General features: G+C 50.2%; 6 protein-coding genes and 1 non-coding gene across 29 annotated transcripts in view; 5 read left to right on the top strand and 2 right to left on the bottom strand.

The window, feature by feature from the left end:
* Positions 1-6262: 6262 nt before the first annotated feature.
* Positions 6263-14309, bottom strand: ARL2 (ADP ribosylation factor like GTPase 2). 2 transcript variants are annotated; one of them, XM_009185689.4, is made up of 5 exons: positions 14058-14309; positions 9983-10093; positions 9724-9886; positions 7969-8049; positions 6263-6727 (listed from the first exon to the last, which is right to left on the bottom strand). In XM_009185689.4, exons 1-5 carry the CDS (start codon positions 14210-14212, stop codon positions 6593-6595), a joined length of 645 nt encoding a protein of 214 aa, XP_009183953.3. In that variant the 5' UTR covers positions 14213-14309; the 3' UTR covers positions 6263-6592. The 2 variants fall into 2 exon arrangements, with proteins under 2 accessions (XP_009183953.3, XP_009183952.3); XM_009185688.4 differs by lacking the exons at positions 6263-6727; positions 7969-8049 and having other exon boundaries at positions 9223-9886.
* LOC116269889 lies at positions 12508-12645 on the top strand. Its single transcript, XR_004177699.1, has one exon. It is a non-coding gene; the product is annotated as a small nucleolar RNA SNORA70 (small nucleolar RNA).
* Positions 14310-14385: 76 nt separating the features above from the next.
* Positions 14386-43051, top strand: BATF2 (basic leucine zipper ATF-like transcription factor 2). 4 transcript variants are annotated; one of them, XM_017948097.3, is made up of 5 exons: positions 14386-14493; positions 34289-34394; positions 34974-35075; positions 37428-37529; positions 41161-43051. In XM_017948097.3, the coding sequence occupies exons 3-5, from the start codon at positions 35037-35039 to the stop codon at positions 41944-41946; spliced, it is 927 nt and encodes a 308-aa protein (XP_017803586.1). In that variant the 5' UTR covers positions 14386-14493; positions 34289-34394; positions 34974-35036; the 3' UTR covers positions 41947-43051. The 4 variants fall into 4 exon arrangements, with proteins under 4 accessions (XP_017803586.1, XP_017803585.1, NP_001162477.1 ...); XM_017948096.3 differs by having other exon boundaries at positions 34289-34405; NM_001169006.1 differs by lacking the exons at positions 14386-14493; positions 34289-34394 and having other exon boundaries at positions 35037-35075; positions 41161-41946.
* Positions 43052-55996: 12945 nt separating this feature from the next.
* MAJIN (membrane anchored junction protein) lies at positions 55997-95221 on the top strand. 6 transcript variants are annotated; one of them, XR_002516944.2, is made up of 12 exons: positions 55999-56548; positions 71322-71439; positions 75102-75147; positions 79861-79936; positions 80423-80548; positions 82426-82457; positions 82782-82873; positions 84392-84455; positions 90763-90835; positions 91642-91747; positions 93948-94107; positions 95110-95221. XR_002516944.2 is itself a non-coding variant. In XM_021925603.2 (11 exons), exons 2-11 carry the CDS (start codon positions 71339-71341, stop codon positions 94018-94020), a joined length of 789 nt encoding a protein of 262 aa, XP_021781295.1. In that variant the 5' UTR covers positions 55999-56548; positions 71322-71338; the 3' UTR covers positions 94021-94357. The 6 variants fall into 6 exon arrangements, 5 of the variants coding, with proteins under 5 accessions (XP_021781298.1, XP_021781295.1, XP_021781297.1 ...); XM_021925603.2 differs by lacking the exon at positions 95110-95221 and having other exon boundaries at positions 93948-94357; XM_021925604.2 differs by lacking the exons at positions 93948-94107; positions 95110-95221 and adding an exon at positions 92787-93126 and having other exon boundaries at positions 56006-56548.
* Positions 95222-95383: 162 nt separating this feature from the next.
* GPHA2 (glycoprotein hormone subunit alpha 2) lies at positions 95384-96856 on the top strand. Of its 2 annotated transcripts, XM_021925327.1 has the most exons (4): positions 95384-95500; positions 95864-95966; positions 96153-96337; positions 96454-96856. In XM_021925327.1, the coding sequence occupies exons 2-4, from the start codon at positions 95864-95866 to the stop codon at positions 96553-96555; spliced, it is 390 nt and encodes a 129-aa protein (XP_021781019.1). In that variant the 5' UTR covers positions 95384-95500; the 3' UTR covers positions 96556-96856. The 2 variants fall into 2 exon arrangements, with proteins under 2 accessions (XP_021781019.1, NP_001162476.1); NM_001169005.1 differs by lacking the exon at positions 95384-95500 and having other exon boundaries at positions 96454-96555.
* Positions 96852-107195, bottom strand: PPP2R5B (protein phosphatase 2 regulatory subunit B'beta). 4 transcript variants are annotated; one of them, XM_031652767.1, is made up of 14 exons: positions 106408-107195; positions 105502-105966; positions 104530-104726; positions 103523-103624; positions 103268-103360; positions 103007-103137; positions 100927-100986; positions 100719-100827; positions 99810-99863; positions 99686-99736; positions 99427-99546; positions 98407-98534; positions 98057-98158; positions 96852-97628 (listed from the first exon to the last, which is right to left on the bottom strand). In XM_031652767.1, the coding sequence occupies exons 2-14, from the start codon at positions 105698-105700 to the stop codon at positions 97481-97483; spliced, it is 1494 nt and encodes a 497-aa protein (XP_031508627.1). In that variant the 5' UTR covers positions 105701-105966; positions 106408-107195; the 3' UTR covers positions 96852-97480.
* A 6952-nt stretch (positions 107196-114147) lies between these two features.
* ATG2A (autophagy related 2A) overlaps positions 114148-117762 on the top strand; it is a 23345-nt gene continuing 19730 nt past the window's right edge. For 7 of the 10 annotated variants that reach the window (XM_031652765.1, XM_031652764.1, XM_031652763.1 and 4 more), the window contains exons 1-4: positions 114150-114428; positions 116876-117038; positions 117138-117290; positions 117447-117549. In XM_031652765.1, the coding sequence (XP_031508625.1) occupies positions 114258-114428; positions 116876-117038; positions 117138-117290; positions 117447-117549 (590 nt within the window). In that variant the 5' untranslated portion in view covers positions 114150-114257. 10 annotated transcript variants of the gene reach the window in all.

The raw sequence follows: 117762 nt of genomic DNA, 5'->3' as shown, positions 1-117762 counted from the left end.
TGTGATGGGATCCACAAAAGAACCATCGAAAATTTTGAGGAGGCTGCTGAGATGGGAAAGGGCTTCTTCAAGCATACCTGGGTCTTGGGTAAGCTAAAAGTTGAACGTGAGAGTGCTATCACCACTGCTACTTCCCTGCTGGCAATTAAGACCAGTCAGTACTGGTCTTATGTGACCATCATCAATGGTCCAGGATGCAGAGACTTTACCAAAAACCTGATTACAGGCACATCTCAGGCTAACTGTGCTGCCCTGATTGTTGCTGCTGGTGTTGTTGAATTTGAAGCTGGTATTTCCAAGAATGGGCAGACACGTGAACACACCCTTCTGGCTTACACGCTGGGTGTGAAACTAATTGTTGGTGTTAACAAAATGGATCCCAACGGGCCATTCTAAAGAGGAGAGATGGGGGCCGGGCGTGGTGGCTCACACCTGTAATCCCAGCACTTTGGGAGGCTGAGGTGGGTGGATCACGAAGTCAGGAGCTCAAGACCAGCCTGACCAAGATGGTGAAACCCCATCTCCACTAAAAATACAAACATTAGCTGGGCCTGGTGGCGGGCACCTGTAATCCCAGCTTCTTAGGAGGCTGAGGCAGAGAATTGCTTGAAACCGGGAGGCAGAGGTTGCAGTGAGCTGAGATCGTGCCACTGCACTCCAGCCTGGGCAACAGAGTGAGACTCCATCTAAAAAAAAAAAAGAAGAGGAGCGATGGGATAAATCATTAAGGAAATCAGCACCTACATTAAGAAATTGGCTACAGGCCTGGCGCGGTGGCTCAAGCCTGTAATCCCAGCACTTTGGGAGGCCGAGACGGGCGGATCGCAAGGTCAGGAGATCGAGACCATCCTGGCTAACACGGCGAAACCCCGTCTCTACTAAAAACACAAAAAATTAGCCGGGCGAGGTGGCGGCGCCTGTGGTCCCAGCTACTCGGGAGGCTGAGGCAGGAGAATGGCGGGAACCCAGGAGGCGGAGCTTGCAGTGAGCTGAGATCTGGCCACAGCACTCCAGCCCGGGCGACAGAGCGAGACTCCGTCTCAGAAAAAAAAAAAAAAAAGAAAGAAATTGGCTACAACCCTGACATAGTAGTATTTGTGCCAATATCTGGGTGGAGTGGTGACAACAGGCGGGAGCCAAGAGCTCACATGCCTTGGCTCAAGGGATGGGAAGTCACCTGTAAAGATGGCAATGCTGTGGAACCACGCTGCTCAGAAGCTCTAGATCGCATCCTACCAACTCACAAGCTCTTGGTTCTGCCCCCCAGATGTCCGCAATATTGATGTTATTCATACTGTCACTGTGGGCCCTGTGGAGACTGGTGTTCCCAGACCCGGCATGGGTTTTGAGACCTTTGCTCCAGTAAGTGTTAGAATTGAAGCAAAAATCTGTTGAAATGCAGCATGAAGCTGGGAAGCTTAAATATAATACATAGTATTTAGTGCAAAGGAAGCATTGTGAATAGCCACTCTTGTTCCTGGAACTCAGGTGTACAGGTGCGGTGCCTTGGTCTTCAGAAAGAAGCAAAGCATGGCTTGGGGCTCATGCCTGTAATCCCAGCACTTTGGGAGACCAAGGCGGGAGGATTACTTGAGGCCAGGAGTTCGAGACCAGCCTGGGCAACAGGCTGCCCCTGATTTCATGAGAAATTTAAACATTTAAAAATCATGCCTGTAATCCCAGCACTTTGGGAGGCCGAGTGAGGCGGATCACTTGAAGTCAGGAGTTCAAGACCAGCCCGGCCAACATGGTGAAAACCCATCTCTACTAAAAATACAAAAATTAGGCCGGGCGCGGTGGCTCACGCCTGTAATCCCAGCACTTTGGGAGGCCGAGGCAGGCAGATCACAAGGTCAGGAGATCGAGACCATCCTGGCTAACACGGTGAAACCCCGTCTCTACTAAAAATACAAAAAACTAGCCGGGTGTGGTGGCGGCGCCTGTAGTCCCAGCTACTTGGGAGGCTGAGGCAGGAGAATGGCGGGAACCCGGGAGGCGGAGCTTGCAGTGAGCTGAGATCCGGCCACTGCACTCCAGCCTGGGCGACAGAGCGAGACTCCATCTCAAAAAAAAAAACAAAAAAAAACAAAAATTAGCCAGGTGTGGTGGCGGGCACCTATAATCCCAGCTACTTGGGAGTATGGGGCAGGAGCGTTGTTTGAACCCGGGAGGCAGAGGTTGCAGTGAGCTGAGATGGCGCCATTGCTCTCCAGCCTGGGCGACAAGAGCGAAACTCTATCAAAAAAAAGAAAAAGAAAGAAAGGGGGGCGAGGGAGAGAGAGAGAGAGAGAGAAAGAAAGAGAAAGAGAAAGAAAGAGAAAAAGAAAAAGAAAAGAAAGAAAAAGAAAGAAAGAAAGAAGAAAAGAAAGAGAGAAAGAAAGATTAATTAGCTGGGCATGGTGGCGTGGGCCTGTAGTCCCAGCTATTCTGGAGGCTAAGGCAGGAGGATAACTTGAACCTGAGAGTTCAAGGTTACAGTAAGCTATGATGGAGTCACTGAGTTCAAGGTGGCAGTGAGCTATGATCATGCCACTGCACTACAGCCCGGGCAACACAGTGAGATGCTGTCTCAAAAAAAAAAAAAAAAAAAAAAAAAAGCAGACTCCAGATCAAACTCTGGAGGGTCTGAACTGGGTAGTTCATCTAGCAGTTGCTCAGGAGGACGCCAGGGATGGGGGATGTCCCCTCATGCAACACACACCAGAAGTCCTCTGAAGACCCCTTCAGACATTGCTCCCCTCTCCAAAGTTCCCTCAGCAGGGATATTATCCCAGTTTCCTTCTCGCCGATCTTTCCCACCCTCTCTGGCTCAGTGTCTCCCACACTCTTCCCTTTACCCTTCTTTCTCCCTGTCCTCTCCAAGCCCTTTTCCATCTAGAGCAATTTAGCCCCTGGCCTTCTCCAGATCTCCCACCCCACCAGTTCCCTCACCAGGAGGAGCAAACAGAAGGCGGCAGTGGAGGCCGGGCATGGTGGCTCACACCTGTAATCCCAGCACTTTGGGAGGCTGAGGCGGGTGGATCACCTGAAGTCGGAAGTTCAAGATTAGCCTGACCAACATGGAGAAACCCCGTCTCTACTAAAAATACCAAATTAACCGGGCATGGTGGTCCATGCCTGTAATCCCAGCTATTCGGGAGGCTGAGGCAAGAGAATCGCTTGAACCCAGGAGGCGGAGGTTGTGGTGAGCCGAGATCGCGCCATTGCACTCCAGCCTGGGCAACAAGCGTGAAACTCTGGCTCAAAAAAAAAAAAAGAAGGCGGCAGTGGAGCAGGAGAGGCTGCAGGGGCACCGCGCTGGGCTACCCACCATGCTCCTCCAGGGTCTGCTCCCCAAGCTCACCCAGGGTAGGGTATGCTTGACCATGTGGTGGAGACCTTTGTGATGAATATCACCTTGTTATTTTCATATTTGTCTCTGTGAATAGTTCACCTTTTATTTATTTATTTATTTGAGATGGAGTCTTACTCTGTTGCCCAGGCTGGAGTGCAGTGGCGCAATCTCGGCTCACTGCAACCTCTGCCCTCTGGGTTCAAGTGATTCTCCTGCCTCAGCCTCCTGAGTAGCTGGGATTACAAGCACACACCACCATGCCCGGCTAATTTTTGTATTTTTTTGGTAGAGATGGGGTTTCATCACGTTGGCCAGGCTGGTCTCGAACTCCTGACCTCAAGTGATCCACCCACCTCGGCCTCTCAAAGTGCTGGGATTATAGAACTGAGCCACTGCGCCCGGCCTAATTCACCTTTTCAAGAAAAGCATTGTTTCCTAAGGGCACCTGGGAGGATGTGAACACTGGGGTGACACATGTCAGTGGGTGGCTGACTTCACATTGGTTGAATTTTCGTACAGTCCTACTGGTTCAAATAATCATAATTATAGCTGACACTTACACAATACTTATGACATACAAGACACCAACTCATTCGGTCCTCCTCCCAACACTAGGAGGGAAACTGAGGCACGGAGAGGCTAGGCAAGTTGCTTAGCATCCACCAGCGAGTGGCAGGCCAGGATTTGGCTCCAGAGCCCAGGTTTAAAAGCCTGCAGACCATCAGGTCTGTCTTGCAAGGAGGACAGGGCAGGGGCTTCTAATTTTGTACCCTGAAGGGCAGTTTCTTCATGTTCTAAGCTTGTCCACGCAACATTCACTTCCCTTCTTCCACACCTTTTTTTTTTTTTTGAGACGGAGTTTCACTCTCGTTGCCCAGGCTGGAGTGCAATGACGCAATCTCAGCTCACTGCAACCTCTGTCTCGCAGGTTTAAGCGATTCTCCTGTCTCAGCCTCCCGAATAGCTGGGATTACAAGCATGAGCCACCATGCCTGGCTAATTTTGTACTTCTAGTAGAGACAGGGTTTCTCCATATTGGTCAGGTTGGTCTACAAACTTCCGACCTCAGGTGATCTGCCCACCTTGACCTCCCAAAGTACTGGGATTACAGGCATGAGCCACCGCACCCAGCCCTTTCTTCCACTTTTAAGGAAACCTAGGCTGGGCATGGTGGCTCACGCCTGTAATCCCAGCACTTTCCTAGCACTTTGGGAGGCCAAGGTGGGAGGATCACCTGAGCCCAGGAGTTTGAGACCAGCCTGGGCAACACGGCAAGACCCCATCTCTACAAAATAAAAAAATTAGCTGGGCGTGGTGGCACAAGCCTGTAGTCCCAGCAAGGAGATGGGAGGATGGCTTGAGCCTGGGAGGTCAAGGCTGCAGTGAGCTGTGATCATGCCACTGCACTCCAGCCTGGGTGACAGAGGGAGGCTCTGTCTCAAAAAAAAAGGAAACCCAGATTTTGCACAGATCTCTATCCCCCCACAAAAGGATCCTAGTGCCAGCTTCAGAGTAAATCCCAGTGTCTCTTCCTCACCTTTTGATAATAGCATTCAACTTTCCTTTGGGAAAACTGCCCTTCTTCCATTGGATATACTCTGCTGGGAGGGTTGTTGGGCCACAAATCCACATCAAAAGATAATCGTGGGCCTCAAGCTGCGCCGGGCAGGCTGCCTCTCCTTGGCATTTGAATTTTGAGCAGAGAGACAAAAATTGAAGACAATTAGGCCTGAGCTATTTCGGGAGGCAGCAGGGTAGGTATAGTGACCAAGTGTGCTGGGTTCAAGTCCAGCTCCCTCACTTCCTAGCTGTGTGGCTTTGAGGAAGTCACTTAACCTCCTGGAGGAAATGTCATCCAGGAGCCAGTCGATACCAGGCAGCAGGTTCTTCCCAGCAACGGGGCTGCAGCCCTCGATGTACCAGTGGTGGCTGTACAGTTCAGCTCCAGGGCCTGGGAGGACAAAGGTACTGGTGGTGGCCAGTGCCTCCCCTCAGCCCCTTCCCTCCCTGCTCAAGGGTCAGCCCATCCAGGAAGCCTCCCCTGGCCCCTGGGAGAGCTTATCTGTTCCCCGGGGCACCTGAGCTCTCTGTACAGTCCCACGCCAGTGCCACCCCTTAGTGTCCCATATAAAGGGGGATCTTGATAGGCAGCACTGCATAAGGCTGTCCCTAACTGCATTGCTGAATGGGTAGTACTTAGAACAGAACCCTGCAGAGTAAGCAGCTGTTAGGACCCTGGGCCGTGAAAACATCCACCAGTCTTGCCACTTGGAGTGGACCCCTGGGGTGGCCTCATTTCCTATCCTTTCCCAGCCTGGCACTGGTTCCGAGTTCCTGTCGCCTTCAGGGAAGGACTCAGCTACCCCTACCTGATGTGGCCCCCTCCCGCCCTCTGGCTGCACTCCCTCCCACACATGACTCTATGCCCCTCCCCATTTCCCAAGAGCCTTTGCTCTTCATGCCTGTCCTGTGATCCCCTCTGCCTGAACCTCTGCTGGCCTCGTACAGCTATTCAGGTTGTCCACTGCACATGGGGTCCTGGCTACAACAGAGAATTGGGAGCTGAATTTCAGCCCATGTTCCATTCAAAAAGTTGGAGCCCTGGTCTGGAGCTGTGTCCCTTTTTCTAATTCATACCTATGAGAGTTGGAGTTCCCCTGGTGAACCGTCTTCCCCTTCCTCTACCTGGAAAACTACTCACATTTTATTCCCAGTTTTAACATGACCTCCTCTAGGAAGCCTGCCTGGACTCCTCCGGATGGAATCAGTTGCACCGTGTCCCATGCTTCTATAACTTTTTTTGCATCCCTTTGACATAGCCGCAGCTCACCATTGACTGCAATGGTCTGTTCCTTTCTGTCCCCTGCTGGATTGTGGGTCCCAGGTGGTCTCTAACGCTGTTGAATCAACAAATGACTCAGCCAGGAATCAGGGCAAGGAGTGGTTTATTTCACAGCTGAGTGAAGGATGAGGCCCACAGCCTCGGTAGCAGCAGTAGCAGCTCCTCCCCGCCCAGTCCTCTCTTCTTGGTATGGTAGCCAAAGGCCAGGTCAGGAGCCAGGGAAACAGCCAGGGCACAGCCCTCCCGCCACAGGAGCTGGGTGGCCACAGAGCAGCAGCGGGCAGCAGTAGCAGCAGCAGGTTGGGGTGGAGGAGGGGGAGTGTTAGTTTGGCTGGCTGACTCCCATGCCCCCATGGATAGTGTTTGGTGAGGGTTGGGGGGCCTGGACTGCTAGGTGGAGGGACATCTGGAGTGGCTCAGTCAGCTGTGAAGATGCGGCTGGAAATGTCATCCAGGAGCCAGTCGATGCCTGGCAGCAGGTTCTCCCCGGTGACGGCGCTGCAGCCCTGGATGCACCAGTGGTGGCTGCGGATGGAGTCCAGCTCCAGGGCCTGGAAGAACAAAGGTGCTGATGGTGGTGGTCAGTGACTGCAGACCCTGCCTTCCCTCAGCCCCTTCCCTCCCCAGCCCAGAGGAGCTCCATGCCTCCCTCAAGGCCCTGTTTCAGGTCATCCCATCCAGGAAGCCCCGCTGGTCCCTGGGAGACTTTGTCAGCCCCCAGGGGCACCTGGGCTCTCTGTCCAGTACCACACCAGTGCCGCCCCTTAGTGACGTAAATGCAACACGGGCTCTTGAGCATCCACCAGGATCTGGGCATCATGCCAGGAGCCCCACACATCCTCTCTCATTCTCCTCAAGTCCTCATGAGCCAGGGATTGTGTCAGCCATTTCACCAAGGAGGAAACCAAAGTTCAGAGAGGTTAAGCAACCTGCCTAAGGGCACATAGCTCATAAGTGGCACAGCCAAGATTTTAACGCTGCTCTTTCTCACTGTGGTGCTTGAGCACTAGAATCATGGTTAAAATGTGGGCTCTGGAGTCAGACAGGCTTCTGGTCTATTTAGTGGCTGTGTGACCTGGGACAAGTTACCTAATCTCTCTGAGCCTGCTTCACCATGTGTAAAATAATAGTTCTTACCTCATGAGGTTGTTGTGAGAATGAAATGAGTTAATCCATGCTAGGAGCAGAGCATACTGAAAGCACTCTGTTTGTGCTGGCTACTGTTAGCCTGTGAACAACACATGCGCTGGCTACTGTTAGCCTGTGAACAACACATGCGCAGTTCTGCCTTCCCCAGGCTGTGGGCCACCCCATGCCTTATTAATCACTGGATCCCCAGTGCCCTGCATAGGTCCTGCCACCTAGCAGGGGCTAATACATGCTTTTATTATTACTTTTTTTGGTTTTTTTTTTTTTTTTTGAGACGGAGTCTCGCGCTGTGTCACCCAGGCTGGAGTGCAGTGGCGCGATCTCGGCTCACTGCAAGCTCCGCCTCCCAGGTTCACGCCATTCTCCTGCCTCAGCCTCCGAGTAGCTGGGACTACAGGCGCCCGCCACCACGCCCGGCTAGTTTTTTGTATTTTTAGTAGAGACGGGGTTTCACCATGTTAGCCAGGATGGTCTCGATCTCCTGACCTCGTGATCCACCCGCCTTGGCCTCCCAAAGTGCTGGGATTACAGGCTTGAGCCACCGCGCCCAGCCATTTTTTTTGGTTATTTTTAATAAATGCTTTTAAAATAAAAAAAGTGCGCCCCTTTCCCTCAGCGAGCCTGTCCCAGGGCCTGGACTCACCTCGCGGATGGCATTAGAGGACAGTGCTCCAGGCAGGTCCTGCTTGTTGGCAAAGATGAGGAGGGTTGCTCCGGCCAGGCGCTGGGGAAGAGAAGACAGAGGGGTGGGGTGGGGACTCAGAGGACAGCCTGACCCCTCCTCTAATGGCCCAAAGCATCTGGGGTGAAGGATCGACCTGGAAGATGAAGGTGAGGCCCTGTGGTGGTGGGAGAGGCCCAGAAGTGAGTTTGTGGACATAGCCATCAAGGCTGGACCACATGTGCGATGGCAGTCCTGGGCCAGGGTTCTGGTTCCAGTCAACCACCACAGGGGACACCGCTGTCCCCCATGCTTCAGCTTCCTCTTCCATAAACAGGGAGGGGTGCTGGATAAGATGATCCCTGAGCTCTCTGTGGTTCTAGACTGCTCCAATCTGATGACCAGACGTGCACAGAGAATGTGATCTCTCCCTCTTCTGGGTTCACACAGCCCTTTAACCGTTCTACTCCCGACAGGCCACGCCGTCCACCTCTGATTCTAGTTGTTTCCACATATGCGTCTGTTATTGGGAGATGTGGGTGGACGGGTCTAACCCTTGGGACTTGACCTGCCTTGACCAGCATTTGATGGCCCTGATCTCATTTGACCTGCTTCACTCACACAGGAGGTGTGTGCAGTGTGCCCAGGACAATCCTGACTCTGCCTACAGAATCCCCCCTTTCACTCTCACAAGTGTCCTCATTTTCAACTAAATGCAATGTTGTAGCTTCAATCAAACACTGGAAACAAAAAGTATATTAGTGGAAAAACTGGTGAAATTCAAATAAAATCTGTAATTAAGGTAATAGTAATTCACCAATGTTGATTTATTAGTTTGGACAGGCCACGGTTAGGTAAGATGGGAAAGCAAGGTAAAGGGTATATGGGGGACCTCTGTACTATCTTTGCAAGTTTCCTTCTTTTTTTTTTGAGATGGAGTCTTGCTCTGTTGCCCACTCGGGAGTGCAGTGGCACAATCTCAGCTCACTGCAAGCTCTGCCTTCCAGGTTCACACCATTCTCCTGCCTCAGCCTCCTGAGTAGCTGGGACTACAGGCGCCCGCCACCATGCCCGGCTAATTTTTTGTATTTTTGTAGAGACGGGGTTTCACCGTGTTAGCCAGGATGGTCTCGATCTCCTGACCTCGTGATCTGCCCATCTTGGCCTCCCAAAGTGCTGGGATTACAGGTGTGAGTCACCGCGCCCTGCCCCTTATTTATTTTTTTTTTTTGAGACAGGGTCTTGCTCTGTCACCCAGGAGGCTGGAGTGCAGTAGCATGATCACAGCTCACTGCAGCCTCGACCTCCTAGGTTCAACTGATCCTCCTGTCTGAGCCTCCAGAGTAGCTAGGACTACAGGTGCGTGCCACCACCCCTGGCTGAGGTCACACAGCAAAGAGTCAGACTCTTGAGCCAGGCTCCACGGCCTCTCAAAGCTTCATGCTGGCCTTGGGTCATCCTCCCTAAAGCCCAATGATGTGGGTGTCATCATCACCATTTCAAGGCACAGAAACTGATGCTCAGGGTATTGACGTAGTAACACCTCAGGGATGTTAACTCAATCTCAGTCCACAGCATGTGTCCTGCCTCTGGCACCATGGGCCTCCCATGGTGGGGGCCCAGTGAAGGAATGGATCCTGCCTCTAGTTTCCCTCTGGGGCCACGGACCCCTCTGGGCATCTGCTGAGAAGGCGGCCACATGTCCACACATTTGCACAAAGGGTAGGAGCTGCCCACCTCCTCCACCAGCAGGCTCTGGAGCTCCCGCTGGCAGTCCTGCATGCGCTGGTGGTCCGCGCTGTCCACTACCCAGATGAGGCCGTCGGTGCTCTCAAAGTAGTTCCGCCAGTAGGACCGCAGGGACTTCTGGCCACCCACATCCCAGATGTTCAGCTTGAATCTGGGCAAGAAGCAGGTGACAAGAGGGTCAGCTGGGCCCCTCTCCCACCTTCCCTGCCCTGCTCTGGGTTGGCCCACCCATGGGGCCCCTGCTCACCCTCGGTGCTCCAGGGTCTTGATGTTGAAGCCCAGCGTTGGGGAGATGGTGTCGATGTCCTCCCCATTGAACTTCTTCAGGATGGTTGTCTTTCCAGCATTGTCCAGGCCACTGGGGCGCAGCAGGTTAAGGAGAAGTCCCTGTTCTCCGCCGGGTGGTGACATCGTCACAGAGCCCCTCTTAGGGGACTCATTATTTTCCGCCATGTATCAAACTGAGTTCAGCACATGCCTGGCCATCATTGGCCCACAATAAATGTGAAAGTATCAAGATATAAATATCATCTCTTCTGCCCAAAAGCTCCTTAATTTGTTGAACACCTACTATGTGCCAGACTCTCTTCTGGGTGCTTGAGGACAAAGCCCTGCCCTTAGGAAGCTTACACTCTAGTGGGAAGACAGTCAATAAAGTACAAACAAATTGAGAAAAGGAGGAGCTGCCAGGTCCTGGCTAGTGCCATCAACACAACAGAGAGGATTTCCGAGAGGGCCATCGGAGGCTCTTTCAGCTCGGGTGCCGGGGAAGGCCCCTCTCAGGTGTCTGGAGTTGAGACCCAAAATACAAGGAGCAAGCTTTTTGAAGAACTAAGGGAAGAACAGGTATCTGGAGGAAGCCACCCTCATGTGTTTCTGGAATATTCCAGACCTGCTACTGCAGAGTGCAAATTAATGGGTGTGCTTACTGTGGGAGGGAACCACCCTCCTCTATCCTCCCAACACTGCAGCTCAGTTGGGCGTGGTGGGGTGGGCAGGTCCTGGACTGGACCACCTCTCCCTGCTCATCGGAGCTGGGGCGAATGAGCCCAGTCCAGGAGAGGGGTGAGGAGGAGACTACCCCTGAGGCCCAGCCTTAGTCCCTGGAACCTGGCCGCTGATGAGCCCCTGCCCCCAAGCCATCATCCATGTTTCCTTCCCCTCTCGATCATCCCCACTGGCTGATGAGCTTGCTGTTCTTTCTCCCACCTTCAAAAGAGCAAATAGGCCGGGCGCGGTGGCTCACACCTGTAATCCCAGCACTTTGGGAGGCCGAGGCAGGTGGATCGCCTGAGGTCAGGAGTTCGAGACCACCCTGGCCAACATGGCGAAACTCCATCTCTACTAAAAATAAAAAAAATAGCTGGGTGTGGTGCTGGGCACCTGTAATCCCAGCTACTTGGGAGGCTGAGGCAGGAGAATTGCTTGAACTCGGGAGGCAGAGGTTACAGTGAGCCAAGAACCTGCTTCTCCCCCAGTCCTCTCCACCTCAGCAAATGGCTCCTCACCCTTCTAATTGCTCAGGCCAGAAACTTCCATGACCTCACTACTTCCATCATGGTCCAAGTCACCATTCTATCTTGTCTGCATCACTGCAGTGGCCAAACTGGTCTCTGATTCCTTCTATCCTCTGCACTTCTCACTGAAAGGGAAAACCAAAAACCAAAAGGCCCTAGGTGAGGTGGTTCCCAGTCAACAGTCCTCCCCACTCCAGACACACTCGCCAGTCCTCTGAACACGCCAGTTAGTCCTCCCAGGGCCTCTGACTTGCTGTTCCCTTTGCTTTAAAGTTTCCCCCCAGACTGCTATAAGGTTCAACCCTCACCTCCCTCATGTACTCAACTGTCGCTTTTTTTTGAGACAGAGTTTCTCTCGTCACCCAGGCTGGAGTGCAATGGCGCGATCTCAGCTTACCGGCTCACTGTAATCTCTGCCTCCTGGGTTCTAGCAATTCTCTTGCCTCAGCCTCCTGGGTAGCTGGGATTAAAGGTGTCCACCACCACACCCAGCTAATTTTTGTATTTTCAGTAGAGACGGGATTTCACCATGTTGGCCAGGCTGGTCTCAAACTCCTGACCTCAGGTGATCCATCTGCCTTGGTCTTTCAAAGTGCTGGGATTACAGGTGTGAGCCACCATGCCCTGCCATCATACAGTGGCCTTCTTTGACCACCCTAAATTGCATTATTCTCCATACATAGATATGTAGTGGGAGCTCATCCTGGAGCAGTAGAAGGCCCTGTTCCCCAGAAGCATGGTCCAAAGCATGGCCCATATACATATATAATATGTATGGAGAATATATATATGTATAGATAGAGACGAGGTCTATGTTGCTCAGGCTGGTCTCAAACTCCTGGGCTCAAGCGAGCCTCCCACCTCAGCCTCCCAAAGTGCTAGGGTTATAGGTGTGTGCCACTGAGCACCCAGCCTCTATTACATATTTTACTTATTTCCTGTGTTATTATTTTTCTACCCCCCTGCATTACAGAATTTCCATGAAGGTAACATTTTTTTTTGTTGTTTTAGTACCCTGGCCCCTAGGACAGTGTCTAGCACATATTAGGCACTCAATATCAAATGAGTGAACTGTATGCTTTTCTCAGAGCTCTTTAAAACAGACATGGGGCCGGGCGCGGTGGCTCACGCCTGGAATCCCAACACTTTGGGAGGCCAAGGCAGGTAGATCACTTGAGGTCAGGAATTCGAGACCAGCCTGACCAACAAGGTGAAATCCCGTCTCTACTAAAAATATTCTTTAAAATGAGCCGGCCTGCAGCCAATTAAGCCGACTGAGTTCCTTTCCTCATGGGGGCCCAGTGTGCAATGGCTGCAAACAGCAGCTTCCCTGGCAGTGATGCAGCCTGTTTGTTTGCTGCATGGGTTGCTCTAAAGGACCTTGGAGACAGTCCTTTCAGATGGATGTTCATGTTTCTGACCTTGCACTACCCCAGTGTAGGCTCCAAACAGGCATGCGAGGTGCCATTGGAAAGCCCCAGGGCACTGTGACCAGGGTTCACATTGGCCAAGTTATGTCCATCCGCACCAAGCTGCAGAACAAGGAGCATGTGATTGAGGCCCTGTGCAGGGCCAGGTTCAAGCTCCCCAGCTGCCAGAAGATCCACATCTCAAAGAAGTGGGGCTTCACCAAGTTCAATGCCAATGAATTTGAAGACATGGTGGCTGAGAAGCGGCTCATCCCAGATGGGTCAAGTACGTTCCCAATCGTGGCGCTCTGGACAAGTGGCAGGCCCTGCACTCATGAGGGCTTCCACTGTGCTGCCCCTCTTAATATTCACCAATAAATTCTACTTCCTGTCCACCTAAAAAAAAATAAATAAATAAAATAAAATAAAATGAGCCGGGCCTGGTGGTGGGCACCTGTAATCCCAGCTATTTGGAAGGCTGAGGCAGGGGAATCGCTTGAACCCGGGAGGCGGAGATTGCAGTGAGCTGAGATTGCGCCACTGCACTCCTGCCTGGGCAACAAGAGCGAACCTCCATCTCAAATAAAATAAAATAAAATAAAACAGACATGGGCCGCACTCCGTGGCTCATGCCTATAATCCCAGAGTTTTGGGAGGCTGAGGTGGGAGGATCACTTGAGCCTAGAAGCCACTGCACTCCAGCCAGGGCAATAGAGCAAGACCCTATCTCAAAAATGTGAGATTTGATTATTAAGTTATATGTGCATTATTAAGTTATATCTCCCCTGCCATTCCCCCGCGGGGCCTGGCACAGAGCAGAGGGAACAGGTGTGGGCGCCTAAATGGACTCAGAAGGCGCACAGCGCGAACGGGGCACTCGGGCTCACACACACACATCCTCAGCCACAGGGTCATCCAAGGGCCGCGTAGCACCAAAGAGACGGACTGTTGGATCCACGCTCGAAAGGATCCGCAGAGCCCACATCCGCCACCCGCCACCCCGCACGCCCCCGAGATTCGCAGCTGGAGGGCGGGGCCGGGGCCTGGAACCCTTGGGCCCGGGGGAGATGAGAGCCGGGAAGGCAGCGGCCCCACGCTTGCGCCAGGCCGCCGGTGGTGGCGTCCGAGTCATCTCCGGGACCCACCGCCCCTGACACTCAGGCCACCCGCCGCTGCGCCTGCAGGCCCGCTTCTGCGGCCCTCGGAGCTGGCCCCTGCCCCAGGCCGGGGGTGCTGCGCCTCCCGGCCCCCGGGGCGATTGGTGGGGCCGGTGTGGTGACGCCAGGGGCAGTTGGGACGCGCCGGTCGCCGCGTTCCGCTCCCGACAGGGGGCGCCCGGCACCGCCCGCCCGGCGGGGCCCCGCTACCCCCGCGGCTCCGGCGTCTGGGAGGATACAGCATGAGCAGTCGCAGCTCCCGCTCTTTCTGCTTCATCTTCTTCAGAATGGTCAGGAGCCCCATGGTCCCCGGAGCCCCTCCCGGCCGCCGTTTCTTCCCAGTCCCGGGACCCCGCTCCCGGTTCCTATTGGCTATCACGCTCGCCGACGGCATAGCCAATTGGCTGGACGCTCGTTTGGTCCCGCCCCCGCCGCACGTGATCGCGAGGTCGCCCGCGCAGCTGCTGCGAGAGTGCCCCTAGCGGCGCAGGAGCCTTTTGTGCTGCCGCCCGCCCTGAGGGTGCGCCTCCCGAAGGCTGAGGCTGGGGGAGCAAGGGCGACACCCCCACCCTTTCCCCCGCCAGACCGGGGCTCTGGGCCGGAGCGGAAACCTTGAAGTTCCTGAGTTGCATCTTGGCTGCGTCTGACCTCAGAGTCAGAACCCAGGGTCTCCAGGTACGGACGAACTCATCTTGGGGCCAGGGTAGGCCCCTGTTCCCAGCAACACGGTCCAAATCCTGCTCCTCTGGGCCCTCGGCATCGTCCTCAATCTGCCAGTGACAGAGCAGAAAGTTGGGCCTCCCCCTACCCTGCTCCTGTGGCTCTCAGTTCAGGGCGGCGGTGCCCCCTGAAGGCCGTTCGGAAACGTGCGGGGCGTCCCTGGGTTCCAGTGACGGAATTGTAGTCCGGTCCTAAAGGCTCCCCCACCCAGAGGCCCAGCGTTTCCCTGTTGAGCAGCACAATTCCTACTTTTGCGGATGGAAAAACTGAGGCCCAGATGGTGCTTAGCACAGTGGCTGGCATGTAGTAGGTGCTCGATAAATAGTTGTTGTTGAATGAATGGCTTTGTCCAAGAGTTTCATTCTTTACCTTAGCGCTCAAGAAGTCCAGAGGAAGTGAGGAAATAGGTCAAGCATCAAGCATATTGTAAACTCAGGAGAGAGCCTTATTGTCTTAATTTGGTGCCCCAGCCGGCTGCAGGCTAAATGTGAATAGGCAGCGCAGAAGATCCTCTCTCATGCTTGGGAAAGAGCTGTCAGCACCAGCTGAAGACAATGGCTAACTCCTGTGTAACTGTTTGCAATGCACTCCACATGTTCAGCTTCATCCTCCCTGCAACCCTGAGAGGTTTCTATTCTTTTCGTAGCTATGATAATGGAATCCAAAGTGTTTAAGGAGCATGGGTGAGATTCAAACTCAGGTCTGGTCAATGGTAAAGCACAATGTCTTCATGCCTCCATGAAGTTTGCCTAGAGAGCGGTCTGGAAGAAGCTGGAGCTTCCCATCTTGCAGAAAGGGGCTTGTGGTCAGAGGAGGGCTGAACAGATAGGCTGCCTGAGTGGGACCCTTGGGTCAGCACCATTTACCCTCCATCAGACACACACAAAGGAAGAAACTGAGCATAGCGCCTACCCAGAGACTTTGAAACCCAACTAAGATCAAAATGGGAAATGCTAGCTGGGCGCGGTGGGTCACACCTGTAATCCCAGCAGTTTGGGAGGCTGAGGCGGGTGGATCACAAGGTCAGGAGTTCAAGACCAGCCTGGCCAACTTGGCGCAACCCTGTCTCTACTAAGAATACAAAAGATTAGCCGGGTGTGGTAGTGGCACCTGTAATCCCAGCCACTCGGGAGGCTGAGGCAGAGAATTGCTTGAACCTGGGAGGCGGAGGTTGCAGTGAGCCAAGATTGTGCCACTGCACTCCAGCCTGGGCCACAGAGCGAGACTCCATCTCAAAAAAAAAAAAAAAAAAAAAAGGGAAATGCCTAGAGGTAGGAGCCTGCCATCCTCCTCCTAGGAGCCTGCAGCACAGGCATTCTGGATATGACGCGGAAATTCACTGTGGCATAGTTTGGAACAGCAAGAAGTTGGAAAAAACCTAACTGTCTCCAGTGAGGGCAGGTTACCTAAGCCGGGGTAGGTGCATGTGGATTCCATGAAGCCCTTAAAACGTGAAGCGGGCCGGGCGCAGTGGCTCATGCCTGTAATCCCAGCACTTTGGGAGACTGAGGTGGGTGAATTGCTTGATCCCAGTAGTTCAAGACTAGCCTGGCCAACTTAGGGAGACTCCCATCTCTACAAAAAATACAAAAATTAGCCAGATGTGCTCACTTGAACCCAGGAGGCAAAGGTTGCGGTGAGCTGAGATTGTACCACTGTACTCTAGCCTGGGCGACAGAGTCTGTTTAAAAAAAAAAAAAAAAAAAAAGGCCGGGCGCGGTGGCTCAAGCCTGTAATCCCAGCACGGTGGGAGGCCAAGACGGGCGGATCACGAGGTCAGGAGATCCAGACCAACCCGGGGAACCCGGGGAAACCCCCTCTTCAAAAAAAAAAAAAAAAAAAAATTAGGTGTGATGGTGCACATCTGTGGTCCCAGCTGCCTAGGAGGCTGAGGTGGGAGCCTGGGAGGACGAGGCTGCAGTGAGCCGTGATAATGCCACTACACTCTAGTTTTCATGACAGAGTTAGACCCTGTCTCAAAGAAACAGAAAACAGTGAGGTAGAGCTGTAAGATAGCAGTGTGGAAAGATGTCCGCGCCATATGAAATGAAAAACAAAAACAAATTCAGTCCTGTTTTAGTTTTAAAAATAACATTAGCCGGGCGCGGTGGCTCACGCCTGTAATCCCAGCACTTTGGGAGGCCGAGGCGGGCAGATCACAAGGTCAGGAGATCGAGACCACTGTGAAACACTGTCTCTACTAAAAAATACAAAAATTAGCGGTGTGGTGGCGGGCGCCTGTAGTCCCAGCTACTCGGAGGCTGAGGCAGGAGAATGGGGCCAGACAGGGCTGAGCTTGCAGTGAGCGAGATCGGCGCCCACTGCACACTCCAGCCAGAAGAGGACAGGCCCGAGACTCCGCCTCAAAAAATAATAATAATAATAACATTAACTGGAAACATGCCCACTTAGCAATTTTTTTTTTTTTTTTTTTTGAGATGGAGTCTCGCTCTGTAGCCAGGCTGGAGTGCAGTGACGGATCTCCAGCTCACTGCAAGCTCCGCCTCGGGTTCACACACCATTCTCCTGCGCAGCCTCCCAAGTAGCTGGGACTACAGGTGCCTGCCACCTCGCCCGGCCTAGTTTTTGTATTTTTTAGTAGAGATGGGGTTTCACGTGTTAGCCAGGATGTTCTCGATCTCCTGACCTCGTGATCCGCCCGTCTCGGCCTCCCAACGTGCTGGGATTACAGGCTTGAGCCACCGTGCCCGGCCAGCAATGTTTTAATTCTATGAGATGTCTGATCCATTAAAGTGGATTGTAAGGCCAAGTATAAATAGGTTGAACTGTATGAAATTGCCCATATTTGACAGTTTTGAGTACACAGATGTATTTCAAATGGTTCAACTTAGTAGCATTAACAAAAATGAAACAGAATGAACAGAACTGAAAACATTACTACCTTTACCCATGTAGTAAAGGTAAATAGTGTTTGCTGAAACATTTGTTTCAGATATTTATACAGATATGAATACTTCTCACTGTGAGTCACAGTCACAAAAGTTTGAAAATCAGTGCAATGCAGCTGTTAACTGGGGAGTAAGTTTGGGAGAACATAAAATTATTGCCTTGGGTGTTTCTTTTTCTTTTTTTTTTTTTTTTTTGAGATAGAGTCTCGCTTTGTCACCCAGGCTGGAGTGCAGTGGCACAATCATGGCTCACTGCAGCCTCAAGCAATCCTCCCACGTCAGTCTCCTGAGTAACTGGGACTACAGGTGCATGCCATCAAGCCTGGCTAATTTTTAAAATTTTTTTGTAGAGACAAGGGTCTCGCTGTGTTGTCTGGGCTGGTCTTGAACTCCTGTGCTTAGGTGATCCTCTCACCTCAGCCTCCCAAAGTGCTGGGATTACAGGCTTAAGCCACCGTGCCTGGCCAAGCCTGGCTAATTTTTAAAATTTTTTTGTAGAGACGAGGGTCTCGCTGTATTGTCTGGGCTGGTCTTGAACTCCTGTGCTTAGGTGATCCTCTCACCTCAGCCTTCCAAAGTGCTGGGATTACAGGCATGAGCCACCCCACTTGGCCTGTGTTTAACTTTTGAAGAACTGACTGTAGCTAGGAACTGGGTGGAGAGGCGTTTAAAGACAAGTAAGGGGCCTAATTACAAGCTGTGTTTTCATTTGCCTCATGGAAAGGAGGAAAGAGAGCTCTTTTTTCTTTTCTTTTTTTTTTTTTTTTTTTTTTTGAGACGAAGTTTTGCTTTTGTTGCCCAGGTTGGAGTGTGATGGTGAAATCTCAGCTCGCTGCAACCTCCATCTCCCAGGTTCAAGCGATTCTCCTGCCTCAGCCTCCCAAATAGCTGGGATTACAGGCGTGTACCACCATGCCCAGCTAATTTTTGTATTTTTAGTAGAGACGGAGTTTCACCATGTTGGTCAGGCTGGTCTCAAACTCCTGACCTCAAGTGATCCACCCACCTCTGCCTCCCAAAGTGTTGGGATTACAGGTGTGAGCCAATGCACCTGGCTTTTCTTCTTTGTTTTTTTACTTTCAAGCAGAGGAACAGAAGAGAGCTCTTAAATAAAATCTTTGGGAAATACCTTTGGAAGAAAACTAGGAAAGAAGATGTATAGAGCTGTAGTTATATATAACTGTGAATATGAATATATATATATATTTTTTTTTAACAAGAAAGAATCGTGGAACAAAATATCTAAATCAGGATGACCTGTGAAACCTGCTTTTGAAGGGGAAACTTCTTAGGGCTGAGTAAGTGGCTTGTAACCTGAGGAGAGATCTAGAGCCTTACTGCTGCATATTTACTCCAACATCTGGAAAGAAAAAGTTTGGCATTATTATTATTATTATTTTTTTTTGAGACGGAGTCTCATTGTCACCAGGCTGAGAGTGCAGTGGCCAGATCTCAAGCCACTGCAAAGCCCGGCCCCGGGTTCGCTGCACTCCTCCTGCCTCAGCCTCCCCGAGCAGCTGGGACTACAGGTGCCCGCCACCTCGCCTGCTTATTTTTGTATTTTTAGTAGAGACGGGTTTCACCCAGTGTTAGCCAGGATGTGGTCTCGATCTCCTGATTCCTCGTGATTCACCCGCCTCGGCCTCCCAAAGTGCTGGGATTACAGGCTTGAGCCACCATACCGCCTATTATTATTTTTGAGAGGGTCTCACATTATTATTATTATTTTGGAGACAGGGTCTCACCTATCACCCAGGTTGAAGTGCAGTGGCACAGCCACGCTCACTGCAGCCTTGATCTCCCAGCTCAGGTGATCCTCCCACTTCAGCAGCCTGAGTAGCTGGGACTAAAGGTCTGTGCCACCACACGCAGCTAATTTTTGTATTTTTTTGTAGAGACTGGGTTTTGCCACGCTGCCCAGACTGGTTCCGAACTCTGGGCCCCAAGTGATCCTCCCATCTTGACCTCCCAAAGTGCTGGGATTACAGGCGGACTCCACTGTGCCGGGCCTGAAAATTTGGCATTATAGTTTTAATTTTAAAAAGTAAATCATTTAAATCAGCCATCATATTTCATATGTATTATCTTTTATAATAATAAGAAAAGTAACAAAACTCTATATTATGGAACCAGAAGGAAAAAAGGCTGGGGAGAAGACTCTGCTTTAAATTAGAATTGCTGACCATTAAGCTGCTAGGAAGGAGTATACCCATTTTATTTATTTATTTATTTGTTTATATATCTAAATATTTATTTTGGTGCTCTTTCCTAGACAGACAGTTTCTGTGTTAATTTTTTTTTTTTTTTTTTTTTTTTGAGACAGGGTTTTCTGTTGTCCAGGTTGAAGTGCTGATCACAGCTCACTGCAGCCTCACCCCTCCCAGGCTTCATACATCCTCCCACCTCAGCATCTCAAGTAGCTGGGACCACAGGCACATGCCACCATGCCAGCTATTTTTTAAAAAAATTTTTAATTTTTTCTTAAATAATGATGAGGCTGGGCATGGTGGTTTTTCCTGTATCCTCAGTATTTGAAGGCCAGCTGCGGGATCACTCTTGAGGCCAAGAGTTTAGGCCCTCAGCCTGGCCAACATGGCAAAACCCGTCTCATTAAAAATACAAAAATTGGCCAGGTGTGGTCACGCTATGTCTGTAGTCCCAGCTACTTGGGAGGCTGAGGCATGAGAATCGGCTTGAACCTGGGCTGGGTGGCGGAGTTGCAGAGATTGCACCACTGCACTCCAGCTCAGGCGAGACAGAATGACTGCCCCAAAAAGAAAATTTAAAAAAAAAAAAAGAGGAGCAAGTTATGATTGCCTGTGTGTGAGGTGCCACTACATTCATAAAATTGCTCCAGATTTCTTTATGCTTATAAAGGAGTCTCAATAAGAGATGGAAATTGGGTTCTCTGATTCTTAGCTTCCTGTTTAACCTCACTGTTTGTTGCCCTGTGGCCTGCCTATTTTTTCGCAGTGTTGCAGCAAGTGAAGACATTCCCATGCAGCTGCTCATGAAACTCCTGAACCCAGAGGTAGCAGATATCTGTGTTAGGAGGAGTCTTTTCCCTTATAGATGATGTAAGCAAATTACTACCCAGCTCCAGAGTGCACCCAGCTTCAGACATAATGCACAAACCATTACTGGGAGTCAAACTTTACTCTCATGTGCTGTCCTCTGGGCTGGCTATGATTTCAGGCAGAGCCCACGGGAGGGGTCGGCCACCAGAACACCTTATCTTAGTAGCACCCCCAGGGGGGGCACATCCCCAGCACCTACCACTTTCCCAGTAGCTCCAAGGAGTCCCAGGCCTGGCCTTCCTTGGTCTGGCTTTGGGTCAATGGCCTATTCCTGACATCAATCACTGCACTGGTGTGAGATTGGGTGCATGCCAGGGGCCCCAGGCCCATGCTGGAGTTATTTCAGGCTGAGGCTACCTCTTGCTGCCCAGCCACCTCAAAATCCCAGGGCTCAAGATCTCCCCACCTTGGCCTCCCAAAGTGCTGGGATTACAGGTGTGAGCCACCACGTCCGCCTATTTAATTTTTGGCCTTTTTTTTGAGCCGGGCGCTGTGGTCAAGCCTGTAATCCCAGCGACGTTGAGGGCCGAGATCGGGCGATTGACGAGGTCAGAGATCGAGACCATCCTGAGCTGACACGGTGAAAACCCCTGCTGCACACAACTAGTTGGCTAGGAGTGGAGCTTGTAGTCCCAGTGCCACTGGAGGTTGAGGTAGGAGACGAGAATCCGGAAGAGCTGGTGAGCTGGGAGATTCCGGGCCACTGCACTCCAGCCTGTGGTAGAGCGAGATTCTCGCTCAAAAAAAAACCTTTTTTTTTTTTTGAGACGGAGTCTCAGCTGTGGCCCAGGCTGGAGGTGGTGGCTGATCTCGCTCACCACAAGCTCCCGCCTCCCCGGTTCACGCCGGCCTCTGCCTCAGCCTCCTGAGTAGCTGGGACTACAGGCCCCACCATCACCAAGCACTTTTTGTATTTTTTAGTAGAGACGGGCTCACTGTGGTCTCGACCTCTGACCTTGTGGATCCTCACCGGCCCCAAAGTGCTGGATTACAGGCGTGAGCCATCAAGGCCCGCAAAAAACTTTATAATATTGTTTATATTAGATTGTTTAAGATAAAGTCACAGTTTTAATGAGAAGACAGAAAACCTGTTTTCCCTCTCTGATAAGACAATCTATGATGCCAGTCTTATTTTTTGGACCACATGCCTGTGACAGAGGCACCAACCAGCACGTGCTGGCAGCTTACCCAAGTGTAGGTTTTGTCCCACTAATTAATAAGCAAAGAACTGGAAGCACAGAGATGGCAGCTGCATACAGACCATAGTTCTGCCCTCCCACCGCTCATCTTCCTATAGGTCTTTTTTTTTTTTTTTTTTTTTTTTTGAGACAGTCTCACTCTGTCACCCAGGCTGGAGTGCAGTGGTGCGATCTTGGCTCACTGCAACCTCCACCTCTCGGGTTCAAGCGATTCTCCTGCCTCAGCCTCCCGAGTAGCTGGGATTACAGGCATGCACCACCATGCCTGGCTAATTTTTATATTTTCAGAAGAGACAGGGTTTCACCATGTAGGCCAGGCTGGTCTTGAACTCCTGGGTTCAAGTGATCCACCCACTTCGGCCTCCCAAAGTGCTGGGATTACAGGCGTGAGCTGCTGCGCTAAGCCTCTGCAGGTTTTACATATCCAAAGACAGCTGGGTCCCTAGTGCTGGTCACTGATGATTCAGTGGGTGTGTACATCCTGCATGCCACTGCTGCATGCCTCATAAGACAAGTCAGAGTTTTCAAGTATCTTCATTACAGGTCTTAGCCCATCTGCCAGTGTGGGAGGCAACAGAGGCATCCTCCCCAATTTCCAGATGACAAAAGGAGGTGTTACTCATCCCCCAAGGGCACATGACATCTGCAAGCTATTCCAGAACCTTCAGAGGTAGAAAGGACTTGAAAATCTGGGCTCTTCCAACAGCCACGTGCTCGTCCACCTCACCTGTTGCCTGTGCTGGATGCTTCCTGCCTCTATGGGGCTGAGCCTGGTGAATGAATGCAGGAGAAACTGCTGCCTCTGGCTGCCTGTGTCCTGCTGTGCCCTTACTCTGGAACCTGAGAGGCAGGTACCCCTCTTCTCTCCATGTGACAGACCCCCCCACTCACCTGGATCGCTGCAGCAGTCTCCTGACCAGCTTCCTTGCTCACCTGCTCCAAGGCACAGAGACCTTTTTATTTTTATTGATTTATTGAGACAGAGTCTCACTCTGTCGCCCAGGCTGGAGTGCAGTGGCGTGATCTTGGCTCACTGCAACCTCTGCCTCCCGGGTTCAAGTGATTCTCGTGCTGCAGCTTCCAGAGTAGCTGGGGTTACAGGCATGAGCCACCATGTCTGGCTAATTTTTGTATTTTTAGTAGAGATGGGGCTTCACCATGTTGGCCAGGCTGGTCTTGAATTCCTGACCTCAGGTGATCCACCTACCTTGGCCTCCCAAAGTGCTGGGATTACAGGCATGAGCCACAGTGCTCGGTCAACCCTTTTATTTTTAATTTATTTTTATTTATTATTGCTATTATTATTATTTTGAGATGCAATCTCAGTCTGTTGCCTAAGCTGGAGTGCAGTGGCTCCTGCTTCAGCCTCCCGAGTAGCTGGGATTACAGGCGTCCACCACCATGCCCAGCTAATTTTTGTGTTTTTGGTAGAGACAGGGTTTCGCCATGTTGGCCAGGCTGGTCTCAAACTCCTGATCTCTGGTGATCCGCCCACATCCGCCTCCCAAAGTGCTGGGATTACAGGTGTGAGTTACCGTGCCAGGCCTATTTATTTATTTTTGAGATGGAGTCTTGCTCAGCAGTGCAATCTCGGCTCACTGTAGCCACTACCTCCTGGGTTCAAATGATCCTCCCACCTCAGCCTCCCAAGCATGCGCCACCACGTCTGGCTAATTTTTGTATTTTTAATAGAGACAGGGTTTCATCATGTTGGCCAGGCTGGTCTTGAACTCCTGACCTCAAGTGATCCTCCTGCCTCGGCCTCCCAAAATGCTGGGATTACAGGTGTGAGCCACCATGCCCGACCAGGGACCCTTTTAACCTCTGCATCAGATCACATTCTCCTCTGCTCAGAGCCCTCTGGTGCTCTCTGTATCTTTCAGAGTAAAAGCCCAAGGTTCTCACTGGCCTAAGAGCCCCTGCGTGAATGGCCCGTGGCCTCCACCCCAATTTCTTGCTCCCCCGACCCTGCCAGTCCCGGGAGTCCACTACACCACTCTGCCCCCGATCCCAGCCAGTACCTCACTGTCATGGCTCTCTCCTCTTCAATTCTTTGCTCAAATATCCAATGTCAAAAACAATTTTTGTTTGTTCAAATGTCTCAATGAGGCTCAGTCTGACCCCACTATTTACATGTGAAATCCCCCACCCCACACTCCCCACGGCCCTTACCTAGCTCTCTTTTCCCTGTGGTACCTGTGGACTCCCACCAGACTAGATAATTCACTTAGTAGAATTATTGTCTCCCTGCTCCTCCCTAGGATGGAAATGCCACAAGGGCAGGACTTGGATCTTTTTTAAAAAACAGATGTCTCCCAGCACCCAGAGCAGGGCCTGCCACATAGGAGATGCTCAGGATATAGTTGCTGGGTGATAGAAATAAGGATAGAGGTTTGTGAATTGCTTTCTAGCTGCTCACACAGACAGGAAGCAGCAGGGCTTCACCAGGCTTGTTCTCGCCATCAGGTTTCTCAGCCCCCAAACCATGGCAGACCCGGCTCCCACTCTCTGAGATCCCCACAGATTCCAACTCCCACACCGGCCCCAAATCAAAAAGGGCGTCTTGGCTGGGCATGGTGGCTCATGCCTGTAATCCCAGCACTTGGGGAAGCCGAGGCAGGTGGATCACCTGAGATCAGGAGTTTGAGACCACCCTGGCCAACATGGCAAAACTCCATCTCTACTAAAAATAAAAAAAATAGCTGGATGTGGTGCTGGGCATGGTGCTGGGCACCTGTAATCCCAGCTACTTAGGAGGCTGAGGCAGGAGAATTGCTTGAACTCGGGAGGCAGAGGTTACAGTGAGCCAAGATCGTGCCACTGCACTCCAGTCTGGGCGACAGAGTGAGACTCCATCTCAAAAAAAAAAAAGAAAAAAGAAAAAGGGCATCTCGGCTGGGCACAGTGGCTCACGCCTGTAATCCCAGCACTTTGGGAGGCCGAGGCGAGTGGATCACAAGGTCAGGAGATCGAGACCATCCTGGCTAACATGGTGAAACCCTGTCTCTACTAAAAATACAAAAAACTAGCCGGGCGTGGTGGCGGGCGCCTGTAGTCCCAGCTACTTGGGAGGCTGAGGCAGGAGAATGGTGTGAACCTGGGAGGCAGAGCTTGCAGTGAGCCAAGATCGGGCCACTGCACTCCAGCCTGGGGGTCAGAGCGAGACTCCGACTCAAAAAAAAAAAAAAAAAAAGGGGGGGCATCTCATAGGTACCCCTCCCCATGGGTGCCGGGAAGGGAAGACTCAGCCCCAGAGTGGAAGGCAGGTAGCAGTGCTGGGGGAGGCACCCAGGTCTCTGTCTGCAGCACCAACCTCGGTTCATTGCTAGTCCCTTGTTTAGAAAAAAGCCTCCCAAGAGGTGCAGGCAGGCCCTGGCCTCCCGCACAGCAAGAAGGACCCTGAGAAGTCATTGTCAAGTTCCTTCATTTTATTTTATTTATTTTGAGACACGATCTTGCTCTGTCTCCCAGGCTGGAATGCAGTGATATGATCTCAGCTCACTGCAACCTCTGCCTCCCAGGCTCAAGTGATCCTCCCATCTCAGCCTCCTGAGTAGCTGGTACTGTAGGCTCACGCCACCATGCCCAGCTAATTTTTGTTTTCATTTTTGGGGTTGTTGTTGTTGTTGTCAGAGATGGGGTCTTGCCGTGTTGCCCAGGTTGGTCTTGAACTCCTGGGCTCAAGTAATCCTCCTGCCTTGGCCTCCCAAAGTGCTGGGATTATAGGGTGTGAGCCACAGCGCCTGGTTAAGTTCCTTCATTTTACACATGAGGAAACAGGTCCAGAGAGGGCACAAGGCTGTCTGAGACATTGAAGCTTGGTGCACGTGAGCTGCAGGTGAACTCAGCTCTCTAGAGAACCCCATCCCCAGACTTTTTTCCGGATGGGGCTCCCTTTCCAGCTCCTGGGACCCTGGTCTGGGGCTTCTGGGAATCAGTCCTGCTCCTGCAGACCCACAACAGGTACAAATGCTCCCTGCCCTCTAAGGGTGTCCTGTGCCCCTGTTATTTCCACTCCAGGCCCCAGGATGTTTGTTGGATTGAAGGGGTGGCCTACCCCTCCACACCTGTGGGCGTTTCTCGTTAGGTGGAACAAGAGACTTGAGAAAGGAAATGAGACACAGAGACAAAGTATAGAAAAAAGTGGGCCCAGAGGCCAGCTCAGCTACAGAAGGGACCACCTTGACTTCCGGTCTCTGAGAGTTCCCTCAGTGTTGAAAAGTAGCTGGATAATAGGATCATTATAGGAGAAGAAAGTCAGCAGTAAGACATATGAATAAAGTTCTCTGTGACATGAATAGTTTAAGGAAAAGTGCTGTGCCTTGATATGCATATGCAAACTTATCCGTAAACCTTTTTAGTGCATAAAGAGCAGCATTGCTAAGCAGTCTCCCTTTTAAGCCTAAAGGTGGTTTCTCCTTTCTCAGAAGTAAACAGAACATACAATGGGGTTTACACCCGAGATGTTCCATTACTTGAGGGATGGGCAGGAGACGTCTTTCTCTATCTCAGCGTAACAACCGTAAACTGCTTGCTGGCACTGGTCCTCCTCAGCACAGACCCTTCATGGGTGTCAGGCTGGGGACGATCCAGATTCCCTTCCACGAGGCCATATTTCAGACTACTACATGGGAGAGCAGCGGACAATGCCTAAGCTTTCCTAGGCAGAGGTCCCTGCGACCTTTAGCCAGTGTCGCGATGTGGCTGGGTGCGAGATTAAGAGAATGGTGATGACTTTTAACCAGCAAACACCTCCAGGCACTTGTTTAACAAAACACACCCTGCACAGCCCAAAATCCAGCCTAAACCTTGAGTCACCATAGCACATGTCTCTTGCAAGGACAAAGGTTGGGGGAGTAGAGTCACAGATTAACAACATCTCAAATATATAGAACAAAATGGAGTCTCTTATGTCTACTTCTTCCCTATATAGACTTACAGTAACAGTCTGATCTTTCTTTTCCCCACATTGGATCAGTGAGGAATAATATGAGAAGAGCACAGGGAGGCTGCAGCAGAACCTGGGTTTGCCTGTCTCCGCTGCCTCCTTGTACTTGGCCAGTTCCCCTCTTCTTGCCAGGCCTCAGTTTCCCCAGTTGCAAAACAAGCTGGAGAATCTCTGGAGTCCTCTGATGGTGACTGACTGCTGACCTGTGTGGTCAAAGCTCTCCTGCACCCTTGGTGCTGGTTCTGCCAAGGGCAGCGCCGTCTTGTCTGTTGCATTTCAAGTCACTAGCTAGCCTGGGTTGGGCTTCATTTCCCACCCCACTGCACCCCAGCCAGCCCTCCAGTCCCTTGCTCCATGAGCTTGGCTGGCCACTCCCTGGCACCAGCCTCCGCATGAGGCCCTCCCGTCTTTAGGGGTAACTAGGACAAGAGCAAAGGACTTATCCTGTCTGAGGTCACTGGTGACCACTTTCCCTACCTTGTTTCAGTCATCAGGGCAGCCCTGGCAAAGTGAGGGAATTATCACCATTTTACAAACAAGGACAGTGAGAACCCAGAAAAACCAAGGGTCTTGTCCAAGCTCACACAGTAGCAGGACAGAGCGAGGATTGAACCCTGGTCTTTTCGGGGCTTCAACTGCCTGGGAAAATCCAGGAGCTATGGTTGCAACTGCCATTTGCAAACAAAGCCCTGGGATGCTCTCAGACTCTTCAGAGCTCAGCTGTTTATAATTTATACTGCCTGCCCATTTCCAGAAGTTCCAGACCACTTCCTGGAAAGATGTGCAAGTACATTAAAGGAATGGCAGAGACTCAGAAGCACAAGGCATTGGAGGTGGCAAAGAGCCAGCAGGAGTGGGGGTTGGGGAGGGGAGTGAGCGTGGGAAGGTGCACCGAGGACTAGGCAGTGAAGAGCCCCACAGAGCCCTGGGGAAGTCACTTAGTTCCTGGGAGGCCCAGCTATTTGCAGACTCCATCTTTTTTCATTTTTATTTTTTAACACAGAGTCTCTGTTGTCGAGACTGGAGTGCAGTGGTGCAATCTTGGCTCACTGCAACTTCTGCCTCCCAGATTCAAGCAACTCTCCTGCCTCAGCCCCCCGAGTAGCTGGAAATACAGGCATGTGCCACCATGCCTGGCTAATTTTTGTATTTTTAGTAGAGACAGGGTTTCACGAGGTTGGCCAGGCTGGTCTCGAACTCTTAATTTGCCAACCTTGGCTTCCCAAAGTCCTGGGATTACAGGTGTGAGCCACCGCGCCTGGCCCAGACTCCATCTTTAATGAGCACTGAAATGTGCTGTGCACAATGTGCTGAAAGTAAGTCTGTTTTCTCTCCCCACGCCCTGGGGAGTCTCCATGATGTGGCTTCCCCTGTCTCTGCCCAGCATTCAGTACATCTGGAATCATCCTTTGGCAAGCCCTTGCTTTCCTGTCCACGGGTCCCTGACTGCTGGGACCTTCCTCCACATCTTGGGCAGCTGTGAAACAATGGACAGGAAGAGTGCTGGGCTTGGTATCAGAGGCAGGGGGGCATTGGAGTCTATCAACCTGGGGAGGTGACCAGGGTCCAGGATGTGCTGCTGAGTGGCAGTTTCCTCATGTCGGAAGCTGAGCTGAGGTTGTGGGATCAACTGGCATCTACTCACCCTTCTTCTGCCAACAGTACCCAATGCCCTGGGGAACTGCCCCTTCTTCACCCCTAGTCCCTATGGTTTAGATGGGGCTGACCCCAACCCTGGGCTCCAGGATGGGCTTGAAGTCCTGGCCTTGCCAATCTCACCTGGTCACAGTGATTGATGTCAGGAATAGGCACATGACCCAAGCCAGACGAAGGAAGGCCAAGCCTAGGACTTTTGTTGTAGCTACTGGGAAAGTGGGAGGGGCTGGGGATGTGCCCCTGCTGGGGTGTTGTGAAGCTGGTGTTTCTGGTGGCCATCCTACTGCCATGAGCGGGCTTTGCCTGAGAATGTAGCCAGCCCGGAGGACAAATAGAGGAAGAGTCTGACTCCCGATGACATCGTTTGGGCATCGTGTCTGAAGCTGGTACACTCTAGACTTGGTAGTAACTTAGATCATCTATAAGGGAAAGAGACTCCTCTAACACAGATATCTGCTACCTCCCAGTGAAGGTTTCACGAGCAGCTGCATGGAGAATACTTCACTTACGGCCGGGTGTGGTGGCTCATGCATGTAATCCCAGTCTCTTGGGAGGCTGAGGCGGGAGGATCACGAGGTCTGGAGTTCGAGACCAGCTTGGCCAAAGTGGTGAAACCCTGTCTTTACTAACAATACAAAAATTAGCGGGACGTGGTGGTGTACGTATGTAATTCCAGCTACTCAGGAGGCTGAGGCAGGAGAATTGCTTGAACCCAGGAGGCGGAGTTTGCAGTGAGTCAAGGTTGCGCCACTGTACTCCAGCCTGGGTGACAAGAGCAAAATCCTCTCTCAAAAAAATTTTTAAAAAAGGCTGGGTGTGGTGGCTTATGCCTGTAATCCCAGCACTTTGGGAGGCAGAGGCAGGTGGATCACTTGAGGCCAGGAGTTTGAGACTAGCCTGGTCAACATGGTGAAAACCCGTCTCTGCTAAAAATACAAAAGTTTTGCTGGGTGTGGTGGTGTGTGCCTGTAGTCCCGGCTACTTAGGAGGCTGAGCCAGGAGAATCGCTTGAACCCAGGAGGCGGAGGTTGCAGTGAGCTGAGATCGTGCCACTGCACTCCAGCCTGGGTGACAGAGCGAGACTCCATCAGAAAGAGAGAGAGAGAGAGGGAGGGAGGGAGGGAGGGAGGGAAGGAAGGAAGGAGGGAAGGACAAAATACAAGCCTGTTGTTACATGAATAAAAATTAATCAGATATGTATTGAGTGCCTTTGTTAAGTTTAACAGATGTTTATGTGACTTAACTGTGGGCCGTGCACTGTTCTAAGCCTTTTACACAAATTACTTAAATCCTTCTATTATTATCCCCATTGGCCAAGCATGGTGGCTCATACCTATAATCCCAGCACTTTGGGAGGCTCAGGTTGGCGGATCACCTAAGGTCAGGAGTTCGAGACCAGCCAGCCACCATGGTGGAAACTCCCATCTTACTAAAAATATAGCAAAATTAGCTGGGCATGGTGGCTTGCACCTGTAATCCCAGCTGCTTGGGAGGTTGAGGCAGGAGAATCACTTGAACCCAGGAGGTAGAGGTTGCAGTGAGCCGAGATCGTATCACCTCACTCCAGCGTGGAGACAGAGCAAGACTGCCTAGTGTGCCAGGGCGCTGTGGCTCACGCCTGTAATCCCAGCATCTTTGGGAGGCCGAGGTGGTGGATCACCCTTGAGGTCGGGAGCGAGACCAGCCTGACCAACATGCAGAAACCCCATCTCACAGTGCCAGACTAGCTGGGCATGGTGGCACATGCCTGTAATCCCAGCTACTTCACGGAGGCTGAGGCAGGAGAATTGTTGAACCTGGGAGTAGAGGCCGCGGTGAGTCGAGATCGCCATTGCACTCCAGCCTGGCAACAAGAGCGCAAAACCCCGCCCAAACAAAATAAAAATTAAAAAAATAAAAATAAAAACAAGGTGAGCTGCTGTGGCTCACTTGCATCCCAGCACTTTAGGAGGCTGAGGCAGGCAGATCACGAGGTCAGGAGATCAAGACCATCCTGGCTAACACGGTGAAACCCCATCTCTACTAAAAATACAAAATATTAGCCGGGCATGGTGGCGTGGCACCTGTAGTCCCAGCTACTCAGGAGGCTGAGGCAGGAGAATAGTGTGAACCCGGGGGAGCGGAGCCATGGTGAGCCTACATCCAGCCACTGCACTCCAGCCTGGCCGCACAGAGCCGGTGACTCCATCTCAAAACAAAAACAAAACAAACAAAAACCCCACAAAATTGTATGTTTCTGTTTCACAGCAAAGACAACCACCATAACATATCATCTCCATTTTACAGATGAGGTATAAAGAGGTTTGTTAAGTAACCCTGCCCAAGAACAAGTTCAGGTCTTAGGATGTACCGCCCATCCTTCAATGTCCCTTCAAAAGAGCTCCTGCTCTGGAAATCCTTCCCTGACCTCCCCAGCAGAAAGCATCTCCCCAGTGGAAGTTCTATGACAGGCAGTGCCTTCCTCAACAGGCGGTCCCACACACTGGATTGTGTAAACTCCTCCCAGCTGAGGCTTGGCCTCCCACTGGGAGGTGTGGGATGGGAAGTCAGCAGCCAGCTCTCCAGCACCACAGCAACTTACTGGCCTCTTTTTTTCTGCTTTCATCTGTGTGCCTCTCTGGAGGTGCTCTGAGGAGGCCAAGTGCCTACATGACCTAATCCCCACATGAGGGATGCACATGGTGGAAGACCTAGACTGAAGGGTCAAGCCACTTCAGCAGCTGGAGATCTGAGCCGCCTGTCTAACCCTGGAAGTGTGGGAAAGAGGCCTGTAGGTAGGGCTGGACACGTGGCTAAGGATTGCACCACTGTGCTCAGCCCAAGTGACAGAGTGGGACTCTGTTTCAAAAAAAAAAAAGTGGGGGCACAGGGCTTCAATGCATCCTGGCTTCTCCCAAAACAGTGGTGTGACTTTCTCTTCCCTCTACCTCAGTTTCTTTTTTTTTCTTTTTTTTTTTTTTTTGTGGAGGCTGTGAGTCTTCTGCCTGCCTGGCTGGAGTGCAGTGGCGCGATCTCGCCACTGCAGCTCCTCCGGTCCATCACTTCATTCTCCTGCCCCTCAGCCTCCCAAGCAGGCTGGGACTACAGGCGCCCGGGCCACTGGCCTCGCTAATTTTTGTGTTTTAGTAGAGACGGGGTTTCACCGTGTTAGCCAGGATGGTCTCGATCTCCTGACCTCGTGATCCGCCCACCTCGGCCTCCCAAAGTGCAGGGATTACAGGCGTGAGCCACCGCGCCCGGCCTACCTCAGTTTCTTTACTAGTAAAATGATGAAGTTGGTTGAGGAGAGCCCACCAGGAACCCAGAGCAGGTCCTGTGGGAATGAGCGAAAAGTTTCTTTCCTCAGAAAAGTTTTGGGGTTCCTGGGTGGCAAGCTGCCTGCTGGACTTTAACTCATTAATTCATTAATTGAGCGTCTATATGTGAAGGCAGTGTTTGAAGCACTGAGGACCCTTCAAAGAACCAGTCCTGCCGTGCAGGAGCTCATTGGTAGGTGTGGTATTTGGGAGGCCTCCAACCCTCCACCCACTGGGGCTGCTGGCTCTGGACTAATGGACTAGGCCTTTCCAAGCAGGGTGTGGAGCAGGACTGAGGCCTGGAAGAGAGAGGTTGTGTTCTCCCTGCAGCCCTGCCCCTCCTGTGGGGTGACCTTGCCCCTCTGGGCGTTAGTTTCCTCACCCTCTTTTTATGGACTGAAAGTTTGTGTCCCCCGCAAACTCACACACTGAAGTGCCAACCCTTGGTAAGATGGTATTTGGAGGTGGGGCCTTCAGGAGGTAATTGGCTGAGATAAGGTCGTGAGGGTAGGACCCTACCATGGGATGAGTGTCTTTATAAGAAGGCAGAGAGACTATCTGAGAACACGGCAGGAGTGCCACCATCTTCCAGCCAGGAAGAGGCCTTGCCAGGAGCTAAACCTACCAGTACCTTGCTCTTGGATTTCTCAGCCCTCAGAACTGCGAGAAATAAAAGTGTCATTAAGCCACCCAGTTTCTGGTATTGCATTATAGCAGCCTGAGCTGACTGAGACACCGTCTAAGGCAAGGTCAGATTGGATGGTCCCACCAGCCTGGGAGAAGTCTCCCACAGCCATTCCTAGTTAAACATTACCCACTCCCCCTCCTTCCCTCCCTCCCTGCCACTCCCTCTCCCAGCCGCCTCCTTAGGAAGCCATAAATGCTGCCTTCTTTGGTCTTCTCCCAGGGCTGTGGTGTTCTGGGAAGAGCTACACCTGCTGTCTCACCTCTGTCAGAAGCTGAGATCTGGAGAAGAAAGATTGGGGGTCCGGGGTGGGGGCTGGGATCTGGAGTGGGGACACTAGCATCGCGTGTGGGTGTTTCTTCTTAGTCACATCATGCATAAGGCACCTGCAGATCCTCCCAGGGGAGCTCATAGGCTGGCTTAATGAGCCCTTCAGGTGCCTGCCTCAGGCAAGATGCCCCAGCCTTCCTGGTTTCTGGGAAACAATAATTCAGAGAAACAGGGATGGCCTCACTGTGTGGGGCATCCCACTTCAGCCTCTGCCCCCAGGCCCCTCAGAAACTAGGAGGGCAAGGCCCAGCTGTTATGCCCAATCCCACCCACCCAGGCATTTTAAATTAGGAGCCTGCATTAATAATCTTAGAATCCAGGCCGGGCGCGGTGGCTCAAGCCTGTAATCCCAGCACTTTGGGAGGCCGAGACGGGCGGATCACGAGGTCAGGAGATCGAGACCATCCTGGCTAACACGGTGAAACCCCGTCTCTACTAAAAATACAAAAAACTAGCCGGGCGAGGTGGCGGGCGCTTGTAGTCCCAGCTACTCGGGAGGCTGAGGCGGGAGAATGGCACAAACCCGGGAGGCGGAGCTTGCAGTGAGCTGAGATCCGGCCACTGCACTCCAGCCCGGGCTACAGAGCAAAGACTCCGTCTCAAAAAAAAAAAAAAAAAAAAATAATCTTAGAATCCAGAATATGACACCACAAATCTCAGGAGGGGGATTCCTTGCCGCATAGTACTTTACAATATCCCAAGAGCTTTCTTCTCATTTCATTCTTTCCCATCTTCAAAACAACTGTCAAATAGGTATCATTTCTTTGTAATTGCCAGCATATATTTGAAGACACTGAGGCTCCAGGTGATAAACCGGGTGAGTGGAGTGCCAGGACTGAGAGTCAAGTCTTTTGACTCTGAAACCCAGACTTGCTTTATGCCTGGTTCTAAGGATAGCAGGGGACTGCACTCTCCACATCGCTGCCCATGACAGACATCACTAATCGATCATGGTGTGGCAGACATTGCTAATCAACTGCAGTACTCTTTTTTACTAAGCTCAGAGGTGTCCATGACTCTTTAAAACAACATTCCAGCCACCATCACCTATCAGAAGATCATACCTGTATTTGCCATTCTTGTGACCCCACATTATCAGCCATGAGCCCTCAGGTCTCAGGTACAACCCCAAGATGCTCTAGTCACCAGACCATAGGACTCTACAGACTGCATGCATGCTGTTCTTGGACAGGAATTACTGGCCTCTCTGCCCCCCAAACAGATGCCCCATCCAAGTGTGGTCCCTCTTAGAGATACAGTAACCATGCAGATATGCCTGGGGCTTCAGGGTTTGCTAGGTCTTTATTTTTTAATTTTTAATTAATTAATTTTTTGAAACAAGGTCTTGTATTGCCCAGGCTGGAGTGCAATGGCAAGATTATAGCTCACTGCAGCCTTGAACTCCTGGGCTCAAGTGATCTCCCATCTCAGCCTCCTGAGTAACTGGGAATACAGGTGTGTGCCACCATGCCCAGCTAATTTTTTGTTGTTGTTGTTTTAGTAGAGATAAGGTCTTGCTATGTTGTCCAGGCTGGTCTCAAACTCCTGAGCTCAAGTGATCCTCCTGCCCTGGCCTCCCAGAGTACTTGGATTACAGGCATGAACCACTGCATCTGGTGTAACAAAATTGTTTTTATCCCCACTTTACAGATTTGGAAACAGAAACACAGATGAAATTATGAACCCAAGTCACGTAGCTTGGAAGTTGGGCTCCTAACCACTGGACATCAATCTTTCCACTGCTACGCAGTCTGTTGTACGAAAACAGTAATGTATCCATCTGTTCTATCCAACGGCCATTGCTTATTTTTGCAGACATGCTTCCATAGTGGTCTCAGAAGGTTTGGGGGTGGTTGTATTATCTGGCTTAGTTCCTGTAATGAGCCTGGGAGTGGGTAGTTGTACCATCCTGCAGCCCTTACGGATGAGAAAACTAGGGCTCAGAAAAAGGAGAGTCACTTTCTGAAAGCTGGACAGCTCCAATGTGGGCTGTGATCCAGTTCCCCCAATTCCAGAGCTCAAGGGCTCTCTACCCTACATAAGCCTCAGTCCCCACTGGCTTCTCCTCTCATCTCAGTCCCTGGCTGCCTGCCCTCCCTCCCCCGGAACACCCTCCTCACACCTGGCCTTTGGTCTTCCCTCCTCTCCACCCTCCACCATCCTCTTTCCAGAGAAGGGGCCCAACCGGAAGACCAGTTCATGTTAGGAAATTCTAGCCACGTGAACAAGCCTGAGCCAGGGATTCTGAGCAACTGGTGGCTTTAGGAGAAACTGAAACTTGGCCCTCTGGGGGCGGAGTGGCCACTGGGGATTTAAAGAGCCACCACTTCCTTAGGCCTCCAGAGGGCACTGAGAAGTCACAGCTGCTGAGGGACGACTCTGCTTCCCTGCCTAAGCCATGCACCTCTGCAGGGGCAATGGGCTGCTGACCGGGACAGTGAGTACAGGGGATTGGGGATCGGGGGTGAGAAGGGGAGCATCCCAAGGGTTCTCAGTGCCCAGGCAGTGAGGGCTGCAGTCAGGAGCTCCTAGTCCCAGCTCCATACTCTTAGCAGTGTGACAGACGGCTCTGCATGCCCCTCTCTGGGCCTCACTTTCCTCCCCTGAAGTCGGGATTGGAATGAGTTGTTTCCAGCTCTCACATTGCAGGTCCAGCCTTCGGTTTAGAACTTGACCTCTGTGTACTTGCTCTCCCCTAACGTACCTGGTCCCCCCTCACTACCCTCACAGCAGCCTTTCCTTCCTTCTCCATATAACCCAGGCCGGCTGGCCGTGGTGGCTCACGCCTGTAATCCCAGCCCCTTGGGAGGCCGAGGCAGACAGATAACATGAGGCCAGGAGTTCAAGATCAGCCTGGGCAACACGGCAAAACCCCGTCTCTACTGAAAATACAAAAATTAGCCGGGTTTGGCAGGGCACGTGTGTAGTCTCAGCTACTCGAGAGGCTGAGGCAGGAGAACTGCTTGAACCCGGGAGATGGAGGTTGCAGTGAGCTGAGATTGTGCCACTGCACTCCAGCATGGGCGACAGAGAGAGACTCTGTCTCAATAAAATAAAATAGGCCAGGCTCGGTGGCTCACACCTGTAATCCCAGCACTTTGGGAGGCTGAGGCGGACAGATCACCTGAGTTCAGGAGATTGAGACCATCCTGGCCAACATGGTGAAACCCCGTCTCTACTAAAAGTACAAAAATTAGCTGGGCGTGGTGGTGCATGCCTGTAATCCCAGCTACTCAGGAGGCTGAGGCAGGAGAATTGCTTGAACCTGGGAGGTGGAGGTTGCAGTGAGCCAAGATCATGCCACTGCACTCCAGCCTGGGTGACAGAGAGAGACTCTGTCTCAAAATGAAATGAAATGAAATGAAATGAAATGAAATGAAATGAAATAAAAAAAATATTCCCTGGGCCATGGTTTCCCTTGGAGGCTCTGCCCATCTCACAGGAGCCCCATTCACTCTCCATGGGTCCTGTCTCAGCCTTTAGTCTCTTGGTGCCCCAGTGTTACAGTGAGCCTGCCGTGGACATGGCCCCCGGGAGCATATGGCCAGGGTGGAGCTGTGGCAGGAGCCTAGGAGCATTCAGAATCTGCGGCCAGGGTGGCCAGGGCCTTGCCTGAGGTCCTTACCCTCAAACAACATGCCCCAGAGAGACTTGGGGGAGAGGGCTGGGCTGTGAGCTCTCCAGCAGTCCCTCTTGCTCTGACTTTGCAGAGCTCTGGACATTTGGGTAAAATATTTTATCTAAGTTTCATTCACCCCAGGGTACAAGGTGGTCACAACTGTCAACCTTTGAGTCCACTCTTCCACCAGAGTAAACCCTTCATTCATTCATCCTTCGCTACCACCCCACTGCGATGTGAGCAATTTGAGGACAGGCATTTGTGTGTATTTTGTTTGCTATTGTGTCCCCCTAGCTTATTGCCTGGAACATAGTAGGAGCTTATACATGTTTGTTGAGTAAGTGAATATCTGCTTTGGGCTTGAGCTGAGCTGGGCACAGGGAACATCTGCCCTCATGGAGCTCACAGGAAAGTTCACACCTTGGTGTGGAAATCATGGCAGTGAGAAGAATGGAAGCTGAGCTTTATGCCACGCCAGCTCTGGGCTGCCTGCCGCATGGGCTTTACCCCTCTGCTGTGGTGCTTCCATTGCAGGGATGGGGCAATTGGGTTCAAGAATGTGGGGCTTGGCTGGGCGCGGTGGCTCACACCTGTAATCCCAGCATTTTGGGAGGCCAAGGCTGGTGAATCACCTGAGGTCAGGAGCTTGAGATCAGTTTGAGACCAGCCTGGCCAACATGATGAAACCCCATCTCTACTAAAAATACAAAAATTAGCCAGGCATGGTGGCAGGCGCCTGTAGTCCCAGCTGCTTGGGAGGCTAAGGCAGGAGAATTGCTTGAACCCGGGAGTCAGAGGTTGCAGTGAGCCAAGATTGTGCCGCTATACTACTCCAGCCTGGGCAATAGAGCGAGACTCTGTCTTAAAAAAAACAGAAAAAAGAATGTGGGGTTTGAAGTCAGCCCTGTCTGAATTTGAATCTCAGGCTTCCCATCCTCCCTGTTTGCCCTGCCACCCTCCACGTGAGCTATGAGCAGGACACGGAGTGAGGCTGGCATTCCAACACGGTGTGCAGTGCCTGCTCTAGGGGTGCCAAGGGAGCTTCTGGGAGAACAAAGACCCTTGGGAACTTGACTCAAGGGGAAAGACTTGGCTTTACAAATGGCAGGCCAGGATGGAGGGCACAAGGCCTGACCGCGCCCCCTGAGTCCTCTGCCTCGTGCCCCTCAGGACCCCGAGGAGCAGCAAAGGCAGCTGAAGAAGCAGAAGAACCGGGCAGCCGCCCAGCGAAGCCGGCAGAAGCACACAGACAAGGCAGACGCCCTGCACCAGGTGCGGACAACCCTTTTCCTTGTCTCTGACTCTACTTACCGGCCCGGTCACCCCTTCTCCCCCCCATCTGTGAGCAGACTTTCCCCAAACTCCTGTATTTTTCTAGGTCACCTGGGTTTGGGATGAGGAAAGGGTCCTGTGGCTGAGATTTGGAAAGTTCTGGGTGTTGAGTACAAACCATGTACCAGGTACACACCAGGATCCAGGGACACAAAGGGTTATCCTCAGCCCAGCCTTGTCCTAAGGTGTCTGCAGTCTAAGGCAAGGAAGACAGGAAGTGCAGGCAAACAGGGAGACCCCAACACAATGGCCAGCTGAGACACTGGTTAAAATGCAGATTCTAGGCTGGTCACAGTGGCTCACGCCTGTAATCCTAGCACTTTGGGAGGCTGAGGCTGGAGGATTGTTTGAGCCCAGGAGTTCAAGACCAGTCTGGGCAATATAGCGAGACTCTGTCTCTACAAAAATTAAAAAATAGTTAGCTGGGCATGGTGGTGCACACCTGTAGTCCCAGCTACTCAGGAAACTGAGACAGGAGGATCGCTTGAGCCCAGAAGTTCAAGGCTGCAGTGAGCCATGATTGCACCACTGCATCCAACCTGGGCAACAGATTGAGACCCTGTCTGTAGAAGAAAAAAAAAAAGTGGATTATTCTTCCTCTGCCAGCTCCCACCTCATGAGGCCAGGTGGGGCCCAAGGACCTGCATGGTAATCTGTGATTAACCACTCAGGGGTCAGAGTTCAGGAGGTGGCCAAGACCATACTGTGAGAACTGTGGTTCAGGGTTAAAATGGGCGGGGTTTCCAGTCCCAGTTTCAAGTTGCTTCCTTTACTGAGCTTCATGCTCATCTGAAAATACCATAGATGGTGGCTTAAACAACAGACGTTTATTTCTCACAGTTCTGGAGGCTGGGAAGTCCAAGATCAAGGCGCCGGCCAATTCGGTTCCGGGTGAGGGTGCTCTTCCTGACTTGTAAGTGGCTGCCTTCTCACTGTGTGCTTATGGCCTCCCAGTGCACATGAGAGGACAGAGTGATCTCTTTCCCTTCCTCTCCTTTTTGGGGTTTTTGTTGTTGTTGTTGCTTTTGAGACAGAGTCTCACTCTGTTGCCCAGACTGGAGTGCAGTGGCGCCACTTGGCTGACTACAACCTCTGCCTCCTGGGTTCAAGTGATTCTCCGGCCTCAGCTTCCTGAGTAGGTGGGATTACAGGCATGCGCCACTACGCCCAGCTAATTTTTGTTTTTCAGCAGAGGTGGGGTTTCACCATGTTGGCCAGGCTGGTTTCAAACTCCTGGCTTTAAGTGATCTGCCTGCCTCAGCCTCCCAAAGTGCTGGGATTACAGGCGTGAACCACCGCACCTGGCCCCCTCCTTTTTGTTTTAATTTTTTATTCATTTATTATTTATTTATTCCTTCTTTTTTATGTCTTCATATTCTTTATTTTTTAATAGAGATGGGGGTCTTGCTATGTTGCCCAGGCTGGTCTTGAACTCTTGTGCTCAAGCAATCCTCCCACCTCCATGTCCCAAAGTGCTGAGATTACAGGCACGAGCTACCATGCCTGGCCCCTTCCTCCTTTTTTTTTTTTTTTTTTTAAGAGGGTCTTGCTCTGTTGTCCAGGTTAGAGTGCAGTCCACAATCTTAGCTCACTGCAACCTCAGCTTCCCAGGCTTAAGCGATCCTCCTCACCTCAGTCTCCCGAGGGGCTGGGACTACAGGCATGCACCACCACACTTGGCTAATTTTTGTATTTTTTGTAGAGACAGAGTTTCTCCATGTAACCCAGGCTGGTCTTGAACTCCTGGACTCAATTGATCCACCTACCTCGGCCTCCCAAAGTGCTGGGATTACAGGCTTCAGCCACTGCTCCCAGTCTCCCTTCCTCTTCTTATAAGGACATCAATCCTATCAGATTAGAACCCTATCCTCTATCCTAGGACCTCATTTAATCTAAATTACCTTCTAAGAACCTTATCTCTAAATGTAATCACATTGGGGATAATGGCTTCGACATATAATTTTTGGAGGGAACACAATAGGGTCCATAGCACATAGGTGGTGGCACTGAGTGGTCTAAAGAGGAGATGAGCAAGGCGCAATGGCTCACGCCTGTAATCCCAGCACTTTGGGAGGCTGAGGTGGGTGGATTACTTGAGGCCAGGAGTTCGAGACCAGCCTGGCCAACATGGTGAAACCCCATCTCTACTAAAATACAAAAATTAGCCAAGCACGTAGCTAATTAGGCAGTCCCAGTAGCTGGGATTACAAGGACTTGGGAGCTAATTAGCCAATCTCAGTAGCTAGGGCAGGAGAATTGCTTGAACCTGGGAGGCAGAGGTTGCAATGAGCTGAGGTCATGCCACTGCACTTCAGCCTGGGCAACAGAGAGAGACTCTGCGGGCGGATCATGAGGTCAGGAGATCGAGACCATCCTGGCTAACATGGTGAAACCCCGTCTCACCTAAAAATACAAAAAATTAGCCGGGCGTGGTGGCTGTGATCCTGGCTACTCAGGAGGCTGAGGCAGGAGAATGGCATGAACCCGGGAGGTGGAGCTTGCAGTGAGCTGAGATCGAGCCACTGCACTCCAGCCTGGGCGACAGAGCCAGACTCCGTCTCAAAAAAAAAAAGACCTTTGAGTCCAGGGCCAAAACCACATTTTTATGCAAAACACCCTTGCAACTTCTTCTTTCAAAGTGTCCAGAAAAGGGGACGGGGGGGGTGACTGAAGGAAGTTGTTCAATGTATTCGGCCCCGTGTGAGATGTGGACATAAAATTCTTTCTGCATTTTTACCACTATTGTCATCATAAATGGTTATTTAGAACTGCACATTGATTGTGTCTCAGGGGTTCTCAGAACCGGCATTCAGCAGAATAGAACTTAATAAATGCTGATTCAGGGATGCAGAATCGAACACACTCGTGCTATCAACCTGTAAAACAATCTCCTGAATCCTCCCACAGTGCTCGTAGGGGCGAGTTCTGGGCCCTCAAAAGATCTGGCACTGGCAATAAGCAATCTAGGACAGAATGACATCAAAGTTGCCACGGGAAGGCCCTGTTGGGATTTGCACGGGGAAGGACGGCGGAAGGGTGTCCAGGCAGAGGAAACAGGAAATGTGGCCAGGAAGCAGAGTTCATGTGAGGGTCAGGAAGGGAGGGGAGAAAGAAAGAAGGCGGGAGAGAGAATACCAGAGGTCTGAGCTGCGGCCACCACACAGGCCTGGAATTCTACCACAGGGAATTTGGTGGGTGCCTCTAAAGGGCTTTAACCTGCAATTAATGACACGGTTGCTGAATGGCTCCTGTGGGCAAGGGAATAGGTGGTTTGGGGGGCACATGGGTTGGAGGCCCATGGAGATACCAGGTGAGAAATGGCACTGGCTCTAGGGCACTAGCGGTGGGATGAAAGCAGGTGGATCTGAGCCCCCTCAGGGGGTGGGACAGGGGAGACTTGGTAGGTGGTTATGAAGGGCTGACCAGAGAGTGGCCAAGAGACTCCACTTGGCTATTCCAATGGTGGTGGCATCTGTCTCCTGAAGTTGAGAACCCTGGAAGGGGCCAAGGCTAATGCAGGGCTCCTGACACTGGCTGAGGTTCCCCGCCCCTTCCATCTGCTTCTCTGCAGCAGCACGAGTCTCTGGAGAAAGACAACCTCGCCCTGAGGAAGGAGATCCAGGCCCTTCAGGCCGAGCTGGCGTGGTGGAGCCAGACCCTGCACGTGCATGAGCGCTTGTGCCCCATGGACTGTGCCTCCTGCTCAGCTGCAGGGCTCCCGGGCTGCTGGGACCAGGCTGAGGGGCTCCTGGGCCCTGGCCCACAGGGACAACATGGCTGCCAGGAGCAGCTGGAGCTGTTCCAAACCCCGGACTCCTGTTCCCCAGCTCAGCCGCTCTCTCCAGGTCCACAGCCTCATGATTCCCCCAGCCTCCTCCAGTCCCCTCTGCCCTCACTGTCCCTTGGCCCCACTGTGGTTGCTGAACCTCCTGTCCAACTGTCCCCCAGCCCTCTCCTGTTTGCCTCACACACTGGTTCCAGCCTGCAGGGGTCTTCCTCTAAGCTCAGTGCCCTCCAGCCCAGCCTCACAGCCCAAACTGCCCCTCCACAGCCCCTCGAGCTGGAGCATCCCACCAGAGGGAAGCTGAAGTCCTCTCCCAACAACCCTTCTTCTGACCTGGGGCTTGCATGTCTGCAGAGCAGGGAGCACAAACCTGCTCTCTCAGCGGCCGCTTGGCAAGGGCTGGGTGTGGATCCCAGCCCTCACCCTCTCCTGGCCTTTCCTCTGCTCGCCTCTCTCAAGTCCACTTCTAACCTGGTCTCTGGAGCTGCGTTGGCCCCTTCTTCGGGCTCAGGAAGCAACCTTAGCACACGGGCCTCTCCTCCCTCGCTACTGGGTGCTGCCCTGCGTGGCTGACCAGCTGGCCCAGGATTTCACAGTGGAAAAGGAAGCCACCACTGATGCCTCCCACTGTGACAGGCCCTGTCACCACCAATATCTTATTTCAACCTCACAGTTGACCTGAGAAATCGAGATGATCACTCCACTTTTTCAGACAAGGAATCTGAGGCTCAGGGAAGCCAAGTGACAAGGCCAAGGTCACGAAGCCTTTCTTGGAGCCAGAAACACCACCCTCTGCTCCTCCTTCTCCTGTCCTGGCCCAGGCATCCTAGGGGCTGAAATCCTGGAAACTGAGGGCTGATGTGAGAAGGTTTGTGTGCTGGGATCAGAGAAGGGCTCTCTGCACTCCTACGTGATTCCAGGGCCAGAGCCCTGCGGTCCTAGAAATCCTGACCAAGCTGGGGCAGGTCCAGAGTCCAAGCCCTGGTGGGTAGAGGCCAAGTAGAAGCCCGGACTCTTGCTTCCCCTAGTAGTGTTTTCAGTGCCAAGAAGCTGAACCTGCAGGCTGGAGTTGGGGAGAGGCCTGGAACAGGCCCATCTGGGATTTCTACAGCCTGGGTACTCATAGCCACACCAAGGCTTCTGGGACATTCTGCAGGGTCAGCTCTCCAGGCTGTTCCCAAATAGCTCCCTGCCTCCCCACTGCCCCTAAAACCACAGTGGAAGAGCCATTCATCTCATAAACAAAAAGCAAGAGGAAAGAATGAGGAAGGACCCTGTGCAAGGTTATTTTCAAGCAGTGATGGGCTTGCACCTGACAGCAGAGAGGCTATACCTTTCCTGGTAGCACCCGCCCCTGTGTGGCCCCTCGGCCCCCATTACCCTCAGACCCCGCCTAAGCAGTTCCCTCATTGCTCCTTGGCCTGGGCTAACAGCAGGAAGAGCAGGGCCCAGGACCCGGCGGGAGTTCAGTGATGGTGTCTGCTTCAAGAGGGTGTTTTGCACTCTGACTCCAGGACAAGCATTCTAAGGGGGATTGGGGAGAGAAACCCTGGCTCTTCACCCAGGTTTCACTCACATGTAAATGAAACACTATGTTAGTATTTAACACATTCCTGGATACTGAACACAAGTCTTGGAACATATGTGATGGAAATAAAGTGTTTTGCAATCTTTTCTACTTTGCCTAGTTGCTTAAACCTCTGGTTGTAACCTATAGAGTCTTTGAAAGAAGAGAGAATAATAGAGATGGGCAACCCCTCATGAACTGGCTAATTAATCTCCCTCCCATACTACAGATGAGGAAACTGAGGCTCAGAGATGAGATGGACTTGCCCAGGTGTATTAGTCAGTGTTATCTAGAGAAATAGAACCAATAGAATGTGTGTGTGTGGAGAGAGACAGAGAGATTTGTTTTGTTTTTTCTGAGATGGAGTTTCATTCTTGTCACCTGGGCTGGAGTGCAATGGTGCAATCTCAGCTCACTGCAACCTCCGCCTCCTGGGTTCAAGTGATTCTCCCGCCTCAGCCTCCCGAGTAGCTGGGATTACAGGTGCCCACCACCACGCCGGCTAATTTTTGTATTTTTAGTAGAGGTGGTGTTTCATCATGTTGGCCAGGTTGGTCTCGAACTCCTGACCTCAGGTGATCGGCCCACCTTGGCCTCCAGCCTGGCTAACACAGCACTCTGACATGCCCAGCCTCTGATTTTTAAATTCATTTAAAAAATATTCAGCACCTCTTTTCAAACACTATCCTAGGCATTTGGGATAAAGAAGAGGACAAAACAGACAAAAATGCTTATATTTAGTAGGGAAGTTGGGTCAAGAGGGGTAAGACAAGAAAAGAGGAATCAAGAAGGTCACGGTGGAGAAGGTACAATTTAAAATAGGGTGGTCGGCCGGGCGCGGTGGCTCAAGCCTGTAATCCCAGCACTTTGGGAGGCCGAGACGGGCGGATCACGAGGTCAGGAGATCGAGACCATCCTGGCTAACACAGTGAAACCCCATCTCTACTAAAAAAAATACAAAAAACTAGCCGGGCGAGGTGGCGGGCGCCTGTAGTCCCAGCTACTCGGGAGGCTGAGGCAGGAGAATGGCGTAAACCCAGGAGGCGGAGCTTGCAGTGAGCTGAGATCCGGCCACTGCACTCCAGCCTGGGCCACAGAGCGAGACTCCATCTCAAAAAAAAAAAAAAAAAAAAAAAAACAAATAAAATAGGGTGGTCGCCCAGGCACGGTGGCTCACACCTGTAATCCCAGCACTTTGGGAGGCTGAGGTGGGAGGATCACTTGAGGTCAGGAGTTCGAAACTAGCCTGGCCAGCATGGCAAAACACCGTCTCTACTAAAAATACAAAAATTAGCCAGGCATGGTGGCAGGCACTTGTGATCCCAGTTACGCAGGAGGCTGAGGCACAAGAATTGCTTGAACCTGGGAGGTGGAGGTTGCAGTGAGCTAAGATCACACCACTGCACTCCAGCCTCAGTGACAGAGCGAGACTCAGTCTCAATAAAATAAAATAAAATAAAATAAAATAAAAAAGGTGGTCAAGGTCGGTTCAATAGGAAGAGGGTATTTGAAGCCAGGTGTAATGGCTTTAAATCCCAGCACCTTGGGAGGCTGAGGTGGTCAGATCACTAGAGGCCAGGAGTTCAAGACAAGCCTGGCCAACATGGCAAAACTTAAACTCCTTCTCTACTATAAATAGACACACAAAAAAAGAAAATTAGTGGCTGGGCACGGAGGCTCATGCCTGTAATCCCAGCACTTTGGGAGGCCGAGGCGGGCAGATCACCTGAGGTCAGGAGTTCGAGACCAGACTGGCCAACATGAAACCCCATCTCTACTAAAAATTCCAAAAAAATTGCTGGGCATGGTGGCGCATGCCTGTAATCCCAGCTACTTGGGAGGCTGAAGCAGGAGGATTGCTTGAGCCCAGGAGGCGGAGGTTGCGGTGAGCCAAGATCACACTATTGCACTCCAGCCTGGGTAACAGAGCAAGACTCCATCTCAAAAAAAGAAAAGAAAATTAGCAGGGCATGGTGGCACATGCCTGTAGTCCCAGCTACTTGGGAAGCTGAGGCACAAGCATCTCTGGAACCCGGAAGGTGGACGTTGCAGTGAGCAGAGATCACGCCACTGCACTCCATCCTGGGTGACAGAGCTAGACTCCATCTCAAAAAAAAAAAAGAAGAACATTTGAGCAAGGTCTTGAAGAAGGCAGTGAATTAGCCAGGTGGAGATGCGTTCCAGGCAGAGGAAACAGCCAGTGCTGAGGCCTGGGGGTAGGTGCGAGCCTGGAACATTTGAGACAGGAAGCTGGTGTGGCTGGAGGGAATGAAGGAGGGTCAGAGACGGTCAGTTGGTCAGGGATAAAGTCAGTGAGATAACCAAGGGCCAGATCGTACAGACCACTGCAAGGGCATTGCCTTTTTTCCATGAATCAGGGAGCCTGACATTTACAAAAGATCAGATTGTTCAGGGGTGAGAGTGGAAGCAGTGAGGTGGTAAGAAAAGGTCAGCCCATCTGACAAGGGATTAATAACCAGAATATATAAGGAGGTCAAACAACTCTATAGGAAAAAAATCTAATAATCTTTCTTTTAAAATTTTCTTCCTATTTTCTTGAAAGAAACCTAATAATCTGATTTAAAAATGGGCAAAAAGGCTGGGCACAGTGGCTCACGCCTGTAATCCCAGACCTTTGGGAGGCCGAGGCAGGCGGATCACTTGAAGTCAGGAATTCGAGACCAGTCTGGCCAACATGGCGAAACCCTGTCTCTACCAAAACTACAAAAATTAGCCAGGTGTGGTAGCGGGTGCCTGTAATCCCAGCACTTTGAGAGGCATGTGTCTGTAATCCCAGCTACTTGGGAGGCTGAGGCATGAGAATTGTGTGAACCCAGGAGGCAGAGGTTGCAGTGAGCTCAGATCATGCCACTGCACTCCAGCCTGGGAGACACAGCGAGACTTCATCTCAAAAAAAAAAAAAAAAAAAAGTGGGGGGAGGCAAAAGATTCCAGTAGACATTTCTCAAAAGAAGATATACAAATGGCAAATAGACATATGAAAAGGTGCTAACATCATTAATCATCAGAGTAATGCTAATGAAAACTACAATGAGATACCACCCCACCCCAGTTCAAATGGCTTATACCCAAAAGACAGTCAATAACAAATGCTGGCGAGCATGTGCAAGAAAGGGAACCCTTGAACACTGTTGGTGGGAATGTAAATTAGTACAACCACTATGGAGAACAGTTTGGAGGTTCCCCAAAAAACTAAAAATAGAGCTACCATATGATCCAGCATTCCCACTGCTGGGTATAGATCCAAAAGAAAGGAAATCAGTATATCGAAGAAATATCTGCACTCTCATGTTTCAGCACTGTACACAATAGCCAGGATGTGGAACCAACCTAAGTGTCCATCAACAGAAGAATGGATAAGGGAAATGTGGTACATATGCACAATGAAGTACTATTCAGCTATAAAAAGAATGAGATTCTGTCATTTGCAACATGGATGGAACTGAAGATCATTATGTTAAGTGAAATAAGCCAGGCACAGAAAGACAAACATCACATGTTTTCACTTATTTGTGGGATCTAAAACTCAAAATAATTGTAGTAATGGAGATGGAGAGTAGAAGGATGATTACCAGAGGCTAAGAAGCAAGAGGGATTGGGGTGGGTGGGGAGGTGGGATGATTTCAAGAGATTAAAAATAGGGCTGCGGCTCAAGCCTGTAATCCCAGCACTTTGGGAGGCCGAGACGGGCTGATCACGAGGGTCAGAGATCGAGACCATGCTGGCTAACACGGGTGAAACCCTCGCCTCTAATAAAAATACAAAAAATTAGCTGTGAGTGTGGCGGCTCAGGTTCAGTTATTGGGAGGTTGAAGGGAGAATGGCTGGACCTCCAGGATAAGGGAGCAGAGGTTGGAGATCCGCCACTGCATTCCAGCCCACACAGAGCAAGACTGCCTCTGCAAAAAAAAAAAAAAAAAATAGAACAAATAAGACCTACTATTTGATAGCATATAGTAGGGTGACTATAGTCAATAATCATTTAATTGTACACTTGGAAAGAACTAAAAGAGTGTAATTGTATTGTTTGTAACACCAGGGACAAATGCTTGAGGGGTGGATACCTCATTCTCCATGATGTGATTATTGTGCATTGCATGTTTATATCAAAACATCTCATGCACGCCTACTGTGTATTCACAAAAATAAAAAATTAACAAAAAAGAAGTGGTCGGATTCAGGGTGTGCTTTACAGATAGAGCTGATGGGATATGCTCATGGATTGAGTGTGGTGAAAGGGAGGAAGGAAGGATGACTCTGAGATTTGGGACCTGAGCAATTGGTGGTTGGTAGTGCCAAAAAACAAGAAAGGCTGGAAGAGGAGCAGTTTGGGGTTTCATGGTGGGGATCAGGAGCCCTGTTTTGGCCATGTTAAATTTGAGATACCTATTTGACATCCAACTGGTTTAAATAAGAGTCTGGAGTGTGGGAAAGGTCAGAACTGGATAAATAAATTTGGAAGCCATCAGTAGGTTGGTGGACAATGAGAGATGGGCAGGATGACCTCTGAGGGCCTTTGCAGCCTGTGTCTTCTTGTGCACCCAGAGCTCTCAGCCTGATAGTCTTTCCCTTATCACTCCTTCATGCCCAGAATTTGCCCCCATCCTTCCTCTTCAAATGCTCCTTCCTCCAGGAAGCCTCCTGTAATTTTCCAAGATAAAAGTGACCTGCAGGCCCAGTGCATTGGCTCACTCCTGTAATCCCAACACTTTGGGAGGCTAAGGTAGGTGGATCATCTGAGGTCGGGAGTTCAAGACCAACCTGACCAACATGGAGAAACCCCATCTCCACTAAAAATACAAAATTAGCCTGGCGTGGTTGGTGCATGCCTGTAATCCCAGCTACTCGGGAGGTTGAGGCAGGAGAATTGCTTGAACCCAGGAGGCGGAGGTTGTGGTGAGCCAAGACCACGCCATTACACTCCAGCCTGGGTAACAGGAGCGAAACTCCATCTCAAAAAAAAAAAAAAAAGTGACCTGCTTTCCTCACCATGTGCTTTTCTATCATCTCCCTTTTTGTGTGACTGCGTCTTGCTACCCTCTTATCGCTCTCAATGACAGCACCAGTGTGGCACATAATGATTATTATTATTATTACTGAGACAGGGAGGCCCAGGCTGGAGTGCAATGGCACAAACACAACTCACTATAGCCTTGACCTCCAAGGCTCAAGTGATTCTCCCTCCTCGGCCTCCCAAGGTGCTAGATTTTCAAGCACACTTGGCCAACATATAATGAATACTTTTATTTTTTAATTTTTCACTTTTTAAAATTTTCGTTAGAGATGGGGTCTTGCTATGTTGACCAGGCTGGTCTTGAGCTCCTGGCCTCAAACAATTCTCCCATCTCGGCCTCCCAAAGTTCTGCGGTTACAGGCATGAGCCACTGTGTCCGGCCAATGAGTACTTTTTTTTTTTTTTTTTGAGATGGAGTCTGGCTCTGTAGCTCCAGGCTGTGAGGCAGTGGCCGGATCTCAGCTCACTGCAGCCTGGGCCCTGGTTCACGCCATTCTCCGCCTCAGCCTCCCGAACCAATGAGTACTTTTAAAGTTGAAAGGGGTCGGGCGCTGTGGCTCAAGCCTGTACACTTTGGGAGGCGCCGAGATCGGGAATGATCACAGGTTGAGATCGAGACCATACTGGCTTAACACGGAACCCCGCCTCTACTAAAAATACAAAAACTAGCCGGGCGAGGTGGCAGGCCTGTAGTCCCAGCTACTCGGGAGGCTGAGGCAGGAGAATGGCTGGAACCCGGGAGGCAGAGCTTGCAGTGAGCTGGAGATCCCAGCCACTGGGTACTCCAGCCTACACAGAGCCAGACTCCATCTCAAAAAAAAAAAAAAAAAAAAAAAAAAGCCTGTGCTGGAGGCAGTGGGAGCAGGGTTAGACAGCATAGACTCCAGGGTCAGACAGGATTAGGTTCGAGTCCCAGCTCTATTATTTCCTCACTCAACTTCAAGACTCAGCTCTCTCATCTGGAAAATGGAGATTTAAAAAGGTACCCACCTACAGTCCACCCAATATATATGTGTGTGTGTGTATAGACAAAGATAGAATGTATAATGTAGACAGGTGATATGATTTGCTCGTGTCCCCACCAAATCTCAACTTGAATTGTATCTCCCAGAATTCCCGCCTGTTGTGGGAGGGACTCAGGGAAAGGTAATTGAATCATGGGGGTTCGTGTTTCCTGTGCTATTCTCGTGATAGTGAGTAAGTGTCATGAGATCTGATGGGTTTATCAGGGGTTTCTGCTTTTGCTGCTTCCTCATTTTTCTCTTGCTGCTGTCATGTAAGAAGTATCTTTTGCCTCCCGCCATGCTAAGACCTCCCCAGCCATGTGGGAACTGTGTTCACCAAACCTCTTTTCTTTCCAGTTTCAAGTATGTCTTTGTCAGCAGTGTGAAAACTAATACAAAAGGTATAATAGAAAAGTATATGTTCAGCCAGGCATGGTGGCTCACACTTGTAATCCCAACACTTTGGGAAGCCAGGTGAGAGGATGGCTTGAGCCCAAGAGTTCAAGACCAGCCTGGACAACAGAGTGAGACTCCATCTCAAAAAGGAAAAAGAAAAAGAAAATTCACTGAGCTACACATTTATGATCTGTGGTGGGTTCTTGTTTTGTTTTGTTTTGTTTTGTTTTTGAGACAGAGTCTCGCTCTGTCGCCCAGGCTGGAGTGCAGTGGCACGATCTCGGCTCATTGCAAGCTCTGCTTTCTGGGTTCATGCCATTCTCCTGCCTCAGCCTCCCAAGTAGCTGACGCGCCACCTCACGCCGGGCTAATTTTTTTGTATTTATAGTAGAGACGGGTTTCACTGTGTTGGCCAGGATGGTCTCGATATCCTGACCTCATGATGTGCCCGCCTCGGCCTCCCAAAGTGCTGGGATTACAGGCATGAACCACCGCACCCGGCCTGACCTGTGGTTTTTTTCTATTATGTCTGGTTACTTTGGAAAAAGCGGGTTGCATGTAAGAAGTAGCTCACAGTCCCTGGCACATAGTAAGTGTTCAGTAAATGTTAGCTGCTCCAAATGAATGAAAGAACTCATGACTTGCCCCCAAGTGAAATCCATTTAAAATCAGAACCATGGACAGATCAGCCTGTACTCAGGGAAGATTGAAGGAAAAATCTCAGGTCTGATACAGGGTACCTGAGGCAAGAAGGAATCTGAGATCTTTCCTCTTGGGTTAGTGGTTCAGTGCCCTCTGGGGGCATTCCTATCCTCTAGGAGAGACTATTCCTTGGGGACTGTAAGTGTCTGTGTGTGTGTTCCTGCAGAAATGCATGCCATTTAAAAAGGTCTACAGCCCCGCTTTTTTTTTTTTGAGACAGAGTCTGTTTCAGCCTCAGGCTGAGTGCAGTAGCTGACTGCCTCACTGCGGGGCTCCGCCCCCCGTTCACTCCATTCCTGCCTCAGCCTCCCGAGTAGCTGGGACTACAGGCTCTCGCCACCTCGGGCCGGGCTAATTTCTTTGTATTTTTAGTAGAGACGAGGTTTCACTGTGTTAGCCAGGATGGTCTCACCGACCTGATCCGCCTGCCTCTGCCTCCCAGTTGGGATTACAGGTTTGAGCCACCGCCTGCCACAGCCCCGTTGCAAAGCGGAGAATGCTGGTCTCTCCAGAGAGGCCAGTCCTGCCTCCACTACATCCCACAGCGTGCCCAGGCCCTTGCAAGCTTTCCTCCTTGTGTCTTGGCTTCTGTTTATCTAGTGAGGCAGTGGACAGGGAAGAGACTCCAGTCGGGGTTAAAATAACCTAGGACAGGTCTCTCAATCATGCCAAGACTCCTGAATCTGACTCCCTTGGGTGGGCCTGGACCCAGTGTCTAGAACAGTCTCCATGGACGATTCTTGGGAACACTTGAGCCTCTAACAACCCGGTATTTTGAGTTACATTCAAACACAAAACATCGCCAAAGAGAGCTCTTCTGAAGGATCTCTGTGGTTTGGGAGGGGACTCCTGGGTTAGTGGTTCACCTCCTTCTTGAAAGTTTCACCTCCTTCCTGGTGTCCTCTGCTTCTGTCCTGTGACAGCCACCAACCACAGGAATCAACTCCTGTTACTAAAACTGCACAAAGGCCTTCAAGGTCTGGGCTGAACCTGGAAGGATTTGGAGGCCTCTTTGAGCAAACCTATCCCACCCTATCACCTCCTCAAGCTCCACAAAGCTCATATCTGGATGGTCACTGGGTTTCACAGCCTTACTGTGAGCCAGACACCCAACACACAGAGAGGGAGTGGTGAACTGAAACTAAATTACACTGCCCTAGGGGTTGGGGCAGACCCCCCTGCGCCCACCCCCAGGGTTGCCTCTCTGAGTCAGATCATTTCAACTCCCCATGGCCCCGTCAGACCAGTCTCTGGTTGGCCAGCTTTTCTGAGCTGAGGCCCGTTGCTTGGCAGGTAATTGACCTGGGAAGCCAAAGGGAGGTGATAGGGGTTGGGGAGCCCCAGGTGCTGCAGGAAATGGAGCTGTTGATTAAATGGCTCCTTCGCTCAGCCTTGGAGGCTAGGAAGCTGCACAGGCCCAAGAAGCAGCAGCAGCTCTCTAAGGAACAAGACCTGGTTCTGATCCTCTCCAGGAGATCATGGGTCTGCGGAGCATTCCTAAGAACTTCAGGGGCTGGCAGTTAATGGGGGCCCTATTCCCAGCACCCCATTCTTCCTCTGTACGTGCTAGGCCCTTCCTAGGACAGGATTTCTTTTGTCCTCTGAGGTTCTTAGACTGAACTGCTTAGGGGGAGGAAAGCCAGTTATAGAATGTGACTGTGTGACCAGGGCCCCTATGAGAAGCCTTTCTGGGAGTCCCTGGGAAAAAGGGACCAGGAGAGGACCGGGCACAGTGGCTCACGCCTGTAATCCCAGCACTTTGGGAGGCCGAGGCGGGCAGATTAGCTGAGGTCAGGAGTTCAAGACTAGCCTGGCCAACATGGTGAACACCCATCTCTACTAAAAATACAAAATTAGCCAGGAGTGGTGGTGCATGCTTGTAATCCCAGCTACTAGAGGCTGGAAGCAGGAGAACTCAGTTTTGAACCTGGGAGCAGAGGTTGCAGTGAGCTGACAAAACACTGCACTCCAGCCTGAGCAACAGTGAGACACCGTCTCAAATAGATAAATAAATAAATAGCCCAGGCACGGTGGCTCACGCTTGTAATCCCAGCACTTTGCGAAGCCGAGGTGGGTGAATCGGCAGAGGTCAGGAGTTAAAGACCAGCCTGGCCAACATGGCAAAACCCCATCTCTACAAAAAATACAAAAAAAATTAGCTGGATGTGGTGGTGGGTGCCTGTAATCCCAGCTACTTGGGAGGCTGAGGCAGGAGAATTGCTTGAACCCAGGAGGCAGAGGTTGCAGTGAGCCAAGATCGTGCCATTGCACTCCAACCTGGGCGAAGGAGTGATACTCTGTTTCAAAAATAAAATAAATAAATAAATAAATAAATAAATAAATAAATAAATAAAGGGACCAGGAGAGGGTAAAGTAATCCTGCCTCCAGGTCAAAGGAGTGGGACAGTAGTCAAGACCAAAGACATCCACTGGAGGGTCTGGTGGTCAGATGGTTGTGATAAAGCACAGGAATGATGGTCCCTTGAGAGTGTCCAGGCCAGAGCTTGATTCTGAGAAGCACCTGAACTGTACCCACAGCCACATGTAGGGACTGTTTCATCCAAAGTTTATCTGAGTATGGTCCCTTCTGCCAGCAGCAGCAGCACCTGGGAACTTACTGGTTCAAAAGGCAAATCCTCAGACCCCCAGATCTACCAAATTAGAAACTTGGGGGCTTGGTCCAGCAATCTACAAGCCCTCTAGGTAGTTCTGATGCATGCCCTAGTTTGAGAACTAATACTGGTGTAATCTGACAGGACTCCAGAGCTGGATTGCCCAGTAAACTTCCCTCATTTGAAAATTCATCGACATTCATCAAACATGGATTAGCACCTCGGCAAGCAGATCCCTTGTCAAGCCATTACAAGAAGTGGCCAGCACTGATGGCTCACACTCTGACCACTTGGGAGGTTGAAGGCTGGCAGATCATGTCAGGAGACGAGACCATCCTGAGTTAACATGGTGAAACCCTGCCCTACTACAAACACAAAATACCAGGTGTGGTGGCAGGTGCCTGTAGTCCCAGCTACTCAGGAGGCCGAGGTAGGAGAATGGCGCGAATCTGGGAGGCATGGAGCTGGCAGTGAGCCGCAGATCGCGGCCACTGTACTCCAGCCTGGGTGACAGAGCAAGACTGGCCTCAAAAAAGCCCAAAGTGGGGTAAATTACAGTTCCCACCCTCTAGGCAGACTGGCCAGTCAATACAAGGAAAGGCAAAAAAGGACCTGATCTTCTGGCTAGGGGGATTACAGAGGGCTTCTCAGAGGAGGTGGCATTTGGGCTGGGCCTTGAACAATAAGAAAGAATAAATAGGCAGAAAATGAAAATGAAGAAGCCAGGGTTCCAGGAACTTTTTAGCTGCTGGGGTGGGGTGTGGGGTCTTGCTCTGTCCCCAGGCTGCACTGCGGCATGATCACAGCTCTCACTGCAGCCTTGAACTCCTGCCTGGGCACCTCCCTCAGCCTCCCGAATAGCTGGGAATACGAGCGTGCACTTCCACGTCTGGCTAATTTTTTTATTTTTTGTAGAGATGAAGTCTTACTGTGTTGCCCAGGCTAGTCTTGAACTCCTGACCTCAAGAGATCCTCCTGTCTCAGCCTCCCAACGTGTTGGGATTACAAGTGTGAACCATCGCACCTGGCCTCAGGAACATTTTTCTGAAACCAAAATCCAACTTTTAAAAGCATCTTATTGCTGTAGGGATAAATTCAATTACCTCAGCACAAGCTTCTTCATAGTCTAGCTCCTGTGTCCCCACTCAACGCTATCTCCTGCCACTCCACACCTGTTTCTTTCTTTCTTTTCTTTTCTTTTCTTTTTTTTTTTCTTTTTTTTGAGATGAAGTTTTGCTCTTTTGGCCCAGGCGGGAGTGCAATGGCACAATCTCAGCTCACTGCAACCTGCACCCACCGATTTCAAGTGATTCTCCTGCCTCAGCCTCCAACTGGGATTAAGGTGCATGCCACCTCGCCTGGCTAATTTTGTGTTTGTTTGTTTGTTTGTTTGTTTTAGTAGAGACAGGGTTTCACCATGTTGGCCAGGTTGGTCTTGAACTCCTGACCTCAGGTGATCTGCCCACCTCCACCTCCCAAAGTGCTTGGATAACAGGTGTGAGCCACCACACCCGGCCACCTGTTTCTTATATTTAAGTGACACTGAACTTCTTGGAGACAGACACACACACAGCATGCTATTTTTTGTTGCCAGGCTTTTGCCATGTGCTGGCTGGCTTGACAGATCTGGTATATGTGCTTTGAATTCTGTTGTCATCTGCGAGCATTGCTGTTGAAATGTTCCAGTATGGCAGGCTAAGTCTGAATCCATGTGAGTCTCTTTAGCACTGTAAATTGTTTCTGAGTTACGGTATAGGTTTATTAATTCTCAAGAATCCCAAGGGCCCATAAAAATGGTGCTCAACGTTATTAGTCGTTAGGGAAATGCAAATTAAATCTATAACTAGATACCACTACACATCTATTAGGATGGCAAAAAATTTTTAACTGAAAATATCAAGTGCTGACAAGGATGCAGAGCAACTCTCACACTCTGCTGGCAGGAGTGCAGAATGGTACAGCCACTCTGGACAACTGCTCTGCAGTTTCTTTGTTTCTTTTCCTTTTTCTTTTCTTTTTCTTTTTTTTTTTTTTTTTGAGATGGAGCCTCGCTCTGTAGCCCAGGCTGGACTGCAGTGGTGTGATTTCAGCTCACTGCAACCTCCGCCTCCCAGGTTCAAGCAATTCTCCTGCCTCAGCCTCCAGAGTAGCCGGGATTACAGGCACGCGGCCACCATGCCCAACTCTAATTTTTGTATTTTTAGTAGAGACGGGGTTTCACCATGTTGCCCAGGCTTGTCTTGAATTCCTGACCTCGTGATTTGCCTGCCTTCGCCTCCCAAAGTGCTGGGATTACAGATGTGAGCCACCGCGCTTGGCCCTCCCCCCCGCCATTTTTTTTTTATTTTTTATTTTTGCTCTTGCTGCCCAGGCTGGAGTGCAATGGCATGATCTCAGCTCACTGCAACCTCTGTCTCCCGGGTTCAAGAGATTCTTGTGCTTCAGCCTTTTGAGTAGCAGGGATTACAGGTGTGCCCCACCATGCCTGGCTAATCTTGTTTTTGTTTTGTTTTGTTTGAGATGGAGTCTTGTTCTGTTGCCCAAGCTAGAGAACAGTGGCACAATCTTGCAATCTCGGCTCACCGCAAGCTCCGCCTACCAGGTTCACGCCATTCTCCTGTCTCAGCCTCCCGAGTAGCTGGGACTACGGGCCCCTGCCACCACGCCTGGCTAATTTTTTGTATTTTTAGTAGAGACAGGGTTTCACAGTGTTAGCCAGGATGGTCTGGATCTCCTGACCTTATGATGTGCCTGCCTCAGCCTCCCAAAGTGCTGAGATTACCGGAGTGAGCCACCGCGCCTGGCTGATCTTGTATTTCTACAAAATAGAGACGGGGTTTCACCATATTGGCCAGGTTGGTCTCGAACTCCTGACCTCAGGTGATCCGTCCACCTTGGCTTCCCAAAGTGCTGGGATTACAGGCGTGAGCCACCGCGCAGGGCCCCTGTCTCTTTTTTTTTCTTTTGAGATGGAGTCTTGTTCTGTCGCCCAGGCTGGAGTGCAGTGGCCCACTCTCAGCTCACTGCAAGCTCCGCCTCCTGGGTTCACGCCATTCTCCTGCCTCAGCCTCCTGAGTAGCTGGGACTACAGGCGCCCGCCACCACGGCTGGCTAATTTTTTTGTATTTTTAGTAGAGACGGGATTTCACCATGTTAGCAAGGATGGTCTTGATCTCCTGACCTCGGCCTCCCAAAGAGCTGGGATTACAGGCTTGAGCCACCGCGCCCGGCCCCTGTCTCTGTTTTTAAAAATAAGATTTAAGTAAAAAAAGTGGGAGAGTGTGTGTGTGTGTAACAGGTCTCGCTTGGTCGCCCAGACTGGAGTGCAGTGACGCGATCTCAGGTCACTGCAGCCTCGGCCTCCTGAGCTCAAGCGATCCTAAATTTGGGACATTAATGCCTGCTGCAGAACCTGTCGCCGAGGAATAAAGGAAGGTGCCCTGCATAACAGTACACACACTAAGGACTCCGCAGTCGCTAGTTCCCCACGAGACCACGCGAAAGCAGGCGCGAAATAAACAATGGACTGGTAAATCCGGGAGGGACCTGAAGGCGACAGGACATCCGGTGGGTGGGGCCGCGCGCGTCCTCGGCAGCGACAATGAAATGAGCACGCGCAGACCACGGCCAGGCCTGCGCGTGCGCAGAAGGCCTGGCGGGCGCGCGGCACGAGCTCCGAAGTCGCTGAGGAGCAGGGGAGGCAGTCCCTAGAGCTGACTTCGTTCGAGGTTGGCGCCCGCCCTTTTCAGAGAGCACTTATTAGTGGGTATGCTGGGCGGGGCCACTTTTCTGAGGCCGAAGGACTCCTAGTCAGTGTGTGAAACACAGCCTGGCCGAGCCTGGAGCCGCCTGGGGCTGAGGTAACCGCACACGACAGCCCGGGGCCCTCGGGAAGTTGCCTTTGCGTTTCTGTTATTTCTGAGGGAAGTTTCCGGGCCGGGCCCCACCCTCTGCCGCCAAAGTGCAGTCCCCCCTGCCCCCTGAGGTCCCATTCTCAGCGCCGGGCTCCCGGGACACCCAGCAAGCTCGCCCAGGGTGCAGGCCGTGCCACTGCAGGGCTCCCACGGGGAGGCCGCGGGACTGGCGCGGGTTGCAGGCCGGGAGAGTGCGAGGGAGACCGGGGGGTTCCAGGCCTCTGCCCCTTCCCTCGGGCGAGTGACTGGCACAGAGTCCGGGATCCCTGTCATCCGCAGACTCCAGAGACTGCCCTTTCCCCACGCCACACCCAGCGCCACTCCCTCCTCCTCCTCCTCCTCCCCCCAACGCCCTCCCAACTCCTCCTCCTCCTTCTTCCTTCTTCCTTCTTCTTTCTTCTTTTCTTCTTTCTTCTTCTTCCTTCCCTCCTCCTTCCTTCTTCCTTCCACCTTCCTCCCTCCTCCTCCTCCTCCCCCCAAGGCCCTCCTCCTCCTCCTCCTTCTTCCTTCTTTCTTCTTTCCCCTTTCCTCCACCCAGCTTCCTCTCCTTCTCCTCCTCTTTCAACTCCTCCCAACTCCTCCTTCTCCTCCTTCTCCTTCTCCTCCTTCTTCCTCCCTTCTTCCTTCTTCTTCTTCCTTCCTCCTTCTTCCTTCTTTCTTCCCCCTTTCCCTCCTCCTCCTTCTCTTCCTCCTTCTTCCTTCTTCTTTCTTCTTTCCCCTTTCCCCCCTCCTCCTCCCCAGCTCCTCTGCTCACTCCTTCTTCTTCCTTCTTCTTTCTTCTTTTTTTTTTTTTTTTTTTTTTTTTTTAGGACAGATCTCATCTGTCACTCCAGGCTGGGTCTGGTGGCCGGATCTCAGCTCCCTTTCTGGCCTCCGCCTCCAGGTTCCTCCTGCCTCAGCCTCTTTTGGTCTTCTTTAGTTTCCTGTTCCTTCACCTCATGTCATTAGTTTTTGTATTTTTTTAGTGGAGGCCAGGTTTCACCATGTTCCAGCCCATGTTGGGATGGTTTGATCTCTGACCTCATTGATCCAGCCGTCGGCCTCCCAGTGCTGGGATTACAGGCTTGACCGCGCCCAGCCCTTCTTCTTCTTTCCCCTTTCCCCCCTCCACACCCAGCGCCTCTCCCTCCTCCTCCTCCTTCTCCTCCTCCCCCAACTCCCTCCCAACTCCTCCGTCTCCTCCTTCTTCTCCTCCTTCTCCTTCTCCTCCTCCTCCTCCTTCTTCTTTCTTCTTTCTTCTTTTCTTCTTCTTCCTTCCTCCTCCTCCTCCTTCTTCCTTCTTCTTCTTTCTTCTTTCCTTTCCCCACTCCGCGCCGCTTTGCGCCATGGCACCAGGCTTTTGGGCGGCTCCACCAGCGCCTCTCCTCCTCCTCCTCTAACTCCTCCTCCTTCTCCTTCTCCTCCTCCTCCTTCTCCTTCCCCCTCCTCCTCCTTCTTTCTTTCTTCTTCTTTCTTTCTTCTTTCTCTCTTTCTTCTTTTCTTCTTCTTCTTCCTTCCTCCTCCTCCTTCTTCTTCTTCCTTCTTCTTCCTTCTTCTTTTTATTTTTTGGGGACAGGTCTGTGTGGGCTGGGTTCAGTGGCATGATCTTGACTCACTGCAACCTCCGCCTCCCGGGTTCAAGCGATTCTCCTGCCTCAGCCTCCTGAGTAGCTGGGATTACAGGCATGCCTGGCCAATTTTTGTATTTTTGGTAGAGACGGAGTTTCACCATGTTGGCCGGGCTGGTCTTGAACTCCTGACCTCAAGTGATCCACCCGCCTCTGCCTCCCAAAGTGCTGGGATTACAGGCGCCCACCACCACACCCGGCTAATTTTTGTGTTTTTAGTAGAGACGGTTTCACCATGTTGGCCAGGCTGGTCTCGAACTTGTGACCTTGGTGATCCACCCACCTCGGCCTCCCAAAGTGTTGGGATTACAGGCGCAAGCCACTGTGCCCGGCCACACCCCACCTTCTTACCACACACTTTCCCCAGGAACTAAAGTGCTCCTCTGATCTATACTCACCCTCCAACCCCGGCCTAGCAGTTGCCATGAAAACAAGATTTTTTCCATTGAAACATTGCCTGTCACATCATGTCTTAATTTGAATGAGTTTCTGGCTTTCAAATGCCTGATTGCACCTTGCAAGTAAATATGAGTCACGGCACTGAGATCTCTGTGCTGCTCCCCAGAGCCTTGATTGAAACTTGGCATCTGGGCAAGTGGACAGAAAGATTCTAGCAGGTATACTTTGCTGAACATCCTTTTCTTTTTCTTTCTTTTCTTTTCTTTTCTTTTCTTTCTTTTTTTAAGATAGAGTTGGCCGGAAATGGTGGCTCACGCCTGCAGTCCCAACACTTTGGGAGGCCAAGGCGGGTGGATCATGAGGGCAGGAGATTGAGACTATCCTGGCCAACATGGTGAAACCTCATCTCTACTAAAAATACAAAGATTAGCCGGGTATGGTGGTGGGCCCCTATAGTCCCAGCTACTCGGGAGGCTAAGGCAGGAGAATTGCTTGAACTGGGAGGTGGAGGTTGCAGTGAGCCAAGATTGCACCATTGCACTCCAGCCTGCGCAACAGAGTGAGACTCCCATCTCAAAACAAAAAAAGAAAGAAAGTAAAAAAGACGGAGTCTTGCTCTTGTTGCCCAGGCTGGAGTGCAATGGCAAGATTTGGGTTCACTGCATTCAAGCGATTCACCTGCCTCAGCCTCCCAAGTAGCTGGGATTACAGGCGTCTGCCACCACACCTGGCTAATTTTTGTATTCTTAGTAGAGAGGGGGTTTCATCATGTTGGCCAAGCTGGTCTCAAACTCCTGACCTCAGGTGATCCACCCACTTTGGCCTCCCAAGTGCTGGGATTACAGGTGAGAGTCACTGCGCCCAGCCCATCCTTTCCTTTCTTGAACTCTAGTTCCTTCATGTGTGCATCTGCAGGTAGGAAGCCAGTTTCCAGCAGTCTATGTAGAATCTCTCTTTGGCTATCTCATTGGCATCTCAAACTTGAGCATGTCCAGATACAGACTCAACCTCTTGCCCTCAAAAATTTATTTTATAAGGCTTCTGTTTCCAGAAATGGTGCTTTTACCTCTTCAGTTAGTTGCTCAAGCAGCCAGGAGTCATTGCTCTCTCTCCCCTTATAAAGTCACCAAGTCATTACTGAGGCAGGAGAATTGCTCGAACCTGGGAGGCGGAGGTTGCAGCCAAGATCGCACCACTACACTCCAGCCTGGACAACAGAGCAAGACTCGGTCTCAAAAAAAAAGACGGAGTCTTGCCTGCCTCAGCCTCCTGAGTAGCCTCCTGAGTAGCATCTTCCAAATCAGTCCACTTTTCCTCATCTTTACTTTTATCACTCTAGACCAGGCTACTATCAGCTTCTGCCTTGAGCTGTAGGAGGCTCCTAGCTGGTCTCCTTTCATCTGTTCTTGTTCCGGGTTGTTTCCCACATTGCAGCCAGGAAGGATTTTTTTTTTTTTTTTTTTTTTAAGTCACAGCCATCTGGTCATACCATTTTTTTTATTATACCCTTCAGTGCCTTCTGATTGTTCTTACAATAGATTCCACAATCCGTAACCTGGCTTATAAGGAAGGCCCTCATCCCTTCTCTATAATTTCTCCCTAGATGATCTCATCATCTATTCCAGTAGTTTCACATACCATCTAAACACTGGTGACTCAAATGTATATTTCCGTCCTGATTTCTGTCCCTTACACATTAGGAGACTGCCTCCTCAGTGTATCCACTTGGCTGTCTCATAGGCCTCTTAGACTTAAAACACAACTACTAATTTCCCCTGCTCCTTCCCACCCCAAATCTCTTTCCCTAGAATTATTCCCCATCTCAGTAGAATATGTACCATTGCCTACCTAATTGCAAAGGCAAAAAACCTGAGAGCCATCCTTGATTCCCACATCTAGTCCATTAGTTAGTCTAAAATATATCTCACATCTAACTATTTACTAATTTCTAAAATCCCAAGTCCAAATCAGCAGCATCTTTCTCCTGGATGACTACAGAAGCTTCTTAACTGGTCTCCCTGCTTCTCATCCTGTCCCTTTACAGTTCATCTTCCTTTCAGTCACCAGATGTTTAGATATTTTGGACCAAGCCTGGTGGCTCATGCTTGTAATCCCAGCATTTAGGGAAGCTGAGGTGGGCAGATCACTTGAACTCAGGAGTTCGAGACCAGCGTGGGCAACATAGTGAAACCCCATCTCTGCAAAAATTAGCTGGGTATAGTGGTGGGCACCTGCAGTCCCAGCTATTTGGGAGGCTGAGGTGGGAGGATTGCTTGAGCTTGGGAGGTTGAGGCTGCCCTGAGCTGTGATTGTGCCACTGTACTCCAGCCTGGGTGCCAGAGAGAAATCTTGTCTCTGAAATAAAATTAAAATAGATATTTAGATATTTATAAAGCATGCATCAAATCATTTATCTCCGCTTTATAAGATCCTTAACATAAAATCTGGACTTTTTATGATGGCCTACAAACTTTACATGATCTGGTCCCTGCCTAACACTCTGTCTTCATCTCCCTCCTCTCTGTCTTCATTTTCAATGTTCTAGCCACACTGACCTTTCTGTCCATTAAACTCATCACAGACATCTGCACTTGCTGGTTTTTCTGCTTGGAATGCTTTTCCCCATGATCGTTGCTCCTTTCCATGAAGGCCTCTAGCAGTTGTGATCTCTTCTGAAAGGCCATCATTGGCCATACTAGCTAAAGCAGCCTTCTAGTCATCCTAAATAAAACCAAATATTATTTTCTTCATGCTACTTAGAGTACCTCAATTTATATTTATTTATCTATTTATATGTTGAATGTTGCTCTCCACACCTCCTGAAATGTAAGCCCTTAAAGACAAGAGATCATGTCTCTCTTGTTACTTACCATATTAGTGTCCAGAACAGCGCCTGATGCACTGTAGGGTCTCAGATATGTGCTGACAAACTCACTTATATGTATAGTCTCACCTTGTAGCACTGTCTTTCTTGCCCGCTGTGTTCGGGTTACTGTACTTCTCTCTTTTGAAAGTGCCATGCTTTTTCTCAACTGAGTACTCTTGTACCTGCTATTTCCTCTACCCACCCCTGACCCCCCATACAGTCTCCATTTGTGCCTCACTAGCTCATATTCTTCCTTTAGAACTTAGTCACTTACTTAGAGTAGGCTTCCCTAACATATTACGGGGAAATCAGCACTTAGTTTCATTTTCTTTTTTCTTTTTCTTTTTTTGAGACAGAGTTTTGCTCTTGTTGCCCAGGCTGGGGTGCAATGGCATGATCTCAGCTCACTGCACCCTCTGCCTCCCGAGTTCAAGCGATTCTCCTGCCTCACCCTCCGGAGTAGCTGGGATTACAGACACCACCACCACACCCGGTTAATTTTTGTATTCTAGTAGAGGTGGGCTTTCACCAGGTTGGCCAGGTTCATCTTGAACTCCTGACCTCAAGTGATCTACTCGACTCAGCCTCCCAAAGTGCTGAGACTACTACAGGTGTGAGCCACCATACCTGGCTTTTTTTTTTTTTTTTTTTTAATAATAGAGACGAGGGCTCACTGTGTTGCCCAGGCTGGTCTCAAACTCCTGGGCTCAAGTAGTCCTCCTGCCTCAGCCTCTGAAAGGGGGATTACAGGCATGAGCCACCACACCTGGCCAAGCATATCTTTCTATAAACCAAGCAAGTACAATTCTTTTTTTTTTTTTCCAAGACAGAGTCATTCTGTTGCTCATATTGGAGCGCAGTGGTGTGATATCGGCTCACTACAACCTCCATCTCCCAGGTTCAAGTGATTCTCCTGCCTCAGCCCCCTGAATAGCTGGGATTACAGGCACCCGCCACCATGCCCGGCTAATTTTTATATTTTTAGTAGGAACTGGGTTTCACCATGTTGGTCAGGCTGGTCTCGAACTCCTGACCTCAAGTGTTCCGCCCACCTCAGCCTCCCAAAGTGCTGGGATTACAAGACATGAGCCACAGCATGCCTGGTCACGAGTACAATTCTTATCTTCTCAATATCTCACCAGAATTGGATTAAGGTTAGTAAAATTTGCCCTGTTCATATAAAAAGTCATTTTCTTTTTTCTTTTCTTTTTTTTTTTTTTTTGGAGATGGAGTCTCACTCTGTGTCGCCCAGGCTGGATTGCAGTGGCAGAATCTTGGCTCACTACAACCTCCGCCTCCTTGGTTCAAGCAATTCTCCTACCTCAGCCTCCCAAGTAGCTGGGACTACAGGCTCCCACCACAATGCCTGGCTAATTTTTGTATTTTTAGTAGAGACAGAGTTTCACCATGTTGGCCAGGCTGGTCTTGAACTCCTGATCTCAGGTGATCCTCCTGCCTTGGCCTCCCAAAGTGCTAAGATTACAGGGGTGAGCCACTGAGCCTGGCTGTATCAATTTTTAAAGTTGCTTTCTTTCTCTCCAGCTAAGAATATTCTCTCCACCATTTGCCCTCCTGAAACTACTGCTGCTGCTGCTTTTTTTTTTTTTTTTTTTTCTTTTTTCATTTTTAATCTTCTTCCTTACATGTACTGCTTCAGGGTAGCTCACCCAATGGTGTAACCAAAAAAATAAAATGTCCCTCATTGCCTGCAGTTGTACATCCAAGTCCTTTTTGGGTTCCTGGGGTTGGTAGGATTTTTAGAGTGCTGCAGTGAATTCAGCATGATGTGAATTCTAATGGACAGGTTAATCTTCATAGTAACAAGCCACAACTACTGGACAGGGTGGTGAGATAAGACACTATTGCATTTCCAGAATAAGGAGCACATCCTGGACCTATTGGCCAAAGGTAGTTTTTCATTAGCTTTTATGATGGTTAAGGTGAATGGGGAAGATGCATTTTCGTACAAAGAGTAACTTAAGAGTAACTTAAGCCGGGTGTGGTGGCTCATGCCTGCAATCCCAGCACTTTGGGAGGCCGAGGAGGGCGGATCAGGAAGTCCGGAGATCAAGACCATCCTGGCTAACACAGTGAAACCCTGTCTCTACTAAAAATACAAAGAAACAATTAGCCAGGCGTTGTGGCCGGCTCCTGTAGTCCCACCTACTTGGGAGGCTGAGGCAGCAGAATGGCGTGAACTCAGGAGGTGGAGCTTGCAGTGAGCCGAGATAGCGCCCCTGCACTCCAGCCTGGGCAACAGAGGGAGACTCAGTCTCAAAAACAAAACAAAACAAAACAAAAAAGTAACTTAAGTGCAAAGAGTAGCAAAGAGAAACAAAGTTAACTTAAGAGGTTAATTTAGACTCCCTTCTGGTTTATTGAATTACCCACTGAGGCCTTTTGATTTCTCTTCAGAACAGCTTCCTAGTTAAGTTATTCCCCCTACTCCCAAACAAAACAAAATTAAATCTGACACAGTTCTAAGAGCAAATCCATTCCTGTACAAATGGCATTTTAAAGGTTGCATCTTACCAGAAAGGGCAGGAAGAAACCTATGAGAAAATAGAATGATGTCAATAAACATGAAAGTATTCTGGGTAGTCTTATGTCATTAGTCTCTTCCTGTTCCATATTTTAACACTTACAAAAAAGACTTTAACACTTACAAAAAAGACTTTATCCAGTAACCTGTATACTAAGTACTAGAAAAAACTAAGTACTAAGTACTAGAAAAAACAATTATACATGCATTATTTCACTAATCATCCTAATCACCTAATCACCATGCAAGGTGAGAAAACAGAATAGATAACAGAGCTTGATGACAAACAAATGTGGATGTAACCCTTTATGTACAAAATTATAATTCTAAGAAACTTTAATCAAAAAGCTTACATTAGGCCAGGTGCAGTGGCTCACACCTGTAATGCCAGCACTTTGGGAGGCTGAAGTGGGTGGATCTCTTGAGCTCAGGAGTTCGAGACCAGCCTGGCAACAGAGCAAAACCCCATCTCTACAGAAAATAGAGATGCAATTTTCTACAGAAAATTGAGACGCCGGCCGGGCGCGGTGGCTCAAGCCTGTAATCCCAGCACTTTGGGAGGCTGAGACGGGCGGATCACAAGGTCAGGAGATCGAGACCATCCTGGCTAACACGGGCGAACCCCGCCTCTACTAAAACACAAAAATTAGCCAAGGAGGTGGCGGGCGCCAGTCCGGGAAGCTACCGGGAGGCTGAGGCAGGAGAATGGCGGAACCCGAGGCGGAGCTTGCAGTGAGCTGAGATCTGGCCACTGCACTCCAGCTCATGACAGAGCTGAGACTCCGTCTCAAAAAAAGAAAATTGAGACGCCAAGGCATGAGAATTGCTTGAACCTCGGAGGCAGAGGTTACAGTGAGCTGACATACTGCAGCACTGCAGCACTTCAGCACTTTAGCCTGGGTGACAGAGCGAGACTCTGTCTCAAAAAAATAAATAAATAAATAAATTTTGCTTTGATGTCTTTGTATCCAGAATGAATTGCCTTTGTCACGTAGAGTGGTGAGCGTGACCAGGGTTACAGTTTGGTAAAATGACTGACCGAGTGATATGTTGTAATGAAAAACGCGTGTATCAAAGAAGTCAACAATCTTGAGGGGCTAATCCTGGATTATGTGACTTTGTGAAATCATTTCCTTCTTTGGAGAAGTCACTTCCCTCTTATCCCCACCAAAATGGAAGGCATTTCCAGGTATAAGTGTTCATGAATCTGCTTCAGCAAAGGTGGACAGACCTCTGAGACCAGCCAAGGACTTTTTTTTTTTTTTTTTTTTGAGACGGAGTCTCACTCTGTTGCCCAGGCTGGAGTGCAGTGGTGCAATCTCGGCTCACTGCAAGCTCCGCCTCCTGGGTTCACGGCATTCTCCTGCCTCAGCCTCTCTAGTAGCTGGGACTACAGGTGCCCGCCACCACGCCTGGCTAATTTTTTGTATATTTAGTAGAGACGGGGTTTCACCGTGTTAGCCAGGATAGTCTCAATCTCCTGACCTTGTGATCCACCCACCTCGGCCTCCCAAAGTGCTGGGATTACAGGTGTGAGCCACTGTGCCTGGCCCAGCCAAGGACTTTTGAAAGTGGAAGGAGGCTGGGCGCAGTGGCTCACACTTGTAATCCCAGCACTTTGGAAGGCTGAAGCAGGTACATCAACTGAGGCCCGGAGTTCAAGACCAGCCTGGTCAAATCCTATCTTTACTAAAAAAATACAAAACTTAGCCAGGTGTGGTGGCGCATGTCTGTAATCCCAGTTATGTGGGAGGCTGAGGCAGGAGAATCACTTGAACCTGAGAGGCAGAGGTTGCAGTGAGCTGAGATCATGCCACTGCACTCCAGCTTGGGCAATAGAGTGAGACTCTGTCTCAAAAAAAAAAAAAAAAAAAAAAAGTGGAAGGAACAGCCTCATTTCTAAAACATGGGTTTTGGATTCATAGCATCAGTGAGATTTTCCTGTTATATTTTGTTACCCACACTCATTAATGGTCTTGAGATGGGGTCTTTCTCTGTTGCCCAGACTGGAGTGCAGGGGCACAATCTCAGCTCACCGCAGCCTCCACCTCCCCAGGTTCAAGCGATTCTCTTGCCTCAGTCTCCTGAGTAACTGGGATGACAGGCCCGCCACCATGCCCGCTAATTTTGTATTTTAGTAGAGACGGGGTTTCACCATGTTGGCCAGCCTGGTCTGGAACTCCTGACCTCAGGTGATCTGCTCGCTCGGCCTCCCAAAGTGCTGAGATTACAGGTGTGAATCACTGCTACCAGCCTAGTCAGTGTATTCTGAATAAATGCTATGGAAGCTCTTTTATTTCTCAGCACTGTGAAAGACTTTATCAATCCGTCACTGCATATTTAGCGGAGTACTAAATCATCAGCTCCTTCTGCCTCAGTAGTCAATATTACTATTCTCCTTTTTTTTTTTTTTTTTTTTTTTGAGACGGAGTCTTGCCTGTCACCCAGGCTGGAGTGCAGTGGCCGGGATCTCAGCTCACTGCAAGCTCCTCGGCCCGGTTCACGCATTCTCCTGCCTCTCAGCCTCCCGAGTAGCTGGGACTACTCGCCACCGGGGCCCGGGCTAGTTTTTTGTATTTTTAGTAGAGACGGGTTTCACCCATGTTAGCTCAGGATGGTCTCGATCTCCTGACCTCGTGATCCGCCTGTCTCGGCCTCCCAAAGTGCTGGGATTACAGGCTTGAGCCACCGCGCCCGGCCTAATATTACTATTCTCATATAGCATTTGGCTCTGCCTGAGGTTCTATGCACTGACCCAGATGTTTATGTGAAGCAAATTACTAAAACCTTGAAAAATAATTTTCCTTCAAGCATTAGTCCCTATGTGTCATTTACATCTAATTCTTGGGTATTTTCAAGGAAAAGTTCTTGGTTGGAATTTGTCAGATTTTGCATTGAGATTAAAGCTAATCAGTTTTGCATGTGTGTGCTCTCTGTCTCAAGAATTGATTTCCTGGAAAGTACTGCTCTCTTGAATTTGCTTTTTTTTTTTTTTTTTTTTTTGAGATAGAGTCTCACTCTATCCCCCATGCTGGAGTGCAGTGGCACGATCTTGGCTCACTGCAACCTCCACAACCTGGGTTCAAGCGATTTTCATGCCTTAGCCTACCAAGTAGCTGGGATTGCAGGTGTCCGCCACCACACTCGGCTAATTTTTATATTTTTAGTAGAGACGGGGTTTTGCCACATTGGCTGGACAGCTCTCAAACTCCTGACCTCAGGTGATCTGCCCACCTTGGCCTCCCAAAGTGCTGGGATTACAGGTGTGAGCCACCATGCCCGGCCTTGAATTTGCTTTTCTAGTGAAGCATTAGGGAGAAACTCTTCAAATCTATCATAATGGCTAATATTTATATAATACTCTGGAATTTACAAAGTAGCTACTTACAGCATTACCTCATTTAATCCCCACATTACAGGGGTTGTTGGAATCCCCATTTGTAGACATAGAAACTAGGAAATGAAGAAGTTAAGTGACTTGCTCAGGGACTAGTGACTAATAGAGGCAGAAGCAGGACTCAAGCCTTAGTTCTCCAATTCCAAATCTTATGTCTTTTGCACTATCCCATACTTCCTGTAAGTTTTCTTCCTTTGTTTTAAAGCCATCATTTGTGGTCACCTAAAAATGTGAGGAGAGTCTGACCCTTCATATGCAAGATCTCATCAACTTAATAATAGTTACTGGGACATAGTATCACTATGGCCACAGTACTCAATGTTGGAAAATAACCCCATGAAGTATTTGAGCCATTACTCCTATGTGGTTGTTTGGGATACACTGTCTAATCTTTATTTTCAAATGAGATAATTAGTGTATGGTGTTTGTTTCTGAATCGGGCAGCCAGCAATTAACAGGAACAGGCCCTAGCTAGAAGAGGGCTGTTTTTTATTCTTTCAGACAGCCAGCTGTGGTACAGCACGTGAAATTTCCTCTTTGGACTGTCATTTCAAGCAAATGTCCTTTATTTCCTTTGCTCTGATGCCCCATCCCTCTGTTGGGGGTGGGGCGGGGGGCAAGTTATTGCATCCTAGTAGAATCCCCTGGCCAGATGGCAGTGGCTCATGCCTGTAATCCAGCATTTTGGCAGGCAGAGGCAGGAGGATCACTTGAGGCCAGGAGTTCAAGACCAGCCTGGGCAACATAGTGAGACCCTGTCTCCAAAAATTTTAAAAATTAGCTGGGCATGGTGGTATGCATCTGTAGTCCTAGCTACTCAGGAGGCTGAGGTGGGAGGATCACTTGAGCCTAGGAGATTGACGCTACAGTGAACTATGAGTACACCACTGTACTCAAGCCTGGATGGCAGAGCAAGACCCTGTCTCTTAAAAAGAAAGAAAAGAAAAAAAAAAGGTCTGGGCACAATGGCTCACACCTGTAATTCCAGCACTTTGGGAGGCCAAGGCGGGCAGATCACGAGGTCAGGAGATAGAGACCATCCTGGTTAACACAGTGAAACCCCGTCTCTGTTAAAAGTACAAAAAAATTAGCCGGGCGTGGTGGCGGGTGCCTGTAGTCCCAGCTACTCTGGAGGCTGAGGCGGGAGAATGGCATGAACCTGGGAGGTGGAGTTTGCAGAGATTGTGCCACTGCGGAAAAAAAAAAAAAAAAAAAAAAAGTCAGGCTCAGTGGCTCATGCCTATAATGCCAGCACTTTGAGAGGCTGAAGCAGGCGGATCACCTGAGGTCAGGAGTTTGAGACCAGCCTGGCCAACATGGTGAAGCCCCGTCTCTACTAAAAATACAAAAATTAGCTGGGCATGGTGGCATGCACCTGTAGTCCCTGCTACTCGGGAGGCTGAGGCAGGAGGATCACTTGAACCTGGGAGACAGAGGTTGCAGTGAGCCGAGATCACACCACTGCATTCCAGCCTGGGTGACTGAGTGAGACCCTGTCTCAAAAAAAATCAAAAACAAAAACAAAAAGAGAATCCTCAGAAGAATTAAGAGTTAAATTTCTGTGGCAGTAATGTGAGTCTCACCAGGTGGGCTCACTGCCTACTGAGAAGAGTCATCTGGCACTAAAACATCAAAACTAGCCTGGGTTCCTGCCATGCCTTTGGCATGGGGCATCAGTTTTTTTCTCAGGATATGATCACTATTTCCCCTCTGGGGACTTTGCAGTTGGCACAACTATTTCTTTTCATTTTTGACTGCAATTCTAGTCTAAATAGTCTCATGGGCTCTGGCTCCAATCTCCTGTCATTCTAATCCCAAGCAGCCAAGATCAGACACTGGGGTATCTCTTTACTGGCAGCCCCAGACTTGAACTTTGGAAATTGTGGGAAATTCCATTCTTTGGGCACGTAGTACTTGTGACTCTACCATAGAAGAGTTTCTACCATAGAAGAGTTTTCCCTGCTGAGTAGAAATGGCATCAGAATAATATGGAGAAAAGCATAATGAAAATAGTCCTTTATGTGTATATGATATTTTACTACTTAAAAAGTGATTTTATGTTTATTATCTTGTTTTTTCCTCCTTATAACCCCAGGAAGCAGACTGGCAAAGTGGTTAAGAATATCAATTGTGGGCCAGGCGCGGTGGCTCAAGCCTGTAATCCCAGCACTTTGGGAGGCCGAGATGGGCGGATCACGAGGTCAGGAGATCGAGACCATCCTGGCTAACACGGTGAAACCCCGGCTCTACTAAAAAATACAAAAAACTAGCTAGGGCGGCAGAAGGGAGCCTGTAGTCCCAGCTACTCGGGAGGCTGAGGCAGGAGAATGGGGTAAATCCGGGAGGCGGAGCTTGCAGTGAGCCGAGATCCGGTCACTGCACTCAAACCTGGGCGACAGAGTGAGACTCCGTCTCAAAAAAAAAAAAAAAAAAAAAAAAAGAATATCAATTCTGGATCTGTATTGCCTTAGCTTAAATTCACTCCGCCGGCTTATGGTCACGCCTGTAATCCCAGCACTTTGGGAGGTCGAGGCGCCACGAGGTCACTGTGGTGGATCGGCATCATCCTGGCTAACACGGTGAAACCCCGTCTCTACTAAAAATACAAAAAATTAGCCGGGCGTGGTGGTGCAGGCCTGTAGTCCCAGCTACTCGGGAGGCTGAGGCAAGAGAATGGCGTAAACCCGGGAGGCGGAGCTTGCAGTGAGCCGAGATTGCACCACTGCACTCCAGCCTGGACGACAAAGCGAGACTCTGTCTCAAAAAAAAAAATAAATAAATAAATAAATTCAAATTCCAACATTCATATAGCTATGGGCAGTTTACTTCATCCCTCAGTGCCTCGATTTCCTCACCTATCAAATTTAGACTTACAGGCTTGTTGTGAGGATTGAGATTAAACTTAGAATAAGGCATGGCAAAAGTTGTTATTGAGAGTTGTTATTGTGTAAGAAAGAAAACCAAGGCTTAGAGAAATTAGGGACATTGGAATGAGATTCAAACTCAAATTCTCCTTATTTTGGGCCTGTTCTGTTGACTCCATCTCAGCTGCCTCTGAAAGCAATACCATGTATATTTGTATACTTGTACTAATGAATATAACTAGTTTTGATCATTAGGAACTCTGGATCTCCTCTAATTATTTATTTTTATTTTTCCCATCTCTTTTCTTTCCTTAACTTCCCACAGAGAGGACCTTAAGTGGACAGAGATTCTAGAACAGGAGAAATAAAACAAAAAGTGCTGGGGTATAGTAGGCACTCTTGGGACACAGGGAAGCCTCACGAGTAGGGGAGAGGAAGAGTAATTGATAGATCTAGAAAATAAGCCATTCCTTGGTGCCACTCAAAAACATTAGTGTACACCCTTATTTGCTACATTGGTTGTGGCAGGAAGTTGTAGTAATATCTTAATTTCATCTAAAATTGATAGCAAACATCCTCCTAATTGGCCTGTAATTGGTGTATCCTTTGGATTGTGTCATTATTTAACTTGAGCCCTCGATGTATCCACTGAGATTCCAGTGAAAGTGGAGATGGGAGAGAAGAACAGATTCAAGAGATACTTGGGAGAAACATTTAATTCTAACAAAGACCCTGTGAGTCATCAGGGCAGATACTAGTATCATTAGTCTTCTTGAAGAGAAATGATTTACATAAGGCCATAAATGATCAAACTTGAATTCTGGGCTTTTAACTGCAAGCATAAAGATTATCCCAACACACTGTATTTTCCCCATGCAGGTAGGAGAATGCTCCAGGTGATGATCCTGGTTCATAGGCAATAGTGATGAGTGTTGGACGTTTTACTCATGAAGAGATGTTACAGATTGGGCGGGTTCCCTTTCCTGTAAATAAGGAATAATCATTAGCTTTTTAGTAATTATCTAATATTTCTATTTTATTTAGGCTATCGTTTGGGAGCAATGAGTTTAAAACCCTTTACCTACCCATTTCCAGAGACGAGATTTCTTCATGCAGGACCCAATGTGTATAAATTCAAAATCAGATATGGGAACAGTATCAGGTAATTTCAAAAGTCGGAGGGTAGCCCATGTAAACACCAGTTAGTGCTCGTGCATTCACACAGGTCTCCTCTTCTCTGTCTTCACCCGGTTCAGGAGACTAGGTCACCTCTTCTCTACCTTCACCCAGCTCAGGAGACTGGTAAAGTAGCATCTTGCAGGACTGTCTTTCCCAGTATATATATTATTCATATGAGTTTCTAAATTAGGGACAACCTTTTTTTTTTTTTTAAAGAGAAGCAGATCTCTATGTTGTCTAGGCTAGTCTCAAACCCCTGACCTCAAGCAATCCTCTCACCTCTGCCTCCCCAAGTGTTGGGATTATAGGTGTGAGCCACCACACCCAGCCTAGGACAACATATCTTTGAAGCAGTGTTTCTCAAAATTTTACATCTCAGGGCCAGGCATAGTGGCTCATGGCTATAATCCCAGCACTTTGGGAGGCTGAGGTGGATGTATCACTTGAGGTCAGGAGTTCAAGACCAGCCTGGCCAACATGGTGAAACACTGTCTCTACTAAAAATACAAAAATTAGCCAGGCATGGTGGTGGGAGGCTGAGGCAGGAGAATCGCTTGAACCTGGAAGACGGAGGTTGCAGTGAGCTGAGATTGTGCCACTGCACTCCAGCCTGGGCCACAGAGTGAGACTTTGTCTCAAAAAAACATTTTTTTTTCCATCTCAGGACTCCCTTGCAATTTTTCTTTATTTCTTTTTTTTTTTTTTCCAAGACAGAGTTTCACATGTAGTCGTGTGATCACCGCAGCCTTGACCTGCTGGGCTTAAGGGTCAGCCTCCAGAGAAGCTAGGACTACAGGCTAATTTTAAAATACTTTTGGTAGAAATGAAGTCTCACTATGTTGCTCAGGCTGGTCTCAAACTCCTGGGCCCAAGGGATCCTCCCTCCTCAGCTTTCCAAAGTGTTGGGATTCCAGGCATGAGGCACCCGCACCCAACTTGCACTCTTTAAAATTATTAAGGACCCCAAAGAGCTTTTGATTAATCTGTCAATATTTGTCATAAAAATTAAAGCAAAAATTTGGCCGGGCGCACTGGCTCAGGCCTGTAATCCCAGCACTTTAGGAGGCCGAGGCAGGTGAATCATGAGGTCAGGAGTTTGAGACCAGCCTGGCCAACATGGTGAAACCCTGTCTCTACTAAAAATACAAAAAATTAGCTGAGTGTAGTGGCAGGCGCCTATAATCCCAGCTAACCAGGAGGCTGAGGCAGGAAAATCGCTTGAACTCGGGAGATGGAGGTTGCAGTGAGCAGAGATGGGCGCACTGCACTCCAGCCCAAGCAACAGTGTGAAACTCTGTCTCAAAAAAAAAAAAAAAGCAAAAATTTAAAACAGTTTATTAATTTAAGAATAATATATGTAACAAATATGATATTATTAAAGTTATATTTAGTGAACCGGGTGGGCATGATGGGTCACGCCTGTAATATCAGCTACTCAGGAGGCTGAGGCACGAGAATCACTTGAAGCCGGGAGTTGGAGGTTGCAGTGAGCTGAGATCACGCCACTGCACTCCAGACTGCCCGACAGAGTTAACCTCCATCTCAAAAATAAATAAGTAAAATAAAATTATATTTAAAAATTGAGAAGATTGGCATTATTTACATTCCTGGGATTTACCCCAGGGGTACCAGGGTGGTTTCAGCATGTAAAAAACAATCAGGCTGGGAGCAGTAGCTCACACCTGTAATCCCAGCACTTTGGCAGGCCGAGGTGAGTAGATGACTTGAGGTTAGGAGTTCAAGACCAGCCTGGCCAACATGGCAAAACCCCATCTATACTAAAATTACAAAAAAGTAGCTGGGTGTGGTGGCATGCACCTGAAGTCCCAGCTATTCAGGAGGCTGAGGCAGGAGAATCGCTTGAACCCGGGAGGTGGAGGTTGCAGTGAGCCGAGATCTTGCCACTGTACTGAATTTGATCAAACCCAGCACCTCACCCTTTCATGATAAAAACACTCAATTTAAAAACACACACACACACACATAGCTGGGCGCCGTGGCTCACACCTGTAATACCAGCACTTTGGGAGGCCAAATCAGACAGATCACCTGAAGTCAGGAGTTCAAGAGCAGCCTGGTCAGCATGGTAAAACCCTGTCTCTACTAAAAATACAAAAATTAGCTGAGCATGGTGGTGCACACCTGTAGTCCCAGCTACTCGGGAGGCTGACAGGAGAATCGGTTCAACCTAGGAGGCAGAGGCTGCAGTGAGCAGATCGTACCACTGCACTCCAGCCTGTGCAACAGAGCGAGACTCTGTCTCAAAACAAAGCAAAACTATAAACTAGAAATAGAAGGGAACTTTTGGGTAGGTGCAGTGGCTCACTCTTGTAATCCCAGTACTTTGGGAGGCTCAAATGGGAGGATCGCTTCAGCATAGGAGTTTGAGATCAGCCTGGGCAACAAAGTGAGACCCCGTCGCTACAAAAAATAAAAGAAATTAGGTGGACATGGTGGTTTGCACCTGTGATCCCAGCTGCTTGGAAGGCTAAGGCAGGAGGATCCATTGGCCCAGGGAGTTGAGGCTGCAGTTAGCCATGACCCCCGGCCTGACCTGGGATGATTTGTAACATGATGTTTCATTGGTGGTTTGGAACATTTGGTTCACTGAATTATGCACATCCTCCAAATATTGATACATTTCATTATACAGTATCGAAAAATATTTGTTAGTATCACTACAATCTTAAAAGTGTTGACATATTTGGAAATTGTCAAACTCAAAATGGTGGACGGAAACTTTCCAAAATTTAAATTTTCACTTGAAAGCCCAAAATTTATTGTTGACAACAAGTATTATCAGTTCTTTTCCTTGAGTTGACATGCCTATTTTATTCATTTTTAAGAAAGTGTCTGTCAAACTTCCAAGTATGAATAACAACCATAGTTTGTCTGTTAGCTGATCATTCAAGTAAAATATTCCATGAAGAAAAGCAGACAGTTCAGTTTGCAGCTTAAACAGTCACACATGTAAGTTTCCCTAAAATAACCATCATATTTTGGTATGCAGCAGAAGCGCTTTATGCATACTTCGTGTTTTATCACATAACATTTAAAAAGATATGTAGTTAAAGATTGAGATTTTATAAAATGGTTGCTTTTTTTTTTCCTGCTTCCTCAAGGATATTCAGTGAAACTGGATTTTTTTTTTTTTTCCTGTGCAGCAGTAAAGATTACTTTGACTGATAGTACAGCCTAGTGCAACTGGCTAGATTTGTGCTAAGGCACTGGCAATTTTGCCCACCATTGCTTTTGCAATCATGGTTACAAATATTAACACAGTGAGAAAGGCAAATAACACCTTAGTATTACTATGAAAATAGTTTTACCCTTGAAGACCCATTGAAAGGGTCTTCAAGACCCTTAAGGGTCCCCAAAGCACACTTAAAGTACAAGTGCTCTAACAAATGATTAACTTTCACAGTGGGAATTTCAGGTCTTGGCATGTCGAGAAGTCATTCTGTACCAATGTTCAGACCACACCACCTAGGTGATCACTTCTTCCCCATGAGCACTGGATCAGCACACACAGTTTGACTTATACTTCTTTAGCACAGTGGAAGTGTCATTTTTGCTCTAGTAATGTCTACTCTCTCCAGAGCTTTCCTTCATGTCTTACTTGTCTCTTGTTTGTTTACCTTCTAGAGGAGAAGAGATAGAAAATAAGGAGGTCATCATCCAGGAGCTGGAGGTAGGGAAAGAAGCATACGACTTCTGGAAAAGTGACTCTTTAAGCTAAGGATGCATCCACATTCAGGTTTTAATTATTTCCTACAAACTGAGTCACAACCTCCACTTGATAACTTGGCTTCTTCCTGCTACATCTCCTTTGCAAAAGAACTTTACTGTTTTTCCAGGGAAATTTAAAGCCTGTATTCTTTCTCAGTTTTCCTAGTTGAAGTGTCAGCACCTTTGAGGCTGAGAGCTTTTTGTTTTCACCAGAGTTTCCAGCCTTGGGCAGCTCTCTTTTGTGGCAGCTGGCATAGAGAAAGATTCCGGAGGACTGCCTCCTTCCAGGGCTCTGGGAAACCCACCATCCCAACCACTGCCTGGTACTTGACGTTCAGGAAACTCGACTGTAAATACACAGACAAGGCTGCTGTGTATTCATTTTAATTGGAAACATTTGCAATTGCCTTATTCCGACTTCATTTTCATTCCTTTCTACCCAGTTCCTCTAGCTTTAGGTTTTTCTACAGAAAGAAGACTGAGCAGGTGGTCAGCTTTACAAATTGGTGAAAGCAATGGACAAGGAGTTAGAGTTCTCGGGTTTGGCCCTGGATTCCAGTTCTGGCGTAGCCACCAATTAGCTATGTGACCGTTGGCAAATCATATATCAACTTGGATCTTATTTGCCTCATTTGGAAAATGAGAGGTTTAAACTAGCTTTTCCTCTTCTGACTTCACAATTCAGTGATTTGTGACTATTGTGATTTCTTAAGACATATGCCTCCACATTTCAAAGCAATTAGATACACTTAAACACAAAACTCTGTGAAACCAAAACTGAGTCATACCCTTAAGAAGGTACCTCTTGGCTAAGTGTTAAAAGATACATTAGGATCTTGCAGGACCCTCAAGGACATCATTATGAATGAGTTATTTTAACATAGGACCAAGAAAATGTTCTACCTGGTTTTTGTTTTTGTTTGAGATGGAGTTTTGCTCTGTCACCAGGCTGGAGTGCAGTGGCGCGATTTCAGCTCACTGCAACCTCCACTTCCCGGGTTCCAGTGATTCTCCTGCCTCAGCCTCCCAAGTAGCTGGGACTACCAGCGTGCACCACCATGCCCAGCTAATTTTTGTATTTTTAGTAGAGATGGGGTTTCACCATGTTGGCCAGGATGGTCTTGATCTCTTGACCTCATGATCCACCCACCTCAGTCTCCCAAAGTGTTGGGTTTACAGTGTGAGCCATTGCACCCGGCTGTTCTACTATTTTAATTATGGGCAGAGTAGGCTTTATTTCACTTTGTTTCAGTTAACCTGAGCAGTGAAAAGCTCATGGAAGCGTAACAGAGAGGAGGGAATACAGACTTTAGAGCCAATCAAACCTGGATTTGAAGTGTCCATACTAGGATAGTGTCTAGCTTCTAATTATAATAGCTAATATTTATTGAGTAATTACTATGGGAAGTGTTCTGCCATTCACAATTTGACTTTGGGCAAATTACCTACCCTCTCTGAGTCTGTTTCCTTACCTGTCAAATGGGGTTAATAAAGAAGGCCTGTTTCAAGACTGAGGATTAGAAATAGATGTCTGCAATGCCTGCCACACAGTAGCTCAATAATTAGTAGCTTGAGAGCATTTACATTCACCATATGTCATATTTCCAAGATGCATTTGATATGCATATGCATCTTTCTCTTATGCTCACTAGTTTGGGGTCAGATGTTATCATTCTGTTTTCGTCATTTAGAAAACACTGAAGCCGGGCACTGTGGCTCACACCTTTAATCCCAGCACTTTGGGAGGCCAAGGCAGGTGGATCACCTGGAGTCAGGAGTTTAAGACCAGCCTGGCCAACATGGCAAAACCCCATCTCTACTAAAAATACAAAAATTAGCTGGGTGTGGTGGCACGTATCTGTAGTCCAAGCTACTCAGGAGACTGAGGCAGGAGAATTGCTTGAACCTCGGAGGCAGAGGTTGCAGTGAGCCAAGATCGCACCACTGCACTCCAGCCTGGACAACAGAGTGAGACTCCATCTCAAAAAAACCCCGGCAAACATTTACTGAGAAGCAGGATAGCCTATGGGTTAAGACTAGGAACTCTGGAACCCTACTACCTTGGTTCAGATCTTGGCCCCGCTATTTCTAGTTATGTAATCTAGACTACATTTTTTCACTTCTCTTTGTCTGTTTCCTCGTCTATAAAATGGGAATAACAGAATTGCCTATCTCACAGGGGTTTTGTGAGAGTTAAATTAATTAATATGTATAAAAACACGGCCAGGATTGGTGGCTCACGCCTGTCATCCCAGCGCTTTAGGAGGCCAAGGCAGGAGGATCACCTGAGGTTAGGAGTTCGTGACCAGCCTGGCCAACATAGTGAAACCCCATCTATACCAAAAATATAAAAGTTAGTCAGGTGTGGTGGCAGGTACCTGTAATCCCAGCTACTTGGGAGGCTGAGGCAGGAGAATCGCTTGAACCCGGAAGGCAGAGGTTGCAGTGAGCGGAGATCATGCCATTGCACTCCATACTCCAGTCTGGGCAGAAGAACAAAACTTCATCTCAAAAACAAACAAAAGGCTGGGCGTGGTCGCTCATGCCTGTAATCCTAGCACTTTGGGAGGCCAAGGTCGGCGGATTGCCTGAGCTCAGGTGTTTGACACCAGCCTGGGCAACATGGCGAAACCCCATTTCTACTAAAAATACAAAAAAATAGCTGGGCGTGGTGGTGCGTGCCTATAATCCTAGCTACTTGGGAGGCTGAGGCACGAGCACTGCTTGAACTCAGGAGGTGGAGGTTGCAGTGAGCCAAGATTGTGCCACCCCACTCCAGCCTGGGTGACATAATGAGATTCTGTCTCAAAAAAAACAAAAAACAGAAACACTTCCCATAGTAATTACTCAATAAATATTAGCCAGTATAATTATAAGCTAGACACTGTGCTACTATGGAGAATACAAAGATAAACAAGACACAATTTCTTTTTTTTTTTTTTTTTGAGACAAGGTTTCACTCTGTTGCTAGGCTAGAGTGCCGTGATGCAATCATAGCTCACTGCAGCCTCGATCTCCCAGGTTCAGGTGACCCTCCCACTTCAGCCTCCCGAGTAGCTACGACTACTGGTGTGTGCCACCACACCCAACTCATTTTTGTATTTTTGGAGAGATGGAGTTTTGCCATGTTGCCTAGGCCAGTCTCGAACTCCTGGGCTCAAGCAATCCACCTGCCTTGGCCTCCCAGAGTGCTGGGATGACAGGCATGAGCCACTGTGCTGGCCACAGTTTCTATCTTCTTTAAGAACATTATTTTTTTGAGACGGAGTCTCGCTCTGTCACCCAGGCTGGACTGCAGTGGCCGGATCTCAGCTCACTGCAAGCTCCGCCTCCCGGGTTCACGCCATTCTCCGGCCTCAGCCTCCCGAGTAGCTGGGACTACAGGTGCCCGCCGCCTCACCCGGCTAGTTTTTTGTATTTCTTAATAGAGACGGGGTTTCACCGTGTTAGCCAGGATGGTCTCGATCTCCTGACCTCGTGATCCACCCGTCTCGGCCTCCCAAAGTGCTGGGATTACAGGCTTGAGCCACCGCGCCCGGCCAGTTTCTATCTTCTTTGAACCCAAACATGAGAACACTGAAGCTTAGGGTGAAATGACAAGCCTGGGACTGAAATTGAGACTTTTTCCCCATAGAAATTTAGTAGTCTTTATGATGCCAAATTAATTAGTGTAGACTAATAAGCATTAGGGACTAATCGATTAAAATTTAAAGTGAGTGGAAAAAAAAGTTTGACTTAAACAAAAGCAAAATACTATATATCAGTAAATACCAGTGTTGTTCATTCATTCAATGTACATTTAGTGAAGACTTGTTATGCGTTATTCACGATAGTAGACACCATAGAAGGGATACTAAGATAAATCAGGTGTATATTCTACTTCAAGTAGATCTCCCAGTAAGGAATATAAAACATTTGTGTGTATGTGGAATGTAGTAAAGACTCCAGGCTAACTACTGTTCAGTTTGATACTAACAGTTAATTACAACTTGGTAAATCAGGGGAAGCTTTCTAGGGGAGATGACTTTTGAACTATGCCTTAAAGGATAGTTGAATTTGGACAAGTGCTGATGGGTGGAAAGGGCATTTCAGGAAGAGAAATTCCCTTTCTATGCAAAAAAAAAGTGTAGAAATGGAGAAGTAGGATGGGTGCAGTGGCTCACGCCTGTAATCCCAGCACTTTGGGAGACCAAGGAGGGCAGAGCATAGTGAGCTATGATTGCGTCACTGCACTCTAGCCTAGGCGACAGAGTGAAACCTTGTCTCCAAAAAAAAAAAAAAAAGAAAGAAACTCCTGAGCCTAGGAGTTCAAGACCATCCTGGGCAACATGGTGAAACCACATCTCTATAAAAAATAAAGAAATTAGAAGGGTGTGGTGGTGCACGCCTTTAGTCCCAGCTACTGGGGAGGTTGAGGTGGGAGGATCACTTGAGCCCAGGAGGCAGAGATTGCAGTGAGCAGAGATCATGCAACTGCACTTCAGCCTGGGCCACAAAGCGAGGCTCTCTCAAAAAAAAAAAAAGAAAAAGAAATGGAGAATCAGAACACATGTTAAAGGAACAGCAAATGGTTCAGTTTTGATAGTATATAGGGTATGTGATTAGCAGTGACAAATATAAACAAAGATTGGCTGAGACTCAACAATGTTAAAGTCATTTCAAATATGTTTTTCAGGATTCTATCCGCGTGGTCTTGGGAAACTTGGACAATCTTCAGCCCTTTGCTACAGAACACTTCATTGTATTTCCCTGTATCCTTTTTTTTTTTTTTTTTTTTGAGATGGAGTCTTGCTCTGTTGCCCAGGCTGGAGTGCAATGGTGTGATCTTGGCGCACTGCAACCTCAGCCTCCCAGGTTCAAGCGATTCTCCTGCCTCAGCCTCTCGAGTAGCTGGGATTACAGGTACGTGCCATCACGCCTGGCTAATTTTGGTATTTTTAGTAGAGGCAGTGTTTCACCATGTTGGCCAGACTGGTCTTGAACTCCTGACCTCAGGTGATCCGCCCGCCTCCGCCTCCCAAAGTGCTGGGATTACAGCCGTGAGCCACCGCGCCCAGCCTATCCTTTCTTTTCTGGCTGGAAATGAGCTACGGCCCACATTTTAGACTCAAATGAAAGTAGCAAAACCATAGGCAGTTTGGAGGGTAGGTCAGGGGAAGGAGAGAGAGTTTCTCCCTAAAATAGTACTTAGGAATGCATACTGGCATCTTTCCTTACTCCTTAGCATCATTTTCCAGATAAAAGCAAATGGGAGAGAGTTTCCCACCTGAAATTCAAACATGGAGAAATTATCTTGATCCCCTACCCATTTGTTTTTACTCTATACGTGGAGATGAAATGGTTCCATGAAAACCTGTCACCTGGTAAGTGGAATGATGTGAATGTGAATGGCAGAGAAGAAAATGGTTTAGCAGTGCCAGCTGGATATGGTGAAATGGGCTACCAGATTGGGCTCCAGCCATACAGTGCACAGGTCAGGATCATGTGCTCCAGGCCAGATTGACTAGTTCAAATACTGGTGGCCCTGCCACTTAACAGCTGTGTGAAGTTAAATAAATTAATCTCTCTGTGCCTCCCCTGTGAAATTGTGAAGTATAATATTACTACCTATATCATTGAGTTGTTAAAAGGATTAAATAAATAATAGTAGATGAAAAGTACAAAGCCTGACTTAATCACTGAATGAAAGATAAGTATTATATAAACCCTTCCATTAGAGTAAATTCCATGATTTTCACTTTAGAGCTTTCTTAAAGGTATCTCCCAATTTTATTTTTATTTAGACAGAGTCTCACTCTGTTACCTAGGCTGGAGTACAGTGGTGTGATCGTAGTTCACCGTAACCTCTAACTCCTGGGCTCAAGTGTTCCTCCTCCCTCAGCTTCCCAAGTAGCTAGGACTGTGGGTGTGTACGACCATCTCCGGCTAATTTTTTTTTTTTTTTTTTTTTTTTAGTAGAGACAGGGTCTCACTATCTTGCACCATCGGGTCTCAAACTCTTGGGCTCAAGCAATCCTCCCACCTCGGCCTCCCAAAACACTGGAATTACAGGCATGAACCACTGTGCCTGGCCCAAATTTTTATTCTCTGAAGGCCATGGGTATTTTTGCTGATTGAGGGACAAGTAAACACCTACCCTTTTGATTTGAAAAGGGGTGCAGGCTGGGCACAGTGGCTTATGCCTGTAATCCCAGTACTTTGGGAGGCCAAGGCAGGAGGATCACTTGAGGCCAGGAATTCAAGACCAGCCTGACCAACATGGTGAAACCCCATCTCTACTAAAAATAAAAAAGTTAGCCGGGCATGGTGGTGCGTGCCTGTAATCCCAGCTACTCAGGAAGCTGAAGCAGAAGAATTGCTTGAACCCAGGAGGCAGAGATTTCAGTGAGCCAAGATCACGCCACTGTACTCCAGCCTGGGCGCTAGAACAAGACTCTGTCTGAAAAAAAAGATGTGCATATATATATATACACACACACACATATATATATATGATGTAGCCTGGCATGGTGGTGCATGCCTGTAGTCCCAGCTACTCTGGAGGCTGAGGAAGGAGAATTGCTTGAATCTGGCAGGCAGAGGTTCTGGTGAGCCAAGATCACACCACTGTACTCCCGCCTGGGCAACAGAGCTAGCTCTGTCTCAAAAAAGAAAAAAGAAAAGAAAAGGGGTGCAAAGGCCTTGCCTCAAAATATCTCCCCTTTTCATTTGTCACAGGTAGCTGAAGTTCTACTTTTTTCTTTTGTAGTAAGAATCGTCCCCTCCCTTTTCAAACCCCTTCTAGCTTATAGATTATAGTCATTCTGAAACAAGGGAGGAAGAGAGTTTGAAGACACTATTTTTAGGGAAAATGGTACCAGGTAGAAGGGAGAAGGGCACATGAGGAGTCTTTGTCTAGGGTCAGTTCCAAGAAATAAATAGTAGCCAGAAATCCAGGTAAAACAGCATCATGGTTAGGCCTGGTGGCTCACTTTGGGAGGCCAAGGCAGGTGGATCACCCGAGGTCAGGAGTTTGAGACCAGCCTGGCCAACGTGGTGAAACCCCCCTCTCTACTAAAAATGCAAAAATTAGCCAGGTGTGGTGGCACATACTTGGGAGGCTGAGGGAGGAGAATCGCTTGAACTCAAGAGGCGGAGGTTGCAGTGAGCCGAGATCACACCACTGCACTCCAGTCTGGGCAACTTAATCTCCAAAAAAAAAAGTATTATTTTATTATGACACTCAAATTTCCTATTGTAGGGAAACCAGTAAGTGACAGTCCTCTTGGGTTGGTAAGTTTGCCTTTTCTGTACAAAATGAAAATTGCCTTTATCACCTTCTTTTGTCCAAAAAGTCCTGCTCTTGCCTCTTCCTCTTACTTTGCCCCTCAGTTGCTGCCCAGATCCAATCAGAATTGTAAACATAAGACAGTATTTTCCCCCTTGGCTAGATTTCTGAGACCATGTCTCTAACAGAATGTCTATTCTGACTTGCAAAGCTGGTGTTAAAAGTTGCCTTTGGCAGTTTAAGGATGGGGAGTTTTCTTCACTGTGCCTTCATGAACTGGGAGCAACTCTGGAAAGGAGGAGTCACAGGCATCTGCTTCCTCTCTGAAGGTCCCAGCTGAGAAGAAAGCAGTAGGAGCTGTGATGAGGAAACGAAAACACATGGACGAGCCCAGCTCCCCCAGCAGGCCAGGGCTGGACAGGTCAGTGGTGTGGGGAGACAGTCTCGCTCCTTCATCCTAATTAGGCTTTGCCAGCTATTACCATTGGTTGATCCTGTCCTTGGGCGAGTCACTTTCTTTTTCAGGACTTCATCAGTATCTGCCTATTCCAGTGGGTGGACTAAGGAAAGGAGCAAGTTAATATTTACAATATACTTTGAACATAGTCCCTTTTTCAGCAAAGTATGATTTTTCTTCTCAAGATGAAGGCTGAGAAGAAATACAGCCCGATCTAAACAATTGAATTCAGCACATTCAATAATACTTACTATGGTAATATCACCAGAAGTCTCAAAATATTATACAAAAACATAGGGAAGGCCGGGCGCGGTGGCTCAAGCCTGTAATCCCAGCACTTTGGGAGGCCGAGGCGGGTGGATCACGAGGTCAGGAGATCGAGACCATCCAGGCTAACATGGTGAAACCCCGTCTCTATTAAAAATACAAAAAAAAAAAAAAACTAGCCGGGCGTGGTGGCGGGCGCCTGTAGTCCCAGCTACTCGGAGGCTGAGGCAGGAGAATGGCGTGAACCTGGGAGGCGGAGCTTGCAGTGAGCCGAGATGGCGCCACTGCACTCCAGCCTGGGTGACACAGCGCGAGACTCCGTATCAAAAAAAAAAAAAAAAAAACATAGGGAAACTCTTGAAAGAATAAGAACAAATAAAATATAATTCTATTTTACCCAGTGAGCAGTTAGCTTTTGGAACCTTAAGAGGCAGTCCAGACTAAAATGTAAATGTTTGCAAGAGGGTATGTATCAATCATTGGGTGGGGTACTGTGATATTAGGGGGAATGTTGAGCCATCCCTAACATATTGTTACTGTGGAGGCTACTTATGTTCTTCTTTCAGTTCTCTATCAGTGACAAAATGAGTCAGTAAGACAATTCAGTCATTCTTATTAGCACCCTAGAAAGCTAATAAGAATGCTGCTGGAATAATCCAAGGTGTGGTTTGTTTCGTAGCCCAAGATGCTTCCACCCTAGGCCCACAGAGAACAGCTACCCTTTTCCTGGGACACTGTGGATCCCTAGACATACAGGAGAAGTAAGGTAGACTAGGAAGCTGACCCCATGCTCTCCAGATGCACATGTAGATGAAGAGATAGGGAGCTCCTTTTCAAGCCAGGTGGAATGTGAGGGTACTTGGAGGTATGAAGCTTTGTTGTGTTCCATTCGACTGAATTTTCCATGTAAGTGAGGTCTCAGATCTTCCCTTTCTCTGGGTTTTAATGCACAGTCAAGTATTTCAAAATCTGATACCTGCTGTCAGTCACATTTTCACTTTCTCAAACCCCAGATCCCTAAGTGTCTCAAACTGGGATTCTGCTGTGAAGTAAAGCAGCACCCAAAGAAAATTTGGCCACCCAATTTATTCTGCCGGCCAGGAGTGGTATAAAAATAGCCAACCTGCTGAAATATTCATTTGGGCCACATTTGCTTGAATGTAGTGATATTGCCTCTGCCAGTAACATTCCCTGCATATTTTCCCCCCACCTCAGGGCCAAGATAGGGACTTCCAGCCAAGGCTCCAGCAAAAAGAAGCCCCCTATGGAAACCAGGAGAGTAAGTACTAAAATGGAGGCTTAGAGGCTGTCAGCTATTCCTGTTCTGTTACAAGTCGGGATTCCGGTTACCAGCACATCTTGGTTTTTCATGCAGATTGAATTGACTGAACTCATTCTTGGGTTTCACCGTCTGCAGAATAACATTCAACTATTATGCCCTTGCCACAGCACATCCCAAAGTGGCTGCATAATAACACGCATCGATGAATCTTTTTGTTAAAAAGTCCTCTCTTTGCCTGGTACAGTGACTCATGCCTGTAATCCCAGCACTTTGGGAGGCTGAGGCGGGCGAATCACCTGAAGTCAGGAGTTCGAGACCAGGCTGGCCAACCTGGTGAGACCCAGTCTCTACTAAAAATACAAACTATTAACCAAGTGTGGTGGTGAACGCCTGTAATCCCAGCTACTCGGGAGGCTGAGGCAGGAGAATCACTTGAACCCAGGAGGCAGAGGTTGCAGTGAGCCAAGGTCGTGCCACTTCACTCCAGCCTGGCAACAGAGTGAGACTCCATCTCAAAAAAAAAAAAAAAAAAAAAAAGGCCAGGCACGGTGGCTGATGCCTGTAATCCTAGCACTTTGGGAGGCCGAGGCCGGTGGATCATGAGGTCAGGAGATCGAGACCATCCTGGCTAAGACGGTGAAACCCTGTCTCTACTAAAAAAAAATACAGAACATTAGCCAGGCGTGGTGGCAGGTGCCTGTAGTCCCAGTTGCTGGGGAGGCTGAGGCAGGAGAATGGCGTGAACCCAGGAGGCAGAGCTGGCAGTGAGCCGAGATTGCACCACTGCACTGTAGCCTGGGTGACAGAGCGAGACTCAAAAAAAAAAAAAAAAAAAAAAATCCTCTCTTTTCAGCTTAAAAAGCTACTTGTACTCTGCAGTTGAAATAAGAAAATATGTCTATATAGGATTGAGGTGGAATCTAGTATAGAATTTTCCCTTTAGGAAACTTTTCGCCTTCATCTATACTGGGGTCTGAGTCTAGGAACATCTAGTTTTAACAAATGAGCTAGGCATGTATCAGCACTGATAACTGGTAAGAGAAAACTTCTAGAGCAGTGAAGGGTTGGCCCCTGATGGAAATTAGATTTCATTTATGGGGTATGTTTCCCATTTAGATATTCATATATCTGGTACCCCTCCTCCATTTTAGGACTTCTTTTCTATATATTCTCTAAAATAGTGACCTTTTTCTTTTCCTCCCCTCTTTTTTTTTTTTTTTTTGAGACGGAGTCTCGCGCTGTGTCACCCAGGCTGGAGTGCAGTGGCGCGATCTCGGCTCACTGCAAGCTCCGCCTCCCAGGTTCACGCCATTCTCCTGCCTCAGCCTCCGAGTAGCTGGGACTACAGTCGCCCGCCACCACGCCCGGCTAGTTTTTTGTATTTTTAGTAGAGACGGGGTTTCACCATGTTAGCCAGGATGGTCTCGATCTCCTGACCTCGTGATCCACCCGCTTCGGCCTCCCAAAGTGCTGGGATTACAGGCTTGAGCCACCGCGCCCGGCCTCCTCCCCTCTTTAAATAGCTGTTAGCTGGTATCCATGCCTTAAAGATCCTTCCTTTTTTTCTCTATGTCTCCAAAGTTGCTCTGACCCTAAGTATCCAAACACAAACAACTCACTTTCTTCACCTTCCCAGGACCCATAACATGAGCAGTTATCAAGTAAACATTTACATATGCATTCATTCAACAATTTTTTTTTTTTCTTTTTTGAGACAGGGTCACACTCTGTTGCCCAGGCTGGAGTGCAGTGGTGCAATCTCGGCTCACTGCAACCTCTACCTCTCAGGCTCAAGCGATCCTCTCATTTCAGCCTCTGGAGTAGCTAGGACTACTGGCATGTGTCACCACACCTGACTAATTTTTGTATTTTTTGTAGAGATGGAGTTTTGCCATGTTGCCCAGGATGCATTCAACAAATTTTCTTTGAGTGTCTACTATGTGCCAAGTACCAGGGATACACCAGCAGTGTACAGCTAGGTAGACAATTACTGATAGATGTGCCATGTGCAGGGGTAGAAGGAAGCACAGGATACAAAGGGAGCATAAAGTGGCCAGGAGGGAAGGATTCCCAGAGTAGCTTGAAGTCCAGTGCTGAGAAATGTTACTGGAAAAGTCAGAATGGACTGGATCATGAAAAGCCTTGAGACTACCTTCAAGATCACAGGACTTCTCTAAAACATTTTTAAGTAGAAAAATTAAGTTATTTTCATTTCTAAGGGATTGTTCTGTCTCCTGCTCACAAGGCATTGTGTTGGGTGCTGGGGCATACACAAACATATGTAAACCCTGATTTCTTTTTTCTAGGAGCTTGTAATTTAGTTGGGGAAGGAGTGTATCTGGGGATTTATACCTCTGCCTCTGTGTGCGGGGGCAGAGTCCAGGGCCCCAGTTGTGCTGTGGCCAGCTGGCCCACTGAGTGATTTTGGGCAGATGGTCAACCCCTTCTATGCCTCCCATCCTTTAGGATGGTAAGAAAAAGAAATGAGAAAGTACATGAGGAGTACTTGAAGCTCTGGAGAACAAAAACACTTTATACAACCAAGATAATTACTATTAAAGGAACATTTTCCTCGCTCTCTAACTTCGTATCTTCCTATTCTTAGTTTGACACATCATCTCCCTCAAGAACAGTACCCACAGCTTCTTACTCAACATAATTACCTTTTCAACCTGATTCTGGATTTAGAAAAAACTCTAGTAAAAGGAACATGTTTATTGATTTTGACTCAAGGCCCATCATGGACCCTGTTCCCAGGAAGATGATTTCTCCTAAATTAAAGTGATCATAGTGACTCTCAGTATAAGTCACTTGAGCTGGAAAAATTGAATTTGCTCCTATGGTCCATTGCTTAATATGTTCTGCCCCCTTTGCAGGGAGTTATGGTGTAGAATCACAGTCACTGTGCATGTGCGTGTCTGAACACATTGGGAGCCTGTGTGGGGAAAGCTTAGAAGAATACAACACGTACCTCTGTTTCATAAGAAGTGTTTAGGGAGAATGGGAAGGAAGAGCAGAACCCCCTTGCCTTTGTTACTTCAGGTCCCAGATTTAGAGATCCAGACTTTGGAAGGATAAAAAAATGGGAGGGAGCAGATGAATGACCCAGAAATGAAACAGACTAACTGCACGTCGCATTTTGTTGTTGTTGTTGTTTTGCTATATCTGCTTGAACTGCACTTCTAAACAGATCTGGCCCTGAACATGCAGAGGACAGTCTTGCATCAGGTTTTCAGAGTATTATGTTCTGATGGAGGTCCCAGATGATACCTTCAGTCTGAATTCCAGCTATAATGTTTTTCCTCCCTTATGACTTTTTCTTGAGAAGACATCTCTCAAGATTTTGGGAGATCACAAAAAGGCTACACTGTCTTATGAGGGGACTCTTCCCTGGTTCAGAGGTAGGCTGTACCTCTGTCCCAGGGCCTTTGCCCTCTTGTTCCTCCTACCACCCTTAATAGATGCTTTCATTAGGGCTACTGTATGCAGCAGGATTAAAGCCCCGAACCATAGTTTCATTAAATTTGTAAGAATCATTCCCTCAAGCCGGAAACCAGAGCTTGGCCCTCTAAATTCCATCTCCACCATCTATAGAAAAGGTAAGAATGGTCTCCTTCCTCCCCAGAGTTCCCTGTCGCTTTTATAGGAATATGACTTAGGTAGCTGCCCATGTGGTCTGGGATTTGAGCGGTTTGTGAAGAGGCTCAGTTCAGACATAGCTGCCATTCTAACCCGAAGTTTATTCTTAGGATGGGGGCTAGTTCTAGCTTTTCTAGAGACTTGCCATGCCTCTGCCTCCCAGAACCTACCTTTACGGTCTGCAGCCCCTTGCTCTAGAACTGTTAGCCATGGGAGCTAAGCTATGGGAACGTAAAGGCTTAAGAATGATACAATGGGCTTTGGGGGCTTGGGGGAAAGAGTGGGAAGGGGGTGAGGGATAAAAGACTATACGTTGGGTATAGTGTACACTACTTGGGTGATGGGTGCACCAAAATCTCAGAAATCATCACTAAAAAAACTTATTCATGTAACCAGACACCACCTGCTCCCCAAAAACCTATTGAAATAAAAAATAAATTTTAGGCCGGGCGCGGTGGCTCAAGCCTGTAATCCCAGCACTTTGGGAGGCCGAGACGGGCGGATCACGAGGTCAGGAGATCGAGACCATCCTGGCTGACACGGTGAAACCCCGTCTCTACTAAAAAATACAAAAAACTAGCCGGGCGAAGTGGCGGTTGCCTGTAGTCCCAGCTACTCGGGAGGCTGAGGCAGGAGAATGGCGTAAACCCGGGAGGTGGAGCTTGCAGTGAGCTGAGATCCGGCCACTGCACTCCAGCCTGGGTGACAGAGCGAGACTCCGTCTCAAACAAAAAAATAAAATAAATAAATAAATAAATTTTTAAAAATGGGAAAAAAATTCACAGAACTGCACACCCAAAAGAAAGAAAAAAAGAACTCTTCACCAGCAAAACAGCTTGAGGAGCTCCATCATTGCTGGGTAAAGCCCCTAGGTTCAGACTGGGTGAAGAGAGTAGTAGCCAGTGGCAGAGATTCCCAAAGAAAATATAATAACTATATTTCTGATTATCAGGGTGTTTACTGGAAAATGTTGTGGGCCTGGAATCAGGTTGTAAAATGTCCTCTTCAGAGTACAAAGAAATTTATATAAAGGAGCAGCACATGGAGAAATAATAAGATTGTGTTATATTATGCTAGCTGCTAATGCCACAGTCATGTTTCTACCATGCCTGGCTCTAGCCATGCTGATCCTATTTATTCTTTAATGGCACTGTGCCCTCATACATCATGTCCCTGTCTGGAATGCCCTGCTGCGACCGACCATCTCCTCACCCCCGTTATGACAACATCCCACTCATCCATCCATCCATCCATGAAGGCTCCATTCAAATATCACTTCCCCTGTGAAGCCTTCCTTGACTAACGCCACCTGCTCCATTAATGTCCTTTCAGCAACCACAGCACTCTATACGGATTCATTGGTCTTATCACACTCTTTTTTTTTTTCCCGAGACAGAGTCTCGCTCTGTCTCCCAGGCTGGAGTGCAATGGCGCGACCTTGGCTCACTCTGCCTCCTGGGTTCAAGCGATTCTCCTGCCTCAGCCTCCTGAGTAGCTGAGATTAAAGGTGCCCACCACCACGCCTGGCTGATTTTTTCTATTTTTAGTAGAGACAGGGTTTCACCATGTTGGCCAGGCTGGTCTCGAACTGCTGACCTCGGATGATCCATGCGTCTCGGCCTCCCAAATTGCTGCGATTACACAGGCATGAGTCACCATGCCCGGCCATCATACTGTCTTGACTTAGTTTATGTCCATTTGCTCCATAGAGTATACCTTTCTCCAAGGTCAATTTAAGGTCCTCCTGATTTCTGAAACCTCATGTTACTGAGAAGGCACTCAGTAACATGGGATGATAAGTTAAACCCACCTTGATTTATTCTTGGCTTTTAAATCTTACGGTTTTAGAGGGACAATAGTTAGGATGTTGAAATGAAAAAAGGAAAGTCCTGGCCGGGCGCGGTGACTCACGCCTATAATTCCAGCACTTTGGGAGGCCGAGGTGGGCAGATCATGAGGTCAGGAGATCAAGACCATCCTGGCTAACATGGTGAAACCACGTCTCTACTAAAAATACAAAAAATTAGCCGGGCGTGGTGGCGGGCGCCTGTAGTCCCAGCTACTCAGGAGGCTGAGGCAGGAGAATGGCGTGAACCCAGGAGGCGGAGCTTACAGTGAGCCGAGATGGCGCCACTGCACTGCAGCCTGGCAACAGAGCAAGATTCAGTCTCAAAAGAAAAGAGGCCGGCTGCTGGTGGCTCAAGCCTGTAATCCCAGCATTCTTGGGAGGCCGAGATCGGCGATCACGAGGTCAGGAGATCGAGACCATCCTGGCTAACACGTGAAACCCCCGTCTCTACTAAAATACAAAAACTAGGCCAAGAGGTGGCGGATGCCTGTAGTCCCAGCTACTCTCGAGGCTGAGGAGAATGGCGAAACCCGGGAGGCATGGAGCTTGCAGTGAGCTGAGATCCGGCCACAGCACTCCAGCCTGGGCGACAGAGCTTGTGACCCGCCTCAAAAAAAAAAAAAAAAAAAAAAAAAAAAGAAAAAGAAAAAAGGACAGTCCTATGGAAAGAAATGGAAAGAAATACAGAACCTATCTAGGCAGTCAGAAGCCAGGCCCTAGTGCTAATGTGAAATCAGTTCACCAGCAAATAGCATTCAGATTGCCATGCAGTGTAGGAGTAAAGTTTAAGACTTTTCTTGGTGTTCTTTTAAACAGAACAGGGAAAGAAAAACCCAACAAGGATTGCAGGAGACTCTGGCCTCTGATATCACTGGTGTCCAGAAACAAGGTAGGTCCTGGGAAATTTCCATTTATTCTGCTTTAATAATCACCCTTTCCCTTGTAGTTCTCTGATACGTAGAGCAGCACAGAGCTGAGTCTGGGTGCCCTCAGTGGGTAATGTGCCTTGCTCCCGTGGAGGTGCTTGTTAACCAAACTCTGGTCGGGGGGCCTGTCCTAGAGTAATAGAAGCCCCCCAGCTCCCAGAAATAGTGAAGGGAGGCAGTACATGCCCTTCCTTTGCTTCTGATAGTGAAGTTATGCTCTGACCATTTCAAAACATTTCCAAGTGAGGTGATAAACTTTATAGAAATGTTGAGAGGGATGTGTTTCCCTTTTCTGTACTGTTGGAGAATGATCTCTTCCCTTTGGGTCATTAGAGTTAATATTGAAGTTGCAAATGGATGCTTTGCAAGGGCTGGGAATGCATGTCAAGCTGTTGCCCTCCCTACTTGCTGATCTTTTACCCAGCATGAGGATTCAATGTGGACTGCAGTTATCATAGAAACAGGGATGTAGGCAAGTGAGTCCTTCAACAACTTGTCATTTTATGTGAAGACATAGCAGCCGGAGTGCATGGCTGGAACTTGAGCTGTGTAAATATCCCAGGAGCTTGACTGAAAATACTCTGAGGTCAGAATAGCATCTTACTGAGCTGAGATGAAATTGGGAAGGTCAGAACAAACAATTCACCTGGCTTTAAGGAACTCTTGGTGTGAGACTGCCTCTGGCTCATACTGGGTGTTTTGCCTTCTACTCACATGAAAACGGCCTATGGACAAACATCTTGCTCCTGCCTGATTGTTTTCCTTACAGATTCTGAGTGGGGGCACAGCCTGTCAGGGCCAGTTGTCCCACCCCTGCAGCACAACACACCTCCACCTAAGGAGCGAGCAGCCAGCGGCTTCGTTGGGTTTCTAAGGTAAGACAGCTTCTATCTGGCCATGAGACTCGAGATCCAGCTCAGAGCAGCTCATTGAGTCTTTCAGGGAAATTAGAATAGAAAAGAAAGCAGATTACTCACAGAGGCTTCTCACTTATGTCTAAGATAGACAATGGAAATGAGATTGAGAACAAAAGCCCTAATTGTGCATTTAATAAAGACTGTGTCTTACTTATTTTTACACAACCCACCTCCACCCTGATGTGTCCAGGATAAAGCCAAGCTCCATAAACATTAACTTGGGCCAGGCGTGGTGGCTCATGCCTGTAATCCCAGTACCTTGGGAGGCCGAGGTGGGCGGATCACTTGAGGTCAGGAGTTCAAGACCAACCTGGCCAACATGGTGAAACCCCGTTTCTACTAAAAATACAAAATTAGGCAGGCATGGTGGCACATGCCTGTAATCCCAGCTACTTGGGAGGGAGGCTGAGGCAGGAGAATTGCTTGAACCTGAGAGGTAGACGTTGCAGTGAGCCGAGATTAAAAAAATAAAATAAGATAAAATTAGCCGGGTGAGATGGCACGTTCCTGTAATCCCAGCTACTAGGGGGTGCTGAGGCAGGAGACTTGCTTTAACCCGGGAGGTGGAGCTTGCAGTGAGCTGAGATCGTGCCACTGCACTCCAGCCTGGGTGACAGAGTGAGACTCCGTCTCAAAACAAACAAACAAAAACACTAATTTGAACAAAGTCTATTCTTAGTTTACTTGAGCCATTCAGATGATTTGGTTACAAAATATTTCCATTCTCCCCTCTGAATCTAGGTTGTGTTTGCAGAGGACAGTTAGCAAATGTCTCTCTCTCTCTCTCTCTGCCATCCCATTGCAATTCTTTTGTTTTATTCCCCCTCCTGAGTATAATCTAATTTGGGTACCTTTTCAAATGCTATTCCAGTCTTGAATCTCCATTCAATGGTTCCCCAGAGCAAAAATGCCCTAGCTAGTGAAGCACTAATGGGAAATGGGGAGAAGGGAAGGAGACCTCATAGAGCCTCAGCCTACTCTGTTCTCATTCTTGCAGCTCTCTCTTCCCATTTCGATATTTCTTCAGGAAGAGCAGCCACTCTTGAGCCTTCCAAATGCAGCGCTGGAAAGAGGATCATCTCTTGCAGTGACTCCTCCCGAATCATTCTTCCTCCAACTCTTTCCTTTTCTTATCACACTTCAGTCATGGAGAATGAGGTCCCCATGCTGAGTCCTCTGTGGTTTTATCCTGTCCTTTGCCCCTTTATATATTTTTTTTCCGATTTAAAACATTAAGAATGGAACTTTCTAAAATGTTCATGTCCGGAGGGCCCGTTTAGGCCTTTTGTCTTCAGCACTTAGGATCCTAATGACAATAAATTATTTATGAAGAGTTATTGATTGAATTTAGTGGAATAGAGTAAGAGAGAACAAATTCTTCCCTCAAGATAGAGAGAAAATGCATGAAACTTCCCTAGGTCTACCTGGTTACTGTTCACAGGATCACTTTGGATAGGTGACTCTGTGCCAGAGGTTAGGGAATGGGGTCTTTCAAGACTCACTGTCCTGAGCCCTGCTCACCCAAGAGACCTCTTCCCCGGTTCCAGTTTGGCCCCAAATGGTAGCCTCTCCGTAGACAAAATGTTTCCCACCTCTCTATCCCTCTAACTGTTTGACAGTAATGCAGATTCGTTTATCAGATTAACTGGAAGTCAATCCAGGTTGGCACCCCTGGAGAAAGCCTGGGCACCTGAGCTGCCTTCAACTAAAGGACTGATCTGTAACAGACACTTTAGCCTTGTGTGGCCGTGGAGAACCAAAATGATCTATGGAAATGTATGGAAACTCATTTTAGCTCACAACAAAGGAGTCACTTTTTACTTGTTAGAGATGTCCAATATTAGAATGGGCTACCTCATAAGGTAATGAGCCTCGTCACCCAAATGCTTTATACAGAAGTCATCATCTGTCACATGCCAGAGGGTGCCCCTCATGAGTGGGAGAGTAGGGGCTGAACTGCTGAGTTCCCGCTGCAACCTGTTGCTATGCTGCCAGCATCCTTGGCGGGGAGAAGAGAAGAGATGGACTGCTGCGGAGGACCTGGCAATCGAGGACCCAGGACTTGAGGGGATGGGGGCTGATGGGGAAACCACAGGGTGTGGGAATTTAAGGATTAGTGACATTAGTAACATCAATTCCTCTCAAATTGTGTTTACAGCCTTTACTGGACTGTCCCAAGCATGGCCTGCTTTACAAAGCTGCTAAGAAGCACAGCTGAGTGCCCACCCTGACTCTGACTAGCTTACAGTGAAGCTTTGGGAAGTTGTTTTCCGCTGAGCTCTTATTTTCTCATCCAGAAAATGCGGGGGTAGGATTTGGTGAGTTATAAAGTGCCTTCTAGCTCTGGCAGTCTGTGACTGGCCCTGCTCTTTCCGAGCAGGTCAGTGAGGCAATGACCGCGAAGGGGGCTGCCCAGAATCACCACAGGCTTCCTTTGGCTCCCCACCCTGCCCCAACCCCTCTGGCCACTGCTGCCTAGGGGTCTTTCTCCAACTTGCCACATTCTTGCTCAAATGTAGTTTAGCACCATGGATGGACAGCAGATTTGAATTTGAAATCAGCCCTGACATTACCCAGCTGGGTGACTTTTAGTAACTTTCCTTCCTTAAGCCTTAGTTGCCTCATCTATAAAACCAGAGCTGGACAAATCGATCAGCTTTGCTGGGGTTGATGAGTTGAGGCCCTTTCAGGAGTCAGGTCCCTGTTATTCCAGGGCTAGGGAAGCACTCCAGCTCAGAATGGCACTCTGTAGCACAGGATGAGAATCACCCACTGACACCGTGGCCATGCAGCTCTGAAACAGACAGCAGCCCAACCCCCCGGCCCTGCCACCAAGCACATCTCAGGAGACCTCCACTGGTATAATTTCCCTTGGCCCTAAGAATCTCCTTCCCCAGTCCCTTTCCTTTGCGTTAGAAAAAGGCAAGCAGGGCTGAGTTTAGTGGTTTTAAAATTAGGGGTGTGGCCAGGCACAGTGTTTCATGCCTGTAATTCCAGCCCTTTGGGAGGCCTAGGCAGGCGGATCACTTGAGCTTAGCAGTTCAAGACCACCGTGGGCAACATGGTAAAATCCCATCTCTACAAAAAAATACAAAAGTTAGCTGGTCCTAGTGGTGCACCTGTGGTCCCAGCTACTCCGAAGGCTAAGGGGGAGGATGGCTTGAGCCTGGGAGGCTGGGAGGTGGAGGTTGCAGTGAGCCGAGATAACACCACCACACTCCAGCCTGGGTGACAGAGCCAGACCCTCTGAAAATGATAGTAATAAACAATAATAAAGTTAGGAGTGATGAGGCCCTGAACAGGGAAGTGTTCTGTCCAAGGTCACAGAGCAAAGAGAACCCAGGTGCCCACAACTCAGCCAAGAGTCTTGACCCCTCTGTCGTCAACTGCACACATGCTGCACACTCCACCAGCTCCTAGGCTTCTCTCCACATCTGACTTCTCCAGGCCTGGACTGTGGGTAGCTTTTTGGACAGAAAGAAGCAGAAAGCAGCAGGAGCTGCTCTCCAAGGACCACACCTCAAAGAGCAAGATCCCCAGGTGGGATCGCTCTGAGGCTTCAGGCAGAGGAGGCTGGCTTGAAAGCCGATCTCCAAGAGGGCGTGGCTCCAAAATGCTGGCAAATAAAGCCTGGAGAGCCAGCAACAGTCTGGAGACCAGCAGGAGGGACAGGAAAACTGCAAGCCGCTCTGTTCCTGGGCCTAGGAAGTGGTGAGCTCGCTGAGGCAGGAGGCGCTCTGGGGAGGGTCTGGGAATGTGGACAAGGGCCCTGCAGGCCAAGATGGGGCAGGTGGAGGGAGGAAGATGTTTGCGCTCCAGTTGGCGAAGGAAATTCCAGGGAAGGGAGAATCACTGCACAGAGGGCTGACACACAGGTCCTTTCCAGAGACAGCTGCTCACACTCACACCCATACACACACACACAAAGGTAGATACAGGGAAAAGGCAGCACCACTCAGGCACACCACCTATCAGACCAGCCAGCCCTGGCTCACTCACCTGGAATGCAGTATTTAAAGAACTCACCATCCCACCTGCACACCCACATAGAGACATCTCCCCACTGTGTTTCAGATGCTCATGGCGTCCCCTCAAACCCTGGTTCTCTGTCTGCTGGTCCTGGCAGTCACTGAAGCCTGCGGCCAGGAGGCAGTCATCCCAGGCTGCCACTTGCACCGTGAGTACCTCTGGCAGCAGATGGCTAGGAGAAGTGGAGGTTCTGGGTGGGAGCAAAGAGCTGATAGAGTGGACGGTGGGGCAAGCAGTACCCTAGAGGGCCCCACACTGAGGCACAGGCAACAGGAGCTGGGGCGAGGCAAACCTTGGCAGAGGCGCCGTCTACTGCTTGCCTGTCTCCCTCTAGCCTTCAATGTGACAGTGCGAAGTGACCGCCAAGGCACCTGCCAGGGCTCCCACATGGCACAGGCCTGTGTGGGTCACTGTGAGTCCAGCGCCTTCCCTTCTCGGTACTCTGTGCTGGTGGCCAGTGGCTACCGACACAACATCACCTCCGTCTCTCAGTGCTGCACCATCAGTGGCCTGAAGAAGGTGAGGAGGGCCCGAGCCCGATGGATGGACGTTGGGGTTGGGGGAAGACTCGGGAGACGGAGATCTAAGACAGCCCTGAGAAAGGGGACTGCAGCACAGACTCCCCCCTCCCGCAGGTCAGAGTACAGCTGCAGTGTGTGGGGAGCCGGAGGGAGGAGCTCGAGATCTTCACTGCCCGGGCCTGCCAGTGTGACATGTGTCGCCTCTCTCGCTACTAGCCCATCCTCTCCCCTCCTTCCTCCCCTGGGTCACAGGACTTGACATTCTGGTGGGGGAAACCTGTGTTCGAGCTTCAAAAACTGGAAGGAGCTCCAACCCTGCTGGTCACTTGCTATGGAATTTTTTTAAATAAGGGAGGGTTGTTCCAGCTTTGACCCTTTGTAAGATTTCGTGACTGTCACCTGAGAAGAGGGGAGTTTCTGCTTTCTTCCCTGCCTTTGCCTGGCCCTTCTAAACCAATCTTTATCATTTTACTTCCCTCTTTGCCCTTACCCCTAAATAAAGCAACCAGTTCTTGAGTTTCTCTCTTTATTAAGTCTACCCACAGCCAGGGAAAGAGGGGTAGACCATGATTACTGTGACCCCCCCTTACCCCAGGACACTGTGAATCTCTTCTTGCCTGTGCCCTCACCCTCCCCCGCCCAATAAATAAAAAGGGGACAAGGAAGTACACAGCAAGGGAGGGGAGGAGTGTGCACCCAGGACAGTGTCTGTGTAGAGGGTGAGCTGGGCGAGAATAAATAGACCATGGACCCCATGGTGGGGATGAGGAAGGACCTCACGCTGGCAGAGGCAGGGGCAGGCGAGGCGCTGAGTGCCCTTGCCCAAGGCCAGGAGCAGAGGGTGGGAGCCCGCCTGCAGCCCGGAGCCCAGCTTTGTGGGGCAGGGGAAGATCCCTGATGGCAGCTTCCTGGTCAAGCTTGCCCTTGTCAAGTCCTGCCGCGAGGGGCTGAGCATTCTGTTGCCAAGACCACCATTGCCTCTCCTCGTCTCCCCCCAGTGAAAGCTGGGCTGGGCAGGGAGTCCTCAGAAGCCACTCTGGCAAGGCCAGGGGTACGTGTGTTTCTCTCTGGGCCCCTGGACAGGAGAAGGGATAGAGGGACTGACAGCTCTGGGTTAGCTTCTCCCCTTCTGAGGTGCTGTCTAGCTCTGACCCCCACTGGTGGCCACCTGGGGTGTAAGCCGCTGGAGAGGGGCCTCCTTGGCCCCCTGGGTCCCCTGTAGCCGGCGTAGCCGCAGTTCCTCCAGACCTTGCCATAACTCCTGACGCTCCTGGGCCTTCTGCTGCTCCCTGGGGAGAGAGGGTGAGGCAGCTCCCTTTCCTGGGGCCCCCCACAGTCCAGACTCCCTCACTACCACCCCAGCGGCAATGGGAAGGCGTGGAACCATTTTTGTTCTGTGACTCCATAAAAACCCTCTGCTGAGGGAAGAGAGCAGAGAGAGACAGATCCCAGCCTGCAGTCACGGAGAAGACGATGGGTGGGGCTCTGAGTGGTTCTGGCTTCTGTAGGAAGCTACAGGGATTCAGAACAAGTCCGAGCTACTCGAAGAATGATGGGAGGACACAGGGGCAGACAGGCATAGGATGGCAGGAGCACGCAGAGTCTTGCACGTCTGATCAGATAGGGTTCGGGGTGGTCCTCACGTTCCCTCCAGTCATGGGGGTCTGATTCCTCCCTGCTCTTCTCCCTTCCCCCATGCCCAGCCCCCAACACTCACTGCTGCTTTTCCAGCTTGTAGGAGGCCGTGAGCTCATCAAACAGCTTCCCATTCATCTCCATGAAGGTCTTGAGCACATTGTAGATCAGCGATACGATGGTTCTTGGCAGGGTCAAGGAGGGACGAGGAGATGAAATAGCTTTGGTTTGCCCACCTCTCCCTTTCCCTGCCCTTCACATGCAGCATTCCACCCTGAACACAAGCACTGCCCACTTCCCTGTCCTTTTCACCACCCTTGGGCCATCTTTTGACGCTTTCTCTGATACTCTCCAGCTAGGAGTAACCCTAGGGTCTGGACTGGCTGGCCCTGGTCCCAGTTTCTGTGAGTTAGGTCACGGCCTGGCACTCACTGGTTCCAGTGCTCCTTGGAGACTTGGTAGAGGGTCCCAAACACGGCAGGCAGCACAGTGTGGCAGTTGTCCTCAATGAGGCTTAGGATATACTCATTGTTCCAGAAATACAGAGCCCGCTCTGCAACCTGGGGCAGACAAGATGGCAGAGTGAGGGCAGTGGCTTCTCTCTGTGTGCAAGGTCTGGTGTCCATCACTACCTCAATGCCCAGGCCCCCTGACCTTCACACACCCCACCTTCAAGGCTCATCTGAGCCCTGGAGGAAGCAACAGTGTTGAAGGGAAAAGAGCATTAGATATGGAATCCAATGCTGCGGGGGAATCCTAACCACTACAGACTCTACTACGCCACGTGACCTTGGGAGAGGCATTTAACCTCCCAGCCTCAGTTTTCTCATCTGTAAAATGGGCTAATAATACCTATGTCCACAGGATGTTATAAGAATCCAATGAGATACTAGACTTTCAGGTGTTTAATGAACCGAAGGGCCAGAATCACTGTGAGGAAGACTTGACTTCCACTGGGTTATGACCCATAAGAACGAGAGGAAGTCTGCACGTGCCTGCAGCAGAACATGAGTTAGAGTTAGCTGGGATGACGTGGGGAAGCCTGGCTGCATCCCAAAGCGAGTCTAATGAAATCTAAGGCCACTAGCAAAAGGGGAAAAGCGGTAACAGTCCTCCATCCCATTATGGAGCACACTTCAGTTTACCAAACATGTTTACACTCACAATCTCTTCCATCCTCATCCCCACCCTGTGAAGAGGTTGTTGGCCCATTTTACAGCTGCAGAAGCTTAATCAGAATCAGAGTGGCGCAGTGATTTGCTCAAGGCCCCTCAGCCAGTGGAGGGCAGGTCGGAGGCTTCACCCTAGGTCTCCTGACCCTAAGTCCGGCATCTCCCCATTACCAGACCCGGGATTGGAGGAGAAACTGAGGGCAAAGGGAGCTGTATTAGGTCAGCTACCCAACCTTTCCAGGCCAGCCCTGCTCCCATCCCCGCCTGTCCTGCCTCATACCTGGAAATGGGGGCTGGAAACACAGCGAGCCACCTGCTTAAAAAGGGGCTCCTGGATCTTCACAAACTGGGAGGGCTCGATGACATCAAGAATCTCTTCCATCTCCCCCAGAAACATCACCTGGGTGGGGTGGGGAGGGGAGTAGGGACAGAGGGGCAGCAGCTCACATCTCCCCCTACACATACACACACCTGACTGCCTTCTAGAGGCCGAGCCCTCCCAGCCTCCCTCTGGTGGGCATCAAAGCCCTTCTTCATACCTCCTTCTGGGTGCAGGTTTTTGGCCAGTATTTGAGCAGCCCCCGGATCACCTGTGGGAGGTAAGACAGAGAGGAGTCACGCCTGCGGAGGTGAGAGGCTGCCTTAGCCCCCAGAGGTACTCACGTGCTCCGTCAGAGTGGCATCCTTCTCCAGGAACTGCACCACACAGTATGCCAGCTGCAAGGGGGCAGAGGTGGACAGAAGGAAGATGGGTCAGGAAGGCATCAGGTGCCAAGGACTTGCTGCCCAGGACAGAATGCCAGACACTGCTCCCCCACGGCCTGTTACTTTCTTATTCACCAAGCATTTATCACCTGTCTAGGATGTACCAGGCATCACACTCAGTGTGCTGGGAATACAACTATGATCTCACTATGATCTCACGGGGAGGGGGGACGGTCAACAAACTCATCTTTATAAATTTTGCAAAAGGTTCCATAATATGGCTAGTGTGGTGGCTCACGCCTGTAAGCCCAAGCACTTTGGGAGGCTGAGGCGGCAGAATCACTTGAGCCCAGGAGTTTGAGACCAGCCTAGGTAACATAGCAAGACACTGTCTCTACAAAAAACTTTTTTCTTTAATTAGCCAGGCATGTGGCATACATCTGTGGTCCCAGCTACTCGGGAGGCTGAGGAGGGAGGACTGCTTGAGCCCAGGAGGTAGAGGATTCAGTGAGCCATGTTCGTACCACTCCTCTCCAGCCTAGGCAACAGAGTAGGGTTTTGTCTCAAAAAAACAATTTGTGTATCAAAATCTCCCATAATAGATTTGTGTATCCAAATCTTTGGGAATATGGAGGGAGGAGAATTTCATTCTGCCAAGGGAGGATAGAGAAGAAAAGCCTGGCCTCACAGAGCTGATACCTGAGGTTAGCCTTAAAGCGCCAGTGGGAATTCTCTAAGGTAAATGGAACAGAATTATAAAAACAAAAATGGTGAGATAGGATCCCTGGAGGATCTGACCTCCAGGACCCACTGGCAACCCTGACTGTCTGGAGCTCCTGCTGCAGCGGGGCCAGGCCTGGGCCTCACCTGGGCGTGAAAGACAGACAGCGACTTGACAGAGTGCAGGGGGATCAGGACGCGAACCAGGAACTGCTTGTGCTCCGTCTTCAGGGGCAGCGCAAAGCCATTGATGATGCTGAGGAGGAGGCAGAAGAGAGGAAGAGGGCTCAGTTGACCTGGCCCCAGTCCCTCCTTCCAGAATCCGGAGCTCCAGTTGAGGCCCAGGGAGAATCACCTTCCTAGGATCTCCAGCAGCTCAGCCACACCATTGAAGTGCTCGAACTCATAGATGAACCTGCAAGAGAAGAACGCAGGCGGGCTCAAAGCAAGCAGGGTAGGCCCAGTGCCCCCTTAGGCATCCTGCCTGCCCACCCTCACCCGCACAGCACGCTCATCCAACTCCCCCCAACCCAGAGGCCATGCTCCCTTCCTAACATCCCAAACCAGGCCCCATTGAGATCCCCGCCCCCCACACTGAAATGCCCTTCTCAGCCCAGCCACCTCTGCCACTGAGTCCCAAGCTCTTGCCAGTCAACCAAGAGAATGACAAACACTTGGCACATCTACTCTGTGCCACGTAAGTCTCAAAATTATCCAGGGAGATGGGGCTTATGAAATCCATCACACGGATGAAGAAACCAAGACTCGGCGGTTAAATGAAACAACCCTAATGTTAATAGGCAGGGAATCTAACAGACTTCAAGGTACTGGAGGACAGGGATCATGGCTCACCCATTTTGTAGCTAAAAACAATAACAACTGGCCGGGCGCGGTGGCTCAAGCCTGTAATCCCAGCACTTTGGGAGGCCGAGACGGGCGGATCACGAGGTCAGGAGATCGAGACTATCCTGGCTAATACGGTGAAACCCCGTCTCTACTAAAAAATACAAAAAAACTAGCCGGGCGAGGTGGCGGGCGCCTGTAGTCCCAGCTACTCGGGAGGCTGAGGCAGGAGAATGGCGTAAACCCAGGAGGCGGAGCTTGCAGTGAGCTGAGATCCGGCCACTGCACTCCAGCCTGGGCGACAAACAAACAAACAAAAAACAATAACAACTAATGTTTCAGAGTCCCAGCCTCAGTCCAGTAGCTATGCTGAGTGCTTTGGAGGCAAGGCCCCATGTCATCTTGATGATGGTCCCTGAGTTAGTACAAGCAGCACCCCCATTTTTATCTTATCTTTTTTTTTTTTTTTTTTTTGAGACGGAATCTCACTCTGTCGCCCAGGCAGGAGTGCAGTGGCGCAATCTTGCCTTACTGCAACCTCCACCTCCCAGGCTCAAGTGATTCTCCTGCCTCAGCCTCCCAAGTAGCTGGTATTACAGGTGTTTACCACCACACTCAGCTAATTTTCGTATTTTTAGTAGAGACCGGGTTTCACCATAGTGGCCAGGCTGGTCTTGAACTCCTGATCTCAAGTGATCTGCCCACCTCCGACTCCCAAAGTGCTGGGATTACAGGCATGAGCCACTGCACCCTGCCAGCATTCCCATTTTAAAGACGAGCAAACTAGGAGAGAACTTAAGTAATTTGCCCAAGTTCACCCAAATGTTGGAACCAAACTCAAATGTAGGCTATATTGCTTCAGAGCCATGGTCTCAACTATAAGGCCATGTGAGCCTTGATGCCCAGTGTGTGCTGGTGCTCAGTGCACATTTGCAGAAAGAACCTCTCTCTGGGTCCTTATGGCTTGATAAAGGTCAAAAGATTTAGCTCCTAGGCCCCCGGACTGACCCAGTCCCTGCAAACCAGTTCATCTCTCTCGGCCTCTACTTTCTCATCTGTAAAATGGAAATAAATACCCATTCTCTGCTGGCTTCACAGACTTTGTATAATCAATATGTATTACGTTACTGAGAAACGGCTTGGAAAACAGAAGTTCCACAAGGGCCCCTGCAGCCCAGGAGCCTTTGCTTTTTGCTGTAGCAGTGTTCTTTTTCTTCTTTCCTTTTCTTTTTTTTTTTTTTCCGAGACGCAGTCTCCCTCTGTCGCCCAGGCTGGAGTGCAGTGGCATGATCTCGGCTCACTGCAAACTCCACCTCCTGGGTTCAAGTAATTCTTGTCTCAGCCTCCTGAGTAGCTGGGATTACAGGTGCCTACCACCACGCCCGGCTAATGTTTGTATTTTTATTAGAGACGGGGTTTTACCATGTTGGCCAGGTTGGTCTCAAACTCCTCACCTTAGGTGATCCACCCACCTCGGCCTCTCAAAGCACTGGCATTACGGGCATGAGCCACCACACACGGCCTTTGCCGCAGTCTTCTAACAGCCCTCTTGCCCTCTCCAGGTCTCTGCTGGGCAGGCAGCAGCCACTCACCGGAGGAAGATGTGGTTGCACTGTTTGCGGATGTAGGCCCGGAGACCCAGGAACTTGCCGTAGACCCGGTGCAGGATGGTCTTGAGGTACTCACGCTCCCGGGGGTCCTCACTGTCAAATAGCTCCAGGAGCTGTAGGAACCAGAGTCAGGGTCAGGGTCAGGGGAAAGGTCCACCCCAGGTTGCTTCCATCCTATCCCTGGCCCCTCAGAGAGCCTGCCCCTGCCTTGTGGTACCACCCAGCCTGGGCTCCCCACTTCACCATCAGGACAAACTTTTGATCCACATATCTCTTGGCCACGGAGGGCTGGAAGTCTGGGCTCTCCAAGAAACGCAGGAAAAACTCATATACCAGCTGGGGGAGGGGGACAGACAAAAAGGTGAGTTCAGTAACAGCCTCACCCACTCATTCCACCCTATGGCCCTCATCCACCTGTCTAGGGGTTAAAGAGGCCCTTTCCCCATGCCTTGGATCTCTTCCGAAACTTGGATCTCTGTCTTCCCCAACCCTTCGGACCTGCAGGTGTGGCCACGAAGGCTCAAGGTTGGGCTCATCCTCTTCAGGGTCAAATTCAGGGTTCTCACTGGGCGGCAAAGTCCGGAAGATATTCACTGAGATCTGAGTGGCAGAGGTGGGGTTCATTAAGGAAAAGCCCTTGAAGCCAGAAGCCAGGGAGTCCCTCATTCAAAATTCTTTCTTTCTTTCTTTCTTTCTTTTTTTTTCTTTCCCAAGACAGGGTCTTGCTCTGTTGCCCAAGCTGGAGCACAGTGGTGCAATCTCGACTCACTGCAACCTCAACCTCCCAGGCTCAAGCCATCCTCCCACCTCAGCCCTCTGAGTAGCTGGACTACAGTAGCACACCACCATGCCCGGCAAATTTTTTAATGTTTGTAGTGATGTAGTCTCACTGTCAGGCTGGTCTCGAACCCCTTGCTTCAAGTGATCCTCTCGCCTCAGCCCAAAGTGCTGGGATTACAGATGTGAGCTGCTGCTCCCGGCCCTCATTCAAAGTTCTAACAGGTTGATTTCAGCACCTGCCCCAGCAAGCAGTTCATTCCTTGGGCAATCATCACCTGAACGCCTAGTTCGTGCAAGACCTGGGCCAGGGACTGGGAACCCAAGGGTGAATGGGACACATCCCTGCCTTCTAGGCAGGTGCAATCCAGTGGGGAGAACAAGGTCGGAAGCTGTGAGGTCTACGGGCAGGAAAAGAGAGATTTCCAGCTTGGGCATTGAGAGCAGCTTCTCGGCAGAGGCAGCACCTGAGCCAGGCCACGGATGGTAAGGGGTGTGGGGTAGAGCACTCCAGGCCTCAGGCAAGTATAAGCAAAGGTGTGAAGGTGGGGCAGGCCCGGAGGCATTCAGTGGGTGTCGGGCAGCAGCGGGTCACAGGGAAGGAGGACGTGGACTAAGGCCAAGCCGATGAGTGCAGGGTTATTCTCCACGCAGGGGTCCTGTGGACAGGTCACGGGGCTCACACACCCTCTTGGCTGACCCTCGGAGCCTGGGTGGCAGGTGCTTACCATGCGGATAATGTCTGGGTAGACGGGCTCGATGAGGACACCCCGGGTACTCCCCACACACTCCACCAGCTCGTTGAGGGCCGCCCGCTTCACCTCCTTCCCCTTGAGGTCAGCCACACAGTCCAAGAAGTCAAACATCACCCCACACTGGGCCAGCTTCCGGCTCAGCAGCTCGTGCAGCTCAGAAGCTGGCACATCTGGGGAGGGGAGGGCATCCTGAGCCTGAACCCCAGCTCCCCCCGCTGCCCCAGCTCTGGGTGGGACAGACCCTCCTAATCTCCAGGGCAGTCTCTGCTGCCCCCAGCCCCCATGCTCTTGTGCCATCTCCTGCTCCTTGCAGACAGCAGACAACTACTGTCCCTTCCTCCATTGCAGGGGGTTGAGGGTTGCTTTTCTTCCTCCTAATCCAGGCTCAGAGAGTACAGTGGCCCGATTTTTAAAACGAGATCACAAATCCTGGATGCAGAGGCTTTCCACAGGTGCCCCAAACAGCTGCTGCCTCCCTCTCAGGTGGCACCCTGTTCTAAGGGCCAGAAATGGGGAGGGGTTCAGGGCCAAGGATCTCTATGGTGTCCTCAGGCTTGGCCAGTCTGGCCCCTGTGGCCCAGGGCTGGGGAAGGGAGCTACGTGGTGATCCCAGGGAACCCTGCCAAGAGCCTGCTCCAGGGATCCGGCAGCTGGCTGGGCTGATAGTGGCCCCTGGAACCCAGGCTATGGGCCCCACCCTTGGCCCTGGTCTGCCCCTAGGGTGGCGCCACCTTCGGATGTCCCACCTCCAAGGATGACAGGCCAGTCAGGCCATGCGTCAGCAGAGAGGGCTGGAGGGCTGGGGTCAGTTCTGATGGCGTAGAACCTAGCCTGGAGGGGTATCCAAACTCTCTCTTGGCAGTTGCCTGCTGCCTCCCACCCCACCCCACGGCCCTGCTGGTCCCCTCGGGGGCTCGGTTTCCCTGGTGGCCACAGCCAGCTCACCTTTGAGCAGGGGCAGCGGCGTGAGCTCCTGCTGGTTGCTCTGATAGCGGAACTGAGAGGAGCTGTGGGAGCGCCGGGGCCGGGCTCTGCGGAGCGAACGGCGGGAGAAGCCGTCCACCTTGTCGGGTGGGGGCACAGGCGACAGCCCGGGGGAGGAGGGGCTGGTGGGGGTGCTTGCAGGGGGCAGCTTCGTCTCCATGGCGGTCAGGCGGCAGGTCAAGCTTTCAGAGCCCCGGGGGTTCTCTCTGGGCCTGGGAGGTGCTGGGTGAGACTGGACACACTAACTTGGTCCCATCCTGTCCGGTCGTGGGGGGGGGGGGCACAACCACAGTCCTGGGCCCCCCCCCCAGGGCCTCCGGCAACTGCCCAGTCCTGGGGGGCAGGCAGGGTAGAAAGGAGGATGGCTCAGGCCTCAGATCCTTCCTAGGGGTCCTGAAGAGTCCAGTTAGGGTTCCCACCCTGGCTCTTTTGAAAACGAAGTCAGGCAGAAAGGTCAGCAAGAAAGAGACAGAGAAAGCCCGTCATTTCCTCAGGAGAGCCGGCAGGCTGTGTGGAGCGCCAGGTCTTTTCCCTCCTATCCTTGCCCAGACCCTAAAATAGGGGTGCAGCCCCCTCCCATCCTGGACATGTTCCTCCTTTCTCTCAGACAGAAAGGCTCCAAAACAACCCCTCCCAGAATAGGGCCTATCCCCCAAGCCAGCCCCGACTCAGAATGGAGCCCCGATCGTCATCCCTGCCCTTTTCAGAACGGAACGCATCGCTGCTCCACTAACCCCGGCCTCTTGGGACAACCCCAAGACTGGAGGTGCTGTCCCGATGCCACCCCGCTCCTAGAACCCGGCACCCTCCCCCACCTCAGCTCCTCCTTCCTGGCCCCCCAAACCTCATGGGGTGGGGGACACTCACTTCTCGGAAACCCAGACTTCGGTCGCCAACCCGCGGGGGCTGCCCGTGGGGAGGGCGACAGCCGTTCAGGGCCCCTTCGTAGCGGTTCCGCTCGGGGCGCTGGGGCTGGGCGGCGGCGCTCCTGGGTTCTCTCCCGGGCTCCGGGGGGGCTGGAGCATGCCCCCAACTCAGCCCCGGGCCGGGACCGGGCGCTCGGCGGGCTCTGCACCGGCCTTCGCAGCGCGCGGATCTCCGCTGAAGTCCTGGGACTCCGACCCAGCGCGGTGCAGCGCAGCGGGAGCCCCGGCTCGGCTCCGTGCGCACCGGCACCCGCCGCCCAGCTGCTCAGGATGACATCAAGTCACCTCCCCCCGCCCGGCCCGCACCTCCCCGCGGGCTGAAAGTGGGGGCTGCGTCAGGAAGGCCTGGGGCCGCTGGGAGATGTAGTCCCCGTGCCGTTTAAAGTGAGCTGCCAGACCAAAGGGGACACCCTTGAGGGCAGACTCTGGGGTGAAGGCCGAAGCTTTTGAAGCCAGAGAGCAGAGTGGGATGGGCTCTAGCTGGGGGCGGGAAGCGTGGATTCTGGAAGGGAGGCAGAACAGCGAAAGAGGAGGGCTTAGGAGTTTGCACCAGAAAAGTGGGGTGATGCCAGGACACTGACAGGAAGGAGTCGCAGCCAGCTATGCCAGGCCCACAGATTTGGCCTGGGCCTTCTATGCCCTAGGCCATCCCCCTAGGAACCTCACCCTCACCCCAGAACCAAGAGACACTTCAGAAACCCCTTGGAAACCAGCACTGGACTAGTTAAAAGTCTTCGATGAGTCAGTGCTTGCTGGGAGGGGTGTGGTGCACTCAAGGCTGCTGGGAAATGCAGTCCATCCTCAGGCCTGCAGTCCCCCTCCCGTCCCTTGCTGTCTATAGTGACATCATGGTCTCCGGTTTAAAGGGCCAGTCCTGGAGTGGCAAAGCCCGAGAGGAGGTTTTCTCCTGGAGCTGCCACCTCATCCCAGGCAGCCTGGCCTTCCCGGATGGACCTTTCAGCCCCGCTGGGCCCTAAGATGTGCTGGGTGGGACAGTGTCTCTTGCTCAAAATCCCACTGCTGGTGTGCAAGGCAGGAGTTCGGCATGCTGACCAAAAGTTCCCAGCCTGCAGTCCTGGGCCCCCTCCTAGGATCCTGGACCCCAACACTCTTTATAGCCCTGAACTCCATCCCACTACACTGCTGTGAATTCTCCACCCTGAAATGTTGCCTGGATAAGCAGCTGGTCCACGGTGAGCAGCAGGAAAGGGTGATGAGACCAGATAATGAGGTCCGGGAAGGGGCTAGGGGCCTTTTCAGAGTCTGCCCCATCCTGCTTTGGGTCTTGGTGACCACTCAGTGCTCCAGTGGAACCGCCCAGCCATCCTCCCGGAATGGCTTGCAGAGGAAGCCTGGGTGTGCGAGAGGTGCCCATCTACCAAAGCAACAGAAGACAGAGGCCTGCACTGAGGGCCGCAGTTCACCAGGCTGGGGTCCAGGACTCCAGCACTGGAGACCCAGCAAGTGCTCTGCTTGCTCAGGAACCTCCGGCAGCCTTGCGCATCCGGCCCTTGGTGTCCCTGTCTGTCCAGTGGGAATCCACGATCTCCCTCCTTGCCCACCTCCCAGGCTCTTCTGCATCCCTGAACAAGCTGAGGGAGGGCAGGCCCACAGAGCCTCTGCAGCCAGGCAAGGACCCTGAGGCCAAGAGAGGAGAAGCGCCTTGCCCAGAGTCACACAGCGTGTCATCAAAAGTTGGGGCCAGAGGGCAGGCCTCCACCTCCCAGATGGCTGCAGCCCACCTCCACAAGCCCCCTGGGTACCAGTGCCCTGGTCTCAAGGCTAGACTGACCACACAGGACTGGTGTTTTATATAAAGGAAGTGCTAAGGCCAGGTGTGATAGCTCACACTTGTAATCTCGATACTTTGGGAGGCTGAGGTGGGAAGATCACATGAGCCCAGGAGTTAGAGGCTGCAGTAAGCCATGATTGTGCTGTCGCACTCCAGCCTGGGTGACAGAGACCGTGTCTCAAAAATAAAACAAAAAACAAAAGTGCTCCATTTGAGAACTGGGGCACTGAAGAGTAGAAGAGAGGTATAAGACTTTTGGAAGAAAAAAACTTTTTTTTTTTGAGATGGAGTCTCGCTCTGTCGCCCAGGCTGGAGTGCAGTGGCGCGATCTCCGCTCACTGCAAGCTCCGCCTCCCAGGTTCACACACCATTCTCCTGCCTCAGCCTCCCGAATAGCTGGAACTTCAGGTAACTGCCACCAAGTCCAGCTAATTTTGTTGTGTTTTTAGTAGAGATGGGGTTTCACGGTGTTAGCCAGGATGGTCTTGATCTCCTGACCTCGTGATCCGCCCACCTCGGCCTCCCAAAGTGCTGGGATTACAGGCGTGAGCCACCGTACCTGGTTGAAAAAAAAGACTTTTGAAGTGGTGGCATTTGAACTGGGTCTCAAAATAGGCACAGTGTCACTTGGGGCTATGCAAGGTTGAATATTCTTTTTTTTGTTTTTGAGAGAGAGTCTCACTCTGTCACCCAGGCTTGAGTGCAGTGGCACCATCTCGGCTCACTGCTGCAACCTCTGCCTCCCGGGCCCAAGCAGTCCTCCTGCCTCAGCCTCCCAAGTAGCTGGAAACACAGACATGCGCCATCATGCCGGGCTAATTTTTGTTTTTTTGGTAGAGACAGGGTTTCGCCATGTTGCCCAGGCTGGTCTCAAACTCCTGAGCTCAAGTGATCCATTTGCCTCAGCCTCCTAAATGCTCCTAATTACAGGTATGAGCCACTGCACCTGGCTTTTTTTTTTTTTTTTTTTTTTTTTTTTTTTTTTTTTTTTGCAGTGGCGTGATCCTGGCTCGCTGCAACCTCTGCCTCCCGGATTCAAGCAATCCTCCCACCTCAGCCTCAGTCCCGAGTAACTGGGACCACAGGTGCATACTACCACTCCTGGCTAATTTTTTGTATTTTTTGTAGAGATAGGGTTTTGTCATGTTGCCCAGACTGGTCTCTAACTCCTGGGCTCAAGTGATCCTCCCACCTTGGCCTCCCAAAGTGCTGGGACTACAGGTGTGAGCCACCATGTGTGGCTTTTACCACAATTTAAACGAAACGCATTACATTGTGTTATATGCAACAACAGATATATGTTCAAAACAAAAAAAAACAGTCACCCATTTTAGTTGTACAATGTATAGATGAAGTTCCATGTATTTATAGATGAAGTTTGTTTTTTGAGGTGTGTCCAGATCCCCCTGTTCTCCTGGCTGCCCCTGAGCTACCTAAAGGAGCTTCTCTGGCCTGGACACCCAGTTCCCTGCCATCTGCCTGGGATCTCCTTCCTCCACTCCACCCAGCCTTGAGGGATGGCTGCTCTTCCTCCATAAAAGCCCTTCCCTCTGATAAAACCCAAGCTCTCCACCCAGGACAGAGTCAAAAGCCACAGTTCCCAGGCCACCTCCGTGATCCCTTTCTCACCGAGAGGGTGGGCCATCCATGGGGGAAGGGAGAGACTCCTTCAGGGCCCCTGAGGCCTAAAGCACACAGTTTACCTGATGAGTTTTCGCCTAATCTAAGGTAGGAAGGATGCCCCCGGGAGCTCACCCCTGGGCAAAGCCTGGCCCTCCCCGTTTTCTCTCTATGCGGAGGAATCCTGGCCCCAAACTTCCCCAGACCTCTTGAGTTGACTGGAATCCAGTTGTCCAGTAGAAGTCCCTAAATGCAGTGGCCAGGGCCAGTGTATTTGTTAGAACTGCTGGACCTAGGCCAGGTGCAGGGGCTCACGCCTGTAATCCCAGCACCTTGGGAGGCAGAGGCAGGCAGACTGCTTGAGACCAAGAGTTCAAGACCAGCCTGGGCCACATGGTGAAACTCCATCTCTACAAAAAAATAGAAAAATTAGCTGGGCATGGTGGCATGAGCCTATAGTCCCAGCTACTTGGGGAGGCTGAGGTGGGAGGATTGCTTGAGCCCGGGAGGCAGAGGTTGCAGTGAACTGTGATTATGCCCCTGCACTCCAGCCTGAGCAAGAGGTACTGTCTCAAAAAAAAAAAAAAAAAATTACATATAGAACTGCTAGACCTAAGGCTGGGCATGGTGGCTCACACCTGCAATCCTAGCACTTTGGGAGGACTAGGCGGGCAGATCACAAGGTCAAAAGTTCGAGACCAACCTAGCCAACATGGTGAAACCCCGTCTCTACTAAAAATACAAAAATTAGCCAGGCGTGGTGGTGCGCACCTGTAATTCCAGCTACTCAGGAAGCTGAGGCAGGAGAATCACTTGAACCCAGGAGGTGGAAGTTGCAGTGAGCTGAGATCACACTATTGCACTCCAGGCTGGGAGACAGAGCAAGACTCTGTCTCAAAAAAAACAAAAAACAAAAAACTGCTGGACCTAAAGTGGGGCTTGAGACTTCGCTGCAGAATGCCCCATGGGGTTCCCAACACCACCTTTCCTCCCAAGAGAATATCGTCCCCTTTACTGTGCCAGGATTTTTTGATTACTCCTTTAGCTCCTCCTCCGAGGCTAGGTTGGGGAATGACTGTCTCTGGAGTTGGTTTTCTACGGAGCTTGTCTGGGGAAGTATCTTTGCGTCCTCTCAGTTCTATCTGATCTTCTGCTGCGGCACACTCACGGCACTGGGAATTAGAGCTCAGGAATGGTCCTGCAGGCACCAACTCCTAAGAGATGGATGTGCCCACCAGTTAAGTTACAAGAGACAGATGTGAGGCAGATGTGTTTGCTCTCCTCCCTCACTGGAGGAGTGAGGCTCCAGGGGCCTAGAAAGGACAACTTTTCTTGGACCAAGAGAATATCCCCTTCTATCCCCACCACCTTTGGAAGGGAGAAGTGGTGTTTTTTCTTTTTTCTTTCCTTTTTTTGTTTTTGAGATGGAGTCTTGCTCTGTCGCCCAGGCTGGAGTGCAGTGGTGCAATCTTGGCTCACAGCAACCTCTGCCTCCTGGGATCAAGTGACTCTGGCCACCTCAGCCTTCCAAAAATGCTGGGATTACACGAGTAAGCCACCGTTCCCAGCCTCTTTTTTCTTTTTATGATTTCTGAATCTTAATGCTTTTTCATTCATTCGCTCCACAGCACTTAGGCACGTAGCCTTGGTCTCCTCTCCCTTAAGAATGGGGATATTAATAGAACCTCCCTCACGAGCATATGGTGAACAGCAGAGCAGATGAGATCGTGCATGTAAAGTAACAAGCCCAGGGCCTAGGACATCACACAGGCTTAATTCATGGTGGCAATTATATTTACTATTAATTTTTTTTTTTAGACAAGATCTCCGTCTGTCACCCAGGCCGGAGTGCCATGGTGCATTCATGACTTCACTGCAATTTCAAACTCCTGGGCTCAAATGACCACATGTACGCACCACCACGCCTGGCTAATCTTTTGAAACTTTTTTTTTTTGTAGACACAGGGATTCAGCTATGTTGCTCAAGCTGGTCTCAAACTCCTGGGCTCAAGCAATCCTGCCTCAGCCTCCCAAAGTGCTGGGATTACAGGAGTGAGCAACCCAAACCGGTCTATTATTATTAATGCAATAATCAGTTGGTGAGCACACTACTGCCCCTGGCCTGCCATGGAAGAAGGCAGAGCTCTCGATTCCTTCCACAAGCACTTTCTTTTTTTTTTGAGACGGAGAGTGCAGTGGCACAAACTCTCGGCTCACTGCAAGCTCCACCTCCCAGGTTTACACCATTCTCCTGCCTCAGCCTCCCCGGTAGCTGGGACTACAGGCGCCCGCCATCACGCTCGGCTAATTTTTTTTTTGTATTTTTTAGTAGAGACGGGGTTTCACCGTGTTAGCCAGGATGGTCTCGATCTCCTGACCTCGTGATCCGCCCGCCTTAGCCTCCCAAAGTGCTGGGATTACAGGCTTGAGCCACCGCGCACGGCCCATAAGCACTTTCTGAATTGCTGTCCTATCAGCCTGCCTCCCTGAATGGAGCCTGTTCCTTCCTGGTAATGAACTGTCTCCACCTACTAACTCAAGCCCAGTTACAGAGGATAAAACTGAGGGTCACAAGAGGAGAAGAAACCACCCATGGGTGGGACTGGAATACAGGTCCCTGTCCCGTGGGCCAGGGTGGTTGCCCTTGCTTCAGGCTGAGTTTTGGCATTAGAATTTAAGAGTCCAGCTCCCAAGTAAGATTAAAATGGAAACACAGGCTAGGCGGGGTAGCTCACACCCGTAATCCCAGCTACTCAGGAATCCTTTGAACCCAGGAGGCAGAGGTTGCGTGAGCCGAGACTGTACCACTGCACTCCAGCCTGGGCAACAGAGCAAGACTCCGTCTCAAAATAAATACAAAAATAAATAAAAATAAAATAGAAACATAGGCTGGGCGCGGTGGCTCATGCCTGTAATCCCAACACTTTGGGAGGCCAAGGCGGGCTGATCACCTAAGGTCAGGAGTTCGAGACCAGCCTGACCAACACAGTAATTAGCCGGGTGTGGTGGCTCACACCTGTAATCCCAGCTACTCCGGGAGGCCGAGGCAGGAGAATAATTTGAACCCAGGAGGCAGAGGTTGCAGTAAGCCAAGATTGTGCCACTGAACTCCAGCCTGGGTGACAGAGCAAGACTCCGTCTCAAAAAGAAAAGAAAAGAAACATAATTATCTATGGCTGTTCCTGAAGTTGCCCATGATGTAAGAGGTTTTGTGTGGCCACCCCCTACAGAGCAATGGTTGGCAAACTTTTTCTGTGAAGGGCCAGAAAACAAATATTTTAGGCTTTGCAGGCCTCTGTCTCAAGTACTGAATTCTGTTCTTGTAGCAAGAAAGCAACCCTGGAGAGAACTTGAGCAAATGAGCATGGCTGTGTGACACCAAAACATTATTTATAAACACTGTAATGTGAATTCCATATGATTTTCATATGCCATGAAATGTTCATTCTTCTTTTGATTTTTTTCCCTAACCTTTTAAAAAACATAAAAACCATACTTAGCTCACAAGCTGTACAAAAACAATGCCCCCCTGCTTAAAGGAGGCAGAACCCATTCTTTGATTTTAGGGCTAGAGATATGAAAAGCTATTATTATTCCAGAGAGGTGCCTAAGGCCTGATTCACGGCAGAGAGAAGGGAGGGTCAGTTAATCTCCCGCTGAGCATTCCGGGGTGAGGAGGGAAAAAAAGACCTTCCTTGGTGATGGACTCAGAACCTTTATTTTTGTTTGTTTTTGAGGCAGGGTCTCTCTTGTGTCTAAATCTCTTTTCTTACCTGTAAAGCGGTGGCAATAATCCCTACCTTGAACGATTGTTAAGAGGGCTCAATGAGATAAAGGGTGGTAAAGGATTTTGCAAAATGCAAATGTTTACCCACTTAATTGTTTCCACAGATGCGCGCTTAAGATCGCGCACTGAGTTTATTCCTCTGGGGAAGGCTTCTGCGAAGTTTGATGGGACACTGTACCTTTAAATCCTCCCCAACCACTTAAAGTGGTTGGACGAATCAGCACATGCGCATTCCTTTGCGGGGCCGGCACCTGGAGCAACAGCCTTCCCAGAGCCTGTAGAAGGAAGGTTAAAGGTCCGCCCACACAGTACTTTACGCAAGCGTAAATCATGATTGAGGGCACTATATCATGCAGAGAGCCCAGTCCCTTTTTCGCGCCCGAAGGCTCCGCCCCGCGCAGCCAATCAGTAGGCCTCACCCTTTGCAATAGCCAATGACAGTGAGCGTAGGGGCGTGGCTGGGCGTCCGGGGGCGCGGCCTGGCGCCTAGAGAAGCGGCGGGGCGAGCCGGGGGCTCTAGTGAACAGCAGAGCCGGACGGGGATCGCCGGCGGGCGGCAAGCGGAGGCGGCCCGGCCCCGGCGGTCTCCGAGATGTCACGATGGCTGTGGCCATGGTCAAACTGTGTGAAAGAGCGGGTCTGCCGCTACTTGCTGCACCACTACTTAGGTCACTTCTTCCAAGAGCACCTCAGCCTGGACCAGCTCAGCCTCGATCTGTACAAGGGCAGCGTTGCCCTGCGAGACATCCACCTGGAAATCTGGGTGAGAAGCCAGGCCCGAGGCCAGGAAGGTGCGGAGGGCGGGAGCGCAGCGACCTGAGGCTCCCTGCGGAAAGATCGGGCCGGGGGGATCAGGCACCGGGCGTAGAGAGGCCAGGGGAATCTTGCCGTCTCCAGGCGTCAGAGGCACCCCGGCTGGCTGCTTCAGTTCCTTACCAGAGCCAGAAACTGAGCGGGAAGGGGTTTCCATCTCCACAGGAGGAGAAACTGAGGCTGGAGAGGGCGAGATCACCTGTCTGGAGAATGCAAGACAAACTCGTCGAGTGTGGGGGCTGAGTTAAGGAGGGTGGCCGAGGAGGGGCTGGGGAGGTAGCATAGGAACCGAGCTGGGCCAGGGCAGTGACAGACTTGGGCCTGTGCAGCTGGTCGGGGAAGCTGGTAGGGGTCCGGAGCCCTGGCGAGGACACCTGTGGATCATGTGCCCTGACCTCTTGACCCCACGGTCCTGGGCCCGTAGGTGGGATCAACAAACCACTGGATGTGTATGTCAACAACCGCGTCAGCACCAGTGTTGATCAACACCTTGTGTGCCTGGGTCGCTGCCTACTTCCTGTTTTTGGGAGAGTGGGATGGGCTAAGTGGGTGTCTAGGGAGGGACTGGATGGCCCCCACCCACATCTCCCACCCACCCGCCGGGGTCAGTGTCCCTGCCTCGAGGGGGGCCCTCGAGGAAAGGTTGGGAGATCTGGCTTCAAGCCTGGAGGAGGCCAAGGGAGATGCCAGAGAGGCCAAGAGGTGTGAGGTCTGGGTCAGAGACTTGAGGCTGGGAATGGTAAGGAGCCCTGACTCACAGCTCAGCTGACCTGGGGAGCTTTGAAGGAGCCACCAATTAGAGGTGCGTCCTGGTCAATCCACCAGGTCCAGAGCAGCAGGGGTGGGCATGGAGGCAGGGACTTCTCAGTTTTGTGGCTGGACTCAGGGGTCTGCTAATCTGGATGGAAGAGCTAGGCTTTGGGGGTAGGCCAGGCCCTGGTGAGCAAATGTGGGGTAGGATAACCCTCGGCCCTGAACTGGGGGCACCTCCCAGTGGCCTGCTGTCTGTGAATTATGGTGTAGGAAGCCCTCTCTGACCTGTAACCTTAGCCTCTAAGGCTGGTCTGAAAGACGGCCCAGACTTCTAGGCTGCCCCTTTTTTATTTTATTTTTATAGAGACAGGATTTCGCTATGTTGCCCAGGCTAGTCTTGAACTCCTGAAGCGATCCTCCCACCTCAGCCTCCCAAAGTGCTGAGATTACAGGCGTGAACCACCATACCCAGCCCTAGGCTTCCCCTTTTTACTTTCAGCTCCAGAAAACGCCCCTACTTGTGTTCCCTGCCCTCTTGCTGGGGGTCAAATTGGCTTCTCTAGGGCCCTGGTAGAATGCAAGTGCTTTCTTGATAACCAGCCTCTCCTCCCAGCTCAGCCTGCAGACCCCACCTTGAAGGCCCCCAAAGAAGCTGAGTGCCTAGGACCTCTGAAGTGGCCTGAAGAGAGAGAGGCCCGGATCCCAGTCTCAGTCCCTGTTGTATACTGGGTGACTAGATTAGTCCTGTCTCTAGGCCTCAGTTTCCCGAGCTGTGGGTCTCTGGGTGAGGAATTTGGACTCCATCTGCTCTGCCATGTGCTTTTTTATTCTTGGATCCAACCAGTTTACTGAGGCCCTTTCTGGGTGGCATCTGGGGTCACGGGGGAAGCAGGTGGGGTACAGCCTTCAAGGAGCTTCCTGGTTGGCAGGGGTACAACTCCAGCATGGACATTTTAGCCAGGGGCTCAGCCTTGTGCCTCACAGAGAGGTACAGCTACACTAGGTGTTTGGGGTTGAGGGGGGGTCCCATCTGGCATCAGGTCAACCCCTCTCTCCTGGACACTGTCCCTTTGAACTCTCCTCACCCAGGGTGAACATGGGTTTTCCAGACTCTGCCAGACATGTACCCTTGTTGTCCTGTGCCTGCAACACACCACCTTCTACCAGCGCCTATCCCCCTCCCTTTATTCTTCAGCTTGCCCCTCCTCTGACACACCAGGCTGGGTTAGGCGTCTTCCCCATGGCCCCCTCACCAACCCCCAGCATCTGCTCACCTCTCAGTTTCATCCTAGTTGCTCTGAGTCCCTGGCTGGAGCCTAGCTTGGCTGGGGAATGAAGACATTTTATTTACCCATCTAGTCTCAATGTCAGCATGTAGAAAGTACTCAGTAAATATTATCTTGAATTAAGTGGTGAGGGAAACATTTGCTCTGGCTTGAAGGATTAGGCATCTTTGGGTGATAGGGTGGGGGGGCTGGCCTGTAGCAGGGGACAGCATGAGCATAGGTAGGACCTTGTAGATAATACGTGGAGGGACGGGGCAAGCCAAGGGTGCTCTCCAAGGCACCGTGGCCAGGTAAGCCTGTGCCAGCCTGTGGGCTTTGGGGTTTCCCTGAGCTGGTTTTGTCCCTTGCTTGCTCCCAGTCTGTGAACGAGGTGCTGGAGTCGATGGAGTCACCGCTGGAGCTGGTGGAAGGCTTCGTGGGCTCCATCGAGGTGGCCGTGCCCTGGGCTGCTCTGCTCACCGACCACTGCACAGTGCGCGTGTCCGGCCTCCAGCTCACCTTGCAGCCCCGCCGGGGTCCAGGTGAGGGCAGGGCAGGCTGGGGGCAGGCAAGTGGGGAGGGCCAGGGTGTCCAGGACCTGACTGAGCCAGCCTGCCTTGAGACCCTGTTTCTCCCTACAGCGCCAGGGGCTGCCGACTCACAGAGCTGGGCCTCATGCATGACCACAAGCCTGCAGCTGGCCCAGGAGTGTCTGCGGGATGGGCTACCAGAGCCCTCTGAGCCACCACAGCCCCTGGAGGGGCTGGAGATGTTTGCCCAGACCATTGAGACTGGTGAGCAGGCCCCTCCTGGCCGCCCTGTCCCCTGCCCCTCCATGGCACACAGGACAAGGGCTCCAGACAGCGGCATGGCCACCTGGTGCCCAGATGGGAAATTTTGCCTCTCTTTTGCTGCTCCACTTGACCTGAGACCCCTCCCCGACTCCTCAGTGCTTCGGAGGATCAAAGTGACCTTCCTGGACACTGTCGTGAGGGTGGAGCACTCTCCGGGTGATGGGGAACGTGGTGTGGCCGTGGAGGTCCGTGTGCAGAGGTAAGGGCAGGGTGATCTGGGGTGGACTTGTGTGAAGAGAGGGAGTGGGAGCTGCTGAATGGTCCCCACCCACAGCCTAGGTTCCTGGGAAGAGGCAGGGTGGGTCTGGGTGGGCCTCGGTGGTGGTAGGGCTGGGGAGGTGGGCTGTATCGTGAGCCCGGACTGGTGTCCAGAGGCTGGGTGATACAGGCCCAGAGTGGCCGAGGCCCCAAG

This window comes from Papio anubis, chromosome 12, assembly GCF_008728515.1.
Source record: "Papio anubis isolate 15944 chromosome 12, Panubis1.0, whole genome shotgun sequence".
NCBI lineage: Eukaryota > Metazoa > Chordata > Mammalia > Primates > Cercopithecidae > Papio > Papio anubis.
The sequence above is the reverse complement of the archived record's forward strand: the minus strand, read 5'-3'. Positions and strand labels throughout refer to the sequence as shown.

What these genes read in the sequence shown, in the direction of transcription:
- ARL2 (XM_009185688.4), bottom strand. Translation starts at nt 14,212, where the DNA reads ATGCCGTCGGCGAGCGTGATAGCCAATAGGAACCGGGAGCGGGGTCCC. An exon ending in GAGCTGCGACTGCTCATGCT is followed by an intron (nt 10,094 to 14,057) that starts GTATCCTCCCAG and finishes GCTGCGCCCCAG; the next exon opens with TGGCCTGGACAATGCTGGAA. An exon ending in AAGACCCTGGAGCACCGAGG is followed by an intron (nt 9,887 to 9,982) that starts GTGAGCAGGGGC and finishes CTTCTTGCCCAG; the next exon opens with ATTCAAGCTGAACATCTGGG.
- BATF2 (XM_017948097.3), top strand. Translation starts at nt 35,037, where the DNA reads ATGCACCTCTGCAGGGGCAATGGGCTGCTGACCGGGACA. An exon ending in ATGGGCTGCTGACCGGGACA is followed by an intron (nt 35,076 to 37,427) that starts GTGAGTACAGGG and finishes CGTGCCCCTCAG; the next exon opens with GACCCCGAGGAGCAGCAAAG. An exon ending in AGGCAGACGCCCTGCACCAG is followed by an intron (nt 37,530 to 41,160) that starts GTGCGGACAACC and finishes GCTTCTCTGCAG; the next exon opens with CAGCACGAGTCTCTGGAGAA.
- MAJIN (XM_021925603.2), top strand. Translation starts at nt 71,339, where the DNA reads ATGAGTTTAAAACCCTTTACCTACCCATTTCCAGAGACGAGATTTCTT. An exon ending in CCCCTATGGAAACCAGGAGA is followed by an intron (nt 84,456 to 90,762) that starts GTAAGTACTAAA and finishes TCTTTTAAACAG; the next exon opens with AACAGGGAAAGAAAAACCCA. An exon ending in GGCTTCGTTGGGTTTCTAAG is followed by an intron (nt 91,748 to 93,947) that starts GTAAGACAGCTT and finishes TTGTGTTTACAG; the next exon opens with CCTTTACTGGACTGTCCCAA.
- GPHA2 (XM_021925327.1), top strand. Translation starts at nt 95,864, where the DNA reads ATGCTCATGGCGTCCCCTCAAACCCTGGTTCTCTGTCTGCTGGTCCTG. An exon ending in CCCAGGCTGCCACTTGCACC is followed by an intron (nt 95,967 to 96,152) that starts GTGAGTACCTCT and finishes GTCTCCCTCTAG; the next exon opens with CCTTCAATGTGACAGTGCGA. An exon ending in CCATCAGTGGCCTGAAGAAG is followed by an intron (nt 96,338 to 96,453) that starts GTGAGGAGGGCC and finishes CCCCTCCCGCAG; the next exon opens with GTCAGAGTACAGCTGCAGTG.
- PPP2R5B (XM_031652767.1), bottom strand. Translation starts at nt 105,700, where the DNA reads ATGGAGACGAAGCTGCCCCCTGCAAGCACCCCCACCAGCCCCTCCTCC. An exon ending in ATCAAAAGTTTGTCCTGATG is followed by an intron (nt 103,138 to 103,267) that starts GTGAAGTGGGGA and finishes TGGTTCCTACAG; the next exon opens with CTCCTGGAGCTATTTGACAG. An exon ending in TACAAGCTGGAAAAGCAGCA is followed by an intron (nt 97,629 to 98,056) that starts GTGAGTGTTGGG and finishes CTCTCTCCCCAG; the next exon opens with GGAGCAGCAGAAGGCCCAGG.